The sequence below is a fragment of the Xyrauchen texanus genome, chromosome 8, assembly GCF_025860055.1.
Source record: "Xyrauchen texanus isolate HMW12.3.18 chromosome 8, RBS_HiC_50CHRs, whole genome shotgun sequence".
NCBI lineage: Eukaryota > Metazoa > Chordata > Actinopteri > Cypriniformes > Catostomidae > Xyrauchen > Xyrauchen texanus.
This window is the reverse complement of record NC_068283.1, coordinates 37,529,173-37,673,351: the sequence shown is the minus strand read 5'-3', so window position 1 is coordinate 37,673,351 and position 144,179 is coordinate 37,529,173. Positions and strand designations below refer to the sequence as shown.

General features: G+C 39.5%; 1 protein-coding gene across 3 annotated transcripts; it reads left to right on the top strand.

Annotated features, from left to right (window-relative positions):
• Window positions 1-52,749: 52,749 nt before the first annotated feature.
• On the top strand, window positions 52,750-140,951 carry LOC127647493 (protein shisa-9-like). 3 transcript variants are annotated; one of them, XM_052131762.1, is made up of 5 exons: window positions 52,750-53,478; window positions 94,851-94,966; window positions 128,308-128,418; window positions 134,002-134,247; window positions 136,547-140,951. In XM_052131762.1, the coding sequence occupies exons 1-5, from the start codon at window positions 52,928-52,930 to the stop codon at window positions 136,606-136,608; spliced, it is 1,086 nt and encodes a 361-aa protein (XP_051987722.1). In that variant the 5' UTR covers window positions 52,750-52,927; the 3' UTR covers window positions 136,609-140,951. The 3 variants fall into 3 exon arrangements, with proteins under 3 accessions (XP_051987722.1, XP_051987720.1, XP_051987721.1); XM_052131760.1 differs by lacking the exon at window positions 136,547-140,951 and having other exon boundaries at window positions 134,002-134,809; XM_052131761.1 differs by lacking the exons at window positions 128,308-128,418; window positions 136,547-140,951 and having other exon boundaries at window positions 134,002-134,809.
• Window positions 140,952-144,179: the final 3,228 nt, after the last annotated feature.

The following is a 144,179-nucleotide window of genomic DNA, read 5'->3' as shown; positions in this document are numbered from 1 at the left end:
TTTGGTGCCACAGAAACTATACAGCAGCTTTGAAGTGTATGATCTCAGCTGTCTTACATTTTCTCTTTAGCTCTGACTCTGTTAATCCAAGTCATCCATGCATCTCCATTACTGCACCTACTTAGGGAGCACACACGCATGTACACATACACACTCATTCTTACAAAAACATCTCAAGTTATCCTTCCCTTAAGGTGAAACTTGCACTCGACTGTGAATTGTAAACACTTACAGTACACTTTGTTTACATCAAAATAAATATCTGAATATGTATAAAATGCTGCACATGTAGACTTAGCATCTGAACCTCGGGACATATCCATATTTAGCATCATCCTCTCTCCCTGCTGTTTTCCCCTTGCTTTCCCTTCGGATGTACAATAAACTGTGATGTTTCTTAGCTGATATGCGCATCCCTCCAATCACTCGATCTCTAGACCCTACACGCACATGCGCACAATCTGTATCTGAATGCTGCAGAAATTATCTTGACTTCACGTCGGATGTCTTGTTGCCTCAGTGAATTCTTTGATGTTATAGTCAGGCAGGGAGTCAGCTCAGCCTTTGTAAGGCGAGGTGGTGACGTCACAGCATGTAAACACAAACCCCAAACATAAACAGGGCTCTCTGCACTGCAGTTTAGCAGGATTATTTCACTCCATGCTGGATAAATCAGCACTGAGAAGCTAAATGAAAGGAATGTTTTGGGTTCAATACACGTTGAACTCTATCGACTGCATATTTGGTGGAATCCTGTTGATTACTATAGACAATAATTTGTTCTCAATCATTTGTAAAAGCATTCATATGCACAATCACTAGTGCTCTTACAATGGAAGTCTATGGGGCAAGTGTAGCCGTGGGCTGGAAAGCAGGAATGTAAAGCTTGTATTATTTTGTTAAAGCACTTTCATGGGTTAAAATGATTGTTATTTGAGCTGTAAAGATATCTATATCATCCTTTGGAGGTGGAACTACTTTTCTTGGTGGATGAACTTAAATTGAAAGAAGGAGGATATGTTACTAATGTAATTCCTGTGGGTGGAGTTTGCTCTATTAAAAAGTCCATCCATCCATCTTCAACCGCTTATCCGAAGTCGGGTCGCGGGGGCAGCTGCTCCAGCAGGGGGCCCCAAACTTCCCTATCCCGAGCCACATTAACCAACTCTGACTGGGGGACCCCGAGGCGTTCCCAGGCCAGTGTGGAGATGTAATCTCTCCACCTAGTCCTGGGTCTTCCCCGAGGCCTCCTCCCAGCTGGACGTGCCTGAAACACCTCCCTAGGGAGGCGGCCAGGGGGCATCCTTACCAGATGCCCAAACCACCTCAACTGACTCCTTTCAACGCAAAGGAGCAGCGGCTCTACTCCGAGCTCCTCACGGATGACTGAGCTCCTCACCCTATCTCTAAGGGAGAAGCCCGCCACCCTTCTGAGGAAGCCCATTTCGGCCGCTTGTACTCGCGACCTAGTTCTTTCGGTCATGACCCAACCTTCATAACCATAGGTGAGGGTAGGAACAAAAATTGACCGGTAGATCGAGAGCTTTGCCTTTCGGCTCAGCTCTCTTTTCGTGACAACGGTGCGATAGAGCGAGTGCAATACCGCCCCCGCTGCCCCGATTCTCCGGCCAACCTCCCGCTCCATTGTCCCCTCACTCGTGAACAAGACCCCGAGGTACTTGAATTCCTTCACTTGGGGCAAAACCTCATTCCCTACCTGGAGTACGCACTCCATCCGTTTCCTGCTGAGAACCATGGCCTCAGATTTAGAGGTGCTAATCCTCATCCCAGCTGCTTCACACTCGACTGCCAAGCGATCCAGTGAGAGCTGAAGGTCACGGACCGATGATGACATGAAGACAACATCATCTGCAAAAAGCAGCAATGAGATCCCCAGCCCACCGAACCGCACACCTTCCCCACCCCGACTACGCCTCGATATCCTGTCCATGAATATCACAAACAGGATTGGTGACAAAGCACAGCCTTAGCGGAGACCAACCCCCACATGGAATGAACTCGACTTCGTGCCGAGGACCCGGACACAGCTCTCGCTTTGGACGTACAGGGATTGGATCGCCCTAAGAAGAGATCCCCCCACCCCGTACTCCCGCAGCACCTCCCACAGTATCTCCCGGGGACCCGGTCATACGCCTTCTCCAGATCCACAAAACACATGTAGACCGGATGGGCATACTCCCAGGCCCCCTCCAGGATCCTTGCAGAGTAAAGATCTGGTCGGTCGCTCCACGGCCAGGACGAAAACCGCATTGTTCCTCTTCAATCCGAGGTTCGACAATCGGCCGAACCCTCCTCTCCAGCACCTTGGAGTAAACTTTACCAGGGAGGCTGAGAAGTGTGATACCCCTGTAGTTGGCACACACTCTCTGATACCCCTTTTGAAGAGGGAAACACCACCCCGCTTTGCCACTCCTTAGGCACTGTCCCAGATTTCCACGCTAATGTTGAAGAGGCGTGTCATCCATGACACCCCCTCCACATCCAAAGCTTTCAGCATTTCTGGTCGGATCTCATCAATCCCCGGGCTTTGCCACTGCGGAGTTGTTTGACTACCTCAATGACCTCCCCAGGGAAATAGAATCTGATCCCCATCATCCTCCGGCTCTGCCTCTACCATAGAGGGCGTGTTGGGATTTAGAAGTTCTTCAAAGTGTTCCTTCCACCGCCCAATAACCTCCTCAGTTGAGGTCAACAGCGTCCCATCTTTGCTGTATACAGCTTGAATGGTTCCCGCTTCCCCTCCTAAGGTGGCGGACGGTTTTCCAGAAGCACTTTGGTGCGGACCGAAAGTCCTTCTCCATGGCTTCTCTGAACTTTTCCCACACCCACTGCTTTGCCTCCCTCACGGCCGAGGCCGCAGCCCTTCGGGCCTGTCGGTACCTTGCAACTGCCTCCGGAGACCTCCGGGACAACAAATCCCGGAAGGCCTCTTTCTTCAGTCGGACGGCTTCCCTGACCACCAGTGTCCACCACGGTGTTCGAGGGTTACCACCCCTTGCGGCACCTAAAACCTTGAGGCCGCAGCTTTCCACCGCGGCTCGGCAATGGAAGCTTTGAACATTGCCCACTCGGTTCAATGTCCCCAACCTCCGCAGGGATGCCTGAAAAGCTCCGCCGAGGTGTGAGTTGAAGATCTTGTGGACAGGGACCTCCTCCAAACGTTCCCAGTTCACCCAGCACTACTCGCTTGGGCTTCCCAGGTCTGTCCAGAGTCTTTCCCCACCCCTGACCCAACTCACCACCAGATGGTGATCGGTTGACAGCTCTGCCCCTCTCTTTACCCGAGTGTCCAAAACATATGGCCTCAGATCCGACGACACGATTACAAAATCGATCATCGACCTTCGGCCTAGGGTGCTCTGGTACCACGTACACTTATGAGCATCCTTATGTTCGAACATGGTGTTTGTTATAGATAATCCATGACTAGCACAGAAGTCTAATAACAAACATCCACTTGAGTTCAGATCAGGGAGGCCGTTCCTCCCAATCACGCCTTTTCAGGTGTCCCTGTCATTTCCCACGTGTGCGTTGAAGTCACCCAGCATCACTATGGAGTCCCCTACTGGGGTCCTATTCAGGACTCCATTCAGGGTCTCCAAGAAGGCCGAATACTCTGAACTGCTGTCCGGTGCATATGCACAGACAACGGTCAGAGTTTCCCCCCCCACAACCCGTAGGCGTAGGGAGGTGACCCTCTCGTCCACCGGGGTAAACTCCAATGTAGTGGTGCTCAGCCGGGGACTCGTGAGTATCCCCACACCCGCCCGTCGCCTCACACCCTGGGAAACTCCAGAGAAGAATAGAGTCCATCCCCTATCCAGGAGTACGGATCCAGAGCCAAAACTGTGCGTCGATGTAAGCCCCACCAGATCCAACTGGTAACGCTCCACCTCCCTCACTAGTTTCGGCTCCTTCCCCCCCAGTGAGGTGACATTCCACGTCCCCAGAGCAAGCCTTTGCTGCCCGGGTCTGGTCCGTCGTGGCCCACGGCCTTCACTGCCGCCCATATGACAGCGCCACCCGACTCCTGCGGTTCCTCCAATGGGTGGTGGGCCCAAGGGATGTAGAGGGGGGTTCCAAGTCACTTCTTCGGGTTGTGCCCGGCCGGGCTCCGTGACAAGCCCGGCCACCAGGCGCTCGCCGACGAGCCCTCCACCTGGGCCTGGCTCCAGACGGGGGCCCCGGGCTTCCTCCGGGCAGGGTAACTCCTCCTCTTGCCGTTTTATCCATGAGTCATTTGTGAACCATTCTTAGTCTGGCCCCTCACCTGAGACCACTTTGCCTTGGGAGACCCTACCAGGAGCACATGGCTCCAGACAACACAACCCTCAGGATCATAAGGGCACACAAACCTCTCCACCACGATAAGGTGCTGGTTCCCGGAGAGGCTATTAAAAAGTGCTTTACAGAAATGTTGGGGAGTAACTTATCAAAAGTACTGTAGTAGTACAGCTACTGACTGACATTTGGCTGCAGTTTCCCAGTGAAATGTCCAGAAGGGGGGTGCCAAAAGCAATTTAAATTATGTAATCAGAAAACGTTTTTAAGGTGAATTTTAGATTGATAGTTTTAATACACCTCCCTAACCTAAAACTTTAACCTAAACCAAACTGATAGTTCCTAAAAAAATTCATGAGAACTGAACAAAACAGACATCCTTACTCTTAACCAACGCCTAACCTACAGTGTTTTATAATGTAAATGCGACATGAAAGCAGATTTCCTGAAGCAACCACATCATTTTGTGTTGCTTCTATAACACTTTCATTTTACTTCCACTTTTGTTTGAGCATCCTTGACTGGGCTCGAGGCTTGGCCTTGGATTTTAAAGTCCAACGCCATCAGGTGAGCTACCATGCAAATTAATCCCTTTGGTATACGTTTTGTAAATGTAGGTGGGCCTGCAATACAAGTGCTAAAATGTATAATCTTTTTAATTATGCATTACAGTTTAAGTGTTTGACATCATAACTTAGCAGTGTGTTAGTAATAGGGCAAAAAATAAGAGTTTATAAAGTCAAAATCAGCCATTGTAGTTGTGATTTGGGTAGTTGTTGTAGCACCTCTAGTGTTTATTTCTCCAGAAAACTGCAGTGAAACGTAAAACACTGCACGTAATAGTCAGTTTGCAAAAATTTAGTTATATTAACATTCATTCTATGAGACAAGGTTGAGTTTTTGTTAGTAACTTGTAGTGTAGCTATTTTCTTTTAAAACATTTTTTTATAAAAGGGTAATTTGACTGTAGTTTAAGCTACTTTAAGTCATGGGAAGCTTGTAGCTTGGGAAGCTATAGTTTCAAAGTCTCTTCCCAACACTGCTTTTCGGATAGTTACATCACATCCGTTCTTGGAACACTTGCCTGAATATCATGCAAAAGTTACCGAATACACCAAATAGCACCAAAATAAATGTAAAATTAAACACTCGTCCTGTCTTCCATTGTTTGGTCAAAACAGGTAGTCCCACTCTAAACCCACACCATTGGTTGATTGAATATTGTTATATCTGATAATGCTTAAACAGGTTGAAATTGGTGCTGCAAGTGGCACAGAAATTCTTCCCTTTAACTCTGAACATATCTTTAAGAATTGACAGCTTCAGGTTCTGTAGGTCAAAGGTTAACTGACCTAGTTAACTGGGTCTTTGACTAAGAAGTAAAAGAAAATTATTTTCCCCCGCTGGCAGAATGAAATTAACAACACTGAGACAAAAGTACACACAGTGGTACACACATACTCATGCAATGCCACCAAGGTTATCAGTCTTCTAAATAATAAAGTATTTTATCAGGACTTGATTGTGCCAGCACCTACTTCACTCTCTCTCTCTCTCTTTATCTCTCTTTCTCTTTGTGTGTATATGTGTGGGTTTGTGTTAACAGAGCAGACAGGCAGGAACTGAATGAGCTGAAAATAACTGTGCTCCTGTTAGTGTTAAGAAAACCTGCCTGTCTCACAGATGAGAGCATGTGTGTAAATGTTGTGTGTGTGTGTGTGTGTGTGTGTGAGAGGGAGAGATGTGAAATTTCCCTACACAGTAATTACTGTTGTACTGAAAATAATTTACATTGTTGACTGAAGTGACATAAAACAGAGTGTGTGAATGTGTGTGGCTTGGAAATGAAGCGATAGACCTGAGACTGTGATCTGACGAATTCTTAGGTTGCTGAAATTTTAAAACAAATACAGTTTTGGATGATGAATGGAAGACCCGGCTGCTTGTGATCTTTCAAACAAGCTGTTATATGGATCAAAATAAAAATAAAAAAATTAAAAGGTAACCCTTAACAATATGGCTGTACTTATAAAAATTAGTTAATAAACAATACTTGCACAGCACTTGTTAGTCTAGGTTAATTTTGATTTCAACATATACATTATGCATTCAACATAAAGTATATTTTTAACATTAAAATTTGTACACGTTAAGTAATGTACAGTCAGCCGGTTGTCATCGCAAAATAAACCCCTACAGGGTGATCAGGATGCCGCTTATTACTCAGCTACTGACCAAATATATGGACATAAATTATTTACAAAGTAAAATAATTGCTGAACTGCTGAATTTCACCTTCTGTTGGTGTTTATTTTAAAATGACTACTCATTATCCAGCTTATTACAACAATTGCCAAATGAATAAATAAATGGACATCAAATATTGATTTGAATATTTGAAATATTGAAAGGATTTATTAACTTACTTGTAGAAATCGCACAGAAGCAGGAAAGATAACTTTATTCCTGGATGTGCGGTTGTTATTCAGAAATATCAGATCACTAGATGGCGCCATTGACCAGCCAGAATTGAGTGTTCCGGAGACCTGTGTAATAACATTAGTTAAAGCATCATGAACTAACTTGATTTAAATTAACATAAACCAAGATTAATAATTGCTGTAAGAAAAGTGTTGAAAATATAGCTCAAATTGTTAATAAGTGCTGTACTATTATTGTTCATTGTTAATGTCACCCATTCTACTCAACCTGTCCCGAGCGGGAGTCGGATGTGCTAGCAAGGAGGCTAGAAAAGCCATGATACGAATAACTCTGCCACCCGCATCATTGTCGAGGAGCATGGCCTTGAGTGGTCGCCTTCTGTCGAGCCAGAAAATTCTCGTCTAAATGAATTATTAATGCACAATGTCCACCGTCAAAAGGCCGTGGTTTGGAAATCAGTGTTGTTCTTCCCTGAGGTTCACTTGGAGCTTACTGAGACCTGGGGTGGGCCCTACTCTGTGTTCGTCCAGATCAGAGGGGCTGCCGTCCTCAGGCATATTTTAGCGTCTATGTACTGTGACACAAATAGCACTGTCAGTCCCCAGTGGGAAGAACCCCCCCGGAAGTATCAAATTTATAGGAATCTAGAGCTCCTGCCTTTTCTATTATGTTTCGACTCGCCCTTCCCGCTGTTCTCTCCAGAAATGAATCAGTTTTTATTATAATGCTTCCTTGCATTGCTTGAATAGCGTGCGTACCTCGTAGCGGCTGCTCGGCACGCTGAAGGCTGAAAAAGGGGAGGTTTGAGATTCGCGTTCAAGGGAACGACATATCATTCAAAGTCCTCCTCTTCGGATTGTCTCAGGCCCTGTGTATGTTCACGAAATGTGTCGATGCAGTGCTCGCCCCTTTGAAGATGAACGCCGTGTGTATTCTGAGTTACCGCGACGATCGGCTATTGCTGGCCCGATAAGACGCTCTGCTATGCGAGCACTAGGACTTGATAATTCACCATTTGAACAGCCTAGGTCTCAATGTCAACTGGGTGAAAAACTTTTTCTCCCAGCCAACAAATCTCCTTTTTAGGGGGTTTGACTCAACCCAATGAGCATTCGTGCGCACCTCACGAGCAAGCGTTTGGACCATTCATCGTGTATCTCAGTTCAAACTGGGGAAAGCATTTCCACTGAAGTATTTTCAGAAAATGCTGGGTTTTTATGGCGGTAGCAGCCATCGTCATACCGTTAGGTCTTTTACACATGAGACCTCTCCTGTGCTGGCTCAAACACCACATACTGCATCACGCCTGGTGCCGGGGGCACGTACGCGTCACCGTGACTTGCCACTGTCTGGCTGCTCTAGCACCATGGACAGCTTCAAACCTTTATCAGCAGGGTGTTATGCTGGGTCAGGTTTTTTAGATGGAAAGTGGTGACCACGGATGCATCCAACATGGGTTGGGGTGCGCTGTGCGATTTACATCTGGCTTTCGGCACTTGAAAGTGTGCAGAACAGGTGTGGCACATAAACTGTATGGAAATGCTAGCCGTCTTCATAGCTGTAAAGGTTTTCCATTCCGACATAGTGAATCATCACATTCTGATTAGGTCAGACAATATGTCAGTGTTAGCGTACATAAATCGCCATGGTGGCACTCAATCGCTACTATTGATGAGTCTTGTGCAACGCCTCCTCGTGTGGATCGTGCGCCATCTCCTCTCTCTGCCTGCGACATACTCTGGCGGCAAAAGTTTGGAAGAATTTAGCTGTTTCGGAAGGAAATTGGTATTTTAGTTCACCAAAGAGGCATTTGAAACCGAGTCGGAGTCAAACGACGGACGAACACACATTCTACCCGCATCCTCACGCGATTCATTTAAGAGGTTTACGTCTGGGCAGAGATAGATTATTATAGTGTATTATAGTGTACGTTATTGCTTGTACAGTTTATGGACCGTACGTGGAACTCACTGTTACCACAAATGAGATTTGCTGTGTTGTTGTCCAACCACGTTGGGCAGTTTGTGCATTTCTGCCATCGTGGGTGAGACCGGCACACTGAGTTTATTCATTAAAGAACCAACGTCCACAGCGGACGGATTACGAGCTGTTCGCTGCATCTCTGAGTGATAAAACTAACGTTTGCCGTCTCTCCCAAATCGCTAAACTGTCTTTAGTGCATCACCCTGTTCTCTCTCTCTCATACTAACCTCACACACACACGACCCCTCACAAACATACCCGCACACACATTTGGCAAAAGCTTTGTCCCTAAGTTATCGTACCAGCTGAGACATGCGTTAAATGGGACTCCAAGTCTCTCCACCCACATTTGTGGCCACATTCTCTGGCTGGAAACCTTGTATGACGTACTCTCCTCGAAAGCCACGCCCACTATTTTGTACACTCCTTCTCTCCTTACACACACACGCACGCACGCCACGCACACACATTCACACACACACCTACCCTCCTCTCATGTATCATAGGCTTTTGTGTTACCATATCTAATCATGTTACTCTTTAATTTGTTGTTAATATTACTGCATCAATAAACTTTGTTATACTTTAAAGATAAATTGTTGATTGTTGATTTGTGGGATTAATAAGATAATGTTGATATTAATTAATGTTCTATTGATTTTAAGAAATAATAATAATCTTTGATCATTATTAATTATTGATAATATCAAACCCGCCCCTGAACACAAAGGAAGTTACCCAGTAGAATGTTCAAGCTACAGTTAAACACACTATGAAAGAGGAAAGATGGCTGTCTCTGATCCACTTTTATTGACAGTATTTTAATTTTTGTGCGTTCTATCCCTTTAAATGTATCTGCAGAGTATCTGTGAATGGTTAACCTAGGTAAACCAGGTCCTTTGATTTGAATAGTTTGATGGGTGTGAGAGTTTGGGCATTACCATAAAACGCTGCGTTCAAACTTTCATTGAAATCAATTGTGTTGTAAGCAGTCGAAGTGTTAGCAATGTGGGTCAGTAGCTTTGGAAGCTGTGGCTCTTTTGTGACAATTGCTTGAGAGTCCAGAGTCAAATAATGGCAAATATACATGCCCAGATTTATCTGGGTCAGCCCGGTGGTGGAAACAGTGACATTTAGACAAATAAATAAAATTAGTTTGAATGCTGTTTAGTTCAGAGAAGTGTGTGTGTGTGTGTGGATTGGAACTAAGTAAGATTGCCTGCATTCCATCCATCCATCCATCCATCCATCCATCCATCCAGAAGGGACACAAACACTTCACTATGACACCACTGTTATTCATTTGATTACATCTATGTGTCTAAACCTCTTTCTGAAGTTCATTTAAAATACTGGCAATTGCGAAAATTCAAGTTCAGATTTGGATTCTCTCTGCAAACGTCAAACTTAATCTCAAACAACACATTTGACAGCCTCAAAAGGGAGGATGTGCGAGAGAGAGAGAGAGAGAGAGAGAGAGAGAGAGAGAGAGGAGATAGGGAGATTGTAGGCAGGCCGAGGTGTGTGTTTGAGTTTGCATGTGTGTGGTGGGGGAGGCTACAGGGAACTAGAATAGAAAATTACCGGATCTGAGTGGACACTAAAGAGATAAAGGAGAAACAGAATCTTAAATGTGGAAATGTTCATTCCTCTACTTGCTCTTGGCGTGTCTCCTGCAGACAGATCCAGTCTGATCCAGAAAGACAAGAGAGACTCAAACTGGACACAAAATCTGAGACAATTTTCTGCGTCATTTACTTTCCACAGTGTGTGCCTGTTGAAAATGACAAACGTTGCTAACACGAAAGACATCAAAGAACTCTTCTGGTGTGAGGCGACCTAAATAAATCTGCTGTCATTTGAGATGTTATCTTGATGACTTAATTTTCCCCTTTGCATTCTAGACTTAAAGGAAAAGTTTACCCAATTGTGTCATTATTTACTCTCCCTAACGTTGTTCCAAAACCTTATGCTGTTACTTTTTCGGTGGAACACAAATGGAGATTTTTTTTGAAGAATTGTTCTGTGTGCATTTTCTGTACACAATATAACAGTATATAAATATGGAACAATATCAGGGTGAGTAAATGATGGCAGAAGAAATGTTTTTGGGTGACCTGTTCCTTTAAGACAACCTGCTGTGATGTAATTTGGTTTCAGACTTCCGAAATACAGAGCTGCATCTTTGTTGTGCGTCTTCCCAGTTATGCGTGACCTCTGCTGAGGTTAAACTACTGATGTTTTCACAACCATCAGCGTGAAATTAGGCTTGAAGGAAAGTGAGCCTTGAGCGTTTGAACATTGGCTAACACATTGCTAACACGCCTGTGGAAAAACATTGTGCCTCTGTTGGAGCATACTGAGATTCGCTCATGACATGCCGTGTAATAACATTTAGAAGGAAGTTACTTTTTAGTTTAGCCATAGGAGTTCAGAGAATTGTCTGTAAAGCTATTTAAATGAAAAGTTCACCTAAAAATGAAAAGAATGCCATTGTTTTCTCACCCTCATGTTGTCCCAAAACTGTGTGAATTTTTTCAGTGGAACATGAAAGTATAAAATTTGAAGAATGTTACTGTGATCTTACAGCATACAGTGACCATGGCACTATGTTACGAGTCTTCTGAGACATACAATAGCTTTGTGTGAGGAGAAGACCAAAATGTAAGTCTTAATTCATTGATAATCTTCCCCTCCGCCGTAACTCATATTTCATTGGTGCTTCTGTATAATCAGACTTGTCAAGCCATGACTGGACACATAACACGCTGTGTCATTTGTTTTGGGAATTTTTGGAGCTTGACAGACCCAGTTCACATTCATTTTCATTGTGTGGAAAAAAGCAGCTGTAACATTCTGCTAAATGTTTTGTTTTGTGGTCCACGTAAGAATGAACAACACGATGGAGAGTACATGATGACAGAATTTAAATTTTTCGATGAACTCTTCCTTTAACGTCAAACCTGAGGGATCTTGCAGTTTTTTCCCTCTATTTCTACTTTTCTCATTCTTTGTCACTCATTCTCTTCCTTTATCATAGGTTGAACTTGCATCCTGTGGCTCTACCTCTAATGATGTTATCTAAATATTTAATCTTGTATATAAAATCTGAGCCATGACTGACATTCATAAATAAGCCTGTGAAACTCTCTTGCACCAAATCTTCCTGGCAAGATAAAACGTTTAAATCCTATTGCAACATTGAAGGCATGTTGTTGTTCCTCAGGCAATGATAAGGTCTCATCTCTTCCCACTGGGATGAGTTTAAAAAAGAGCAACCTAATACTTTCACTTCCAAAAACAGCTCTGCCAAAGAACTGCTAGACACCAGGTTTTGGATGTGCAATTCTACATGTTTTCATAATCAACTATGGTTGGTTAATGGACTATTCAGTCTTTAAGGTGCATGTACTGTATAATTAGACTGATTTTGGATGTCATATCAGTTGGATGGAGCATAACAACGAAACAGAAGGAAATGGTCTTAAGATATGTTTTAAGTTGAGCTCATGGCTTGAGAATCTGGAAAAACAGTAAAATGAAACAATATGCATATACTGTATTTCTGTCTGCAATCAGCATGTGTATATAGACCAACATTTTATATATAACTGTTTAATGCTCAACAATCATGCATTGCTCACAGCTGGGGTTTTAAACGGATATGTGAAATTTGTAAACGTTTGTGCATCTCGCTATGAATGGGACGAACTGATGGAAGTTCAGAAACTATTTGCGAAGAATACAACTAACAGTCACATCCACATCCACATAATCAAATCCAAATGAACTTAAACTTACTTGAAATCTGAAATGGTACTTGAGTGATACGCTTTTTAGTTAAAGGTACAGAACCGTGCCATCACAAACCCTGTGTTTATTAAGGAGTAAAATGCAGATGATCCAAAAAGAAGATGACTATAAAAATAATAGGTGAACAGATGAAATATACACGTGCTGATAAATGTCAGCACAATGAAACACAGTAAAATGAAAAAACGGAAATGAAATATGGTACAATGAAATACGGTAGAGGCTAATGTTATATGAAAAGACAAACAGAGTTTGTTGGCTTTAAGGACATGTATAACAGTTTAAAGCAATACAATTCTCATTACACATGTTCACTTAATTGTAAAACACTGGGCTATAAATCATAAAAAGATTAAATAAGATAAGATTAATACTAAATTTACATACCCATGTTTTTACACATGTTTTACCCAGTTTACATCCTCGCATGTTTGCAAAATGTGCTCAAGCTTCACACATGCAATCCATATGCATCCTTCAAAAATTATTCATAACAAACACTCAATTTTAACATATGACGCTTGTGAACATATTTAATGCAATTTATAAGCATTTTGTGTCAAATTAGATATTTAACCAAGAATTCTCATCCGATGATTAAAACCGGGAGCTCTCTTGAACAATGTATGTTCTCACTTCTCTAACCAGCGCACATGTGCAACAGGAGAGAGTCCCAGAAAGCAAGTGTCACAAAACTCAGGTTCTTAAAGGGGCCACGTCCAATTTATGATAAGAGTTAAATTCCATGAAATATCTCCACTTGGCTACATAGGAAATATGCTTGTTGCTGTATTCTTGTAGTTTTTTTTTTTTTTGAGGCAATACATTTTTTTTAAATAAAACATTGCATACACTTGATGAGTCTTCAATTTGACTTGATTTAATAAACAGTGTTAATATTAACTTACAAACATATAAGTAATTCATGCTTAATTACAGTGTAAGTTAAAAGGAATTTCATATACCTTCCCATACAGAAATCTGATATATGGCAATTAACATATATAATATTCACCTTTGGGGGCATAAACTGTATGTACATAGCCTATACACATTTGATGGTAGTCTTCTTCTTCTTTTGGCTGCTCCCGTTAGGGGTCGCCACAGCGGATCATCTGTGATCCGCATATTTGCCTTGGCATGGGTTTTACACCGGATGCCCTTGCTGACGCAACCCCCAGTGGCTGGGGGAACAAATTTAATGATAAAAAACTGATTTAAGGAAAATATATGTTACATATAGAACAACAGCCATTTTAGTATTTGGTTATTATGTTGTTGCATTGATAAGCAAAATATGTCACTTTTTATATTCTATATTTTTACACAGGCAAACTTTTTCATATCATATGTTGTGATAAATCAGATTTCAGATTTGTATGGGTTTAACCTGAAAGCTATTTAAATGTTAACTGGAACTGAAAAAGCAATTTATGTTGGATTGAAAAAATTAAATGGTGAGATGACTCTGCCTCCTCATTTCAAATGTCCACCACACGCCACTGGTGAGACTGTCAAATTAAAATGAGAAATTCAAATATACCTCTAATTTTAGACAAAACTGCACATTCAAATGCAAAAACTGTGCATTTGAATTTTAGATGTGTGCAAAGCAATGATGATAATTTAGGAGGATGTCTTGCCCATTGCGTCTTGCTCTCTTATTAGCGTCTCTAAAAAAACACATTGGGATACAGAAAAAACTACTTAATTCATAGGGAAAACAAGTTAATTTTCTTACCCCATTGGCACTGAGTTCACTGAAAACAAATGTAATCTCATTTTGCTTATTTATCTTGCAATTAAGCAAAATTACAGTAAATGAAGCTTATTCTAAGAATATTTATTTTTATACTGGAAAACAGGAAAAAATTTTGTTTGCAGTGTTTCATCCTCTAAATTCATCCAATTTAAAGTTCCACAATGCAAAATATGAATGCAAAAAAAAAAATCTAGATAAACTAATCAACCTCATTAATCAACTAGTTGGTTGGTGGATGACTAACCCTAAACCATCTCTATTATGGTAGAAGATATGCACTCTTCCGCCCAATTAAAAGGCAGCTATAGCAAACATATTTTTGTGAATCCACAGTATTCATCTGAAACTAATTCAAAATCTTTTGGCAGGCAGTAACATATTTATAAACATCAACTGGGTGAGCTTAGCAACATTGGCTTGTGTCTTACAGTACCACCACATCCATATAAAGCAGTTATACTGGATCCCATTTGAACGAATTTCCGAGAGAATACAAAAATATGCATACGAGCTTTCTATACATTACGTATCATTTGGCTTTAGTACTATTTCAAATTGACTGTTTTACTGAAGGTCTTGTGGCAGTCTGTCATAAGAGGCACTCTGGCCCATCAAAAATGTATATGAATATATTAAATGAACAGTTTTGATCAATCTCTCACAAATGTGCATAATCCAGTTGCATATAGTGCATAAATATTTATATTATTGGATTTTTCTCTCATGTGCTATAGCCTAGGCAAATTGGAATCACTGCACGAATGCCAGTAGAGCCCAACAGCCAAAAATCTTCTCTGATGCATAAATTGACCAATGAGAATGGATATGCAAATTACACTTTATTTGTTTCTGTCAGCAACATGGCCAGCGCAAGAGGAGTGTAAAGGGCACAAATGTGTGCACCTATTAGCCAAGAATGCATCCCAACAGCATTGCATTCATTTATAGACGACATGATCTTTTCCTACCAGCTGATCAGATGCAAGACCCACAGCAGCCCTGATTAGTTGTCATCTGGGACAGTGTAAGTTTCCACAAGACTGGTCTACTCTTGCAACATGATCAAATGTATAATCAAGATGTTGCTACCAAAAGTTCATGTACCCTGAAATTAACCCCATTCAGCCTAATTACTGACCAAGCGTCATACCCATCAGACATTTTTTTATCAATTCAATGTGAACACATTTACCTCTCATGTTACTGATGACACATTGTGTGTGATCATCCTCCGAGACATGGGTTCTGGTCCTGTGGAAACCAGGAATTAATCTTGTCCACATAAATAATGGTGTATACAATTCGGAAGTTGCATTTTTGCTCTAAAATTGTATTTGGACTTACTGACTGTTAGTGAGTATGACTTTCTTTCTTCTGCAAAACACAAACTAAGTTTTTTTTTGATAATATTTCAAGGTCCTCGCAATGCAAGTGAATCGTAACCAGAACTCATAAGGTCCAAAAAAGGACATAAAGGCAGCATAAAAGTAATCCATAAGACTCCAGTGTTTAAATCCATGTCTTGAGAAGCTATATGATAGGTGTGGGTGAGAAACAGATCAATATTTAACTGTAAATCTACACTTTCACTTTCACATTCAGTCACCTACTGGTCAAGGCGGGTCAAAGGTGGAGATTTATAATAAAAAAGGATTTAAATATTGATCTATTTCTCACCCACACCTATCATATTGCTTTGGAAGAAATGAATTAAACCACTGGAGTCATATGGATTACTTTTATGCCTGATTTATGTAATTTTTGGACCTTAGAAGTTCTGACCACAATTCACTTGCATTATAAGGACCTAAAGAGCTGAAATATTTTTCAAAAAATTTTAATTTGCGTTCAGCAGATGAAAGAAAGTCATACACGTCTGGCATGGCATGAGGGTGAGTAAATGATAAGAGAACGTTCGTTCTCTTTCACCCTCTCGTCTTTCCACTGCTGTCTCTACCTCTCTTCCCACACAAAATGTATTTTTCATGCTTGATGTAAACACTGCCACAGACACACTAAACTCTACTTTAACAACCTGTCTAGTCAACATCTGTCCTCTCTCCTCTAGGCCAGCACGTACCACACCACCCAGCCCATGGCTGTTTGACGTCCTTCGGGAGCGACTGATCTCAGGGCAGCTGAGAGGAGATGGTGGAAATCTAGAGATTCAGCAGATCTAGGTAAATATCAGCATCTGCTTGCAACTTTTCCTAATAATGTTAAATCTGCAAAAACCTAATTTTACCAGATCAGGATCAACAACACCACAGACACTCGCAGTTTATTTAGAACATTCAACACACTGCTTTGTCCTCCCCCACCACCACCACCTGACACATCACTGACAGCAGATGTCTTCGCCACATTTTTTACTAATAAGGTTACAACCATCAGCAATACATTCACAGCACCAAACCCTGTCAAACACCTGTCTCCTGTATGCGACTCTCTCCTCTGACTCACACTGAGGTCCCTAAACTCCTCCTCTCAAACCACCCCACCACCTGTTCCCTTGCCCCCATTCCCTCTCACCTTCTCCAGGCCATCTCTCCGTCCATCCTACCTGCACTCACACACATAATTAACACGTCTTCACTTACAGGCACTTTTCCCATTACATTTAAGCAGGCTCGAGTAACCCCACTGCTGAAGAAACCTGCATTTGACCCCACACAGATAGAACACTACAGACCAGTCTCTCTTATCCCATTCATGGCAAAAACACTTGAAAGGGCAGTTTTCAATAAAATTGAATCTCTCACAAACTGCTGGATGACAATCAGTCAGGCTTCAAAAGTGGACACTCCACTGAGACTGCCCTGTTATGCGTCACTGAGTCTCTGAGATGGGCGAAAGCTGAATCCAGATCATCCATCCTGATTCTGCTGGACCTTTCTGGCCTTTGACACAGTGAACCATCAGATTCTGCTCTCCACCCTCTCCTCACTGGGTATTACAGGAACTGTGCTTGACTGGTTTAACTCCTATCTCTCAGGTAGGTCCTTCAAGGTAGCCTGGAGAGGTGAGGTGTCCAAGTCACATCAACTACTTACTGGGGTACCTCAGGGTGCAGTGCTTGGGCCACTTCTCTTCTCTATACACACAACATCACTGGAACCCATCATTCAGGCACATGGTTTCTCTTACCACTGCTACGGCGATGACACACAGCTCTACTTGTCTTTCCAGCCCAACGACACCACCGTGACTGCTCGAATCGCTGCCTGCCTGGCAGAAATCTCGGCCTGGATGAAGGAACACCACCTGCACCTCAATCCAGCCAAAACCGAACTCCTGGTCTTTCCAGCCAACCCTGTTGTTGAACACAACATCACCGTGCAGCTGGGTTCGACTACAGTAACATCCTTCAAAAACGATCAGACATCTAGGGGTAACCATTGTGACGTCATGAGAGATAGCACAGCTCTCAGCGGGACAGTTCAAGTAGTGCCAGGACACAAAGTTCAAATGCAAACAAGGATTTTATTACAGTTCTTGGGAACTAGCAAAAACAGCATTCCAAACTCATAAGTGTGACTAAGGATCAGGTTGGTCTTCAACAGTCAAACTTAAACGATGCCTCTTGGTAAAATGGTGAAATCATAATTCCGTATGGAGATGGAGCCATAGCTGTTCGGGGTTGCAGCCACCTCAGGGAAATGTAGCGCCCCTCCAGGACACAGCCTCTCGTGACATCATACCATTGATAACAAACTAAATTTCACGGACCACATCTCAAAGATTGCAAGATCATGGAAGATAAGACCCTTCCTATCTGAACATGCCACACAACTGCTCGTTCAGTCACTTCTAGACTGGACTACTGTAACGCTCTCATTGCAGGTCTCCCTGCATGTGCAATTAGACCTCTGCAAATGATCCAGAATGCAGCAGCACGTCTGGTCTTTAACCCTCTGGGGTCGACGGACGCGCCGGCGCGTCCTGCTGGATATTTTCGTCATTACAGCGGAAACAACTTAAAATACTCCATCATTCTTTTAAATTGTAAAATGAGTTAACACAATGTTTTTACTGTATTTTGGATCAAATAAATGCATTCTTGGTGAGCAGAAGAGACTTCTTCTAAAACTTTTAAATGGTAGTGTAGGTATAAAATTAGTCTTTATGTAAAGAAAATGTATAGTCAGATTACTTCTTTTAACTTGAAACTTGATTTTGATCATTAAGTCTCCTCACATTCATTCTCTTTCCCTTATTGATAGGCCCAGGGGAGGGGTCTTTTGTCTCCTCATGTGTGAATTACAATCAATATTTATGATCATTCACGCCTCCTCGCATATGACCTTTCTAACGCTAAAAGTGTCTTACAAAAGTTAAATTACTATATTGTTTTGTATGAATGAGTGATCAGGATGGTTTTCACATAATTTTGTAGCAAAAACTCTAGGCTACAAGATCCAGTTCTCAAAAGTCTCATGGACAAGTGTTTATTATGTGTTTTATGGCCTTATTTCAATGACTTAAAAAATTTGTTTTTTCAAAAACCACGCATAAACATTATTTTCTCAAAAATACAAACCTGTACATGCATGTTGCTCACATATTATTGTAGCCCAGTTTGTGCTGAATACAGTGTTGTCAGATTTTAGCCATTAATATGTTTTTAAGCAACTGAAAAAGCACAAACGTCAAGGCAAGTCAAAACTTCTCCAGGGCCCAAAACACCCTCAGACCCCAGAGGGTTAATGAGCCAAAGAGAGCGCATGTTACACCGCTCCATGTCTCTCTTTACTGGCTGCCGGTTGATGCACGTGTCAAATTCAAGGCTCTGATGCTGCTGGCATACAGAACAGTCACTGGGTCTGCTCCAACATACCTAAAATCATTTCTGCAGAGCTACACACCCACTAGAAGCCTATGTTCAGTTAAGGAACGTCACCTTTTTATGCCAACACAAAGAGGCACCAAAACACTTTCTCAGACTTTCAGTTTCATCATACCACGTTGGTGGAATGACCTTCCCAACTCCATCCGTGAAGCTGACTCACTCTATGTCTTCAAAATGGCTAAAAACACATCTTTTCCAAGAGTCACTGTTTTAATGGAGTGGTGGTGGCGTAGTAGGCTAAAGCGCTGAGCTAGTAATCAGAAGGTTGCTGGTTTGATCCCCACAGTCACCACCATTGTGTCCTTGAGCAAGGCACTTAATCCAGGTTGCTCCGGGGGGATTGTCCCTGCAATAAGTGCACTGTAAGTCGCTTTGTATAAAAGCGTCTGCTAAATGTAAATGTAAATGTAATCTGCTAAATGTAAATGTAAAGGTTTTGAATACTATTCTGATGCTAGTGAAACTTTGTCTCCTTAAGATGATTCGCTTATGTTTTCCTCTCTTGTTAGTCGCTTTGGATAAAAGCATCTGCCAAATGAATAAATGTAAAAACGTAAATGTAGAACTTAAATTTTTTGGTGAACTATCATTTAATAGGAATATTGCTTACAAAAATGTATTAGACAATTAAATACACAAATATGCACTTTACAGTATCTTGTTGTCTTGATGCACTAACATGGTTAGAACTGACACAGGGCTTTATGAAATGCAAACAAATTATCATTAGGTATATTTTCATAATATTTGAAATAGAAATAATGTGCACATACACTCATGTGAGTGGCAACACACCAACCCACATCCAGTACTCCTTCAATTAAGTGTAATTACTTAAGCCGAAAGAGTCCAAATATTACACCAACCCTAAAACAAATAACAGCAATCTCTCTGGCACTAAAACAAATAGAAAGCTGCAGTTCAAAGAATGAACTGATCCACAAGAAACCAACAGAGCAAGACACAAACAGTAGAACAGTAGAAATGAAATCTGTGTTTTGGGAGAAACTTTATTTATATAAGAATGAATGGGAGAGAGCAAGAACTGTAGAGAGAGAGAGAGAGAGGTTGTCTAGTTGCACATTAACAGAAGCTGAAACTGTAAATCTTTTGGGACGCTACTGCGACTGTCAGTCTCTGCCCCTTTCAGCCATAATTAATTCAAGCTTCTGTTACTAATTAATTTGGCTCAGCTAATTAAACAAAAGAGGCACCTTGGGTTCCTATCGTTTGTTTCTTGCTTCCCTTTCTCTTCTGTCCTCTGCCAATGTTCTGCTCTTTTCCATGGAATTATTGTGTCAGCGGGACAATTCATGAGACAAAAGACTTAAGATACGCTCTCTTCGTCACACTCCCACTGATGGTATCACTTCTTATACTTTGCATTAATGTTGTTATCTACGGTCCAAGTGCATATCTGAGCATGTAAATATTTAAACCTTACTAAACGTGCTAAAAGTTTGAGTCGCGTTGCTTCATAGTGCATCGTGGAAATAGATATAACATGCATTAACAGTGGCCCACCTTGAAAATTTGTGTTAAAAAAAAAAATACTGTATAATATTTTAATAAGAAAACTGTTTTAAATGAGAAAAAGCAAAAAATGAAGCATTAGTGGTCTCAAACATTTGTTCCCCCCAGTGTGCAGATTTATAAAGTAAGTGTGAGACCTCTGTTTACTGTGATGTCACATGATTTTAGCATCATCCTGGGAAACCACACCAAAACAGATGCCTCAAGTGGTGCAACATAATCGCAAACACCTAGACCTCACCTCCAATTATCAATGGAAGACTCAAAAGGAGGTTGGCATCTCAATAAGGTGAGTAATCGCTCCATTGAAACCTATGCACACCTACACTTGTTCAATTCAAAAGATTATCCTTTTAAACCCTCAATTAAAAGGATTAAATGTCAAATTGGTCAGCAGAAACAGGTCAGAGGTGAAATATGAAGTAAGAGTGGTCTTCTCCTTTTACATACACTGGCCTTCAGTCCCTCTGACTTGACTCTTAAATCTCCAAACGATGCCTGCAATGACATAATTAGACAGAACACAACATAGGTTTTCCCTCAAGGTTGAGTCAGGCCTCACTGGGATATAGACTTTGTCTGGCTGGAACAAACATGATGATAGAACAATACATCCAAACGCAACAGAGCAAAGTTAAGACGAAATATACTTTTAGATACAACCGTCAAGAATATACTGATTTGTGTCAATAAATACATGTGGTATACTAATGATATAAAAGTCAAAACACAATAAAACGTTTGCTTAATTTGATCAAAGATCAAGGAATTCATTACAACTCTCATGTAAATCTGTTCTCTGGGAGCCGGGCTAAATGAGCAAGCACTGTTAATGAATTCCTGACATAAATCAGACACTTCAGTGACCCCGCAGATGCCAAATACACAAATGACCTGTAACATTCATGATTATAACAAAACCTGAATAAATGCACATGATTAAAAATGCTTTGATTGTCTTTTGATTATACCAGTTTGATAGCTACCTCTTTCCTCCAAATCTGAACCAAGTTAGGCAAGCTGCAAAAGGCTGGCCGAGGTTCACTTTTACTCTGGATCTCACACTGGCAAGGGCACTTCTCACCCACAGCAAAGAATAAGACCTTTTGGTCTGCATGGGACATCTGGCAACTTTTAAATATTATTGCATACTGTATCATGTCGCAGTCTAACAAATGTTAAGCAGCTGCTTACCTTGATGATGTCATTGTTTACCTTGAGAGATATGGTGAACATCTGTTGCGACTTCGGAGGGAACATTGCAGGGCTAGAGAAAAAAGTGCTTGCAATAAACTGGGTAGCCTTGAAGGTACTATCACCTTCTGGGCTGCACCATTTTTCCTCCTCACAAACGGTGTCTTTCTGTAGTGGATGGCAAGGGAATAAAGGAAACCAACCCACAGTTGACACACGAGAGACATGTTCCTCCAAGACTTCCACTTGCAGTCAAAAATCAAGTGAGGCCAGATCAGTATGCTGACATTATTTTGTGTTAATATCTCACTGGCTTAAAGACAATGTAGGGGAGTAACTAACTAAAAGTATTGATGCTACAATTTTTGTTAGGAGTGAGACATGGATTACATTTTCCAACGAGTAGCACTGAAGCATCACAAAATGCTACATTTGTCTTTTCTAAGTTTTGTTGGTATTTATTCTGGGCAAATAGCCGTCTGTTACAAGCGCAGACAGCGAAGGCAGACAAGGAGAGCGGGTCTAAATGCAAGCTTAGTTTATTTTAAACAGATAAACAAATAAACACAAAGAAAAAACCCACAGTGGGGAAATAAACAAGACAGAGGAAACGGGCAGGAAACACATACCAGGCTAACAACACTCAACGAACGACAAGGAGTGAACAAAAAGCAGGGCTTAAATACACAGTGAGTGATGACTGAATGAGACACAGGTGAAAACAATGAACAAAATGGCAGTGATGATGGCAGGTGGATTCTGGGAAGTGTAGAGCTAAACAAGGGACAAAAGTGAAAACTATGGAATGCAAAGGTGACAAAAATGGCAGACAGAGGGCAACAGTGAAACAAGACAAGGAATTCCTAACATAGCCCCCCCTCAAGGATCGGATTCCAGACGATCACAGTAACATAAAACAAAACAAAAAATGTCCATGACTGGGGGGGAGCTTGAGGTGGGCAGACAGACCAAGGGGGCAACGAGGGGCAGATAGACAGTCCAGGGGGACACAGAAGGCAGGCAGGAAGTCCAAGGGGGCACAAAGGGCAGGCTGGGTGGAGGCCACTGGACAGGGACTGGGTCAGGGGGCCTGGGCAGAGGCCACAGGACAGGGTCAGGAGGCCTGGGGGGAGGCCACAGGACGGGAACAGGGTCAGGAGGCCTGGGAGGAGGCCACAGGACAGGGACTGGGTCAGGAGGCCTGGGAGGAGGCCACAGGACAGGGACTGGGTCAGGAGGCCTGGGAGGAGGCCACAGGACAGGGACAGGGTCAGGAGGCCTGGGAGGAGGCCACAGGACAGGGACAGGGTCAGGAGGCCTGGGAGGAGGCCACAGGACAGGGACAGGGTCAGGAGGCCTGGGAGAAGGCCACAGGACAGGGACAGGGTCAGGGGCCCTGGGAGAAGGCCACAGGACAGGGGCCGGGTCAGGAGGCCTGGAAGGCTCTGAGGACGGAGCTGAGGAAGGCTCAGGAGACGGAACTGAGGAAGGCTCAGGAGGCGGAGCCGAGGAAGGCTCTGGAGTCTCTGGGAGCAGAGCCGTAGGAGGCTCGAGAGGCGGAGCCCTAGAAAGCTCTGGAGTCTCTGGGAGCAGAGCCGTAGGAGGCTCGGGAGGCGGAGCCGTAGGAGGCTCTGGAGGTGGAGCCGTAGGATGCTCGGGGAGAAGGGCCGTGGAAGACTCGAGAGGCTCTGGAGGCGGAGCCCTGGAAGGCTCGAGAGGCTTGGGAGGCAGAGTCCTGGAAGGCTCGAGAGGCTTGGGAGGCAGAGCCCTGGGAGGCTTGAGAGGCTTGGGGAGGCGGAGCCCTGGGAGGCTCGAGAGGTGAAGCTCTGGAAAGCTCGGGAGGCTCAGAAGGCGGAGCTCTAGGAAGCTCGGAAGGCGGAGCTCTGGAAAGCTTGGAAGGCGGAGCTCTGGAAAGCTCGGAAGGCGGAGCTCTGGAAAGCTCGGGTGGCTCGGAAGGCGGAGCTCTGGAAAGCTCGGAAGGCGGAGCTCTGGAAAGCTCAGGGACGGTCGAGGCTACAGGCGCTGGCTCAGGGACGGTCGAGGCTACAGGCGCTGGCTCAGGGACGGTCGAGGCTACAGGCGCTGGCTCAGGGACGGTCGAGGCTACAGGCGCTGGCTCACTGACCTCTGAGGCGACAGGCACTGGCTCACTGACCTCTGAGGCGACAGGCACTGGCTCACTGACCTCTGAGGCTGGGTGACCGTGGTATGCGCTGGCTTGGGTTCGCTGACCGTGGCTGACGAGGGCTCTTGCTCGCAGACCGGGGCAAGCGAGGGCTCTGGCTCGCTGACCGTAGCTGATGAGGGCTCTGGCTCGCAGACCGGGGCAGGCGAGGGTTCTGGCTCGCTGGCCGTGGCAGGCACGGAAAGCCCAGTGCCGGAAACCGGGATCGAGAGAGGTGGTTCCCCGGCAGCGAGTACTCCCAAGACTAGATCCACATATTCCCTCCACGTGAGGTCTCCGGAGTTCAGCAATCCCCTCAGCTGGTACGTTGGTAGCCCGAGCTGGTAGATGGTTTTCAGGGATGTGTCGTCAAAGCCGGTGTGGATGGAAACAGCGGAAAAGAAGTGGGAGTACTCGCGGATGGTCAACTCCGCCTGGGTCAGTTCCATCAGGTAAGCTGCTAGATCCATATAGTTTGTTCGTTCTGTTACAAGCGCAGACAGCGAAGGCAGACAAGGAGAGCGGGTCTAAATGCAAGCTTACTTTATTTTAAACAGATAAACAAATAAACACAAAGGAAAAAACCCACAGTGGGGAAATAAACACAAGACAGAGGAAACGGGCAGGAAACACATACCAGGCTAACAACACTCAACGAACGACAAGGAGTGAACAAAAAGCAGGGCTTAAATACACAGTGAGTGATGACTGAATGAGACACAGGTGAAAACAATGAACAAAATGGCAGTGATGATGGCAGGTGGATTCTGGGAAGTGTAGTTCTAAACAATGACAAGTGAGACAGTGGAGCTAAACAAGGGACAAAAGTGAAAACTATGGAACGCAAAGGTGAACAAAAATGGCAGACAGAGGGCAACAGTGAAACAAGACAAGGAATTCCTAACACCGTCTGATTGCTCATTATCCAGCTTATTGCAAGGCTACTTGCCAAATAAACTAATAAATGTACATGAAACATTGATTTGGGATGAAATGATGCAATTATGTGAGAATAAATAATTCGCTGAACAGCTGAAATCCACTCCGGAGTTCTGTTGGTGTTTATTTAGTAATTAATGACTGTCTGACTGTTAATTATGTACTTATTACTAGACTACTTGCTAGATAAATACATTTGTTTTTATTTAACCAGGTTAGTCCCATTGAGATTTGAATCTCGTTTTCAAGAGAGACCTGGCCAAGAAAGGCAGCAATCAGATCTGGACAGTATACCACATATATACAGTACATAAATCAACATAATATGAAACAGCATATAAAAACACAATCTTTAACAACAGTTACAATCAGAAGATTGTAATTCCTTGGACTTAACAATCATTTTAAATTAACATTTTAGAGTAACAAGATTTTGAAGTTTAAGGACAGATTGCAAATTGTTCCAAGAAAATTGTGCGAAAACCTGAAAGCTTTTTTTTTTTTACCCATTTCAGAGTGAACCTTAGGAAGATTCATGAGTACAATATCCTGAGAGCGTAGTCCATAAACACCACATTTCCACAACAAGAAAACAGATGAATAACTAGGTAATATTCTTAACATTGTCTTGAAAATAAATATATACCATGCATAAGTCTACACACTGAAAGTGACGACCAAACAACTTTGGAGTATAATGTAGAGGTGTGAGTAAGGTTTGAGCAATTAGTAATAAACTTTAAACCTTATGGTAGACCACATCTAGCAAATGAAGACAATGCACTTATGCATTCATATACAACAGGTCACCATAGTCAAGAATAGGCAAAAATGTTACTTCAACTAATCTTCTACATTTACACTGTATTTAGTCATTTAGAAGATGATTTTATCCAAAGCAACTTACAAGTGAGACACATGGCAAGCAAATTGTCATACACAGTTTAACAACATTTACAGTGCTCACAGTGACTGGAGTAGTAAGGTTGCTAGCATAGAAGAAAGAGACAGACAAGGATTTCGTTTTTTTATATTAAGTGCAGGTTAAGCACAGTAGTAAGTGCAATTAGAGTGGGTTGGAACAGATATACTTTCAGCATGTTCTTGAATGTTGAGAAGGTGAGCTTGGAAGTTCATTTCACCACAGAGGAGCAGAGAATGTGTCACGATTCACTGTTGTCTGCCCTGTGTTTCTACCTTGTCATCTGTCCCGGACTACACTTCCCATAATTCCCTTCCCTCATCACCGCCAGCAGTACTTCATTGTTCTCACCTGTGTGTCATTTAATCATTATCCTTTGTGTATTTAAATCCTATTGTTTTATCATTCTTGTCAGTTGTTGAATGTATGTTCTTGAATGTGTTTCTGCCCGTGCCCTTCGTGGATGTTTTCTCTCGTTTATATTTTGGTTTCCCATCGTGGATGTTTTATTTGTTCCCTGTGTTTTTGTTATATACCAAGTTACATGGTTTATCGTCTAATTTCATTAAAAGCTGCACTTAGATCCCACTCCTCAGCATCAACATTATATGGAAGCAGCATCAACATTGTATGGAAGCTGCATCAACTTTGTATGGAAGCAGCATCAACATTATATGGAAGAAGCATCAACAGTGAATGGAAGCAGCATCAACAGTGAATGGAAGCAGCATCAACATTGTATGGAAGCTGCATCAACATTATATGGAAGCAGCATCAACAGTGAATGGAAGCAGCATCAACATTATATGGAAGCAGCATCAACAGTGAATGGAAGCAGCATCAACAGTGAATGGAAGCAGCATCAACATTATATGGAAGCAGCATCAACATTATATGGAAGCAGCATCAACAGTGAATGGAAGCTGCATCAACATTATATGGAAGCAGCATCAACAGTGAATGGAAGCAGCATCAACATTGTATGGAAGCTGCATCAACAGTGAATGGAAGCAGCATCAACATTATATGGAAGCAGCATCAACATTGTATGGAAGCAGCATCAACAGTGAATGGAAGCAGCATCAACATTATATGGAAGCAGCATCAACATTGTATGGAAGCTGCATCAACATTATATGGAAGCAGCATCAACAGTGAATGGAAGCAGCATCAACATTATATGGAAGCAGCATCAACAGTGAATGGAAGCAGCATCAACATTATATGGAAGCAGCATCAACATTGTATGGAAGCTGCATCAACATTATATGGAAGCAGCATCAACAGTGAATGGAAGCAGCATCAACATTGTATGGAAGCTGCATCAACATTATATGGAAGCAGCATCAACATTATATGGAAGCAGCATCAACATTGTATGGAAGCTGCATCAACATTATATGGAAGCAGCATCAACATTATATGGAAGCAGCATCAACATTGATATGGAAGCAGCATCAACATTATATGGAAGCTGCATCAACATTATATGGAAGCAGCATCAACATTATATGGAAGCAGCATCAACAGTGAATGGAAGCAGCATCAACATTATATGGAAGCAGCATCAACATTGTATGGAAGCTGCATCAACATTATATGGAAGCAGCATCAACAGTGAATGGAAGCAGCATCAACATTATATGGAAGCAGCATCAAGATTATATGGAAGTAGCATCAACAGTGAATGGAAGCAGCATCAACATTATATGGAAGCAGCATCAACATTGTATGGAAGCTGCATCAACATTATATGGAAGCAGCATCAACATTATATGGAAGCAGCATCAACATTGTATGGAAGCTGCATCAGCATTATATGGAAGCAGAATCAACATTATATGGAAGCAGCATCAACATTGTATGGAAGCTGCATCAACATTATATGGAAGCTGCATCAACATTATATGGAAGCAGCATCAACAGTGAATGGAAGCTGCATCAACATTATATGGAAGCTGCATCAACAGTGAATGGAAGCAGCATCAACAGTGAATGGAAGCAGCATCAACATTATATGGAAGCAGCATCAACAGTGAATGGAAGCAGCATCAACAGTGAATGGAAGCTGCATCAACATTATATGGAAGCAGCATCAACAGTGAATGGAAGCAGCATCAACATTGTATGGAAGCTGCATCAACAGTGAATGGAAGCAGCATCAACATTATATGGAAGCAGCATCAACATTATATGGAAGCAGCATCAACAGTGAATGGAAGCAGCATCAACATTATATGGAAGCAGCATCAACATTGTATGGAAGCTGCATCAACATTATATGGAAGCAGCATCAACAGTGAATGGAAGCAGCATCAACATTATATGGAAGCAGCATCAAGATTATATGGAAGCAGCATCAACAGTGAATGGAAGCAGCATCAACATTATATGGAAGCAGCATCAACATTGTATGTTGATGCTGAACATTATATGGAAGCAGCATCAACATTATATGGAAGCAGCATCAACATTATATGGAAGCAGCATCAACAGTGAATGGAAGCAGCATCAACATTATATGGAAGCTGCATCAACATTATATGGAAGCAGCATCAACATTATATGGAAGCAGCATCAAGAGTGAATGGAAGCAGCATCAACATTATATGGAAGCAGCATCAACATTATATGGAAGCAGCATCAACATTGTATGGAAGCTGCATCAACATTATATGGAAGCAGCATCAACAGTGAATGGAAGCAGCATCAACATTGTATGGAAGCAGCATCAACATTGTATGGAAGCTGCATCAACATTATATGGAAGCAGCATCAACATTGTATGGAAGCTGCATCAACATTATATGGAAGCAGCATCAACAGTGAATGGAAGCAGCATCAACATTATATGGAAGCAGCATCAACATTATATGGAAGCAGCATCAACAGTGAATGGAAGCAGCATCAACATTATATGGAAGCTGCATCAACATTATATGGAAGCAGCATCAACATTATATGGAAGCAGCATCAACAGTGAATGGAAGCAGCATCAACATTGTATGGAAGCTGCATCAACATTATATGGAAGCAGCATCAACATTGTATGGAAGCTGCATCAACATTATATGGAAGCAGCATCAACAGTGAATGGAAGCTGCATCAACATTGTATGAAAGCAGCATCAACATTGTATGGAAGCCGCATCAACATTGTATGGAAGCAGCATCAACTTTGTATGGAATGATGACATTATTTTAATTTTTGAGTGAACAATCCCTTTAAATATTCAGCTAGTGTATGGTTTTAGCCTTATTCTTTTTTCTTTTTTTTTTTGCTCTGTTAGTCTGACATTTACATTCCTGAACACATAGTTTGGTTATCTTGTTTAACAATGCAAATTGGAATGGATGATACCCTGTCCCAGCCATTACAAGACAAACAGCTAACATATCCACGATGCTCGCAATGTTGCATATCTGTTGTCCCTTGATGCTGTCACAGTGGCAGATATTTAAGAGCCCTACGATTGATTTAGCCACAAAGTGGATTTAAAGATTTCTAGATTTTGTTTAAGAGATTTTGAAACTCTATGGTATAACATCAGTCAGGGGATCAAACAAGGTCGTCCTGGCCCTCAGGCTCCACTCCTATAGTGATGTACTTAATTGATGAATTGATTGCTGTGATTAATGTGGAGCTAGAGTAAAGACAAATGCTTGATGCTGTTCAGCTTTCACTGGAACAAACCGGTGGTCTCACACAGAGTGTTGAATAATGAGGTATGAGCACCTTCATGAATGCAAAGTGATGTAGGTCTGCTGCATAGCACTCTTGTAATGTCAACTTGTCAACTTGTGTTAACATTGCAATTCATTTTAAAGACACATTGCTGATTGCATTTCAGGTTCTGATTTCAAATTCTGTGACTTGGTTAGCTGCAGCAAGTAAGTCAGGATAATGTTTATTAGGTTGATTCTTCCTTTGTTTTCGTATTTTCAAAATTTTCTAAGGATGAATATTCTTGGTTAATTTATATAATTGGGTCAAAAGTGACCCAAGTTGAGAAGACTTTTCACTTAAAATTTTTTTTATGGAGTAACCTACAAATTGAGCTTCATGTTAACATGCAGGGTTGGGGAGTAACGGAATACATGTAAAGGGATTACGTATTTAAAATACAAAATATAAGTAACTGTGTTCCAGTACAGTTACAATTTAAATAATAGGTAATTACAATACAGTTACATTCAAAAAGTGTTTTGATTACTGAAGAGATTACTTGAAATCCTGAACGCGTCCTCCTGAGACCCCTGTCCCCGGATCGGTCTGTGCTTCCATCGTGGTGGAGGAACTCCTGAAAACCTTTGCTCCTTGGATAAAGGCACAGACTCCTCCAGTGTCATTTCTCCTCCGAAAATGGCTTTAATCAATGCACGTTCCTTGGTCAACAAGACATTTTTACTCAATGACTTCTCCACTCACAAGTTGGACATGTTCATTACTGAAACCTGGATAAAGTTGGGAGATTAAGTCCTTTTGCTGATCTGGCTCCTGTAGACTAAATTGTAATGCCCCCTGACTTATTGGATGTGTGGTGGATTAGCGGTAATTTAAAAAAACTCTTTTAAGCCACTCTGCCAGACTTTATCGTGTACTGGGTATTCTAGCTTCGAAGCGCAGCTATTACGGCTGGAATGGAATGAACCGGTGATGCTAGTGGTGGTTTATCGACCTCCACACTCAGTGAAAGATTTTATACACTAATTCAATGAATTTGTGGGATTAATTACTACAGAATGTGACCACTTTTTACTGGTTGGTGACTTTAACATCCATGTGTGCTGTCAGTCAAAACCTTTAGTGAAGGAGTTCCTCAGCCTTATTGACTTATTGATAAAGGACCCCACACACATTCATGGTCATACTCTAGACTTGGATCTTTCATACGGTTTGTCCGTTGCTGATATAGAAGTCTTGGATACGTTGTTATCCGATCACCTGCGATTTTATTTTATATGTCTCTCCCTATGCTCACTCAAAGAGCAAATCTAGCTGAAGAACTGGTGCGTTATTACTCTCCTCATTTCTGTGATGACTTCAATCAGCGTTTTAATATGACCTGTACATCACTGTCCCTCGAATCTCCGTTACCGGATCTGGGTGCTGACCACCACCTCAGGTTGCTAAACTCTGTATGGTTCGACGTTTTAAATGATACTGCACCACTAAAACAATGTCAATCGAAATGTAGATCTGAACCATGGCTCAAGACTCCATTACTCACTCTTCTAGACATGCGTGCAGAAGAGCTGAGCGAAAATGGAAAAAGGACAAACTCCATTCCTTTGCTCAAGAAGCCTTCACTAGATGCATCTGTTTTAAATAATTTCCGACCAATCTCTGTCTTACCCTTTATTTCCAAAATAATGGAAAAGATTGTGCTTATGCAGCTTCAGGTATTTCTGAAGAACAACTTAATCTCGGCATATTTACCTCTTCAGTGGCCCGCCTCACCTGTAGTGTGCCTCAGGGCTCTATTCTTGCACCAGCACTATTTCTCTAGATAGTCTCCCTCTGGGTTCCATTGTCAGAAAGCATGGTAACGCCTACCACTTCTATGACACTCAAATCTACTTACCGGTTAAACGAAAGGATCACATTGCATTACAATCTCTTCTAGCTTGCCTGGAGGAAATAAAAGTTTGGCTAGCCAAAAAAAAATTTGCTTTTGAATTAAGACAAGACAGAAGTGATTGTCTTTGGTCCTACAGATAATTTTGATGTCAGTAATGCTGATTGCTGAAATATCAATGCTTTCCTCTCTCCTCAAGTACGGAACCTGGGTGTCCAGTTTGATAGCCAACTGAAATTTGACAAACATATTAGTGCTGTCATAGGTTCCAGTTTCTTTCAGCTACATCTACTCTCTAAAGTTAAACCCTTTTTGTCTGAGAAAATGTTAGAGATAGCAGTTCATGCTTTCATCACTTCTTGTCTGGATTACTGTAATTCTCTCTTTTGTGGAATTTCCAAATCTCTTATTACTCGACTTCAATTAGTTCAAAAAGCAGCAGCAAAGTTTTTAAAAGGATGTCGAAAGTACGAGCATGTTACCCCATTTAAAAATCACTCCACTGGCTGCCGGTTCAAGCTAGAATTGATTTTAAAATTTAAAATCAATCAATCAATCAATCAATCAATCAATCTATCTATCTATCTATCTATCTATCTATCTATCTATCTATCTATCTATCTATCTATCTATCTATCTATCTATCTATCTATCTATCTATCTATCTATCTATCTGTCTATCTATCTGTCTGTCTGTCTGTCTGTCTGTCTGTCTGTCTGTCTGTCTGTCTGTCTGTCTGTCTGTCTGTCTGTCACTCTATCTATCTATCTATCTATCTATCTATCTATCTATCTATCTATCTATCTATCTATCTATCTATCTATCTATCTGTCTGTCTGTCTGTATCTATCTATCTATCTATCTATCTATCTATCTATCTATCTATCTATCTATCTATCTATCTATCTGTCTGTCTGTCTGTCTGTCTGTCTGTCTGTCTGTCTGTCTATCTATCTATCTATCTATCTATCTGTCTGTCTGTCTGTCAGTCTGTCTGCCTCTCTATCTATCTATCTATCTATCTATCTATCTATCTATCTATCTATCTATCTATCTATCTATCTATCTATCTATCTATCTGTCTGTCTGTCTGTCAGTCTGTCTGCCTCTCTATCTATCTATCTATCTATCTATCTATCTATCTATCTATCTATCTATCTGTCTGTCTGTCTGTCTGTCTGTCTGTCTATGTAGCATATTTGTTTTAGGTCATTTAAGAGTTTTTTTGTCACATTCATTTAATGACAATACAGCACATTTAGATTATAATTATCATAATGCAAAAACATCTCATTCTCATTACTGTTATACAGATTCAGAATTGAAAATTGCTCTGTCCAGATACGATTTCTAAAATATTTTTTTTAAATTAAAATCAGCATAATTTAAATTCAGTACAACAAATACAGTACTTAGAATTGTATTTCACAAATGTACTTTGTATGCTACATTTTAAATAGATTTTTGTTTTCTTATTATTATTATTTGCTTTTTTACAGTAATAAGTCTTTTATAACATTAGTTTGTAGAGGGGTAAAAACATGTCATGAAAATAATGTCACAATACAATAAAAATCCTAATGTTTTTAAAACAGGCTTTATTTTCTTTAGGCAAATTTGATTTTCTTTTTTCTTTTCTTTTTTTTGTTTTGTTTGTTGAGGAACATGACCCAGTGTTTGTGAGATTCACTCATTTAGTCTGTACTGTCATTGTGTCTTCAGCTGCTGTTGAGACCCAAATTATGGAAGAAAGAAGGTGTACAGTATGTATTCATTTATGAACCTTGTAAATATAATTAAACTCGCTATACCCTCATGCCAGCCATATCTCTCTTCCCTCTCTCCTGCTCTCTAGGTAATCTTGGCACTAAAATAGATCTCACAATTTTAAAATAAGACATACCTAAACAGCATCTGACAGCTGTTTCCAACCTCTTTACCAGGATGCTTTGCTCCTCAAGTAAATAGCCTCTATCTGACATTTATTGCCATTTAATATAAAGTATGAAATGGGAATGGGTATATCTCTCTGTAAACCAGTGACAACCGCAGATGCAAAATTATTTTTTGGAAACCTGGATATAGGCCCTCAGAACTTGATAGCATGACAGATATCAAGAGCATTACACAACCTAGTTTCATTTATGGTGTGCACTTGGAAATTTTTATTATTTACAGATACTTAAAATATTAGAATGCTGCATGGGACGCTTAGTGTAAGGATGGGTTACAATGGTCATGTAGTCATCCAACAACCGACAACCAAAATAGTCTACTGAGACTAATTTGTCGACCATATAAATCTACGTTTTGATATTTTTAGCGGCAGTGCTTTAATTAGCGTGCTGAAGGCTGTTAGGCAGTTTGCATGGTAAAACCCTCAGTATACAGTATTTGCTCTGTCTCACGGTGTCCCCTACACAAGCACTGATTGTTTAAGATGCTGTGTCAAGTTAAAAATAATCTAACTTTTAAAAACATGTCCAGAGACCACTGCATTCCCTTCAGCTTTAATGTGTAAATGTTACTGAATAAATGTATCTGTGTATTTGCGTGTTGGGAAATACAGGAGTATTAATTCAAAAATGAGACATAAATTAAGACTATTGTCTTCTTTTATGATCACATTATGGTGCTGTTGGATGTTTTTGCTCTAGTCTTTGTGTTTCTAGGTCACTGTCTCATTGCTTGTTACTATTCCAGCTATAAGGATGCAGGAATATCAAATTGAATTTTATACTTCCTGCTGAAATGGAAATCTCTCTCACCATGAGTTAAGTCCTCTTTTTCTCCTCTTCCTCCTTTTCTCTCTAACTCCTCTACCTTCGTGACATCTGAAATGTGTGCTGAAATTTCATCCGTGTGTGTGAGCGGATCTCTAAGGATGAGGTGCCTCACCTGCTATTTTCTCAGTGTCTCTCTGTGTTAAGGGGTCATATTATATATTTTTCATTTTATTTTATTTTATCCCCCAAGGTCCACTTAAAATGTAGTTACAAAGGTTGTTTTGGGACAGACAGGCAAAAGTTGTCCATGCCCATTTTTACCCTTTCTCTTAACCCTCAGAATTAAATGGGCATTTTTGCTGCTGTGTTTTTCAAGACCAAAGTATACTTCAGTTTTCTGTGCGATTTCATCTCACTAGAGTGCACGTGATGCAAATTTAGTTTTTAGACTCACGGACAGTCCACATCTGTGCACGTTGTCTGCACATGTAAACAGACTGTTCTCATGGGACAGTCAGCATCAGGAGGCACTTTTTTTTTGTCTTCTAAAATGAATCCATGCTTGCCGAATTTCCGAACTTCTGAAAAATCTGGCACTACAGTCGCAAGCACAAAAAATAGGCAAACATTATTTGAATGATACATTTGAATGGATATGACTAGAAAAGCACATAGCGCATTATATTTTGGAAATGTTTGAGTAGTAAATACATTAATATACTCCTAAACAAAACCCTAAATGTAATCCTAACTCTAACATTACTGAGACCAAAACAATATTATTTCACTTAGTAGACTCTTGCTTGCCGGACATCAAAATGGATGTGATATCAAAGACACAATGCGGCTGTTTTTCAGAGTATGAACATCCATAATTCCAATATAATCACACGGGAAGTCGGCATGTTGTTTCCAAGAGTTCTGGTGCCCTAGGATTGGCCACATCATGCAGACTCAAAGCAAAGCATCATCTCCTATCAGGCAGTTTTACATCGACTACAGTGTGTTTACCTTCCCATTTGGCATGACCGGAAGTGCTCTGTGTCAGCAGTATGGGAGACCCGGTTTCAGATCCAAGAAGCCAAGAAGTAATCGCTTTCACATAATCGATGCAAGTAAAAATGGCGAGTGTAATGGAGGTTGAATTTTTCCCTCAAACCGTACAGGCTCTATTTTCCTGAGTGCGCAAAGTGTAGCGCTACGTGCTATGACAGTGCGCAACGTCCCATCCAATTTTCCAATTGTAAGTGCAATTTTCTTGCCAGCGAAAATGTGGCTGTACGCATGTAAATTGTGGGTGTGTTGTATGTAACTGAAAGTTTAAACTCAGTTACTACATTTGCAGTTTGGAGATTCCCCTAGCAGGTGGTAATAAAGTTCATGTCCAAACTCTGAAAATGTGGTGGAACATTAAATTAAGTCCCTGACAATCACTGTTTTAGTTGTTTTAAGAAGAAAAAGAAACAAAAAAACTATGATATCTATGACTATCTATTGGTCATGGCTTATTTTTCAATTATTATCATTATGTTTATATTTACAATTGTATTTATGGTCTAAATTGTAAGTCAAATGGTATTTTCCCACCTATTGTTGTTTTTACCACTTCGTTGTTTTTATTATATTTCCATTTTGTTTGAAGTGTATTTTGAATTAAAAAATATCTTTGGTTTAATTTTTTTGTGTTTCAATAAATGAAATGGACTGTATGATAACAGAAGAAGAACCTCAGAATTAAATTGCTCTTGACCCTGCCCATTTCGCATTGCACGGGTAATCTTGCCAAACTCACTTGCGCCTAGACTTGTGCATGCTTGCAAAATACCAAACTTCATGGCCATGCCCTGTCTTTGCACTTATGACTTAAAGGATTGCGCTGCACTTCACGCTAGTGCTCTGTAAATAGGGCCCTATATTTTTACTCCACTGATGGTTAGGTTTAAGTTTGGTGTTTGGGTTGGGGGATACAGTTTCTAAAACTTGCATTCCTCTTCAACATAACATCCTGTACAGCTGAAAACAACTCGCTTCAAAACTTGCTTATGGTGCCCCTCTGTGGACAATACACCTGGAAAATGGAGCTCACACGTTTCCACACGCCCAACAACACTTACTGCTTTGGCCACTGGAGGCAGTGTTTCGAATTTCAGGAAGCACAGACCAATTTTAGCAAAAGAAAAGTCAACCCACTGTTTGCAATTTCACTGTGAGATTCAATCCATGTCCATTTTTAGAAGGAAAATTTAACTCTGTGTTTTCCCGTGTGATCATGCTGGACTTGGTGTGTCAATTTTCTGAACACAAAATTGGTGTCGTTAATTTGTAATTGAGGAGAATTACAAAACATATTGTTTTTGAAGCTGTTTCAATAAATGCTCGTTTTGAACATGACCATGGCAGCATTACGGTTGTGGCTTTCCTTCCTCAAGGTGAATGCCACTTCAGCCGCCCCCCCCCCGCGTTGCGTCTTCTTCCCATGGGATTGAGGACGACCCGGCTGGTGATGAAGGCGATATGGGGATAATGACGGGCTCGGGTTCGCCAGGTAAATCCCCACGAACTACCCGCCCCCCGGCACGCTCGCTCGCTTCGTCTGAGCTCGGGATGCGTGCGGCTCACCTCACTGCCAGCCGGCATTCTCCCATGAGCCCCTGGACTTGGATGATGACATTGCCGCTGCATCAGAGAGCGTTCAGGCGCCTGACGCGGAAGACTCGACTGGGCTGCTGCCTTCGGGCCAGCCCGCCCAGTTTGAGGCGGATGCGCAGATGGCCGACATGCTTGCCCGGGCTGCCTTGACTGTGGGCTTGGACTGGAACCCTCCGTTCCACAGCCTTCGCGGTTGACGACTGGTACCTCGACTCCAGGCGCCGCTCACAGCCACACCAACCCCCATTACCGTTCTTCCCGGAAAGTGCATGATGAGCTGACACGGTCGTGGAGGGCACCTTTTACTGCCCGTAACCGAGCCCTCCGCTCGTCCGCTCTCACTACCCTGGAAGGCTGGCCGGTCCACGGGTACATGGAGGTCCCCTAGGTGGATAGAGCGGTTGCGATCAACCTGTGTCCTGAGAATGCCACAACCAGGCGGGACCGCCCGGTACTCCTCTCCAGAGCCTGTAGTATGACGTCATCATTGACCTCCAAAGCCTACAGCACCACCGGACAGGCCGCCTCTGCCCTGCATGCCATGGCTCTCCTGCAGGTCCATCAAGCTAAGGCACTTAAAGATCTCCCACTAATTCAGACAGCACTGCGAAAGTAGCGTACATAAATCGGCAAGGCGGCGTGCACTCTCGTCATATGTCACAACTCGCCTGCCATCTCCTCCTTTGGAGTCAGGAGGCAGGTTTCGCCCAGCGGAGAAAGAAGGCTCCACCTCCAGGTGGTCCAGCTGATTTGGGATCAATTCGGCAAGGCATAGATAGATCTCTTTGCCTCCCAAGACAACTCCCACTGTCCTCTCTGGTACTCCCTGACATGAGCTCCTCTCGGGATAGATGCGCTAGCACACAGCTTGCCCCGGGGGCTGCGCAAGTACGTATTTCCCCCAGTGAGCCTTCTTGCACCGGTGCTGTGCAAGATTAGGGAGGACGAGGAACAGGTCATTACTGGCCCACCCGGGCCTGGTTCTCGGATCTTACGCTCCTCGCGACACCATCTCCCTGGAAAATTCCCCAGAGGAAGGACCTTCTTTCTCAGAGACAGGGCACCCTCTGGCACCCGTTTCCAGACCTCTGGAACCTCCACGTCTGGCCCCTGGATGGGATGTGGAAGATCTAGTGGATCTACCACCTGCAGTCGTAGACAAGATTAACCAAGCCAGAGCTCCCTCCACCCGGCAAATTGGTGTTATTCCTGAGCTGAAGACCCGCAGAGGTGCGCAGTTCAGTCAGTGCTTTCATTCCTGCAGGAGAGGCTGGAGGGTAGGCTGTCCCCCTCCACCTTGGAGGTGTATGTAGCTGCTATCGCAGCCCACCACGACGCAGTAGATGGCAAGTCCCTATGTAAGCACGACTTGATTATCAGGTTCCTTGATTCAGTTGAGCTCAAGGCCCTCTCCCTGAAGATGGCCCTCCTGATCGCGTTAGCCTCCATCAAGAGGGTTGGGGACCTGCAAGCGTTCTTTGTCAGCGACACCTGCCTGGAGTTCGGTCCGGCACATTCTCACATTATCCTGTGGCCGAGACCTGGCTACGTGCCCAAGGTTCCTATGACCCCTTCAGGTACCAGGTCGTGAACCTGCAAGCGCTGCCTCGGGAGGAGGCAGACCCAGCCCTTTTGTTGCTGTGTCCGGTACGTGCTTTGCCTATCTATTTGGACCGCACACAGAGCTTTAGATGTTCTGAGCAGCTCTTTGTCTGCTTCGGCGGACTGCGGAAAGGGAACGCCGTCTCCAAACAGAGGTTAGCTCCTGAGTCGTTGATGCTATTTCCTTAGCTTATCACACCCAGGCTATGTGCAGCCGACACAGTTGCCACTAGCACACAGTAGCCTGCTTGCACCTGTCTTGGCAGTTCACGTAACACGGTCAGTGCGTGGCGTTTTTATATGGGACCCCTTGTGTCCCTCCTGCCACAGCACTAGACCTACCACTGTAAACGGCTGTACCTTATTTTTGGCACTTCAGTGCAAAATCCTGACTGGCACTCGCTGCCCCGCATCCCTTTATACCCGCATGTCCGGGGCGGGGCATGCAAATTCTCAGGTTCAGAGGTACGTTTGGCATCCCAGGAAGACCCCTTGTGTCACTTCATTCAACACAACGTCTCGTTCCTTCCCTCGGGGAACGGAGGTTACAACAGTAACCATGACGATTTTTCATGATATCGCCCCTATAACATAAGTTTAAACGCAAAACATATATAAACCCCATTCACACATTTATCGAAACCAAATTCTCATTGTATAACTAGGGTTGTTTGTGTTTTATTTTTATGTAATTTACTTTATTTTGCAAATTGTACTGCGATAGTGCCTTGCTGAGTTTAATTACGAAAATAAATACAAAAACAAGCAGTGTCTACTGTGTGTGTGCAAACATGCGGCAATAAATTGACTGAACCCAAATGACAAATTAGTTTTTGTTTTTCAAATGTTTTCTTCTGTTTTTCCGTGAAAAATGAGTTGTATGCAAAGTGACGCCTGGGGTTATGCACAGTACACGGAGACAACTTTGTCTCTCTAATTGCTCTTTTTTTTTCTTTTTCAACATGCTTTCTTTAAACAGAAACACAAAAGTTGTTCATGCTACCACAGTTTCCAAAATGACATCAAAAATAAAATAATCCCATACAGTCTAATTGAAGTATTACACTTGCTCCTGGCTTCTGCCGTTGATAAATATTTTAATAATCTTAATAAATGAATGGACTGATTAAAGACTAATGAAACCCTCAAGTTTCTCTAAATGTCTGTTCGTCTGAAATGACTTCCTTCGCAAACGAGGGTTTGTCATGCTGTTTTGAAGCAAATGAAGGCAAGGAGTTAGATCAGAGGTAAGAGAGCCAAAAAAATAGCAAGAGTACATCACCCTAGAAAGAAAGAGTAATGAGGAATAGAGATCTAAAGCGATTGGGGAGTTGGGTTGATGGAAATAGAGGGATCAGGAGAGAGAGAGGAGCGAGAGAGAGGGAGGAGTTTGATTACAGACTCATTTTCCACCTCTTCTCTCTTTCTCTCTCTATCCATCTCCTGCATTCACTCTCTGCCAGGGGAGCTGCAAAGACGTATCTGGGAAAAACAAACATGAGGGATTATATGTCAGAGAAACACACACAAATCAAAACAAACAAACCGAAAAGAGTTTTCCTGATGTAGAAGAAACAGGAAATGCATGCAGAAATATGCATGATAAGAGACTGAAATATATATGGGAAGCTGGCTGGTACAAACAGGTGGACAGATAGTCATACACACTTATACGGCCTTCTACATTTAGATTTTGAGTTAAAGAGTTTGAATCTTTAAAGAAACAGTTCACCCTAAAATGACATCATGCCATTCCAAACCTGTTTGATGTTCTTTCTTCTACAGAAAGCAAACATAATTTATTTAATGAATGACCTGCTGTCTGAATTCAATACAAAAGAAATATAGAGTGACTAACTTTAACTCTCTATAGAGCACTCGAAAGTGTCATAAAAGTAGTACATGTGACTCTTGTGTCATATTCCCAGTCTTAACATGCAGAGACAACGATCTGAAGGCATACGATCAATTTGCATTATGAACAGGGTGTATTTAATGTCATTCTTCATACCCCACACACACACACACACACACACACACACACACACACACACACATGTAGTATTTCCATGTTTTATGGGGACTTTCCATAGACATAATGGTTTTTATACTGTACAAACTTTATATTCTATCCCCTAAACCTAACCCTACCCCTAAACCTAACCCTCACAGAAAACTTTCTGCATTTTTACATTTTCAAAAAACATAATTTAGTATGATTTATAAGCTGTTTTCCTCATGGGGACCGACAAAATGTCCCCACAAGGTCAAAAATGTCGGGTTTTACTATCCTTATGGGGACATTTGGTCCCCACAAAGTGATAAATACACGCTCACACACACACACACACACACACACACACACACACACACACACACACACACACACACACACACACACACACACGTAGTGTTTCCATGTTTTATGGGGACTTTCCATAGACATAATGGTTTTTATACTGTACAAACTTTATATTCTATCCCCTAAACCTAACCCTACCCCTAAACCTAACCCTCACAGAAAACATTCTGCATTTTTACATTTTCAAAAAACATAATTTAGTGTGATTTATAAGCGGTTTTCCTCATGGCGACCGACAAAATGTCCCCACAAGGTCAAAAATTTCGGGTTTTACTATCCTTATGGGGACATTTGGTCCCCACAAAGTGATAAATACACGCCACACACACACACACACACACACACACACACACACACACACACACACACACACACACACACACACACACACACACACACCTCAATTAAATTGTTAACCCAATTAAAGTATTATAGTAGTTTATAGCTTAATAGTATATTAACATTGAAAATTACACACATAACCTTTACAAACAAAATGAAACTCATTTTACTACTGAAACAGTATTCTGGAGTAAAACAGAATATTGAAAAATATTCAGGGAAAAAAAAGGGATTTGAAGATCGATTATCTCGTGAGCAGTGGTCTCTATATGATACTGTAGGTGGTCATAGATACAATGTGCACATACACAAAACACACATCATACATTTATAGACTGCATCTAGGTCACCCTTTTTAGACATCAATGGAAGGACAACAAGATCTGGACCTGTGGAACAAATCAATAAATGGTATAGAGTGACTCCATCAGGAGAGAAGGACATTGTGTGTGTGTGTGTGGTGTGTGTGTATGTGTGTGTGTGTGTGTGTGTGTGTGTGTGTGTGTAGTTTTATTTAGCTATATTTTTAGGATAATTTGTCCCTAGAAGTTACGAAGATCTGACAAAGCCTCACTTTGGGAATGCCTGGATACATCCTCGGAAATTAAAAACAAAAATATATAAATATATACTGAATAACTTAAAATGCTAAATGTTTTATTTATTTGTGTATCTGTCACCAATTTTACTGATAAAAGCCATGATTTAATAAAGGCTTTTTAACTTTTTTCTACACAAATCGAGTGCCTTGGAATATTTTGTTTTGTTTTTGTTTTATTTGAGAGTTTGGTAAGGTTAGTGGCTAGTATATAAACATTAGCTTCAAATAAAAACAAAACAAGTCTATGGCATGTGATAATTTAGAAGAGGTCACATATAGTTCACCCAAAAATTACAATTCTGTCATCATTTATTCACACTTATGTCGGTCCAAACATGTATGACCTTCTTTTTTTACCCCGTGGAACACAAAAGGAAATATTGATTTCATTATTAAAGGTTATTTCTATGTTATAACAAGAACCAATGAGGTTGCAACATGAAGTCACGACTTTTGGTCACGAGACTCGCAAGATCCAATGAGTTCTGATGTTTTCAACAACGTTGCAGTATTTTGGATTTGAGCACTTTTTACAGAGTGTGATTACTTATTTGATTTGTGAGTGAACAACTTGAATTACATTCTTTTCATCATACTCCTTCAGAACACTACATTTATGACACTTGTGTGTGCTTTTTTAATGGGATAGTTCCCCCAAAAATAAAATGATCTCATCATTTGCTCACCCTCATGCCATCCCTGATGTGTGACTTTCTTTCTTCTACTGAACACAAGTGAAGATTATTAGAAGAATAGCTCTGCTCTGTAGTTTCAAACAATGTAAGTGAATGGTGACCAAAACATTGAAGCTCCAAAAAGCACATAAATGCAGCATAAAAGTAATCCATTCAACTCCAGTGCTTAAATCCATGTCTTCAGGAGTGATGTGACAGCTGTGGGTGAGAAACAGATCAATATTTAAGTCCCTTTTTAGGATCAGTCTCCACTTACATTCTTTTTCTTAGATTTTTGGCAATTCACATTCTTCGTGCATATTGCCACCTACTGGGCAGAAAGAAGAAATTATAGGAGAAGTCATACAGGTTTGGAGCGACATAGGGTGAGTAAATGATGACAGATTTTCATTTTTGGGTGAATTATCCCTTTAATAACAAAAAGTACTTCAAAACAAGTCTATAAAAATGTACAAAAAATTGTGTGTCCATAAGAATATGGCTTTGTGTCTGCATCTGTAAATTGGTTATAAACTGTCTAATGACTGTCTCAGACATTTCTTTATTTTACATTTTATTTTACTTTCATCATCTGCTTTTCAGACATCTTCTCTCTTCAATATTAGACTTAAATGATCTGCTGTTCTCTCTCTTAACAGCATTTTACTATTGCACCCCTCCTACTTTATTATTGACTGACAGCTGCTGACAAACAGAGTGAGAGACACACAGAGAGAGAAAGAGTGAGGGAGATTGTTGGTGGAGGTGAGAAAATAAAAGGGATGGAGTATTGGTGTTGTTTAATCACAATAAGAGATAAGGAAATGCAAGTGTGAGAGAGGAAAGATTGAGATACACGTCTGTTAAAACAGATAGAGTTCCAGCTCCAAAATCTGTCAATAGTCAATATGTAAATAAACTTGTGACCGCACATTTGGCAACAGTAAAAAGCCTACAGTTAAGCTAATGAACCATATTACCTAGTGGACGAATTGGTTCTTCTTATTTATTTATTTTTAAGTAAAAGTTACTCCTAAAGAAAAAGCAAAGGAATATTACCTCATGTTTTCCAAACATTTATGACTTTTTTTGAGGAAAAAATATTTTGAAAAAATCATGCTGTTCTATTCCATAATATGAAAGCATATAGTGACCAGGGGATGTCAAGTTACAAAAAGGATGAAAACAAATCACCATAAATGTAGTACATATGACGTGTTAACTATATTCCAAGTCTTCTGAAGCCATACCATAACAGACAGAAATATCAGTCATTATTCACTGAAAATCTTTCCCTCCTCCGTAGCTCTCAATTCTCCTTTGCTCCTCTTCATAGTCAAACTTCATGTGTCATATTCGATTACAAGACTTTGATTATGAGTTTGGCATATTCTATTACGAATTTTAAAACCTGGTCCGACATTGCAATTTTGAATATGCACACATGGGAATGAGATTTCAGAGCTAAAGCAGAAGGCAAATTTTATCAGTGGATAACAACATACATTTTGGTCTGCTCATCACAAACCCATCAGTTTCAAATTACTTGAAAATTAAGAAGGTTTGAATCACATGAGGATGAGTAAATGATGACATACTATTCATTTAATGAGCTTTTGGTGACAGTTTTAAGCCTTTAGTTAGACTAAGGGTCTACAGTACTTTGCAGTCGAATTTGTTATTGTTATTATCAGTATTTATATAATTGCCGCCATTTTATGAAAACAATAACCCACTCAAGGTTGTTTATTACCTTTAACCTTTAACGCACTGTCCCTCTTAGCTTATTTCATCATTCTAATGTTAGCCAAACCTCTTATGTTCTGTGCAAGGTAAATCATTTCTGCAGCGCTCAAAGCCTTTAAGAGATGAAGCGAATGGCTGGATGAGCACAGACACACATGAGTACAGGAGTTTAACAAAGGCCACTTCCTTTCACCTAGAAGAGAAATGGCATGAGCTGGTCAGAGAGAGAGAGAGAGAGAGAGAGAGAAGGGAGCCATGATTAAAGATAAGTTTCCTCCGTTCTGAGCGCTCATTGCCCTCTGTTTCTCCCAGGGGAACTCTGAACTCATCCATTTCTTCCCTGTGGTGCAGAGAGCATTGGTGCCACTGCATCAGAGCAATTATTCAAAATACAGACCTGGAGAAAAGACCCCAAGACTGGAGACAGATTTTTGTGTATAAAGACTGGAGGGGATGAGAGAGGGACTGAGAAACCACAGGGACTGCATGACAGCATTGCTTCAGCCTGTTTTATAAAACATGAGTGCTGTAAGATCAGCTTGTTTAAATGAGTCAGAAATATTTAACAGCTATCGGAGCTTACAGACCCACCGGCAACCACAACTCTCAACCAAAGCATTATAATATATGCAAATGATTGTCTCTTTCTCCCTCTGTTCCAGTTGTTCTGTATTTGACCTCGTTTATATTCTTTGCTGCGCTGCTGTTTTCTTCTTTGCTCTTTTTCTTGGTTTCGGTAGCTCAACTGGTAGGGTATTGTGCTTGGCCATGTGCTTGATTCCCTGGGAAAGCATTTACTGATTAAATGTTTAGGCCAACTTGAATGCATCAGAAGTTTATTTGGATAAAAGTGTATGCCAAAAATGTAAATGTTAATGCTGCTGATCATCTGATGAATCCATCCTGGTCTCATGAACATTACGTGACCGTGGCAACATTTTTGCAAAACGAAATAATGTGCCTTATTACACATTTGGCTGCAGTTTCCCAGTGTAATGTCCAGCAGGTTGCGCCAAAAGCGAGTGAAGTGGTGTCATAATCAGACAAGGTTTTAATGTAAATATTAGATGGAGGTTTTAATGAGTAAAAGGTACCTTCCTAACCTAAAACTTTAACCTAAACCTAACCAATAATGATCTAAATGCCAAGAAGTGTTACACAAAACAGATATCCTTACCCTTAACCAACACTTAAACCAAACCAACAATGTCCAATAACAACATGATGAATGAAAAGCACATTTTCTGAAGCAACCACATCCTTTTGTGTCGCTTCTATGACATTGTCGTCACACTTGTGAGCTTGTGTGTTTGGCTGGGCTTGAACCAATTGGGGCAGTGGTGGCTCAGTGGTTGAGGCTTACTGACCAGAAGGTCGGGGGTTCAAGCCCCAGCACCACCAAGATGCCACTGTTGGGCCCTTGAGCAAGGCACTTAACTCCAGGTTGCTCCAGGGGGATTGTCCCTGTAATAAGTGCACTGTAAGTCACTTTGGATAAAAGCATCTGCCAAATGCATAAATGTAACCACAGTCTTCCAAGTCCAACACTGTATCAGGTGAGCATCTGTGGAAGCTGATCATGATGGAATAAGTGTGTAGGCCAGTCTGTACTACAAGCGTTAAAATTTGTTGTTTTTCAAAGGATGCGTCATAGTGTTTCCATATCATAACATTACAGTGTGAAAAATAAGTGTTTGTAAAGTCATAATCAGCTGTCATAATCATAATCAGCTGTTGTATTTGTGATTTGTGTAAAAGTGAATAAAACGCACAGCACCTCTAGTGTTTATTTAACCAGGAAACTGTGACAAAACAAAGAGTGCGGCACATAAATGTCAATTTTCAAAAACGTGTTTATAGCAATGTTCATTCTATTGGACTAGGTTGCCTAAATAATACAAAAATGAACAAGAAATTGTCATATTTCACCCTAAAATCAAAAGTACAAAAATAAACTATATTTGACAAAGAAAATGCAGCACAATTTAAAGACCATTAAGATTTTTTGCATTGTGACATTATATTTTTATGACAATTAAGCACATTAAGAAAAATGAATAAATCTCACTCACATTACAGTAAAACAAAAAAAACATTATTATTTTCTAATATATATATATCTATATATATGCACAGCCTGGCTGGAAAAAATTGCATACTCTAATATTTTAACCTCTTACCTTATGCAACATCACAAAATGTATTTCCATCCAGAGTTGCATAAATATTTGGCCAAGATCTTGTATCGATGATGGGAAAGTTGAACCACTCCATACATTTCTTCTTGAAGACTTTCAATGGGTCAGGTCAGGTCAGGTCAGGACTCTGTGGTGGCCAATTCATGTGTGCAAATGATTCCTCATGCTCACTGAACCACTCTTTCACAATTTAAGCTCCATGAATCTTGGCATTGTCATCCTGGAATATGCCTGTGCCATCAGAGAAAAAAATAAAATAAAATCAATTGATGGGATAACCTGGATATTCATTACATTCAGGCAGTCAGCTCATTGTATTGAAGCATAACGTTGCTGAGCCTAGACCTGACCAATTGAACCCCAGATCATAACACTGCCTTAAATCCAAATGGCAACTTTTTTTTTGTGCCAGGTAGTGTATACAGTACAGTATGTATGTATATATATATATATATATATATATGTATGTAGGTATGTATGCATATATACAAGGGAGAACCGGAACTTTTTCCAGTGGGCCGGTTGTAAAACAGGACCGAAGTTACACATACAATACATTATTATAAAAAGATTATTTTATATCATTATGATTATTAATTACAATTTTTATATATTTGTAAAGTACAATTGTAAATTTACATCATAGTTGTATTCGTTGTAATTAATTTAGTTAATGCTGTTAAAAAATGTTTCGACCAGGATGATTACTGTAATACATTTGTTTGGGAAAATGTTTAATTAATTGGCAAATAATGTGAGTGCAAAAATAGGCTGGGTTTTCTAGTAGAGAATAGTGCTAACAACAACAAGGTCATATGTTTGATTCATAATGAACAATGTATACCTTGACTGCACTGTAAATTGCAGTAATTTTCTTTTGATTTTGGGATTAAAATATGGCATTTCGTTGAGAGATTCACCCTGATATCTGTTTTCCGCTTTTACAAGAGAAATAGGGCCCTTTTTTTTTACGAGAGACATACAAATTCTGTCTCTCCTCAGTCCATATTTCTCATTCCACTCTAGTATCTCTCCTTCTCTGCTCCACGATCCCTCGTTCCTCTAATCCCCAGCCGCTTTATGCCCATCATCTCAACCAAACCCCTAAAAGAGCGCCTTAAACATGCCCAACCTCCCACACACACACACACACACACACACACACACACACACACACACACACATAGATCTGTGCCCTGCTGCCTCAGTAAACACTGCTGCAGTCATATGTTGAACCACAGGTTTTAATTCTCAGTATGAGAGAGAGAGAGAGAGAGAGAGAGAGAGAGAGAGAGAGATGGTTAATTGAGGTAGAGAAGGAATAGCATATTTTGGAGACAGTGAGAGCATGAAGAAGAGGAAACAGAAGAAAGGATACATCTTTTTTTTAAATGGACTATTCATTGCCTGAATGTCAAGTAAACTCAACACTGACTCATAAGAATAGTAGAGATGGTGATATTGTAAGAAATTGTTGGTGTAATGGAGTTTGAGCCCCATTGAGAAAAAACAAAACAAAAAACAACAAACAATGTTATTACTATTTTTTTTTTTACTTTAACTACTTATTCAAACCTAAACCTAACCATGATTTTAATATTAACATCACTATTGTGTACCATGGAAGAAAGAGAAACATCCGAGTTTTGAATGAGGATTCTTAAGATTTTTCCTAAGTTAAACATTTAACTCAAACCTTAAACCTAATCATGATTTTAATTGAACAATTAATTGAAAGAAAACATCAGGGCTTGGAACGAGACGAGAGAATCTAATTACAGGTTACTGACACACCAGTCATTTATATTGACTAAAGACACTTGGAATGAGTAAGGGATAACAGATGTTTATTTTCTTAAAATAAAGTGTTGGATGGGAGGCTAGCTAAAATGTGATCCCTGCAATGCATTTTAAAATCAAAAAAAGTCAAAATGAGTTCTCATGAGACTATGTTGGTCAAATAGTTGGTCTATAGAATTCCAGTATAATTAGGCTGGTTTTGGGTTCAACAGATGCATTTATAAATGAGTGTTCACTCAAGTCACGTTCTTGCATTCAAAAACACCTAAATGGAGTACAAAAGAATTTTAAATTGACACTTTTTTGGAGAGACACTCGTCTGCGGCGCAACACATCGGTCTTTGTGTATGTGTCAATAAAAAAGATGCAACTTTCCAAGGGTTTTACCATGCAAACTAGTGCTGTTCACACATGACATTATTTGCATCCATCTGTGCTATTCTGTGCATGTAAATGCACTAGACTGACCATTTTGACCACTGCAATGCAATGTATTTTCAGCATCTTGCGACTGTCTAAAAACTATTTAACTTTTAAAAGCATCTGAAAACACTTGCATCTTCTTCTCATCATATGACATCATCTTATGACAACTATTAACTGGTACAAGATTTTGAAATTGTAAGATATCTTACGACTTGGGAGTGACTTGAGTCTCAAATAGATACAATTCAGCCATTTGCTAGCCTCCAATCCAACTCTTTATCTTAGAAAGGAAACATCTGTGGGGGGTTCTCTATGGGAGTTCAAGTTTTGACCAAGTTTTGTTATGAGTCAACTTATACACCTTTTAAAAAACTTGGGAGTGTTTTCCATCCATTGCACTCTGTCTAGCTGTTTTTAAATGCGTTGTGTGCAAAAAATAAGACAATTTAGTCAACCTCACTCGTCGAGTCGTTGTTGGATGAAGAGCTGATGAGTCAACTACCGTTGTGACATATCCCGAAACAGAAGGAGGCAGAGAAAGAAACTGACATATGAAAAGACATAAATGATGAGCAAAAGAGAAGGAATAATTGAAAGATGAAGCGTTTCAGTGGGTTTTATCGTGTAGGCTGTCTAAGGGCCAATGCATGCAGAATGCATTCTTACATACAAATTCTCTATTCATTAACTGCATGTCTATGTAAACACACTATTCAGTGTAGTGCATCACCATTAAAAAATTATGTTTTCACTCTGGAACAACTGAAAGGGACCATTTTAGGTTACATTTGGCAAAATGTTTTTGTTGCTTGAACCGCTTTTAGCCCCTGCAGCTCTTGCCTGGCTGCCCACTGAAGCTAAGCAGGGTTGAGTCTGGCAATTATCTGGATGGGAGACCTCCTGGGGAAAACTATGGTTGCTTCTGGAAGAGGTGTTAAGGAGGCCAGCAGGGGGTGCTCACCCTGCAGCCTGTGTGGGTCCTAACACCACCGTATAAGTGGTTAAGGAGATTTATGTAGTGCTTTTCTAGGTATTCAGAGCTTGTACATTAAGGTCCTAGAAAAGCAGTATATAAATGTAAGGAATTCATTAAAAGCAGTTCAACTTTAAAAAAGTGTCTTGAAACTCTTGCTTTATTCCATTCCATTGCACTCCGTCAAGCTGAAAGCACATAATTCTGTTTTTACGCTAATTAAAGCAACAGTGGATAAATATCAAAACTAAAAATAAACATGTTTTGTTGACTAGTTGTTGTTGGATGACGAGTCGACTAGTTGACTGTTGTGACGCATCCCTAAACAGAAGGGGGCACAGAAAAAGATAGACATATAAAAAGACTCCAACACAATTCAAAATGAAAAAGGGGAACAAGACAGGAATATTTTGGAATATTGAGAACAAAACATTGGACAAAGGAGGGAGAAGGTGTCAATGACAGAGAGGGGGAGAGAAAGAGGGAGGGGGAGTCTGCAAGCGAGATACGCTCATTCGCTCACAAGACAGACTGAGGGAGAGAGGGAGAGAGAAAGAGTGCGAACCACTATCATTCGTTCCTGGCTCCACACGGGAACACAGCATCCCTAGAACATGGAATCTGGCGGGATGGGAAGCGCAGAGATGGGAATGCACTGGGATGGAAAAAAAAGAGGGGAATAAATATTGCCTTCCATCTGTTGGTCTTCCTCACTCATCTATCATCCACTCTCACTTTTTCTGTTTCTGAGGAGAACTTCTTCAGAGCCTCCAGTGAAAACACATACATATAGAGATATATCTATAACAATCCTATACATATATCAATATACAGTATGCCTGTTTTCATAAACAGCATGTGGGTAAGATTCTGGATTCACATTCTACGCTTCACAAACATTTCCTTCGTTATAGGAAGCTGATCTGTTGCTTTCTGAAACGTGTGAGTGTGTCTGCACCATTCTCTGAGATTCTGCTTTATCCACATAGAGAAAGATAGAGAGAGAAAGACACAGAGAGAGAGAGAGCGAGAGAGAGAGAGGGAGAGAGAGCGCACAAGCTTAGATCAGGTGCTTTGCAGGCTTGTTGGGAGCTGGATTAGGTATGGTGTTGTGTCTTTTAGTATGAGTGTGTGTGTGTGATTTTTGTTGTGTGTGGTTTGTATGTGAGGAAACAAGAACAGAAATGCTTTGAATCCTCTTTGTGTGTGTTTGTCAATGTAACTAGCTTTAGTTATTCAATTGATGAATAGTTTTTTTTAGTAATAGTTTCCTATTAGGGGTAGGCTTGGGGTTACGGTTGGTCTGTAGTAATTAAAATGAGCTTAGTATAAAAACAATAGAAGTCTTTGGTATATCCTCATTATCTAAGCAAACGTGAATGTGTGTGAAAGTGTGTCTGTCTATGTGCATGATAGATTTAGAAGAACAGCAAAGGCAAAAGAGTTGATAAAGCAGCAAAACAAGAAAAAAGAAGCCCCAAACAAAACTAACATTATTTCTCAGAGGATGATCTTTCATCACTCAGCAGACACTTATGAATCTCAGTCGCACTTTAAGTGTCAACTTTGTCAGAGATGTTTCTCCTTAAAATCCTTTGAAGAAATAAAAACAGAAACCAATGAGACAAACTGCTGACATAAAGGTATGGAGAAAAAAAATGATTGTGGATAGTATAGCTCCGAAAAATTTCAAATTCATATTGAATATCTCTGATATTTGATTGCAGACTTGGGTATCTGGGCAAATCGGAGCACATGATAAAAAGTGCCCATGTGAGATAGTGCTACAGCCGAACGTTCAGTCACAGAATAGAGTTCACTATATCAGACTGAATCCAAAAAAATTAATACAAAATATGTATGGCCTTTAACTAGGAGTCTAGTCAAATCTAGTTTCTTTATCCATATATAGTTTACTCACTCTGGTCTAGATCTTGCTGGAACTAGTACTATCTGTACACAACATCTCACAGTTAAAACACATATACAGTAATTATGACTAACATTGGTAACATTTTAACACTATTCATGCTTTATTACATGTTATAACATGCTAATAACATATTAATATCAATAAAAGTGTGGATTTGTATGAACAGACCCACATAATTATTCAAAAGTAGTTATTTTTAGTTATTTCTTGGCTTTCTGGAACATTCCATTCTGATTCAATTCAATCACGCCATGCAGCGGTCTGATATATTTAACAACAGCGCATCTGGGGATAAAGTGAAATCAGACCTGTTTCAAATGTCATGTTTACTAATTCTCTTATTACTCTGTAACCTCTACAAGTATGCTAATGAATTCATTTAAAATCAAATCAATGTTTCATAACCATTTATTTATTTGGCAAGCAGTCTTGTAATTAGTGGGAAAATTAGCAGTCAGATGGGTCATTTAAGCAAAATAAAACCCAACAGAACACAAACCAGGGGTGAAATTCTAGAGACTTTCAAGAAGATTTTAGCAATTTCGTACTTCTCTCATAATAACCCCAATAATTTCAATGCAAATCAATATTTCATGTCCATTTACTTATTTCTGTGGTAGGTAGCCATGTAATAAGCAGGAGCAGTCAGCCAGTCATTATAACCACCAGTTGACATTGTTCTTTACTTAATTACCATTACACTGTACATGAGCACTGTAAAAGTGTGACCCAGAAAATCATAGAAGAATTCTTCAATCATCATGTTTTTCTTCCAAGATTCAACCTAAAAATGAGAATGTATGAACAAATTTTTTTGTGTTTTGTCACAGGGGACAGAACTACGCAGAAGGAAGTCACCTTGATTTTGAAAAAAAAAAACAGCAGGAAGACAAAAGCAGAACCAAAGACATATCTCTGAGAGAATAAACCGTGGAAAGCATTGACAATGACTTGTGGAATATCTTTGAACTGTAACGTGAGGCGTCTCTTCCTCGCTGGCATAACGCAATGCTTGGCGGGACAAAGATCGTGGATACGGCTTAATTCTAACGTGATAACTTCAGGCATCTGAATTGGACAAATCTTTTTGCTGGATATTTATTGGACAACAGTTTGATCCTTAAATCTGGAGTCTCTCCAAAGGGGAGGAATCTCATTCACTCTCGCTCTCTCCCAGTAGTGATGACAACAGCGAGCGTGTTGTGTCCTGAAGTGGCATGGAAAGCTCTCTTTCCCCAATGAGGGCTGCTTTTCCTGTATCAGCTTGCTGTTCTTGGACAACAAGTCAACATTGAACTAGCTCTAAACTTGGCGGCAGAACTCTTCATTCAAACTTACTTAACTAAACTCCACTGGTTTAATTCTCTCCTGTGTCTGTGCATTATTTCATTCTGGGATACACATTGTGGGATCATGGCTACATCTCGCCTGTTTTTGAATGCATTTTTGAATGCTATTCTGCTCTTGAGTGGCATTTCTTACAGTCAGAATCCCAACGTTGAAAATACAGCCGCGCAGACGACCAATCGGACGGTTGCGCCGTCTGGCGCCCCTGAGGTCACTCTAGCAACCCCGGGGTCAGATGTAGAGGACAAAACTATATCGCCTGGGAGTCGTTGTTGGGGATACTTCGATGTGATGGGCCAATGGGATCCGCCGTTTAATTGTAACGTGGGAATTTACTTGTTCTGCTGCGGTTCCTGTTACTATCGGTTCTGTTGTCAGTTCAAGGTTCACAGCCTGGACCAAACGTCTTGTTCCAATTATGATACACCAGTTTGGGCCAATACGGGCAAGCCAGCGGCCCCGGTAACGGATGTGCAGGAGGAACCGGACCGGGATCGCACTCACATGATTGTTTATATAATCTGTGGAGTGGTTGCCATCATGGTTTTGGTGGGGATCTTCACTAAACTGGGCTTGGAAAAGAGTCAAGGAGGACAGACGGACATGACCAACTCCAGGTGAGTGCATGTGTGAATATCATAGCTAAGGAGACGTAATGCAATACTTTCCCAAAAGGAAAAATGAAAACTGTTCACATACAGTAAAAGTATAGAGCTTCAAAATTAATAAACATAGTATAGCTCAGATTATTTAGTCTTTGATGAATTTGATAAAAAATGGAGTGGTGGTGGTGTAGTGGTCTACACACATAACTGGTAATCTGGTAATCAGAAGGTCGCTGGTTCGATCCCCACAGCCACCACCATTGTGTCCTTGAGTAAGGCACTTAACCCCAGGTTGCTTCAGGGGGATTGTCCCTGTAATAAGGGCTCTGTAATTCACTTTGGATAAAAGCGTCTGCCAAATGCATAAATGTAAATTTTGAAATATGACTTTTGGCTGCAGACATTAGTAACAAATTTAAGCACAGTTTGAGACATTTTTAAGACCTCTTCAAAAGCTCTCTCTTAAAGAATTTGGTCTTTGATTAATTTAATGCAAATCTTTCTTTTGGTTGCAGACCTTGGTGTCTTGGCAAATCCAAGCGTAGATTGAGACATTGTTGTGATCTCTTCTGAAACTCTTTTTTACTGGGGTGTTATTTTTCAGGAAAACAATCAGAAAAGCAGGGAACTAAAATAAAAGTACCCTTTATCTTCTTTTGCTCTCCATTTAATATGATTGCTGTCCTAGACAAAATTATATATTAAAGAGATCTCATTTGTAGATCTTTTCTATGGTTGAGAGTACACTTAATAAATACTCCATAAAGCTGAATAAAGCTTCCAGTTAGTACAGAAATTGCTTTTGCACTCTAAATCCACAAGAGAAGCTTTTATTGTCTCGGTCTAGTTTTCAAGAACCCGGGAACCAATATGCTGATCTGAAGAACCTACGTGTCACATATAAATCTTCTTCCGCCATATAGTCAATTCAAGAACCCTAAACAGTGAAAAATGGCTCTTTATTAGGCAAGGGTTCTTTGTTGAACAAAGAACCATTGAAGAATCGTTATTTTTAAGAGTGCGTTTACAGTGCTATGAAACTGTACTGGATGCAACTGGTTTAAAAGGACCATTAATATTCACCTCTGTTACATGTTCTAACTATATGATGTCTTAGAAAAAAGAAGTTACCATTTTAAGAAAGCACTCAACACCACTGTAATGTAAATAAAGCTGACACCGTGGTCTCTTTTGGTGCGAGGAAAGCGGAGTGTTTTCCTCTGGGGGCGGAAAGGGGGGACATCAGTCCGAGTATCTGTCTCTCATTCATAATGTGGTATGGCAGACAGACACCACCATGATTTAATGAGGGCTATTGATAAGGGCTGGAAGCATGCCATTGCCCGAGATAGAAAGTGTGCGAGAGAAAGAGTGAGAGAGAGAGAGAGGGATGGAGGGGGATAGACAACTCGCTGTCTGATGATTTTAGGGGGTGGGGCGGGTTAAACTATTATGTTTTTCAGTTTGTAACAGCGAAACAAAACAATGAGAAAAAAGGGGGTAAGTGTTGCATGACGGTAAAGCATTTGTGTGCGTGTTAAAGTTTATGCAACCTGGTCTCATTGTGCCACATTACTATACCTAAATTTCTGCAAAATGATTTTTCTCGTGGCAGTTTCCTGGTGAAATGAACACTAGAGGCACTACAACAAGAATTCATTTTACTCCCTTTCACACCAATAATGAGTAAAACTGCAGATTCTTGTTCATAAACACTTACTTTTTAACCTGTTCCTCACACAATGCTATCTTATGATCAGGGGTGTGCAATGAAGCCATTATCTGTATTTGTATCTGTATCTGTTTATATGACAAAATTACCTGTATCTGTATCTACAACCGGATGTGGGCGGGGCTTAAAACGGAAGTGCATTAAAACTAAATGAAACATGAGCATGTTTCAGTTTCTTTTTTTTACACAAGGAGGAATATTCCTAATATATAAATATCTATGGAGCATTTAAACCTTTATGGAGCATACAAACTTTTTCATAATAAAGTCTTAACAAGATAATAACCTTAATTTCTGGATATAGGTGGATATAAATGTGGTCAACTTTAAGAGATGGATGGACGAGCTCCAACGTGAAATCATCACTTCATATCAGGAATCAGGTTTAGGCTATAAATAGATACTTGAGAATCACGTGTGAATCGTGTGATACATTAACATAACCCTTTAGAGAAGTGAAAAGTGTATATGATGTCATATAATAATTATTGTTACACTTGACAAGCTCCAGACGTGCGGAGTCGAGACCGCGCCCATGCGATCTGAAATCACACCGTACGCATTTTCATTCATAAGGTTTACATTTTAGAAATATTGGCTCACAGATTCATAAATGAGTTGTCATTTTGGATACGTTTATTTGAAATGTGCTTTTTAGATAATCAGTCATACAAATTTTTTTTTATTATTCAAATTAATCCGTTATTCGTTTTGAAGTCATTATTCATGCCTTTCCGAATAAGCTTACTTATGGCATCCAAACACTTTTACTAGAGCACAAGACTTGTAACATCTATAATACATTATAATGTTTGCATTTCAAAACCAACTGCATTTACAAGATTGTTCGAGCCTCATCACAAAATGAAATGGTTGCTTCTTCAATTGTGTTTTTCATCTCACAGTTGCTTTTTATGACACCATTGGTTAGGTTTAGGCTTAAGGTTGAGGGTAGATAGGTAGGTTTTGTTGCTATAAAACTCGATAGAGCATTAACCGTAAAAACTTCATCTGTTTGGGAAAACATTTAACTCGCTTTCAGTGCCACACAGTGGACATTTCACCTCTGAACTGCCCATATGCAGTATGTGTAAGCAACCATATAATTTAATTTAGCTAAATTTCACAACAGTCAGTTAATTTTCATGAGATCGTGCTTAAAGTTTATGAGGTGCTCGGTGTTTAAGGACGAATTTATGTTCTTATTGACATGGAATGAGTGTGTGCACGTACTTAGCTGTAGTTTGTGTACAAATTTGCTTTCTGAAGTTTACTTAAAATGACAAACATTTTCTGTGGGGACAATTTATGATGTACTAATTTGCATAAATCAAATAAAAACAATGCTAAATGTTTTATTTTTGAGTTAGGGTGAAGGGTATGGTTAGTCTATCTTAATTATGATTAACTTTATATAAAACAATAGAAGTTTATTGTATATTCCCATTTAGATTTGTGTATATATATGTGTGTGTGTGTGTGTGTGTGTGTGTGAGAGAGAGCTCACAATGACATAGGCAGTGTTGGAAGGGCGAGTTACTGAAGTGTGTAGTCAGCCTCTTGTAATTTTACAGGATTTATCACACTTAAGTTTAATGACGCCAGGTTAATGCGTGCCAGAAGTATCAGATAAAGGTCTGTGTGTGCGTGTACGGCAGTATGGCAGAATGAAAGATACAATACATCTTGTGTATATATAGTGTGTGAGTTAGAATGGAATAGAGAAGCACAGAGAGAGAGAGATTCGATTGACCAGCTCTGGGAAATCCAATGAGGCCAACATGACCGGATTCAGCCAACACAAACATGGGCCAATATAGAACTCAACGAACACACTCAAACGCACACACGTGCACGTGCACACACACACACACACACACACACACACACACACACACACACACACACACACACACACACACACACACACACACACACACTATGCCAGTGACCTAATAAAATCGCCAGGTCAGAACAGTGACTAATGACTAGGGAAGTGTCTACAAACAAATAGATGTGCTTCATTTACGTGTGCTCTTAGCAAACCGACCGTGTCAGGCTGAGTCATTCAGGTGTCCCTTTTTGTAATGTATACATTATTATGCATAATTTGACCTTTAATAATTACCTTTTCTGAATTCAAAAAGCTGTGATTACACTGGTGTGGTATGGGGCTGTTTTTCATGTGTAAAATCAGCTCAGTTCAGCATGAAATTATGCATTTGATCCTTTATCGCCAAAACCTCTGGACCAGGTTTATATTCTGGAACAGTGTATATATACATACAATGAAAGGTGCATTTACACTTTTTAATGCATATTGTATACAGTAATCACAATTGCAGTATGTCTTAAATTTGTATTTAAAAGTTGTTTGTACAAGCTGGCAGAAAAAGACGTATGCTGATTGTCAGGACAATGACGATGTTTCAGACACTGAGATAGAAGAATGAAAGACTCAGTAGACTTTACACTGGTGTAAACTAGTGCTATAGTAGTAGTAGTAGTGATAATAATAATAATAATAATAATAATAATAATAATAATAATAAAACAAGTGTTTCATCCAACCTTGTCTATCTTATAGAAACGTGTTTCTATACCTACATTTTTGCTAAATGATGACATGGATTGTTGTATGTATCGCGGTGAAATGAAAACTAGAGGCACTAAAATACTTAGTTATTCCCTTTCAGACAAATCACAAGTAAAACAGCAGATATTTGAGTTCTTTTAACTTTTTAAGGCTATACATTTTAAAGTTTGCTACATTTACAAGAAGTTTCATTTGAAATCAAATTGCATGGTAGCTGAACTGAATTGAGTGCAACACTTGCGGTGCAAAGGTCTGGGGTTCAAGTTCTGAAGAGCATGCGAGTCGACATGTGAACTAAAAGTGTCATAGAAGCACCATAATATGGTTGTTTCAGTAATTTCACTTTTCATCTCACAATTGCTTTTAATGACACTTGCGGTTAGGTTTAGGGTAGGGAGGTAGGTTTTGCTGATTTAAATCTCAATAGAGCATTAACCTTAATAACCTCATCTGTTGGGGCGGAAATGTAATTCATATTTAACACCACACAGTGGACATTTCACCTCAAACCTTCTGCGATAGGTGTCTTGTAATAACATTTAGCAAAACTGTCGTCACAGTTATGTAATTTTCATAAGATCAGGCTCGTTTTATCTAGTTTATGTACACACACTGTGATAAAAAACTATTTCGTCTCTGGCCTCTGGAACCCCCCTGAACTCTGCCTACGGTATTTGAGAGAGTATTTGTGTGCTTTCGAAGTAGATTAAGTGCTGCCGTATTACATGAGCTTCCTGACTCTAATGGAAGTGCTTTCTTAATGTTTCTTTAATGTCTAAAATGTGTCAACATGCAAATGGAAGCTCTACAATAAGAAGATGAGAAAGAGAGAGAGAGCTAGAAACATAGAAGGACTGAAACAGAACCTCGCAACTAAGTTTTAAATGAGTGTGTCCCCATTAGGTACGCGTACATTGCCAAGACGTTGATGCTCTATATGAAAAATAACATTAAAATTGACCTTATATTCTTTCTTAATACATTTCCTTGTCTTATTATGTGTGATCTGTGTAAAACTACAAATCAATTACTTATAGTTGTCCAGCGTTTTTCCTGGGTCAAAAAGGGTCTTCGGTGGTGGCTGACGTACACATCCATCACGATGTAGTTTTTTTTTTTACACAGTTGCGATTAATATTTAAGGTAACTTGTTGCAAAAGTTGTATGTACTTCAAGGTGCTGTGGGAATCAAACAATCTTAACACCTTATTTCAGCTAAGACAACTCTTGGAGTAATATAATATATATTTTAATTACATATATATATATATATATATATATATATATATATATAAAGGGGTTGTTGTCCTTTTCTGCATATCACTGCCCCTTCGGCACATTTCTGCATAACGCGGCGGTCATTTCAGCTTTGTCCCGGTTCTCCTGATCTGCCATTCCGCCCCTGATCGGCCCCAAAGTGCATTGGCCCACCGGAAAATGCCCGGTATGCCAGATTACCAATCCAGGCCTGATATATATATATATATATATATATATATATATATATATATATATATATATATATATATGCTGCCCTACAAAGGCTAAGTGCAGTAACTACAAATTTGGTCAAAAATGAGTTAAGACTTCTAATGGGCTTTATGACATGTGTTCTGTCTTGTGAAAAAATATCTGGGTTAAATTATGTCCCGTTTCAGGATAAATGCATTACCACTAATCTACCCATGACATGTTTGACTGGCTGGTATAAAAACTTTAAAGGCCTTTTTCTCTGTTTCTTTGTTTGTGTAGTTACTGCACTTAGCCTTTGTAGGGCAGTATATATATATATATATATATATATATATATATATATATATATATATATATATATATATATGGTATGAGCTTGGTCTTGGCAGACTAGATCTACTCTACGCATGCTGCTGCTGCTGCTACTTGACATGAGTAAATATGCTGCTGTAATTGCACGGAACCCATGCGCTGCTGCTGCTGAACAAACATAAAATCCCCGTAGAGCAGATCTAGCCACATGGTGCTGGGGAGGTGGAGGGAGAAACACTGCATGTTACCGTGCTGCTGCAGCCGTGCCGCTATGATGCGTAGGCTGGTTACATATAATAACTTATATCACTTTTTAAAATATAACTGCCACAGTTGTACTGGAATGAAAAAATCTATTAAAGTTTACTGTGTTCAAAATGTCAGTGCAGTAGCAATTTGAAATGGTTGAATTGCTCCATAGCGCTTTAAAATAGGAAATTCTTGTGTAGAATTCAAATGGGTCGCATTAGGTTTGTTTTTCGCCATGATATCGAGGGAAGCTCAGTTTAATCACTCATGTGATAAGCTCTGCACTATGTGAGGTATGTTACCGGAGCTCACATATGGACAGAAGCCCGTTTGATGCGCGCATGAACCTACATGCTCCAGTATACAGTTGTAGGATAGAGAAGACTAAGATAGAGAAGCAACAAGTATATCATAAGTTTGCTTCGGCCACTGAAATATTTCCAATGCAGGAAAAACCCTGTTGTCTCTGTATAATAAACTATAGGAGAAAGGATAGAGAATGTATTTTAGCTTCAGTTTTAAGCATCATATTTGTGTATAACTCATTCAACTAAACATCTAATTCATTCTAAATCAATAATGTTACAAAAACATCACACAGGTTGTCTTAGATCCTAGAGGGAACTTTTCAGTTTTCAAATTAAATCCCAGATAAAAACTAGGATTGTAAATTTTAAGACATTTCCTTAATCAATCATTAAAATTATTGAATGAAAATCTATAAATCATTAACATTAACAATAATAAGCTTTAAGTGGTGTACAGATTGGCATAAAAAAAAGATGCATATTATTCCCAATCAAAGCTTTATTTATACAAAGTTAGATTTTTCTCTGATCAACTGTTCTAATGCAGACTTAAAATGTCAACACTTGAGAAAAATTCAACCTGGTCTCATAAAGTGAACGTTACTGAATGTACATTTTAGCAATTTTGACTTTTATGTGCCGCTTTCTACGTTTCAATGAAGTTTCCTGGTGAAATGAACACTAGAGGTGCTACAACAACTGTGCGTTTTATTCATTGTCACACGAATCACAAGTTCAATAGCTAATTATGACTTTATAAACACTTATTTCTCAATCTATTACTCACTATGCTATGATATCAAAACTCTTACTTTAATGCATGATTTGAAAAACTACACATTTTTACACTTGTATTACCCACCTAAATATACACACTTATTCCAGTATGATTTGCTTGCTTGCTTTGTGGCACACCTGGTAGGGCGTTGGACTTAGGACCCAGCCAAAGATGCACGGAAGTGGAAATGGCATATAAGTGCCACAAAATTACATGGTTGCTTCAGAAAATGTGCTTTCCTTTTCAAACTTGTATTTTAAAAAAACTATCAGTTAGGGTTACGTGTTGGTTAAAGGTAGGGATGTCTGTTTTGTTAAAACCTAATTGATCTTTTCAGACACTATTGATTAGGCTTAGGGTAAAGTTTTAGGCTAGGAAGATACGCTTTACTTACAGTATCAAAACCTCTATCTGAAATTCACATTAAAAACCTTGTTTGATTACAACCACATTTTGGTCAGTTTTGGCGCCCCCCGTTGGACATTTCAATTGGAAACTGCAGCAAAACGTGTAATGAAGCACGTCATTTCAGTTTTGCAAAAACATTTCAATGCTCACGTAAATTTATGTAATCAGGGTCAATGCATTAAAGCCCCTTGCTTTGTATGATGAAGGTTAATATTAGGGGTAAATACTGCTACAAATTTCTCTTCCTCTGTTTTAAGAGTGTTTGTTTGCAAGTCAATATTCTGCGTTACTGGTAGCCAACACACATGGGCCACAGAATGCAGTTCTTGCCCATTAAAAATGCATTCCGACTTCTGATAGAGATGATTCCCAAAGCTGGCTATGGAATCCATTATGTTCGAGACAAACAAACTGAACTCCGCAGTGAGTCCACCGAGGTGAACCGAAAACAGCGGGAGACGTCTCACAGGTCCTTTCATGCAAACCTCATGAATACACTGCAACCTGCGGCACTTCTCTTACCCACAGGTCAAAGACTTCAGGGTGTTCATCTAGACTCAACTGATGAAAAGAAAGGGCAAAACTGATGAGAAATTATGCAGAATGACTCTTGACATGTTTGGCGGTGTAATGAGGAGGGCATGAATCATGAAGTGCAGATGACAAAAAGGGCAAAAAATTGAGCCACGTTTCAAGGTTAGTTTATATAACACTCCAAAAATTTCCTGATTTTACGGAGCATGTCAAAAAGCAAATTAAGCTGGCCCAGATTCTGAATAAAAGTAGAATTTAAAACGGTTACATAATTACTTCTTCCAATGGGCTTTTTACACAGTATGCATTCTTGTGTTCAAAACAGCTGGACGGAGTGCAACAAAATGCTGCAAAAGCAGAGGACTTGAGATGTGGGCTGGATGAATAATGATTAAACGTGACGGATGACCAGACATTACAATGACAAAAGGGCATTATTGAAACACATTTTATCGGCTATAATTGTTGTATTTTTTGTAGAATTTGACAAAAGTCGTGCCCAGCAGTACACAAAGTGACACACTTTTTTGTCATTTGTGGGGAAAATGCTTATGTTGCTAAAGGGACAGTTCACCCAAAAATGAAAATTCTCACATCATTTACTCATTCTCATGCCATCCATATGTGTATGACTTTCTTTCTTCTGCTGAACACATATTCAATTTTTAGAGGATTATCTCAGTTCTGTAGGTCCATATTATGCAAGTGAATGTTGAAAAGTTATCAATTAGACTCCAGGGGTTTAATTAATTTCTTCTGAATTTATATGATAGGTGTGGGTGAGACCAAAAAAAACAAATAAATATTTAAGTCCTTTACTATAAATCTCCACCTTTGACCAGCCCTGACCAGTAGGTGTCGATATGCATTAAGAATGTGAACCGCCAAAAAACAAAAAAAAGAAGAATGTGGAAAGTAAAGTGGAGATTTATAGTAAATAAGGACTTAAATATTGATTGTTTCTTAGTCACACCTATCATATAGCTTCAGAAGATATTAATGTTAAACACTGGAGTTTTCTGGATTACTTTTATGCGTTTTTTGTAGATTTAAAGTTCTCACCACCAATCACTTGCATTGTATGGACCTATAGAGCAGAGATATTCTTCTAAAAAAATTATTTATGTTCTGAAGAAGAAAGTCATACACATATGGGATGGCATGAGGGTGAGTAAATGATTAGAGAATTACCATTTTTGGGTGAAATGTCCTCTAGCATGTATACAGGCCTTCTACATTTTAAATAAAGGACAGTTAGACTTGTTTTGGTCTGAGTGACGCTCATTTGTCGCCACCTACTGGCGTAATGGCATAATTTGCTGAAATGGTCGCTGAATGAAGCAGTGAACAAATCTTTTTGCTAAATGGATAAAAAAAGACTTGAGTCTCTGGGATGAATCAAAATCCCCTCAACTAACAACAATTAAAAAATAGTGCAGACAGAATGCAAGAATGAGTCCTGTGTAGATGGTCCCTGAAAAGCTAAAACTGTCATTTTGGATTGTCAGAATATTTATGACCATAAAAAAACAAAACCGGAATTTAAATAAACTCATTGATGCTTCTACTCACATTGCTGCTAAACATATGTCTGCCTCCTGAGGAGTTGAAGCTAATTACTTGGCACACTCATGGTTTCCCATCAACAACAAATCACACATATGCTAATATGAAAAAGTCTGTTTACCCTTTTTATGAACTTCCTTTTAAAATGTACTCTTTGTATGCTGTATGGATGTGATTTTAATAAACCTTAACATCTTCCTCTAGTCTATACACTTAAGCAGGTCGCTAATTTAGCATCAAATCAGGTGAGGATGTTAGCATATCGCTAAATTGTGTAATGTTTCGCATGTTAAGGCGAAGACACTAACATCTGGGCTGCTGTTATGATGTGTTTTGCACATGAAATTAGGATCACTGTAAACATTTCCCAGCAAACAATCATGTCCTTAACAATGAGCTTTCTAATTGACTGCAGCGTAGCCCCATCATTAGCACTGTAATATTGTTTCCTAACTCTGCCCATAACAGTATAGTTTGATTAGTCATTCTTAGCCTTTGTAGTTATTTCTAGATTTAAAAAGGGTAAGAAACATAGGAGGGACCTGGGCTAATTGTCATCCCAGAAGTTGTCACCAGGGGGCTATATCTTAGTAAATAAAAGGTGTTATTAGTTACTGAGTCAGTTTACATGTTTAAAATCTGGGATTTTTAAAATTTTATTTAAACAAATAAAAGTTACAATGTAAAACGCAGAAGAAAGATTTCCAACTCTTAATGGCAGTTTCTAGGTCACTTATTAAATATAAAGTACATTTGTGACATTGACCATTTTAACTCCCATATTAACATAACCCATATTAACCTAACATAGATCATCAGGTTTTGCACAAACTTGTGGAGTCCAGGCCGGCTATATGAATATATGAATGGAATGCAATATAAAAGTATTTTCAGTAGTGGTGTCAGACTTTTGGACCCACTGTATGTGCACGCTGTTACGAATTGCAGATACAGCAGAGGGAGACGAAGGTTGAGGATCCAAATGCAGTAACTTTATTAACATAAACGAACACAAAGGAAAACCCACAATGGGGAAATAAACATGAACAGAGAACTCGGGAAGGGAACACAGAGCAGGCTTAACAACTTTCATAAACATTCACTAACATTCAACGATCGACAGTGACTGAACAAACAGACAGGGTATAAATACATGAACATGAGACAAAAGGGCCAATGAACAAACAGAACTCAAAATAACATGACAAGGTGATAAACAGAAACCAATGGGAAACTAACGAGGGCAGGTGAAAACAATGAACAGTGAACACGAGGGCTAACAAGACTGTGGAGCTACAGAAGGGACAAAAGTGAAAACTATGGAATAACAAAAGTGACAAAAATGGAAAACAAAGGGGCAACGGAAAAACAAGACAAGGTCATACATAACACACGCATACACATGAGCTCGCCTCTGATGTTCTGTTCCACTTCACTGCAGTGGTGCTTCTAGAAGGGGGACTGGGGGGGGGGGCACTAACGAGATAACACTCACACTACCCCCCAGGTCAGACAACACTCCACTCGCCCCACCACTCCCCCACCCCCAGACGATATAACACTAGCAATATACCCCATCCCCCACCCCCCATCCCCCATCCCGTTCAAACAATATAACACATCCCTCCCACCCCAGTTGGATACTGCCCGGCACCCCTTGTGAAAAAACCCTGGCACCGCCCCTGCTTCACTGGAGATTGAGAGGACTCGGAGGTCTTGCTGGCAGCCCGGGACTCAGAGCTATCAGAGCCCTTTGAGATTAGCAGTTTCATTGCATGTACCTGTCTATCAATGCCTCAGTGACGAAACCGAACCACACGTTACGCACAGACGGACATCATTCCAGCTCTAAAGGTGACCGTCTTGTAAAGCTACTAAATGGACCATTACGTCCATGATTGTCACAATTCCTCTGGGAAACTGCCTCCCTTAGCTCAAGAGCAATGATGTCAGTGACGAAAGCTGCCACTTTCGGATGAATTAGATGGCGATTACAGCACTTTACTGCAGGATACTGTTCTGCTGAGATTCCATTTTGACTCAGATGCCAAAACTAGTAAAGCAAAATGATTGTATTTGGTATGAGGGCATAGAAAGAATGTCAGAAGGCATTAGAAAGAAGATAGAACGGTATTACATTTAATTTTATGCCAGATAAAAATGTATGAGAAACATCCTTAAATTAAATGTCTAATTGTTAAATGTCTTTAACCCCATCACGTTTGATCAAAATAATTTACAAACTCATGTCATTGAAAACCAATATATTTTTAATTTTGAAGAATCTTCATAGCACGTATTTTCCATACAGGGATTAAGCTCTCAGTCCCACAAAAGACAAACCATACACCATATAATACTCTATATAACACGTGCGCTATATTCCAAGTCTTCTAAAGCCATTCGATAGCTTGGTGTGATGAACAGAAAGGACATTAGACTGTTATTCACTGGAAATCACATTTCTGTATTTGTTTGGAATATTTGGATTCAATGGCACATTGCGAGATTTGGCGACATTGGTGATATAATGGCATATTTTATTATATGTAAGCATAGGCGGAAATTGCAGGGGGGGGGCAGGACCCCCCCTATCTGAGGGTTGTCCCCCCCTAAAATATCATTAAAATATGTGTATTGTAAATAATATAATGATATGTTCTTAAAATAATTGTTTAAGAAATAAAAGAATACAAATGCAAACGGGGCAACAACAAAAAAAAACCCTTCAAAAATTGCTCTTGAGAATTGTTATGTTTATTGTCCCCCCCAACATTTTGATGACACTTTCATGTATGTATATGTATGTCATGACTAAAAGTTACATGCCTGCTCAAATATGTTAACTAGAGAGTGAGATTTAATAGCTAAGGTTAAGGGGACAATTTTCAGTGAATAACAACTTCAATTTCTATTCCTCACACAAAACTAATCACATGACTTCAGAAGACTTGGAATCTACTAACGCACAAGTCATATGGACTCTTCTAATGGTTGGTGCAGCTATCATTATGAGGACTCTCCATAGACATAATGATTTTGATTCTGTACAGACTATAGAATATATCCCCTAACCCTCACAAAAAACTTTCTGCATTTTAAAATTTTCAAAATATGTCTTTTAAGTGATTTAAATTATGGGGACACTAGAAATGTCCTCATAAACCACATTTATAGCAAAATACCCTTGTAATTACCAGTTTGTAACCTAAAAAACTGCATACTGATTTGGAATAACATGAAGGTGAATAAATAAGGACTTTTTGTTTCAACTACTCCTTAAATTAGCATTTAAATAAACTGTAAAATAAATAATTTAGCTTCAAAATCGAAACGACCATTCCACACACGCACCCCTACGTACATAAAGCGGACAGAGTGAACCATGCTGACTTCAATTTAAATCGCTGTAAATGCCAGTGGTGCTTTTACGCATGTTCTGTTTATGGCTTCCTCTGCATGCAGTGCATGTTTGTGATCCCCAACTGTTTAACAGGCAAACACATGCAACACACACAGACTCATACACACATAGACATTTTGCAATGTTACATAACAAGGGGCGATAGTAAAAACACCCAGGGCACAGCGTGTGACATCACTTAAATGCATCTAATTTTCCTCGCTTGTAATATAGCTAATGAACAGCAAACTCAACACACACACACACATAAACTCTCCAGAAACTACCTTGATGTCGACTGTCTGCAGGAGCTTCCTAACTGAAAAGGAATCTCACAAGTGATTTGGAACGCTCTACTACGCAGCAAAACACAAATAGCATTTCTTATGTGAAGCCAGGGAGACTTGATTTGCAATCGAATCTACAGTAGTTTATATTAGCATGTTGATAAGCTAACAGCTAATACTGACCACTTAGCATTACACATACAAGTACACAAATATTGGGTAAAATCGCCACCTTTATTTAATTCAACTGAATTATTTGTAGTGTCGCATGCTATGCTGATACAATATAATATAACAATAAAGGACAGTTAGACTGGGCAGTATGATCAGGGTTTTTCCTACATTGAAAATGTTTCGGTGGCTGCCCAAGATAAATTCCGGGCCGTCGAAACAAAATGAATGAATTAAAATGAATGTAAATAAATTTTCCGGCTCTTAATACGTGTTAAATAGGCTTCCAATCTTTACATATTTTGCGCAAATGCAGCGGAGCGCAACTGAAGCCTGGGTTTCGCACGAGCCATCGCAGAACTACCTGCACAAGGAATCCGCTCTACTGGATTATTTTGGCATCCATGATGCACCAATGTAAATTTTAAAAAATACACATCATCAGCCTTCCTAAAATTGATCACTACTATACAATAGTAAGTGGTATTTTGACAAAAATGTTGCAATTAAATATGATAATCTGTTAACTGTGGCACTTTTAGTTTTAAATGTGTTTAGGATACTATTTTTCATTAACATCTTTCAGCAAAAGAAAACATTTCATAAAAAGTTTTCTTTAAAAAATTCAGCAAGACTTGTTATAATATTCTGACTGTTGTTTGTTAGGACACAGTGTTAAAACATGTGCAATTTTCACAGGAAATACTTAATTTGCAGTTGTAATATTCGGATCAAAACTACCCTAAACGTTAAACCTAGTAACCGATAATGTCATAAAAAGCAAATGTGAAATGAAAACGCGACACAAATGTTAAAATGTATTGCCTTACAAATCATGCACTAGAGTAAGAGTGTTTAGATATCATTGTATAAGGAATTGGGTTAAAATTAAGTGTTTATGAACTGATAATCTGCCGTTTTACTTATGAAAGAAATAAAAAAATTTGTGGTAGCTTCTCTAGTGTTCATTTCACCCAGAAACTGCAGGGATGCATCCAACATGCAGGTATATTAACGTAATTCTATGAGACCAGGTTGGCGGAATAAAAAGACACTTGAATGTATCCTGTTTGAACGGCCCCTGAGATGAAGTGTGTGTCTTTATAGATGTGTATTGTGTTGGCCTTCACAGTGAGTTGAGTGTTTGTGCATGTGCTCTGTGTCTTTATCACCCTGAAAGAAAGTCAATGCCTAATTTGCAATTTGTTATAGCAAATTCAGTACTTTCCCTCTCTTTTTCCTCACCTTGATTCTAAATGATTGCACAACACTGTTCTGTTAATCCCCCCATAAAACAGAAAAACAGTGAAAACACAAAACAGGGCATAGATATGTGTCACCATTGAGACGCTCAGAGCTGAACCCCTACAGGACAAACAAGCGCGGTGAGACATTCTCTCCCTCTACATGTCTCATCCCTCATTTCAGAAGAGCAGCGCTGCTCACTCATCCTGAACACACTTGTTCCGGTGGGGTGAAAGGGTGGGGGGTGGGGGGGGGAGGGAGGGAGGGCAGTCTTGCCAAGGCCAAGTATAGCAAGAGACGATCTGACTGAGACCAGGGGGTGTGGGGAAGGGATGGTACAGATATTTATCTTGATCTCTGACATGTCAATCAAGCTCTACACACAGGAGGATAAGAGAGAGCACGAGAGTGGCTGGAGGAAAGAGTGAGAGGAGCGTGAGAGAGAGAAAGAAATTTGGGGAAAGTGAGAGAGGAATAAATATATTTTTCATAAGACTGATGAAGCAAATGAGGAGAACTGAGTAGAATCACGGAATGAAAGAAAGAAGGATTTTCAGTTCTTTTTGACAAACCCTCCATGCTTAATTTTTTCCCCATAAATTTCATTTTGTTTGGTATAAAAACATAATGAAGACCATTTTTTACACCAGGTATTAAATGTATGTTCCAGGATCAATGCAAGTTATGCTTAATTGACAGCATTTGTTGCATAATGTTGATTCAAATAAATTCGTCCCTCGTTTATTTAAAAAAAGCTAAGATTTTGGTTACAGTGAGGCACTTGCAATGGAGTGAATCGGGCCAGTCCATAAATATTAAAATAAACAATACTCAAAAGTATAGCCACAAGATATGTAAGTGCAGTGTAGTTCTAGCGGGAAGACTAGCAGCTGTACATCATCACATCATTAGCTGGGTAATTCCTAGCCAATCGCATGTAAGCCGTTGCTTTATAAGTCTGCTCACAATCTATCACATTGCTGTTTCAGTGTGCTAACACGGCAACCTCCACCACCCCACCACCACCAGTTGAGCCCCGTCCCGCATGGGTGTAGGCTCCTCGCCCCTGCCTCCTATCTCCGGCAGGATATGATGGTTCCGAACACAACTTCTTCAACTTCTTATATTAAAAAATAATTAATAATTAAATATAAATTCTGCTTGGAGCTCCCTCCATTTTATTTTTGAAAATAAAAATTATGTTGTTTTTTCAATCTTTTTCAAAAGATAATATTGAAATGTTCGGTTTTGCAGTATTTCATTAAAACATGTTCATAGGCATTTAAATGAAAACATTTTTTTGTTTGTGTTAGCGTAAATTTTGACACTAAAATTTTTATTTTTACTGCCAATGTACATCGGCACCAAATATCAGTTATCGGTCTCCTTGATTACTAATCGTTATTGGCTCTGAAAAAACATATCGGTCGGCCCCTTCCAGGAAGTAATCACATTTACATAATAATAAAGAGTGTGATTTGGATGTTGCATTTACGCTCTAAAATTATATTTTTATTCCATTGACATTTAGGTTTAGGGTTGGGGTCTGGGTTAGAGGATAACTAATAAAATATGCATTTCTGCTGAGTGCATTACATCATTTACATAATTTTATCTTAAAATACAACTCGCTATTGGTGCCACCCTGTGCATATTTCACCCAGAAACTGAATCTTACATGTACCCATTCGTTCACAACAACAGTTTCAGCTTTGACCACTGGGGGCAGTGATTACAATTTCGGTCTGCACAGACTGATTTCAGCACTGGTAGTCAGCGCATCACGTCATTCCACATTTGCATTAAGCTGAACTCTGCTCATCTTTGCTCAAATAACCAACTCTCACTGAAAATAAATCTTCCGGGTCACTTTGTCATTGGAAAATGCTGTCTGTATGAACACCCCTTCAGTCCCAGTTTTTCCTCTAATCTTTGTTTTGATTCCTTAAGAATCCCCTGCTCATAACAAAGACCTACATCTACGGCAAACCTCCCAGGAGACTGGTTTCCTATCTCCATTATAGAAACATGCAGGTGCAGCCTGACCTTTACAGAAGGAGGTGCAGGTCCAGATGGAGGTTCAGGTCATTCATCTCTGAGGTGGAGAGTGGTTTCCTCTCATTCTAGCCAGTTGTTAAGGTTGGTGCAATTGTGCAGGATTGATGTTTTTTATAAACCTTCACTCAGCAAAGGTTCTGGTAATTCATCACTTCCCCTCTAATTGCACCATCCTGGAGTCTGGACTCTGGTGTATGTAGCAGTTAAGGCATTCACTGTGCGTTTGTTTTTTCCAAGTGGATTAAATATATTACCGTGTCCCCTCAACAAGGGAGTAATACATGTGTGTATCTCTTTCTCTCTTTAAACTCATCACTGTACACATTCAGCCACTAATTTCACTCAACCTGGTCAAATAACATCCTGGTTTCCCAATGCCTTTAGCGAAACCTCTTCTGTTTTTCTTCCAAAAGCCCATAAGCTCTAGAACAGCTGACCTAAATTGCTGCGCGACTGCACCATGAATGGTTGTTGCTTTTCAGACCATCAAGCTGATTAACTTGATTTTGGATCAAATTGCTTGTATACAATTTCATTTACTATTTACGTCTGGCGGAATGTCCTACACATCACAAGCTCAGACTAAACACAAAGAACCCGAATCTGGGCTTGTTCAAAAGACATTCTGTGCCTGTTCAAATTAAAGGAATGGTCCAAGTTCAATGCAATTCAAGCTCAATCGACAGCATTTCTGGCATAATGATGATTACTACAAAAAATATTTCCAACTCCTCCCTCGTTTATTAAAGAGAAAAATGAAAATATTGTGACAGTAGGGCATTTACAATGGGTGAATTGGGCCAGTCAATACACACTGTTTAGTAGCCACTAGACATAAACATTACACATGCTAACATGACTTAATGTGATAAAATTACTTACTAACTTTATCAGTGTAAAGTTATATCCAGTATTACAACTTCATTGCTATGATGATGCAAGGCATTAAACCCTGTAAGCGATTTATGATTTTATCACACTAAAATCATGTAAAATAGAGATTTTATTGCACCACAATTATGCTAACGTGCAATGTTTACGTCTTGTGGTTATACCATTGAAAAAATGTGTATTCTAATGTTAATGGAGTAGCATACTACTTACTGTAACTGCGATTTTAGTTTTTTAAAAAGAAACGAGGGACGTGTCAAACTTATTTTCTGCATTTATCAACATTATGCAACAAATGCTGTTGATTGAGGTTAACTTGGATTGAACCTCAGACTAGGACTGCACGATTATAGCAAAAATCATAATTGTCGATTATTGCTCTTGATATTGTAAATCGCGATTATTAATGTCGATTAAAATATTAAATTACCATGATGTCACAAAGCAAGCAACCGTGTGGTTCTTCAGAGTATCAGATTTCAGTGGTGGATATGAGCTGCGCTCCAGTTTCTTTTAAGCATCTTTTAAGCATTATATTGTATTTTATATTATAATAATGTTTGTTAAGGTAAGGCAAATAAAAATTATTGTAAATTTATATCTATGGTATAGAATCAATTAAATTATTGCTAAATTACTGCTTAAATTATTAGTCCACGTACAGTAAATAATATAGCATATTCAATATTCAAACTTATTAACAGCTGATTTAAATCGACCAAGTTACTGCGTTCAGTGAGACCTTTAGTGGCGGGACAGGGGACCATTCATCCCGTTAGATCTTCAATGGTGATCTTGTTCATGTAAGATCATCGTTAGATCATTTTTGGCCTCAGTGGAGGCACTTCGGAAATTAAAAACAGTCATTTGCGATCAGAGTTTGTGCAATTCGTGAAAATTTTAAATCTACAAATCTGCGTGACAAATGGGTCTTATTAGAGCAGACGCGATAACAATGATGGCGATTCCTGAAATATGCTATTCATGCCATATTCTTTATGTTGGCTACACTTCCAAAACACACTTAGAACAGTTACGATTAATTCTTTTATTGCTATTTTGTACAAATTAAATTCACATTGGCCTACTTATTAACATGACAAATCAAAACTGCTATTACATTTTTAATAAATTTTACACAGAAATCGAGCAATGCGACAAACTCTCCCATTGACTGCTGTCACTCACAGCAGGTTTACACTGTTACAGATCTGTATTTCGACGCTCTGCACAATGTTCTGCACTCTCGCCAATGCTCTCATTAAAAACAAAGCTGTCTAATCAGCATAATAAATCAATTATTTACACAGTGTCTGTGCCTTGATTAGAACAGGAAGTTTAGTTGTCGTGTTGCTCATTTGCCGTGTATTTAACATCTACGTTCAAAGCGAGCGGTGCAATTTCCAATGAATCCAAAATATTTACAAAGTGCTTTCCGCTCTTATTCTACAGCTTCTTTTCAAGTGCCAGGTGATGTTTCTTCATTTTTAATTTTTCGTGTGCCAAGCGAACATAGCTAGACCATAAAGCAAGCATCTGGGCATTCAGATGGTTTAAAACTTGCGCATTAGGATCAGTTGTCTTTACAGATAGGAAGGAGGACTAATCTAAGCATCTCTGATTGGCCATTGCCGTTTCATTGCTCAACGGACATGTTAGTGATTGGTTAGAATACATAACCGCTTCAAAAACACGCTGTAAATAGAAACCATTGATGCAACAGGAGCAGACTAAAATTGAACGATGTAATTGTCAATTTTCACGATTACATAATCGTGACAGCCGTAATCGTAATCGCGATTAGTTTGATTAATTGTGCAGCCCTAATCCCAAACATTTCTTTAAAAGTGCTGGAATCAACATTCTTCTATGCACTAATTGTTCAGTGCTTCATTTTAAACAATCCTGTATGGCAAAACATTCTCGAATATGGCTAATTCTTTCCAGAATCTGCTGACCATTTATAGATGTTCACTTTTTGTAAATGTATGCCTCTTCCTGCTCAAATTCTGTCTCTCCTTTACCCAAAACTTCTATTTCAATGCACACACACACATTCTCAAATCTCTTGTGCATTTAAACCAAAAGCTCTGTCTCCGCTCAGTAAATACTCTCAAATCTCTCATGGATTTAATCTGAATCCAGCTCTTATTTCTCACTTCTCTTTGACATCTTTAAGAACGTGTGTGTGTTCAAGGGTAAGTGTGTGTGTGTGTGTGTGTGTGTGTGTGTGTGTGTGTGTGTGTGTGTGTGTGTATTATACATCCAGAGGCATGTAATGCAATTTTGCTTTCAGCAAAGTCAACGTTGTTGATATTAACACTTGAGTATTTGCACAGCGATCCAACAAGTAACACCAGAATTGCAGTGACATAACCACACAAGACCACACAAATTCAGAAAGTATCAGAGAGAGAGACTTGAGTGACCCTTGAGTGAAGTGTGATAAATAAAACAGAGGTGGGTAGAGTAGCCAAAAACTGTACTCAAGTTAAAGTACAATTACTTTAAAAAATAATTACTCAAGTAGAAGTAAAAGTACTAACATAAATAATTACTTGAGTAAGAGTAATAAAGCATCCAATTAAAAGAGTACTCAAGTAATGAGTTTGCTAGACATTCTTCTCCCAGTGAAAGTGATCTGTTTCTCATCCGCAGCTATCACAATGCTTCTGAAGATATTGATTTAACCCCTATAGTCTTATGGATAACTTTTATGCTGATTTATGCAATTTCTTTTTAGCTTTAAAATGTTGGCACCCATTCACTTGCATTTTATGTACCTGTAACCGGCCCTGCTCACCCCGCTCCGAACGGGACTCGAACCGGCTCTCCGGCGTGGGAGGCGGGTGCGCTAATAAGGAGGCTAAAGGCTACAGCCTCTAGCGTCAGTCGCTAGTGCACCTCTTGAGGTCAGGAGAGTTAGGTTTACATACTACACAGCAATCTATCAGCTGGCTCCCATTACACTCACCCCCCTAAACCTCACTCCCATCCTGGTCACGCCACCATTGTAACCAGTCCTGCTCGCCCTGCTCCGAACGGGACTCAAACTGGCGTGGGAGGCGGGTGCGCTAACAAGGAGGCTAAAGGCTACAGCCTCTAGCGTCAGTTGCTAGTGCACCTCTTGAGGTCAGGAGAGTGAGGTTTACACACTGCACAGCTATCTACCAGCTGGCTCCCGTTACATACCCACTTTTAAACCTTCTCAAAAAGAAAAACATTTCCCCAAAAAGTTACTCAATTAAATGTGATGGAGTAAATGTAGCGTATTACTACCCACTTCTGAAATAAACCCAATATTCCCCCTAGCCAGTCAATGAAAACTGACCTGCTCATTTGAATGTAGGAGGAGGTATGAGCCAGTATTTCTCTCACTCTGGCTCCCTTTGAGTGTGTGAATCTGTTTCTTCCTCCGTCTTGATAAGGGCATAATGAAATGTGTCATTATTAAACAAAACTAGTTGGACCAAAGCAGAGAAAGAGTGAAAATTTGTTCTTCATATGGCCAGTCCACCCTTGTCCACAACCCAGTTGATTACATAATCAATATCAATCATGAAAAATTTAAAATGCGCGTGTACCCAGGTCAATATTCGTGCTGAATTGTCATGTGATGAAGGTTAATTTCTTGGTCTGAAGGTTTGGGTTGAAATCACAATTAATTACCTAAAGTCAAACTTAAAAACAAAACTGAAAGTAGCCCAATTCACCTTATGAAATTAAATGTTTATGTTAGAATAAGAGCATGACTTGCAAAACATGCATATGACTGAGTCTAAAATATTCCTCATGGTATATGCTGTTTAATTTAAATGACCCAGTTTGCTCAATGAAGGGTGCCAATAATTCTCGAGCTGACTTTAGATTCTCTTCATTAATCAGCTTAATGATGGCAGACTGTTGAGAGACAGACAGATAGAGAGAGAATTGCCTTAGGAATTAACATCTTACAAGTACAGCTGCAGTATGTTCTTTGCTCTGATTGCTACATGAATATGTTTGTGTGAGTGCACATGTGTGTAAATGTAAGTCTGTGTATATATACTGTATATACACTCACCTAAAGGATTATTAGGAACACCATACTAATACTGTGTTTGACCCCCTTTCGCCTTCAGAACTGCCTTAATTCTATGTGGCATTGATTCAACAAGGTGCTGAAAGCATTCTTTAGAAATGTTGGCCCATATTGATAGGATAGCATCTTGCAGTTGATGGAGATTTGTGGGATGCACATCCAGGGCATGAAGCTCCCGTTCCACCACATCCCAAAGATGCTCTATTGGGTTGAGATCTGGTGACTGTGGGGGCCATTTTAGTACAGTGAACTCATTGTCATGTTCAAGAAACCAGTTTGAAATGATTCAAGCTTTGTGACATGGTGCATTATCCTGCTGGAAGTAGCCATCAGAGGATGGGTACATGGTGGCCATAAAGGGATGGACATGGTCAGAAACAATGCTCAGGTAGGCCGTGGCATTTAAATGATGCCCAATTGGCACTAAGGGGCCTAAAGTGTGCCAAGAAAACATCCCCCACACCATTACACCACCACCACCAGCCTGCACAGTGGTAACAAGGCATGATGGATCCATGTTCTCATTCTGTTTACGCCAAATTCTGACTCTACCATCTGAATGTCTCAACAGAAATCGAGACTCATCAGACCAGGCAACATTTTTCCAGTCTTCAACTGTCCAATTTTGGTGAGCTCTTGCAAATTGTAGCCTCTTTTTCCTATTTGTAGTGGAGATGAGTGGTACCCGCTGGGGTCTTCTACTGTTGTAGCCCATCCACCTCAAGGTTGTGCGTGTTGTGGCTTCACAAATGCTTTGCTGCATACCTCGGTTGTAACGAGTGGTTATTTCAGGCAAAGTTGCTCTTCTATCAGCTTGAATCAGTCGGCCCATTCTCCTCTGACCTCTAGCATCAACAAGGCATTTTCAGCCCACAGGACTGCCGCATACTGGATGTTTTTCCCTTTTCACACCATTCTTTGTAAACCCTAGAAATGGTTGTGTGTGAAAATCCCAGTAACTGAGCAGATTGTGAAATACTCAGACCGGCCCATCTGGCACCAACAACCATGCCACGCTCAAAATTGCTTAAATCACCTTTCTTTCCCATTCTGACATTCAGTTTGGAGTTCAGGAGATTGTCTTGACCAGGACCACACCCCTAAATGCATTGAAGCAACTGCCATGTGATTGGTTGATTAGATAATTGCATTAATGAGAAATTGAACAGGTGTTCCTAATAATCCTTTAGGTGAGTGTATATGTATATACTGTGTGTACAGTATATTCACCGATCAGCCACAACATTATAACCACCTGCCTAATATCGTGTAGGCCCCCTTGTGCTGCCAAAACAGCTCTGTCTTGTTGAGGCATGGACTCTGGACATTTACCTCTGAAGGTGTCCTGTGGACAGGGGTCAGCATGAGCACTCTGACCGGTCTGTGGCTATCCAGCTGTGATGCACTGTGTGTTCTGACACCTTTCTATCATGTCCAGCATTACGTTTTTCAGCAATTTGTGCTACAGTAGCTCTTCTGTGGGACCGGACCAGACGAAATAGTCTGTTGGCCCTTTGGCCCTTGTCAAAGTCACTCAGATCCTTATGCTTATGTCTCCTGCTTCCAACACAGGAGAGGAAACACAAGACAAATTCAAGAACTGACTGTTCACTTGCTGCCTAATATATACCACCCCTTGACAGGTGCCATTGTAACGATATAATCAATGTTATTCACTTCACCTGTCAGTGGTTTTAATGTTGTGGCTGATCAGTGTATATACAGTATATATATATATATATATATATATATATATATATATATATAGTCTCAGCCACAGACAGCATGACCACAGACTGCCCACAGATTGTGCACATATCGTCTGATGCATATTGCACATAAAACTGGAAAACAATTTCTCGATCCAATAATACATGTTATAAGCACTCTCTTAAGCCAGAAGCAAACTCTATGCAAGGACGCAAACCCTTAAAGCTGTGCAAGCTCCATTGTGTACAGCTGCGGCCTGTGCATTTTAAGTCTAGGCCTTCAGTGTGAATCATGCCATTAAGAAAACACAGTTTCACAATGAATAAGACACCGTATGCTTATCATACATTAAGTGGCAGTCAATACATATAGTCAAAGACATTTTAAAAACCTGTCCACACACGAAATCCAGAACCAAGGAGGTCTAATACCAAGAAAAAGCTCTAATAATATTTGTGATTTAAATTGTGCTTGCAATATATTTTGCATATAACAATGCAAAAAGCATTTACCAATTTACTTGAAGTGAAAATCAGTCCTCCTTTCCTGTTTAATTAATCAATCGCACGATCATGCAGAACATCCATAAGGATCTCTTTCTCAATGGCAATAACAACCGACTCGTCAGTAAGATCTCGCGCTCTTCGCTTTCAGAGTACGTACATCAATTAAAGCATGATTGAGGCACTCAAGGCCAGCTAGAAGGCTTGAACTGGGACATATCCTAAAGACCATACCCACCAAGAATAAATAAATCAATCTGATTGGCTGATGAATCCGACAATCTGACTTTAGATGATGATTCACTGCAGTTTTGAGGGATACTGCAGAAATTCTGAAGGCCTGACGGGGAGGAGCACAAACTCACGCGCTGCTTCGGCTAACAAGTTTGGGCATGTGATTTGTGAAACAGTTGTCACACTTTGCTTGTAAGCATCGAGGAATAAATTCTGATTGGATAAACTTTTAGATTTTTGTTATTTGTTTGTAGATGAATTAGGAGTGGAATGCGATTGAAAATACATATGCAAAAAGGTCAATGAGAACAAAAGAATGAAAAAATATGTATGTATTAGGCATGTTACGCCAGAAGAGAAGGCTTTGCTGGCCCTGAGAAATCGCCACTTGAATTCAAGTGGCTCTTTTGTAGGTATTAGCACAAAAAGTTTTTTTTTTCTTCTGGTAAACTATTCTCATGGCAGAGCAATGGTTTAGCAAATGCAATAGCATACACTCTGTTAACATGTTTATAGCTAGCTACCTTAATAGCACAGAAATGTCAAGGTCACTCTAATGCCTCCTTGAGTACTTAAGTTTGTTACCACCACTTAAAGCATGTTAAAGCATAACCAGCATCACCAAATGGAATTGCAAAAAAATACATTTCAAACCTGGAGGACTTGAAGTGTCAGACTGCTACCTCTTGGCCAAATAGCATCTTTGGATGTTTATCGGTGCAAGATTGTGAGTGTGTGTTTGTGTATATGTGAATCAGAGGGCATTTGTTATATTGCAGCTTCACAAACCTAATGCAAGATGACAGGTGTAGCTAAGCACAGCTAAACAGCACAAATAACACACACACAGAAGTGTGCACAAACTGATCCTCCTCATCTTATATGTTTACTATTTGCGTTGCACATGTTTTTTTTTATTTACATATGAATGAAATTCAGAAAAGCAATTAGCCATAGAAGGCCATGCATTACAGTTATTTAACCACAGGTAAAACCCCTGTACTGTGGTAAAATCACTATAACTGCACAACGGGAGCCAACTGGTACATGCTGCGCAGTGTGTAAAACCTCACTCCCCTGGCCTCAAGAGGCGCACTAGAGACTGATGCTAGAGGCTGTAGCCTTAAGTCTCCTTGTTAGCGAGCCCGCCTCCCATGTTGGAGATGCCGGTTCAACTCCCACTCGGAACAGGTCGAGCAGTTACACAAAGATTGAAGTGGTTTAGATTACTACACTTTAATAAAAAAAACAATGTGTAATAAACAGTTAAATTTATTTATAGTAGTTATCGGAACCTGCTATTCTTATAATACTGTATAGTTCCTTATCCTAACTGTAGATTTACGGTTTCTAAGCAAAATAGAAAACTGAAGCATAAATATAGAATGTACGTCACAGGTGTGCATTTATAGTCATTTTTACTTTTGCTTTGGATGCAACTGATCCAATCAGAATTTAGAGTTCGAACTAATGCTTGATAATATTGCAGTTGTCCAGTTGCAGTTGTCTGGTCATGTGATCACAGGAGGTCACTGTGAGGCAGGGATTTAGAATGAGATATTCTGAATTACACAGCAGAGATCCAATCAGTCACCGTGAATCGTTAGGAGGTCACCACCCCTCTGCTAAACATTCAGTGTAGATGCAGCCTCAATGAAGATAACAGAGAGAGAGAGAGAGAGAGAGAGAGAGAGAGAGAGAGAGAGAGAGAGAGAGAGAGAGAGAATGTTAATATGTGTGTGTGTTTATGTACATCTACCTAATTTATCTAATCTAAAATCTAATTTATCCAGGATATTTTAAAAAAATACTATTTTGTATTGGAATATGAAGATCAAATAGATTTTTTTTGCATTGTGACACTGTCATCACAACACAGTTCTCATTACCATAATGTGTCCAGATGTTTTAGTGTTGAGTTTTGTTTGTAATTGTCATTACTCCCATAGATGTCTTATTAAATTTGAATAAATACAGTAATGAATATCATCCTGTCGGAAAGCAATGATTTTTAAAAAATTAAATCTGCACAAGTCAAAGCCAGTAAACAAATACTACCGGGGGGGGGGTTAATGAGCATTGGGGGAATACAGGATCACAATGGATTCACCCGATTGTTTCTTTTCAGTGCTATTTATACATTTTCAAAACCATAATAGTTGTTTTACCATCAGTTTCACTCTGAGCTCAGTGAATTAGTGCAGTTATATTCAATAATTATAATGCATTGTTGGATGTAATCTAAATCCACAGTCATTCATTATGGCAATCTACTTTTTAGTACAAAAAGCAGTGTAGTGCATTACATTTCAAATTCTTGTAATCACATTTTATAGAGACTGACTTTCAAATAAGGTAGGTAAGGGATAATCCATGGCTTAAATGATTTTACGTAATGCGCAACATGGATGCGAAGATCCAACCAACAAAGTGCATTTAAATTTAAATGATGTGTGATTGCAGGGCACCCTCTAACGCACATGTTGAGCAGTGCAGCCATTTTAGATGATCTTATTACAATATAAATCATCTTGCCTCATCTTGCCGGACAGCGAAACACCCATTTAATAAGTCCAGGTTTGGACTTATTCCCCCTTAGTCCCCCTCTGTGCAAAACAGCTGAATGTCAAACCATACTTTCCTTACCAGCGCTTTGGGTGAGAAATACGGGGCTGATTAACACTGTTGTCTTTTCCGTGTTTCCTGTAGCGCTTCACAGTTGGTTTCAAGACAGCGCAGCAAGGCATGACAGCTCTGAGACAATATTCGTGTCCAGAGGTCATTTGGACAGAGGCATAAAACTCTTGCCATGTCTCATTATGGAGGACAGCAGAGTAGGCGCATTAATATAGACTGGTGATTAAAACTGACTGGAACTATCTATGCATTAAGTAAGGGATAATGTACAGTCAGACGGTTGTTATTGCACAATAAACCCAACAAGGTGATCAGGACACTGACACAAAGCGGAGAGGTCTTGTATCACTCTGAAGGGGTTTATTTTGCGATAACAACAGGCTGACTGTACATAATACCACTTTTTACATGGCCACTAACCAAATAAATAAATACATACAAATATTGATTTGCGTTGAAATGATGTAATATGAGAAGAAAGAAAGAGCTGAACAGCTGGAATCAACCTCCGGTTTGCGTCCGCATTCTGTTGCGTCTGACTCCTCAATAATCAGTCTATTACAAGACTACTTGCCAAATAAATAATAAATGGACATGAAACACTATTATGTAATAATGTGAGAAGAAATAAATAACTGAACAGCGGAAATCCACCTCCGATTTTCATAGGAGTACAAAGTAAACAAAGGAGTTTACTTTGTAAAATGACCATTTGATTCCTCATTATTCAGCCTATTGCAAGACTACTTGACAAATAAATAGATAAATGGACATGAAAAATGTATTTCAGTTTAAATAATTTTATTAGCTTACATTTTCTTTTTTTTTTTATCCCGTTTTCTCCCCAATTTGGAATGCCTAATTCCCACTGCTTACTAGGTCCTTGTGGTGGTGAGGTTACTCACCTCAATCTGGGTGGCGGAGGACAAGTCTCCTCCACTTCTGAGACCATCAATCCATGGATCTTATCACGTGGCTCACTGTGCATGACACCGCAAAGACTCACAGCATGTGGAGGCTCATGCTATTCTCCGCGATCCACACACAACTTACCATAAGCCCCATTGAGAGCGAGAACCACTAATCGAGAAAATTGAGGAGGTTACCCCATGTGACTCTACCCTCCCAAGCTACCGGGCCAATTTGTTTGCTTAGGAAACCTTGCTGGAGTCACTCAGCACACCCTGGATTCGAACTCGCGACTCCACGGGTGGTAGTCACTTCAATACTCGCTGAGCTACCCAGGCCCCTTATTAGCTTACTCATAGAGATCGCACAGTGAGCCGAGAAGAAGGAGAGACAGCTCGCAAAACCTGGTTGAGCGGTCTGATATGTCTAAATCCCCAGATGTGTGGTTGTTACAGAGCAATAGCTGACCGCTGGATGGTGCCATTGTCCAATCAGAATTGAGTATTCCAGAGAGCAGTGTAAGAAACGGTTTTAATGCACTCATTCCAGCCAATCAGAATCGAGTATTCGAACCAACCATGGAATAATTACTTTTAATTACTTAACTTGGGTTTCAAAAATTTCTTACAAAATGTATATGTAGGGTACATTTAAAAAATAAATTACATTAATATGTACATAATTGCGTTTCTGTGACAGCTCAAGGACCTGTGTCCTCTAACGAGTCAATGAACAAGGAGGAAAATTGTCATTTGTAGTGAATTACGTATTTAATGCAATTTATTTTACAAAATGTACAGTATTGTAACAGTAAGAGAGTCACAGTTCTTTAAAGCTACTTTGGAAAAATATATAAACTTGGATTGAACTGAAAATGTTTCTCAGATATTGGGTTGAAAAACTTAATGACTACTTACAATGATATAAGCTTACTAATATTCACTAACAGTAAAAATGAGTGTGTATACATGCAAACCTACCAATAACAAAAAAAAATAATAAAAAAAATAACAAACATTCTGGCAAGGCTTTGTCAAGCCACCATCAAAGTTTGTTTTGACATCTGAATGTGGACATGTCTCAAGTCCATCAATTTCAGCTTTTATATATGGTACTACGCATCTGCTGAAAACGTCTCTGACCACATGTGCTTGTCTTCCAGCGGTGTGTGGAGTGTAATCACATCAAACACAAACACACGCAGTTCCCTGTGGTCTGAGTGTTGTTGATATTACACCCTGTGCTCTATAGTGTGAATCATTCTATCTTGGTGAAGTGTGTGTTAATAAGGTGCAGTGATGACTTAGTATGCATTTTGAAAGTTTATTGTGCGTGTGTATACAGTATGTACTTGACATTTTTTTTATTTTTATTTTTTTTTACTTTACATCATATGTTAACATTGTGTGTGTGTGTGTGTGTGTGTACCAAATTCACATTAGATGCATCGCAGTGACGTCAGTCATTTAACTGAGCCCTGAAGCCTCATCTGTTCTGGAAAGTGGAGTGTGTGTACATCCCCAGTGATATTTATATGTGTGTGTGTGTGTGTGTGTGGGGTTGAACTGGGGAAGCCTTTGTATTGTTTTCTGACAATGCTGAGAATCCGACATGGGATACCTTTACATGGATAGCAAATCTGACCACACTTAGGCAACAATCTGAATAAGAAATTGGCATTTAAAAAGCATTGTATTAAAGCTGAAGTGTGACAATTTCACTCTACCATTATGGCATTAAGATTTACACAGGCGAGCACCGAACGTGTGCCATTTTTCAACATTTGCTCACAATACCCAGGTCTGGTTAATAAGCAGAAAGTGTATGAATTGTTGCACTCAGCAGACAGAATCTGCTATTGTCAGGATTTATTGAGTTTGTAAAAAAAAATCACTCAGATAGGAAAGGATGTCAAACTTCATTGCTTTTTTGTTATTCAGCAAATCTTCCCTTACCCACCCATAGATTACTGCTAAAGCAAACACCCACACCCACTGACATCTGAATGTTTTATGTATCCAAGCAGAAAGCCTTAAACAAGACCAAATGGTGTCTCATGTCAACGTTTAATGATACACCATGCAGGGGACAAACTACAAGGTCTCTTATGTAGATTAGAGCGCAAACGCACAACCACACACACACTATCATTTGTTGCTAACCACATCTGAAGCTCTTTTTTAGTGTGCAAGTCACATCAGGGACAAATATTTCCCCTACTGTGATTTCGCTAATGGCTAATGCACTAGAAACACACACATACCTGTATACACATATTTGCACACTCATACACACACACACACAGTCTCTTCCACTGAAGCAGCATAAGCCCTGCGGCTAACCGGGCCACTCTGAACCATCTGCCTCACCAGTTCAAGACTGAGCTAACCGAAGCATGCTAATGGCTAATTACCTAATTCCCAATGCATTACTAGAAAAAAAACCTCTTTGCCTAAATATTTTTGATGCTGAGTGTGTGCTACAGGCTCATTAATCCGCCCAGAGTCCTTTACTCTGTTCTAAACTTTACATTAGTTCACTTTTTTTTTAAGACTGAGACTGTGGCCCTATATGAGGCTAACCAAGTTAATAAACCCTTCCTAGACCAATTAAGATGGATCAACTAGTGGCACCTTAAATTATCAGTATCAGGTAAGTTTTTGGAAACTCTCATGCTAGAGTAGTTTTTGCATGACTACACTGATCAAGCTGGTCTACCTGCAATCCCCGTAGGATAAACCAGTTTCAGCTGGTAGACCATCTTGAACCAGTAACAAACTAGCTGGTTTTACGAGCTAAAGCTGGATTCTCTAGCAGAAACAATAACCATCTAAACCAGCTAATAACAGAAACCATTGTTGAATCAAACAAATCTAAAACTATCATATATAAAACTATATTTTAAAGCTGGTCTAAGCTGTTTCTTTTTTTCAGAAGGGAATTCACTATTTTCATTAGGAAGGAGTCTAGAGAACACTTACTGTACACATGCTTGTCTAAGTACCCCTGACTGGTTCTTAAAGTGAGTTTAAGGACCCAGTTGGGGGCACTTAAGACTGATATAGGATGCTTGCAGTTAGTCTTCCACCTGTGATAACCACCGGAGAGTCATTATAAGAAATTTGCTGCAAAGTGACAGTTTAATTAAAGACCACATGTTTGCATGATGAAAAGGAAACATGCTGAGAGAACATTAGCAAGATTAGAAATCTATTTCAGATACTCCAATTTTCACCTAACATAAACACATAATATTCTCACACAATGCAATTCAACACATACGTGCTCTATCAGAAATTCATTCATCACGCACATCACCACACCCTGAAAACTAAGACCATCAGCATGATTATTGATTATTTTCTATCAATAAACGACTGAATGATTGGTGATTGCAGCTCTGTTCTGACATAAAAACTGGCCCAAGGTGAAACAGATTGAGCCGTTTGAAATATTTGATTGCGGATCAAGCGGGTGAGCTGAGAGCTCTTCAGTTTAAACAGCTGGGAGCAGATGTTTCTTAGCAGTAGAGTGGTGCTTGTGTGCTGATGCATTTGTGTTCTGTGCATGCTTACATGGGACCACAGCGTAAGAGTCGTTCTCAAAGTCCAAAGATGAAAGTGATATTGGATGGAACACATGTGCTCTGAGTTGCATTTAAAGATTGTGCTGCCATATTACCAACAACCTTTGACACAGGGCGGATCACTTAAGGTGTTTTTGTTTTTTAAGGCTCAGCAAAGTGCAAATTTAAAGGGATAGTTCACCAAAAAAGTAAATTATGTCAGCATTTACTTTAATTCGTGTCATTTAAAACCTGCATGATTTTCTTTCTTATGCAGAACACAAGTTTTAATGAATATTTAAATTAACTTCCACCACCTGTACAATCAGCACCGGTGCCCCCCAGGGATGTGTGCTCTCCCCACTTCTCCCTGTATACCAATGACTGCACCACCAAGGATCCCTCTGTCAAGCTCCTGAAGTTTGCAGAGGACACCACAGTCATCGGCCTCATCCGAGATGATGATGAGTCTGCATATAAAAGAAATATATGTATTTTTGAGTGAGCTATGCCTTTAAAAGAACAGTTCACCCAGAAGTAATAATTGTTTCATCATTACTTACTCTTGTACGTCTCAAACTCGTATGAGTTTCTTTCTTCTGTGGAACACAAATTAAGATCTTTTAATGGATATATAATGTCTTTATATCCATACATTGCAAATCAACAGACCAACAATTCCAAGTTCCAAAAAGGACATAAAGGCAATCCAGATGACTCAAGTGGTTTAATCCATGTCCTTCTGAAATGATAAAATCAGTTTTGGGTGAGAACAGACCAAAAAGTAACTCATTTTCATTATAACATATCAACATATTCATTATAAATCTTGACATCTACAGTCTCCTAGATGTGATGATGATTTGAAGCTCAATTGTACTTTCTTGCGCTTGATGCATACGCAGGGCATGTTTAAAGTGCATGCCCATGGCCAGAGTGCATATACAGCATTCTTACCCAAAACTGATCATATCGCTTCAAAAGACATGGATTAAACCACTTCACATGGTCATATGGATTACATTTACGCTGCCCTTTTTGGAGCTTGGATGTTTTGGTCCCCACTGACTTGCACTGTATGGATATAAAAAAATCATATCTCCATTAAAATATCTTTGTCTGTATTCCACAGGGAAAAAAAGGTAATGAGTTAGAGACGGTATAAGGGTGAGTAAATGAAGAGAGAATTATAATTTCTTTGGGGGAACTATTCCTTTAAGATCAATGTAACATGTCTGGTTGAATCAATAATCAGGTCAGGTTGCCAGCAAGTTGTTGTAAATACACATTTTACAAGAATTTCTCAGTGGCAATTTGCATCAATGACCAAATTCCCAACATAGAGGAGGACAAGCTGGGTTGCATGGCCTCATTTTTACTATAACATTTTTGTCTTGATGGCTGCGGTTCCTTGCAGCCCGCTTTATTGCTGACTCATGACTATGAATGACAATTAGATCCTTGTTAGGTTTTATTTATTGAAGGAATATTCCGGGTTCAGTACCAGTTAAGCTCAATCGACAGCATTTGGGGCATAACGTTGATTAACACAGAAATTAATTTCAACTCGTCCCAGCTTTTAAAAAAAATTAAAATACAAAATCGAGGTTACAGTGAGGCACTTACAATGGAAGTGAATTGGGCCAATTTTGGGAGGGTTTTGGATGGTTTATAATTTTAGAAAAGTACTTACATTAATTCTTCTGTTAAAACCTCTGTATTTTTTATGTGCAAAGTTGTTTAAATCATAATTTTTTACAGTCATTTTAGGTTTGTTGACATTACATTGTCATGTTAACAAAGTTGTAAAACTGGCTATATCTTTAGACAGTAAAGGTTAGTAAGTGATTTCATCACACTAAAATCATGTTTACATGCATATTGTTTACGTCTTGTGGCTATACCTTTAAAAAGTATGTTAAAGTAAAAAAATTAGCTTTACAAGTGCCTCACTGTCACCTCGATTTAGCTTTCAGGAGTGATAACTGCATTCAAATGCGGGTGCGAGGCGATTGTATCCTGTGTCCGAAATTGTTCACTCATTCACTATATAGGAAATAGTTGCACAGTTAGTGCAATATATCTCAGCAACAAGTGAACGAAATGAGTGAGTGATTCGGATGCTGACATATACACAGAGTGTCGCATCTCTGGGACTGTCGCAGAAATGTCACATATGAACTTTTTAAATACTTATTATTCTTATTAAATAATATATCAATACAATAAATCTTCATTCTGTTTGTCATTTTTAATATATACTGTGTGTATAAGGAGTAAACTCATTTGATCAAATAAAGAGTACATTTTAAAATGTATCTGACTGTTTTGCCTCTCTAAATGTTATTGTGTTGTTTTAATCAATAATGATTTGTCAAAAAGTAATTTAATACATTCAGCATGAAAGAAAACATTGCTGGATTGAAGGAAGCATTAAACTCCCAGCTTGTACGTCTTCCCCGTGGTGGATTGTGGGCAATTAACCATCGTCGAGTGTACATCAAATGTACTCTCAAAATTTGAGTGCATTGTGGGTAATAATGAGCAAACAAAAGTAAGGAACGAGTGGCTCACTCAGAATTCAGACAATCCTACAAAATGGCGGACTCTCGAAATAGTGCACTGGTGGATGGTTTCAGACACAGCTCTGCGACCAGTGTTGGTGCCCTACGCAGGCTGCGTACTCTGTGTTTAGAGAGTGGCGGTACTGCTGTACAGGACCAATGATCTTAATACTTACGACACTGAAAACTATAACTACACATAAATAAGAACCCACGCAGGACTATGAAAATAAAGCATGATCTTGCTTTGGTTTATATTTCAGCATTATATATAATGTCCTTGTGGGACATTTTCACCATAATAATTACTAGAAACGTTTCCAAACCTCTCTTATTGACAAATTCATCCAGATCTGACAAGAGCCCTCAAAGGGATAGTTCACCCAAAAATGTAAATGATCATTATTTACTCACCCTCGTGCCACCCCAGAGTGTATGACTTTCTTTCAACTGTTGAACTCAAATGAAGATTTTTGGAAGAATTTCTCAGCTCTGTAGGTCCATACAATGCAAGTGAATGGGTGGCAACATTTTAAAGCAGTGGTTAAATAAATATCTTCAGAAGCAATGCGATAGGTGTGGATGATAAACAGAGAAACAGTTCACCTTCACATTCTTCTTCTTGTGTTTTTGGTGATTCACATTCTCTGCATATCGCCCCTGCTGTCTAGCAAAAAATGACAAATATGTGATCTGTTTCTCACCCACACCTATCATATCACTTCAGAAGATATGGATTTAACTACTGGAGTCTTATGGATTACTTTATTGCTGCCTTTATTTGCTTTTTGGACTATCAAAATTTTGCCTACAGAGCTAAAATATACTTCTAAAAATCTTAATTTGTGTTCTGCAGAAGAAAGGAAGTCATACACATCTAGGATGGCTTGAGGGTGAGTAAATGATGAGAGCATTTTCATTTTTGTTTAAACTACCCTTTTAAAGTGATAGCTCAGTCATAATTTAATATTCTGTCATCATTTCCCTACCCTCATGTTGTTCCAAACCAGTGTGATGCTTTGCATTATGTGAAACACAAAACATGTTAGACAGAATGTTAGGGACTGACAGTCTCGCTCACCATTCACTTTCAAAATATATATATTAAAAAAAAACAATCACTGAAAGTAAATAGTGACTCAGGCAAACATTCTGTCTAATATATCCTTCTTGTGTTGCATGGAAGAAAGAAAGTAATATGGGTTTGGAACAACATGATGGTGAATGATGACAGAATTTTCATTAATAATAATAATAATAATTCTGTAATACATGTTAAATGTGTATTATGTAATATAGGGTAGTAAACATCTATTATGTAATTTGTGAAAGTAACAAGTTACTACTTTAGTTACTACTATACTACTTTATTACTCTATAATTGGATACTTTCTTACTCTTACTCAAGTAATTATTTATGTTAGTACTTTTACTTCTACTTGAGTAATAATTTTTTTAAGTAAGTATACTTTTACTTGAGTACAGTTTTTGGCTACTCTACCCACCTCTGGATTTTGGAGCTTCAACATTTTGGCACCCATTCACTTGCATTTTATGGTCCTACAGAGCTGAAATATTTACAAAAAATCTTTGTTTGTGTTCAGCAGACGAAAGAAAGTCAGACACATCTGGGAAAGCATGAGGGTGAATAAATGATGGGAGAATTTGTATTTTTGGGTGAACAAACCCTAACCCTTTCTCATTCGAGTTTTATTATATTATTTTCTTTCTGAGGTATCGGAATATAGGATTTTTTTTCTGGATTAAGCCAACTGTTTGAAAACACCTTACCTCAAACAAATCACACAGTCTTCTCTGAGCCTATAATAAGCCACCTTCAGCTCCACTGAAGGGTTTGGTTTGATATGACTCACCAATGGGGCAGGAGGTTTGTAGATGTTTGTGGACAGCTATCTTTCTCTGTTGCCTACAGGCTGTGAGGAGACGTTAGAGAAGATTCGAAGGGCAGCACATCAGTCAAGCCTTCAGCAGAGAGCTGGCTGGAGCAGAGAGCCTCATTCTTCTGGTCGTTATCATGAAAGAGACAGACCCTTTTGGTATTCCTTTGGTAGTCCAGCATTCCTGGCAACTATTGCTTTAGAAACATCTCCCAAGGTTCTGTCCTGCCCTCAATCTGAGCTGCATGAACAAAATGGAAAGACAATGATGTCTCAAGGGAAATAATGGAACCTTGCAGAACAGCTGACTAGAATTTTGAATGGCACTAGAATCAGGTCTTGTGCATGAAATTCAGCCTGGTCTCATGAAATTTATGTAAGCATTGCAACATTTATTCAAAACTGAAATTTTTGAATTACGTGCCTCATTAAACATTTGGCTGCAGTTTCTAAGTGAAATGCCAAAACTGAGCGAAATTAGGTTGTAATCAGACGAGGTTTATAATGTGAATTTTAGTTGTTTTTAATAAGTAAAACATACCTCCCTAACCTAAAACTTTAATAGTGTCTGAAAATATAAATGAGAGTTTAATAAAACCAACATCTAAACCATCTAGTGTTTTTTTTTTGTTCTAAATAAAAAAAGAAACACATTAACTGACGCAACCACACCATTTTATGTCACTTCTATGCCACTTTCACTTTTGTGCATCTTTGGCTGGACTCAAACCCTATCAGGTGATTACAAGCAAACTAGGAGAGACATAGGAATAAGTGTGTAATATGTACAGTGGGTGTATCTGTAATACAAGTGTTAAAATGTTTCGTTTTTTATCTTATTCATGGAAATGACTGTGTATTGAGGTATGATGACAGTATTGTGAGCTCAAAGATGGTTCAGTCCTAGATGACCAGTGAAGGTTACAGTCACTAAACATAACTGGTGAGGGATTTGGTTGGAATCTAGTGATGTAAACAGGAGTTATTGAACAAAAGAGAGGGACAAGCCAAGCACAAAGTCAGAACAGTGAAAGAGAGTGGTTTAATGAAATAAAACATGATGGAATGACAGAACTGGTGCAGGAATGACATATAAAAGAAGATAGAGACTAATTACTCAGAAGAAGTCAGAAGAAATGAAAAAATGCACAAAGGACTGTGCAATAGTAGGCTCAAAACATCATAAAATAATCATCCTAAGCATCATGTAGAAATAAACAAACCTGTAGGTAGTGTATGGAGATGTTTGTGTTTGTTGTAACTGCTTCCACGTCCTATATTTCATTGTTGTTGTAGAGTTCTAACAATAGCTTTCTAAGGATGATATCTGTTTAACATTGGAATATGATGTAATGAAACAAAGATTATTTAAAGCGATCAAATCAAATCAAATCACTTTATTGTCACACTACCACGTACACAAGTGCAACAGTAGGTGAAAGACTTGTGTGCAGTTCTGAGCAACATAGCAGTCATGATTTACACAACACAATTTACATATCAAATGTACACATACTTACACAACACAATAATTATATACAGTCAGGTCCATAAATATTGGGACATTGACATAATTCTAATCTTTTTGGCTCTATACACCACCACAATGGATTTGAAATGAAACGAACAAGATGTGCTTTAACTGCAGACTTTCAGCTTTAATTTGAGGGTATTTACAACCAAATCAGGTGAACGGTGTAGGAATTACAACAGTTTCTATATTTGCCTCCCACTTTTTAAGGGACCAAAAGTAATGGGACAATTGGCTGCTCAGCTGTTCCATGGCCAGGTGTGTGTTATTCCCTCATTATCCCATTTACAAGGAGCAGATAAAAGGTCCAGAGTTCATTTCAAGTGTGCTATTTGCATTTGGAATCTGTTGCTGTCAACGCTCAATATGAGATCCAAAGAGCTGTCACTATCAGTGAAGCAAGCCATCATTAGGCTGAAAAATCAAAACAAACCCATCAGAGAGATAGCAAACACATTAGGTGAGGCCAAATCAACTGTTTGGAACATTCTTAAAAAGAAAGAACGCACCGGTGAGCTCAGCAACACCAAAAGACCCGGAAGACCACGGAAAACAACTGTGGTGGATGACCGAATAAATCTTTCCCTGGTGAAGAAAACACCCTTCACAACAGTTGGCCAGATCAAGAACACTCTCCAGGAGGTAGGTGTATGTGTGTCAAAGTCAACAATCAAGAGAAGACTTCACCAGAGTGAATACAGAGGGTTCACCACAAGATGTAAACCATTGGTGAGCCTCAAAAACAGGAAGGCCAGATTAGAGTTTGCCAAACAACATCTAAAAAAGCCTTCACAGTTCTGGAACAACATCCTATGGACAGATGAGACAAAGATAAACTTGTACCAGAGTGATGGGAAGAGAAGAGTATGGAGAAGGAAAGGAACCGCTCATGATCCAAAGCATACCACCTCATCTGTGAAGCATGGTGGTGGTAGTGTCATGGCGTGGGCATGTATGGCTGCCAATGGAACTGGTTCTCTTGTATTTATTGATGATGTGACTGCTGATAAAAGCAGCAGGATGAATTCTGAAGTGTTTCAGGCAATATTATCTGCTCATATTCAGCCAAATGCTTCAGAACTCTTTGGACGGCGCTTCACAGTACAGATGGACAATGACCCGAAGCATACTGTGAAAGCAACCAAAGAGTTTTTTAAGGGAAAGAAGTGGAATGTTATGCAATGGCCAAGTCAATCACCTGACCTGAATCCGATTGAGCATGCATTTCACTTGCTGAAGACAAAACTGAAGGGAAAATGCCCCAAGAACAAGCAGGAACTGAAGACAGTTGCAGTAGAGGCCTGGCAGAGCATCACCAGGGATGAAACCCAGCGTCTGGTGATGTCTATGCGTTCCAGACTTCAGGCTGTAATTGACTGCAAAGGATTTGCAACCAAGTATTAAAAAGTGAAAGTTTGATTTATGATCGTTAATCTGTCCCATTACATTTGGTCCCTTAAAAAGTGGGAGGCACATATAAAAACTGTTGTAATTCCTACACCGTTCACCTGATTTGGATGTAAATACCCTCAAATTAAAGCTGAAAGTCTGCCGTTAAAGCACATCTTGTTCGTTTTATTTCAAATCCATTGTGGTGGTGTATAGAGCCAAAAAGATTAGAATTGTGTCGATGTCCCAATATTTATGGACCCGACTGCACAATGTACAGTAAACAATACACACAATATAGAATACACATACAATAAAAATTAAAAATAAGAGTATATATAAAAATATATATATAGTAGTTATATTGTGGAGAATATATTTGACAGTCCAGTGTGAGATATAAGATTAATAAAGTGCAGTGCTGATTATCGATCGTGAGAGATCAAGTGTTCAAAAGTCGGATTGCTTGGGGGAAGAAGCTGTCATGTAGTCGGCTGGTGCGGGTCCTGATGCTGCGATACCACCTGCCTGATGGTAGCAGTGAGAGCAGCCCATGACTCGGGTGGCTGGAGACTCTGATGATCCTCCAAGCTTTTTTCACACACCGCCTGTTATAGATTTCTTGGAGGGAGGGAAGCTCACCTCTGACGCTCTGTCTGGCAGTTTGCACCACCCCTTGCTCCCCTTTGCGATTGTGGGCGGTGCTATTGCCGTACCAGGCGGTGATGCAGCCAGTCAGGATGCTCTCTACAGTACTGGTGTAGAACCGTGTGAGGATGTGGTGGTTCAGTCCAAACTTCCTAAGCTGTCTCAGAGGAAGAAGAGGCGCTGGTGAGCCTTCTTCACAATGGCCTCAGTGTGGACGGACCATGTGAGTTCCTCAGTAATGTGGACACAGAGGAACTTGAAACTGTTGACTCTCTCCACCGGTGCTCCATTGATGGTGATGGGGCTGTGTTCTCTGTCTCTCCTCCTGAAGTCCACTACAAGCTCCTTGGATTTACTGACATCGAGGGAGAGGTTGTGCTCCTGACACCAGCATGTCAGAGTGCGCACCTCCTCTCTGTAGGTTGTTTCATCATTGTCAGTGATCAGACCTACCACCGTCGTATCGTCAGCAAACTTATTGATGGCATTGGAGCTGTGTGTTGCCACACAGTTATGTGTGTATAGGGAATACAGGAGATGGCTGAGAACACAGCCCTGCTGGGCTCCAGTGTTGAGGGTCAGTGATGAGGAGATGTTGCTGTCAATTCTAACCACCTGAAATCTGCCTGACAGGAAGTCCAGGATCCAGCTGCACATCGAGCTGTTTAAGCTCAGAGCCCAGAGTTTCTCATCAAGCTTGGAGGGCACTATGGTGTTGAATACTGAGCTGTAGTCTACAAACAGCATTCTCACATATGTGTTCCTTTTTTCCAGGTGGGAGAGAGCAGTGTGTATTGTAGATGCAATGGCATCATCAGTGGAGCGGTTGTTGTGGTAGGCAAACTGCAATGGGTCCACACCGATGGATCTCAACTGGTGTGTAGTGACCCAATAATGGTGAATAGAAGCAAATATAATTTTTGTGTTTTCATTTTATCCCACAGCAATAGAAAGAAATCCATGAAAATTTCCTAAAAAGATAAAAAAAAGATGCATTACGGAAATTAGAAGAGAGAAAGATGTATTTAAAACCCTACAGCAGCGGTGGTAACTAATGGCACCAAATAAGTTTTCCCAACACTCCACTCATCTGATATTGGTCGGCCAAACAGATAGTACCACCCTAAAATCGAGATATTGGTTGAGCCAATGTTGCTGTGACAGGCTGGTCGGGATGCTCAAACAAAAAAGAGAGCATTGTATTGATATGCCACAGAGCCATTGTGATTACACATTTTAGGATAAAAAACAACAGTACCAATGACCTAATTATGCTTGTCTCTGAATATTAAGCACAGACTGTAGAAATTATTTTAACATCCAAATAATTGCACACATCATTACATTTACATTTATGCATTTGGCAGACGCTTTTATCCACAGTGACTTACAGTGGACTTATTACAGGGACAATCCCCCCGGAGCAACTTGGATTAAGTGTCTTGCTCAAGGACATAATGGTGGTGGCTGTGGGGATCGAACCAGCGACCTTATGATTACCAGTGATGTGCTTTAGTCCACTACGCCACCACCACTCACTTTTATGCCAGACTGAGTCATGTGTTTAAGACTAATGACGTGATTTGGCAAATATATGAATGGTTGAGAAATGACATGAGTTGCTTGTCTGGTTTGCATTGCTTACCCTTCTACACCAAGTGCCATGCTAAGGAACTGATCGTGTGTATACCCTTCTCTTTTCAGGGCCCTGACAGAACTGCTGAAACAGCCAAGTGAGGTAGGTGGCATGGACAGAGGAGGAGGCCACCACCCAATCAGATCCAACGGCATTTCTGGGAGATCGATGCGCACCAACAACGGTAAGTCAGAGCTCCAGATATACAGCTACTGTTTGAGAATCTGCTGTACTGATATTCAGGGGTCTCACAGATACAATGAATGTCAAATAAAATATAATAAATGTCTAATGTTTAATGCTGGGGTGAAAAAGTTTGCTTGACAAATTTTACACTTGTATTTCTATTTCCTTTGCCAATGCTTGAAAGTTGAGTTGAGTCGAGCCCAGCAGAGTTTGACACATGAACACAATAAGTATTGATGGAGCTGCTCTTTTACAAATTAGCAAAAATATTGCATGGTTTAAAGGAATGTTCTAGGTTCAATACAAGTTAAGCTCTATCAGCAGCATCTGTGGCATCCTGCCCCTTACCACTGAGCAAAACACAATCTTCTTGATTTGTATTTTTGTCTTGTTTTCCCAATAAAAAAAACATACACATGTGTATATGTAGATTAGATGGTAAGCGAACAATCAGCTCTCGTAGTTAATGTGTTGAATGCAGGAGAAATGGGCAGGTGTATAGACCTGTCACAGTTTGTCTCCACCATGTTCAAGGACTTTGAAGTTTTCTCCTGCACTATGTTTCCCAGAATCCACTGCCCGAATCACTTCATCTTTATCCCCACCTGTATGCCATTCCCTCATCCGTTTCCCTGTGTATATACATATATATATACCCTCTAGTTTTGTTCATTATTTGTCAGTCCTTGTATTGTGATGTTTGAAGTGTTACATTGAGTCATGTTTAATATTAAGATTTATTTTTTGTTTCCACCCCAGCGAATGTTCTACTCCACTGTGTATAATTAAATGATTCAAAGATTCTACTACTGCATCTCCTCACTTCCTCTTCCACTCCTTGGACACCAAACGTTACAGAAGGACTGACCAAGAAACAACAAAGAATACGGATTCACTTACTTCATCCATACCCACATGAGCAACAGCTTTATTCCTGGAGCTTTTCAGGCAGGATCTTCCCCTATTGGAATATCCAACTATGTTCCTTCACCTTTTCAGATAAGTACCTCAAGCCCATTTATGGTATGGGGTTAAATTTCTATAGTGCAACAGTGCTTCCTGAGGTGGGGATTCTCTCCCTGGCTGAGTATGTTGCTGCCACTCTGATCCTCCATCTAACCTCACCATCCTCCTTGTCCAAAGTAACTCCTCTTCCAGTTTTCTCTCCTCACCTTGAGCGTTATGGCAGGAACTCCAAGCCTTCCTCGGCCCCAGCTTCCACGACTCCTTCCTCGCCCTCTATCTCCAAGGTAACTCCACTCCATTCAACTCCCCTAAATAATTTTTTTTGGGGGGCTCATCCTCTCCTGTTTCCGGAGATCGATTCCCTGTCCGAGCCAGTGCCCATGCCTGCCACGTTTAGCGAGCCAGTGCCCATGCCTGCCACGGTTAGCGAGCCAGTGCCTGTAGCCTCGATCGTACCCATAACCACGCTCCCTGCTGGCCGAAGGAGTAAGAGAAGGAAGAGGATACATTCTCCCCAGTCTCTGCCAGTGCTCACAACCACGGAGGTCATTCCCCATTCTCTACCAGTGGCCTCGACCACAGGGGTTGTTCCCCAGTCTCAGCCTGTACTCTCTTCCACGGCTGTCAGCCTCAAGCCTCTCATGGCTCCACATTCTATGGCTCCGCCTTCTAGGGCTTAGCCTTTCACGACTCCACCTTCCATGGCTCTACCAATCGAGCATCTCAAACCTTCTATGGCTCCGCCCTCAGAGTCTTCCTAGGCTCCTCCTTCAGCCCCTCTCCTTAAGTCTCCCTTGGCTCCACCTCCATTGGCTCCACTTCGCTTCACTCTCAGACTCTTCCTCAGCTCTGCCCTCTGAATATTCCTCAGCTCCGCCCTCTGTGTCTTCTGTGGCTCTGCCCACTTCCCCAGAGTCTCCTCCTCCAGAGGTTACACCTCCTGACCTAGTCCTTGCCCTGTGGCCGCCTCCCAAGCCTCCTGACCCAGTCCTTGCCCTGTGTCCGTCTCCCCAGGCCTCCAGACCCAGTCCTGTGGCCACCCCCCAGGCTTCCAGACCCAGTCCTGTGGCCGTCCCCCCAGGCCTCCAGACCCAGTCCTGTGGCCGGCCCCCAGGCCCCCGGACCCATTCCCAGCCCTGAGGCCGCCCGCATCATCCTCCTGGAATCCTTCTTCTGCTTCACCCTACCATCATCCGTCTTGGGGCACCAGGAGTCGCCCTTTATGGGGGATGTCACAGTTTGTCTCCACCATGTTCAAGGACTCTTATTTTGAAGTTTTCTTCATTTCCCAGAATCTACTACCCTAATCACTTAATCGTTATCCCCACCTGTATGCCATTCCCTCATCAGTTTCCCTGTGTATATATACCCTCTAGTTTTGTTCGTTATTTGTCAGTCCTTGTGTTGTGATGTACAGGGACAAACCATAAAACTGACAACAAGGTGTTATATAATGTGTAAATATATAATATGTGTGTAGTATAGTATAGTATGACTTTTCCAGACTTGAAAACACAATTTTAAAATTCCCTGATATTTTCAGGCGTTCCATGACCGTGGGAATCCTGAATAGAAGGCAAACAATCAGCCATTGGCCTGTAAAAGTAAAAACTAACAGCATGCTGCATATGCTGTCAGTGGAGCTTAACTTGTACTGAACATTTGCAATTACATTTGTATTCATAAATTAATCACAAAATGATCACAAATGGGGAAAAAAAAACTACTCGCATACACTCACATCATCAGGCTGTTTGGACTCAATTTCCTTTTGTAGTAAATGTATTAAATATTTAATTTCTTGCACCAGTATAATGACTTAGATGATTCTCAGACACACATCGTCAAGCTATGTTATTGATTAAACTCTAGCAAACACACTTACTGTAGGCTTTACAGACTATCCCCTACTGACCCTGTGAGTGTAGTGAACTGGAATGAGGGATTAATTAAATTTGTGTATATGAAGAGGTCTTACTGTTGCTCCCTCTCAGCCTTGGAGGAGGAAGTGGCTTAACGAAGCAACGGTGCTAATTAAGACATAATTAAGAAACTCCAGCCAAGACCTGCTGATCAAGAACACACTGTCCTTCTGGCTGAGAATTTGGGACCCATTTATCTCTTTCCCTCTTACTGTTTCTCTGGTGTGAGTACTGTGTGAGTGTGAGTATTTACAATGTCACTTTTAGCTTTTTACTTTCTTTACTGCTGATATACTTTCATATTTTCCTTTTCTGTATTAACCTCTCTCTCTTTTTAAATTTTTAACTGCACTGAACTATAGTTTATTAATACTTCTTAGCATTAAGTTTACAGGTTTATAATCACAATTCATCTTCCTTGCCTACTTTGATTTATTTTTCGGAGTGACTATATGCACACTGGTGTAAATGGCATCTGCCACACAGTGCAGCTATTTGCATCCCAATGGTCTGGAACCACAGGAATATAAAACAAAAGAGACAACAGATGTCGCTGCAGTGACGTGGGGTATAAAGACGGTGTGTGAATGAGTACTGTTGTCCTAGCGACCTCGGTTTGAATCCGCTTTTTGTCCCACTATTTTTCCCATCCGATTTTCTGTTTCCAGTCTTAAAATGTCCTTTTAATACTACTTAAAATAACAGATAAAAATGAATATAAATGTTGATTTCATTAGTCTGTCAATCGCATTTGTTCCTGTGGCTCAGCGTCGCTTGTGTGTAGATTGCATCACTGTATAATTATCGTAAAATTGTAGTAACCATGTTTTTTGGGGGGAGAAACCATAATTTTAATGCAATTAACATGGTGTTACTACAGTAATATGTTGGTAATAAAGTAACAATTGTTAATTTTGAGGTTACTGTAAATTTACAACAAAATGCCATGTTGAAACTAGGTAACGTAGTACAACCAAGGTTATTTTTTCTAAGGGAAGGCTAGGGTTATGTTTAGAGGGAGGGGATTATGTAGTGTCTGCAGGACTGTAAATAAACATAATAAACTTACTGCAGTGATGCCCATATACTGTATGTTAGTATTTAAATATGGGTGCAAACCTATCTACCAGTATTTGCACCAGGGTTGGGGTGCAAATAATATCTGCCACTTTTTGCATTGGGGTGTAAATTGCATATAGCATTATTTGCACCAGGGTGCACATAGCATCTACCTTTATTCTTTTCACTGAGCTCAATAGCAAATTATGAATTGCCTTCTCCATGAAGGGTACATGCGATGCTGTCTTAGAATTAGTTCAGAAATGTTTATCTTAGAAGACAGCATAAGAAAGTGCATAAGATGCCTTAAAATGCTGCCTCCATTGGCAGCGCTCTATGTTTTGGACAGAGCGTGTTTCATTCACTTTCTCTTCAACCAGTGTTTCATTAAGTGTTCATTACACCAGCTGGATCACACTACAGGCCACTAGGGTCTAAGTACGACCCATCTGTGCTAACACACACACACTGTAGAAGAGTCGTGACAGGTAAACCCTAGTAGAAGCAGGTGGTCAGGATGAATGGATGATCTTATGATGGTGACTGAGATGGAGTGATGAAGCAGGATGGGCTGATGATCTCAGAAGGGTAACAAGATTTGAGGAATCTTGAGAACTGATAGGTGAGGAAATCTAGTGGAGAAAAATAGAATGAAAATGAGACAGACAGACAGACAGACAGACAGACAGACAGACAGACAGACAGACAGACAGACAGACAGACAGACAGACAGACAGATAGATAGATAGATAGATAGATAGATAGATAGATAGATAGATAGATAGATAGATAGATAGATAGATAGATAGATAGATAGATAGATAGATAGATAGATAATGGGATTGGATAATAGTGAAGAGCCTTAGGGGAGAAATAAAAAGGAAGGATGAATGATTAAAGGTGAAGAATTGTGTGGATGTGAAAGATATCGAATGAAAGAAGAAAGTATGAGAAATAAGAGTAGAATAAGATCTCTCTCTGTATCTCAGAACCACTTTACATTCTTAAAAATAAAGGTTGTTTATTTTTATTTTTTTGCAACACCTTTCCTTTATTAATTCTCTTATCAAACAACCTTTTTCACTGTGTAGCGTCCTTGACTTTGCTTTATGGATCTTTGGAGAAGAAGTTCTTAATCACATTTCTCAGATCAGCATATTGTTTTTGAGTTTTTTTTAAAAGCAACTTTAAAGCTGAAGTGTGTGATTTCTGTGCCACTAATGTCATCAAATAGAGTTTGAAAAAACAACATAAAAAACGGCTGGCATTATTCAAACAAATAGATAGTACCGCCCAAAAGTCACACCATTTGTCGAGCCAGTTTTCCTGTGTCTGGCTGGATGGGTTGCACAAAACATACTGCAATTTTTATAGTACCAAAGAAACTGTGTTTACAGTTTTCATGGAAATCAACAGACAAATGGCTTGATTACAATTTTATCTTCATAATAGCTTGGATAGTTTCGGCATCAGATGAATTAGAAGAATGTGGCAACAAATTATATAATTCCACCTCAAAACAAAATTTTTATTGTGTTCATTTTTACTCTTGTCAACCATATAGAGACAAATAACTGCCATTGCAAAGTGACTTCGTTTTCAGATAGACACTTAAAACAACAAGTCTGGATGATTGATGGCTTGACATTGACAGGTGGTGAGATGTTTTTCATTCAGTAAAGAATCTGTTACCAGACTAGAATTTTGATTCTTGTTTTTTGCTGTCTAGCCAACAAGTCAAACGCCTCTAGAACTGCCTATAGGTAAAACACTTGAGATACCCTACATGTTTATTTCCACCTGCTTAGTTATTTTTCTTACACAGAAGATGTTACTGTTGATATAAGTGTATAAGTGTCTTTTTTATAGCACAAGACCAACATGTTTTAAATATGCAGTTCTTATGTGTCTGACGAAGTGCAAAATGCTTCATATGTGCAGCTAATGAGTGCAACAGCATGAGTTGACACACTGTTTGCATTTAACGATGAAACATTGCACTGTTTGTGTGTGTATACAAGAGAAAGATTCCATGCCATATGTGCCAGTCAAGTTCTTGGCAGACAGTATGTGTGTTTGTGTGTGTGTGTGTGTGTGTGTGTGAGTGTGTGTGTGTGTGTGTGCATGTATGGTGAGTGGTAGGTTGTATGACAGACCACCCATGAAAAACACATCCAACTCATCAGAATGTAAGAGTTGAGGATGACGTGTGGTTGTCCATATGTCTGGGAGTATATTTTTGTCAGTGTTGTTACAGTACAGTATGTGCGTCTGTATAGGATGGCAATGCACATCTAGAAATAGTGGTATGAATATGTTTCTCATACAGGGTTTAAAGGAGATACAAATAGTGGGGTCCAAAAGTCTGAGAGCATCAGTGGAAATGCATCTTTCCTGATATAATGTAGCTTTTTCATTACAAATCACATCAGCAGCACAACAATGTAAGTATGGTATATCCCCCTTTTCTTAAAGGTGCTGTAAGCTATTTTTTAAATGGAAAAGTATGCAAACATAAGTGTCCTGAGATTTCTCACCGGTCTCTGTGACAACTGCAGACTTTGCAAACAGCAAACAAATATGTGTCCGTGGACCGCAGACATTGACCCTTTTCACCTGTCAATCCTTTTGCTTGTTCTCATAGTGTTGTATTTGAAGCGGATCATTGAGGCTATTATTCATAATACTTGTCAGTTGAGGGCACTATTGTGCCACTGGACACAACAGGAACAAACAATGCTGCTCTTTTGCTCAGTTTTGGTTTCAACATGGAATGAGGGGCTTGGCTAATTCATCAGCTCAAGTCACGTGAAAGCTTCAGAATGCTAAAATCGCTTACAGTGCTTTTAAATGAAAGCTCCTAGATCACATCTGGTCCACTACTCATGTCAACTGGAGTTCTTTGTATACTGAATGTCCTTGGAGATATATTTTGTCAATGTCTGTTTATCAATGTCTGCAGAACAGCCCATTGAAGAGACAGTACATCTATCACTCACAACCTCACTATCATTCCCATTAAAAATCAAAGAAGGTGCTTGCATGAATAAGGTCTATGCATAAGGTTAGCTAATCATAACAGGCGATTTACATATAGAAGTCTTAAAGGTACAGTAGCAGGCAAGCCTGTTAAACTACGATGCTATCAGTGAACGCAATTTATTATTTTTCCACTCATGCCCTTGAGAATCTGCTCCAGTGTGATTGGCCAAACATTTACTGTATGTACACCATGTTCATGTGTGTGTGTAATGAAGTGGAAGTTTGATCTCACCCTGTCTTCCTAACCAGCGCCGACACCCTTCAGATGACCTCAGCAGCTGTGGCTGCTGCCAGGGCTCAAGTTGAGGGGGGATATGAGGGGATGCCATCCCCCTTGTTACAAGAAATCCCAAAAACCATGCCCCTTGTAAACCCCCCCCCCTTAACATCCCTTTTTGATCAGTTTCATCATGTATTAGGCTACTTAGAACAAATTATGCAAGTAAAATATTTAATTCTCTACTTTTGATAAATAGTTGACTTAAATATTGACGTGTCGTGTGGAGCGTGAGGTCCGAGAACCAAGTCTGTGTGGGCCAGTAAGGTGCTACTAGAACAACCTGCTCCTTGTCCTCCCTGATCCTGCACAACAGCTGTGCAAGTAGGCTCACTGGGGGGAACGCATACTTGTGTGCCAGTGCTTCTGTGCTGAGAGGAGCCTCGGTCATGGCATACCAAAGCAGGCAGTGGGAGGATTCCCGGGAAGCGAACAGGTCACCCTGTGCTTGACCAAATCGACTCCAAATCAGCTGGACCACCAAGGGGTTGAGTCTCCACTCTCCCCTGAGTGGGGAAAGGGGTGCCTCTGAGACCTTCATGAAGGCACGAGGTGACAGGGACAGACCGAATGGAAGGACCTTGTACTGATACGCCCGGCCATTCTTCTGTAGAAGGGACACAATCTCCGCGTGCAAGGCAGCGGCGTTCTCACCTTTCACCTAAGTGAGGCGGATGCCGTTGAACCTGGGTGGCCGCCTGCCGAACTGAATCACATAGCCGAGTCGGACGGTCCTGCTCAGCCACCGCAATGGGGAGCGCAAGCCAAGCCCCCAAGCTCAGAGCGAGGGACATCGAAGTACTTACCTGGCACCTTACACCCACCGTAGTAGTGGTCTGGGACGGGGGAGAAGAAAAAGTAAACAAGGATTCTCCGCCCAGCCCTCCACCGGGGGAAGGAGTGGTGCGCTTACCGTCTCCTGTGTAGCGGGTCTCAGACTTCCTGGGCTGCCTTTCTCAGGGGTGCTTTGAAGACAGAGGTGTCTGCTTCCTGCAAGCGTCTCCACGCCGGGGCCGGCCTGCTGGGGCGGGCTGTGGAGGAGCTGGTGTTGTCGCCGCAGGGGGACGCCCTTGGCGATGAGCAGTGCGGGATCTTGAGCCGTGCTGGGGCAGGATACATTGGATGGCCTCTGTCTGCTTCCTCACTGTCGAAAACTGCCGGGCAAAGTCTCCAACGTGCCTCTTTTCTGATTTGAAAATCATCCTTATGGTTAGACCACTTAACTTAACAAGTTTTATATATTTTTTGTAGAAAATGCTATAAATGTTTTAAAAATATTTATGAAACCAGATTGAACACAAAGATTATATTTATAAGAACATGACACAAGTGTTTTAAACTAGATTTTTGAAAGATTTCTTATTTTTAACACCACGGACACACTTATTTGTCAATAAGCCATTAGAGCAGATACAGGATACAGGCATTATCTCAATATTCTGATCCCACACCAGCTCAGAGCATTCACTTTATAGCTGAAACTTCTTCATAATGGGGTTAAACTGATCTGAGGCCTGTTCCAATGCTCACTGATCGAGGCTCTGTTGATTTCTCCACAGAAAAGTGCTGATTTCAGCAGTGTAGGTGTGTGCCTGAAGCAAGACTAGCTGCAGAACCAGCAATCAGGGTCCATCAGTGTACATGACAGTCTCTTATGGAGACAGGGTGGAGTCTGTCATTGTCATCTTGAATAACTATAATCCTCAAACAGTACATATGGAACTGTAGGACATCTAGAACCACATCCTATCAACCACACAGCAACACTCTGGCAACAAACCATAATACCATAACATTATGGCAGCGGCTTTAGCACAGACATACACCACTCATATTCTCTAAATCTCTAAATGTAAAAATTCTATAACACTTTATTTTAAGGGTACATAAAAATTCACTAGTTAAACAGAAATAAGGCAGTAATTAATAATTAATTAAATGTTTAGTAAGGCTATCTAAGCCATAACTTACAACTTATTAAATGCAGGAAGACCACAATTGGGAGTGGAAAATTTAAAACGCATGGCTAGCTTTGCATGTTTGAGGTGAAAGCCAAGAAAGACAATGACCAAGTAATAGCCTACATCACAGATGGGGACTGGCCATTGGGAAGTTCAGAAATGTTCCCGGTGGACAGGCCACGCAACGGGGCCGAATGGGCCACGATAAGATGAACTGGGCCACCACGTTATGACAGCCCATGGTAAAAGCACGTCACGTGTAAAGTAAATGTCTTATTCAGTGTGCACTCTTTGTACAATTGGTTTGATTCAGTATTTTTTGAGGAAATGCGTTTGCTAACATGGACATGCCATACATGGTTTCTGGACTACTGTTTGTACTGTTATTTCCTTCTTCCTAATATATTAACAATTTATTAATGTGCAAATAAATTAAAAAAATTTGACGACTAAACAGAAATCTGAACAAAGCGCTATCTACCATTTTAAATAAAATATTATAATTTAATTTAAAGAGTAAATATAGTGCTAAAAAATATATTATTTTTTTTTTGTTGTTGTTGCAATTTAATGTTTGTTATTTACTATATAACATTTTGCGATATATCGACATTGTATCGGCCTATCATCCTATCGGCAACCCTGATCTCTGGATATCGGCATCGGCCATTAATGAAAATGATTGGATTTTTTAAATCAAATTTACTTGAAATGAAAATCGCTTATTACAGTGTATAGTTAGTCTTAGTTAATTAGTAGTTAAAGCTCTATTTCTTAGACCCATTAAATCTCAAGTTTACAAACCAATATTAAGCCAGTAATTCATGCTAATTAGTACTGGCTGTACAAATTCGTTACTTATTAATTGCTAATATCAATTTGGCCCCTTGTTCTAGAGTGAAAATTATACCTACTCAAATTATGTTTGTTTTGGATTTATTAGGTGGTATTCAAGTAGCCTATTTTACAAAGTTACTAATGAATTACATGAAAACAATGTAGCTTTCAGTTCTAAAGTCAAACATTAACTACAAGACTTTCTACACAGAAGTAGAATATTTAATAAATTGTAATTGATGGCTTAGATCGTCTTACCAAACATTCATTTAATTATTAATTATTCATGTTTAACTAGTACAATAATGTGTGGTCTTGCAGCATTTAATAAGTTGTAAGTTATGGCTTAGATAGCCTTACTAAACATTTAATTCATTATTAATTACTGTCTTATTCATCCTTAACAAGTGAAATATTATGGACTCTTAAAATACTTTTTGTGTTAAATTTGCTATAGAATGGTTTGGTGGTAGGATGTTACTAATCTCTGGCTGTAATATTCTTCTCTGGTAAGATCTGAAGGCTATTACGGCCCTTTGAAATTCTCCTAATTAATAAGATTATTACAGTGTGACCTTCTTTATGCAGCATGTTACCACTGAAACATCATCGTAGAAAAGGTTGTGTCTCAAGAGGGACAAAAATCACCAGCATTCCAAAAAGATCAAAAGGAATTGTTTAAGAATCTTTGGAAGGCCAGACAAGAAGGAATATATTTGGAATTAGTTGTTTGTGTTTCCTAAATTACAATATGAGAAATCAATGATTTAAATAAAGGCCATTGCACACTTGAAGTGCTCAGAGTTAGTCAGTGATGTTCTCAACCCTGAAACATCATACATAGGGTCCAAAATGAATGCTAACATCTTACAATAAGGTTCTGTTTGTTAACATTAGTTATGCATTGGGTATCATGAACTGACCACGAACAATATTTTTAACAGCACGTATTAATCTCGGTTAATGTTCATTTGTCATTCAAAATGCAATTGTTGATTGTTAGTTCATGTTAGTTCATAATGCATTCTAATGTTAATTTATACAATGTATTAGTGTATTATTGTATTACAAAATGTATTAGTTTATGTTAAAATTAACATTAACCAAGATTAATATAATCTGTAAAAGTTTTGTTCATTGTTCGTTCATTTTTCAGGTTGTTAACTAATGTTAACAACGAATGCAACGTTTTTGTAAAGTTCTACCAAATATACTTTTTACCATACTTGTCAATGGTAGATGAATTGGAAACAAATATGTGCTTTGCCAGTATCTTGGTAAAACCACACCTGTTACAAAAACAGTAACAAACATCATTTATTTTGGGGTGATGTATGGAATATACCAACTATGTGTCATTCCTCCAACATGAGTCCTGGAAGAAGAAGAAAGCTAGGCATCAATACAAGTTAAGCTTGATCGACAGCATTTGTGATCATTCTAATTACAACTCCAGTACTCGCCCTTCCTTTTCTTATAATTTTCTTTGGGGAAAAATTGAGGTTACAGTGAGGCATTTTTGGATATTTGGAGGGTTTAATAGCAGAAATGTGATGCTTGTAATTTCACAAAAACACATAAAAACAATGATTCTGTTAAAACGCAAATTATTTGAGCTAATAAGTTATTTAAATTATAATTTTTGTGGCGTACTACTAAATTACGGGGAATACAGGATTTAAAGCATTACATTGTCATGGCAACAAAGTTGTAAAATTGCATATAACTTTAGACAGAAAAAGGTTAGTTATAATTTTTTATCACACTAAAATCATGTCAACAAACATATTGTTTAAATTTTGTGGCTATACTTTAGAAACAGTGAGTATTTTAACATTTACAGATTGGCCCCCATTCACTTCCATTGTAAGTTCCTCACTGTAACGAGTCAAAATAGATTTTTGTGGTGATTGAGCTTATTAAACCAGAATAAATGTATTTCTTTCATTTTGGACTGGACTCTGATCACATATGCACGAAAGCTCATAATATTCAAACACTAAAATTTCAAATCCCTTTCCAGCCCTAAAAAAACAAAACATGATAGTCTATGATCATCTGGCATAACTGTGCAATTCAGTAAATGTTATTCCACGGCTCTTTGGAGGGATAAAATTTGGCATGTCGCCACTGTAATTTAGCAACAGGAAGCTTCCTTGCTGCAAATGCACCAGTCATAAAGCTGTAGCAGAATATGCCAATCAAACCTGCATTGATGCCTGACTGAAAAGAGTATGATTAAAGTGAAAAAGAGAAAAGAATAGAGGTGAAAAGAGATTACATGTAGACTCAGTGAGAGAGAGAGAAAGAGACAGAATCAGCTAGAGGTAGGTTTAAGAGATGCTTTTTAGGAAATGGAGTGGAAGATCAGAAATTACTAAAAACTCAGAACAGTGGAAAATATTGCCCTTTAAACCTCTTTCCTTCCATCTGAAAGAGGTTTAAATGTCACAAGGCAGATAGTACATGTGGTCTAAGCAGACACACCGAAATGTCAAACATAGCAGTATGACGTACTCTGTAAAAATGTCTGTAATTTTAATGGTAAAAGACTGTAAATATGCTACAGAGAAAAAAAAAACTTTAATTGATTAACGAGAATTAACTGTAATATGTTTAAATATATTTAAAAAGACAATACAGCAGTTTTTACAATAAAATGCTGTAAAAATCACATTATTTAGATCAAATTAATAATTCCCCTGTATACTTAATGGTCAAAATTTACATCGTTTAACAAGAGAGTACATGTACTTTTTACGTTAAATTACAGAAAAAAACAATAATCGGGTGTTCCCACAATTCCCTGCATGACCCATCATATTTCATGATATTTTATGGGTTAATAATAATAGTTGTTTCTTCTTAATTTAACATCAGTTACATACATTGGGGTGTTCTGTGTTGTATCAGATGTAGTTTAGTTAATGTTTACTGCATTATTGTCCGCATGTTACCCTGATGGTGTTTAGTGTTGGTGTGTGTGACACTGAGCACCGTCTCTGCATGTTTATTGGTCATTGCTCCTGGAAGAGACACTATTGGTGAACTTCATGTCATCCTGTGCTGTTCTTACGACGAACAACACTTTATAAAGTAAAAAGCAGATTTTTACAGTTTCAGAAGGTTAATGTCAATTTATTCAAAATTATTATTTTTTTTTTTTACAGTGCCAGTGTGGTCATGTAAATTACAACAGTTTTAAACTAAAATTGACAGGATGTTCTATAAAGTTTTTTACATTTTTACTGTATTTTTTTACACAATAATTCTGGCAACCAAATCTGGCAATTATTTATTTTTGATAGTGTACTGTATGTATGTGTATTTTGCCTAGTACATGGCTTTAACCATAGAACACACATGCCCAGTTTTTTAAGCATTTGAATTTAATAAAAGAAATCCATCTAATTAAATTAAATTAAATTAAAAACATTTAAAGTTGTATTAAATTAATTTAGTTAAAAACTACACTAAACAACTTGATGGAATGTTATGAAATTTAAATGAGTAAATCTTGAAAATAAGCTTTACAAAGCTTTGAGTGTGAAATTCCTGGATTCCTCAATTAAGGTGTCTTTAAACGTGAATGTATTGTTTACAAATTTAGTTGACTATTATTTATATTATAAGAGAGTTTTTATTATTGTAGTTTGCATGAAATACTTTAAGAAAGCTGACACAAACCTTTAAACCGAACTAGTTGAGGCAAAAAGGTGATTCATTTGAATGAAAACCTGAAAGAAATGGTGATCACAAACAGCACCTAAAATATATGCTTTCCCCAATACATTCATATATTTAACCTCAAATCTTACTTTTTATCAAACAAAAATGCTTATGGACATGTTAAGAGTCAACTACACATTATAAATACCCAGGGTTGGGCTGTAATGAAATACATGTAACTGTGTTTCTTAATCAGAATACAAAAATAAAGTTACTTGTACCTGTATACAGAATAAAGTTACTTTAGTTTATACATTTTGCAAGGATACTTTTAAAATACTTCTCTCATAATGAACACAAAATAGGGCAGATGTAAAAGGAAAAAACCTGTCAATCAATCAGGAAACAGTTTTACTGAACAGTGCAGTGTTGCCAGCATTCACAACAAATTGAGCTAATTTGAAAACACAATTAAAGAAACGCAGGTTGTGTTTTTGAGATACTTTAAAAATGGACCACGGTCACCAAAAGCTCTGATGGTAAGCATTGAAGAACAGTAATGCAACTTCTCATTCATGTATAATGATTCCCGGATTGAATATCTGGAAGCCACACAGACACACACAGCACACTGTCAGCTGTGCAGCAGTATCAATACAGCCGGCAAGTGTTTTTCCATAAATATAACATTCGCAAGCATGATACATGGTTTCCCCCAATTGTTGCTGTGTAAAAACATTTATGCAGCTGCAGAAGCGGCTTCTGTGTAAACACGGAGTAAAGACGGATGGCTCACGATAAGCATTTGGTGAGTCACGTCCACATCAGAAACATGTTGAATGAATAACTCTTGAGAAATAGCAGTTATTAATGACAATAATATGAATAGGTAAATATGGAAAGAAGTACTGCAAAGACTGAAAATGTGAAAAGGACCAAATGATGACAGAAAAACTTTAGATAATGTAAAATTTGCTGCTTAATTTGCATTTCTTATCTAATTTTGTGTCAAAATGTAATAATCAAATAATGGATTAGGAAGAAGATTAAAATGTTAAAATATTAAAATAGTGTAGATGATGAAATTGTTTTCTGTTTGCCTTCCATGAAGAAAAACATTAGTGTCAAACTCTACATCTACCGTCATTTAAAGAAACTAGCTATTTAGATTCACTTAGAGGTTAATAGTGGAGATGTAGCATTTCAGACAAGATAATAATGACTGATTGCACGTAATTCTTCTAATTGTGCCTTGCCTTAAAAATTTGTTTTCTAAAAGTATTCTGAATGCGTGACTTTTTATGTTATGTATCGGAATATAATACTGAATACATTTAAGAAAGATTATTCAGTCTTTTGCCCAGAATACTTTCTTTTTTTAATTTTATAAAAAATATCTTTTTATTTAATCCCCATTTTCCCACCAATTTTGAATGGCCAATTCCCACTACTTAGTAGGTCCTCGTGGTGGTACAGTTACTCACCTCAATCCAGGTGGTGGAGGACAAGTCTCAGTTGCCTCCGCTTCTGATACAGTCAACCCGAGCATCTTATCACGTGACTCATTGTGCATGACAGTGTGGAGACTCACAGCATGTGGAGGCTCATGCTACTCTCTGCGATCCATGCACAACTTACAACACGCCCTTTTGTGTGCAAGAACCACTAATCGCAACCACGAGGAGGTTACCCCATGTGACTCTACCCTCCCTAGCAACCAGGCCAATTTGGTTGCTTAGGAGACCTTGATGGAGTCACTCAGCACACCCTGGATTCAAACTCACAATTCCAGGGGTGGTAGTCAGCATCACTACTCACTCAGCTACCCCAGAATACTTTCTTAAAGTATTTTGCCCAACACTGTTAATACTTCCAGTTTTCATGTGTGAATAATTCCTGGAATTCAATGTAATGCATTAAATGCATTTGTGTATACATTGGTGTGCATTTAAACTGATGTGGTCTGTGACTTCCCCCAGAGTATATTCGACTGAGACAGACAAGCTGTAGGCGGAATGAATGAGTGTGTGTGTGTGTGATAGACTCATCTAGTTTGACCTTGGCAGTTTACATCCAGATGTGTGACAGATGTTTTCAGATGTCCTTAAAACCAGCTGTTTTCTGCCACAAATGGAGTCAAACCCTGCAAATGCGGTGTTGGATAAGATTCTGTCCCTTAAATATAAGTGTCTGATTTAGAGAAAGATCAGATCAGAGAGTTAAACAACCATTTGCACTGCGTTCCTTTCAAAATCCAATGTGGAGTATTCTTACTTACTATCTCCAGTTCCCGACCACGGCGTTCTGTTGGTCCATGCTGCGAAGATATGAAGAAACAAAATATAACTTGTTTAGCAGGTGAACAATTATCAGAGAACATAACCATGAAACGTACTACTTACTATGTTTCACGCACTGTGTCGCAATATTTGAGTGACGTTGTACACCTGCATCTCGACAAAGTTGGGGTAAAACATGTAAAACATGTACCCCCCCTTTATAAAGCAGAAAGTTCCATCGCTAAAATCTGATTGGCAGGTCTGAACCAGTTATAAAACGTATATGCTGTATTTGTAAGTTATTTGGCAATCGTAAACAGCCTAACGTAAACCAGAACTACTGCATATTAATTGGCTAAATAATTGTTTATTGTGATTAATATTAATAATACTTTAAATTATTAATTGAATGTTCTGGGTTCTCATGTATAACATATAATGCTTAAATGAAATGTTCCAGGTTCAGTAGATCAACCGCATTTGTAACATATTGTTGATTTCCATAAAAAATAATGTCGACTTGTCTCTCTTTTCTTTTCTTTTTTAAATTAAAAATAAAGCAACAGGCAATAAGAGACTCCCATTGTAAGTGCATAACAGTAAACTTGATTTTCTTTTTGTTTATACTAACTGAGGGGCGAGTCAAAATATTCCCAGTGGTAGTCAACAGCATGCCACAGATGTTGTTGATGAAGCTTAACTTGTTTGAACCCGGAACATTCCTTTAAACATCGGTGTCCCCTTCTGCATCATGCCTAACAACACCCTATAATCGCAGTAAAATCACTGTTATACACAGCCTTAAGAGGCTTATTGCTTTATTAAATAACCACAATAAACAACCCTATGGCATGCACACAAACTACTTTTGAAACATGCCTTCAGAGTGACAATATCAGCACATCATGAGAGATAGATAAACTGAGAGAGAGAGAGAGAGAGAGAGAGAGAGAGAGAGAGAGAGAGAGATAGGAAGAGAGGCATAAGGAAAGAGGACAAGAGTGAGGGTTATTTATTGTGACAGAAGAGCAGCTGGTCTCTGTGTTCAACATGCCTTCATCTCGCCCTGTGTCCTGTCATTCTAAATCTCTCTTTTCTTCCTTTATTTTGCGCCCTTCTCTCAAAATGCAAATTTCAACATAAATAACTCAAGTTTGCTTCTGAAGGACTTCAAAGATATCTTCTCCTCACTTTATCATCTATTTTCTACCTCTTTCCTGCTCTTTTTATATATTTCTCCATACTGTTTTTTTTCTCTCACTCTCTCTCTGCTTATCAGTTTTTACAATACAGATCAAAGCCCATACTGTGTTATATGGTCCAATTTGAGTGCTTACACAGTGTTGATGAAGTACCCCGCTTCTGCAGGTACATTGACCCAGTCTGACTGCACCCAGATAGGGACTAAACAGGGTGGTACCAACTGAAGAGCAGGAAGAGGGGGTACTAGGACTGGAGGTGGTATGAAGGTTAGAAGGCTGGTGGAATGTGTAAGACCATCAGTCAGGTTTAACTGAGAGTGCTCTCTCTCTCTCTCTCTCTCTCTCTCTCTCTACACACACACACACACACACACACACACACACACACACACACACACACACACACACACACACACACACACACACACACACACACACACACGTTGTGTTTCCATGTTTTATGGGGACTTTCCATAGACGTAATGGTTTTTATACTGTACAAACTTTATATTCTATCCCCTAAACCTAACCCTACCCCTAAACCTAACCCTCACAGAAAACTTTCTGCATTTTTACATTTTCCAAAAACATAATTTAGTATGATTTATAAGCTGTTTTCCTCATGGGGACCGACAAAATGTCCCCACAAGGTCAAAAATTTCGGGTTTTACTATCCTTATGGGGACATTTGGTCCCCACAAAGTGATAAATACACGCTCATCACACACACACACACACACACACACACACACACACACGTAATTGAGTGTATGTACGAACTGTTCTTGCATTGGTCCATCAGCTTTATAAATGGCTGGGCCTTACTTACTGCAGATTGCTGAATCTCATATTTTGGGAAACACATGAAGTCTGACTCACTGATTTCCTGTGCTGATAATGATGTTTCGGTGTGAATCTTCTAGTGTGTGTGTGTAGCTTGAAGATCTAGTGGAGTATGTGTCATTAAATTAGTTACATTCCAATGAGATGCAGAAAAATTAGAACGGTAGTGTCTTTAGCAGTTTACTCATGCAGCAGTTGTATCTTCATGGCCGGTGCTACGGCTGGGCTTAAGCCACGAATGTTTTCTGTAAAGCCGCCAAATTGTTTTTCATCTTGTCGTGATAACAGAAGTACCAGTACCATATAATTTAGGGGTGTAATGGCTCTCATCTCATGATTCAATTCGATTCACAATACTAAATTCACGGTTCGTTCGGTTCAGTTCATCACTTGAACAAAGCCTGAATCAAAAAAGTTAAGATTTAACTTTTTTTTATTATTACTTTTAAAGGTGCACTCAGTAATTTTTTTAATTTGTCTCTTCATACTTACACTGACACATTGTGGTGTGGATGCAGCATCATTCAAACGCAACAGGTTTCAGCTACCAATGCCATTGTAGAAATTCACTATTGACAGTCAGCCATGATTAATTTAATTTATGAGTAAACGTGTCCAATTACAGCATGGTTACTGAGATAAAGTGAGTAGTATTCGGACTGTCATATGATCTCAACATGGCAGCCCCCATGAGGGGACCCCCTCCATGTTGAATAAAATAGCTTTTATAAGGTTACTGATGTTAGGATTATATTCCTCCACTGAATTATTATGCATTGTATTCAAAATTAGATATATGAGATTAATAAAACACTATAATTATCATTTTCTCTCACAGTGCATATTTATTTTGGCGCTTAAAATGGAAATTGGATCCCTCACGCTAAACCGCATTATTATATTGTGTTTCATTGATGTTCCATATTAAATCATATAGATGTTAACCGCAGAAGCATGAACACCCATTGCTCGTTTATCATGAGGATTCATATTACTGACTGTTAAGTGCTTCCGAAGCATGTATCAGCCTGAGAATTAGATAATATTAGATGATGATCATTGTTTATCATTTCTCGTTCTCCACATCAGTTTCAACTGAACTCATCAATACCTGCTGCTAGTGTACAATGAAGCAACATTTGCATACCCTTGTGAAGTATGCATAGGGCGTCGCATTTATTGGATAGAACAGACACTAAAATAAGTAAAAACAATAAATAAAATAGTCCAATCTCCACAATGCTCATCTCCACATTTTTGAACTATGATACATCGTCCCACGATAAACCGTTACACCCCTAAAACTTTATATATATTAATAATACTTTTATTTGTACAGTATCAATAATTCCAATTGGCAGCTACTTTCCAGCACTCATGCGAATTAGGGCTATGCGATATGTCTTAAATTTAATCTCGATATTTTTCAGCCTATTTGCGATATTCGATATAGCTCGATAATTATGCATTTGCTCTGAAATGGATCAAACATTTATTTATTTACTTTTAAATCTGAGGAACCGTCACATCATCCAAACAGCCACTGTAGCCAAATAGATTCAATTCTTAAAGATATTAAATATAAATCTATTTAAAATAATTAGTTTTTCACTAAATAAACACAAGGGAGAGTGAAATTCAATAATTTTCATAAATATTTCATAAATATTATTATATTTGCATTAACAAAAGTAATATGTCCTGTTTACTTCATCTTCACCTGGGGCTTTTATTTTGACATCAAAAGTGCTGTCGCATTTACTTCAACTTCACAAGGAGCTTTTATTTTGACACAGAAACGGCAACGTGTATTTGACAGTTCACAATGTTTTAAATTGTTTAAATTGTTTTTGTGACAATTTAGTGTTTTTTATTTTTATTTTTGTCACATTATAATTTTAGAGCGTAACTGAAGATGGAACAAAAGTTAGTGGGACCTCTTAGTTTTAGTTTCAGTAATATTTAAAGATTTACTTTATAAATTACATCTCACAGAAAAAATGATTATAAAGTGTATTATATTCCAATATTTCATCAAAGGATGGCCCCCTTTGTGTATCCACAGAGGTCTGGGCTAAGCCCCGAATATCCACTGACCCTAGAACCGCCCCGTGTGTGTAGCAGGTGTGCGTCCTTGACCATCTACAATATTTCCCCTTAGGGATCAAAAAAGTGCATCCATCCATCCACCCATACCAAAAAAATGCAACTCTCATCCATCCAACCCACAAAATAATTATTAAAAGGGATAGTTCACTGAAAAATAATAATTATCTTATAATTTCCACACAATCATGCCATCCCAGATGTGTATGACTTTCTTTATTCTGCAGAACTCAAATTAATATTTTTAGAAGAATATTTCTGCTCTTTAGTTGCATACGATGCAAGTGAATAGTGGCCAGAACTTTGAAGCTCCAAAAAGCACGTAGAGGCAGCATAAAATCAATCAATCTCCACTTTCACTTTCGCATCCTTAAGTCACATGTGGCACTGTTTAGTTTCACTTTTACATCTGAAAATGAAAGTGGAGATTTATAGTAAAAAAGCCAAGGACTTAAATATTGATCTGTCTCTCATCCACAAAGCTGAGATATTTCTTCTAAAACAAAAATCATAATTTGTCTTCAGCAGAAGAAAGAAAGTTATACACATCTGGGATGGCATGAGAGTGAGCAAATGATGATATCATTTGCATTTGAGCTATCCCGTTAACTAACATTTTAACATTCTTACTATAAAAATGTTAACTTATAATTTATACATAGCTATATTCGTCTCACCACAGTTGTACAGAGCGTTTATCCGAGTTACTGTCAGTTCGAATAAGTCTGGCCATTCAATGTTGACCTCTCACATCAACAAGGTGTTTACATACACAGAACTGCCGCTCACTGGATGTTTTTTGGTTTTGGTATCATTCTGAGTCAACTCTAGAGACTGTTGTGTATGAAAATCCCAGGAGATCAGCAGTTACTGAAACACTCAAAACAGCCTGTCTGGCACCAACAATCATCCATGCGATTATCTAATCAGCAAATCGTGTGGTTGCAGTGCATAAAATCATGCAGATATGGGTCAGGAGCTTCAGTTAATGTTCACATCAACCATCAGAATGGGGGGAAAAATTCAAGTCAATTCTAAGTGTGTACTTAAATGGCCGTTAGAAAAGATCTGATCACACAAACATGCACAGACAAACTCAATTTCACTTCTTAAGCAATAACGCAAGGCTACATAGCCTTTACTTTCTCCCTTGTGGCAGTCAATATTTCTTGTGCATATCACATCATTTTTTACTTTCTTGTCCTCCCTCTCTCTCGCTCGCTCTCTCTCACTCTCCTTCTCTCTCATCCTTGCGATAAAATGCTCTTCAAAGCCTTAAAGGGCTGGGCAGTAATATTTAAAAAGCTATATGAATATGCATGTTGATTGCTCTTTCTTCCTGAGTGGGATGATGCATTATTAATGTATACAGTGTTTCCTGTGGCAAGCAGGGTGTGTTTGATTGAATTTAAACCCAGAGGGACTGCACACCCTCAGAGAACAGAAATCCATCTTCAATGGACTCCATGGACAGATATCACATGGCTTTTCCTCCGCACATATTGTTCTTCAATGATGGATCGCTCTAAAAGTTTTGTGAAGGGTTGTGCAGGGTTTAGCTACGCCATTGTAGCTCAATTGTAGTTCTATTTTGACTCTATTGTGACATCACTGTGACTCTTTTGAGATCATGTTTTGACCCCCTTATTATTCTATTGTGACAAATTGTGACTATTTTGATCTCACTGTTACCAGATACATTATAAGGATGAGACAGGTCATTCCTGTATGAATGGGAGAAATTGTGATGCTAAATATGTTGGCTGTTAGGAATGGAAGTCCCGCCTTACAGCTAAAAATATACAGCTATATATATATATATATATATATATATATATATATATATATATTTAAGATAGAAGTTAAATTTATGAGATCATTGTCATATTTTATAAGTGTTATATAGTTTATTTCAGGAGTGGACTAGGAAGAGACATTGGCTGGGAATCTTGCCCAAAAGTTGTTGACCAGGTTGGGGTTCCTTTTCTGCATATCGCTGCCCCCTTCGGCATATCGGAGCGCCGTTTTGTGACCTGTTCTGTATAACGCGGATTATCGTGTCCCATTCGGCCCCATTTCACGACCGGCCCATCAGGAAAAGTCCCGGTTCTGCTGATGGCCAGTCCACCCCTGCTCTATTGGTTACTACAACTTAGGGCTAGGCAATATGCAATAAATATTTTCACAATATTTAAAAAAATAAATAAATACTGCAATATCCGATAACATCGCCAACTCCCCTGCCCCACTACCAAAGGAACGTTACTTATTTTTGCTGTCTTGATTTTGCTTTGAAATTTAAAATAATTTATTGAAACATGAAAAACTTAAACCAAAGATATTTCTAAATTTAAACTGCACTTCAAACAAAATGAAAAAGCAATTAAAATAATGAAGAAGTAAAACTTTTTTATATAGCCACCTCCTCAAAAGGACCTTTCTGATGATGCCTGTGGACTTCACATTCATTTCACGCCTAGAAAGTTCAACGCAACCCATATTCCACTTTCATAAAATGGTTACAACAATTTGTTACTTCACTTAATCTGTGCTTAAATGAATAGAATTCCTGAATTCCCTTTTTGTTCCCCAAATAATGTTGCCTAATAATTTCTACTGTGTTCCATCGATTTTGTGTGTGCTTTGCGTTTAATTAGTGCAGTTAATACTGCCTAAAGAAAATGAAATAGAGGAACATTTTAGGTTTAATGTGAACTTTTTACTATTATTTAATACAACACATACATATACATATATACTGTGTGTGTGTATATATACAGTGAGGAAAATAAGTATTTGAACACCCTGCTATTTTGCAAGTTCTCCCACTTAGAAATCATGGAGGGGTCTAAAATTGTCATCGTAGGTGCATGTCCACTGTGAGAGACATAATCTAAAAAAAAAAAAACAGAAATCACAATGTATGATTTTTTAACTATTTATTTGTATGATACAGCTGCAAATAAGTATTTGAACACCTGTCTATCAGCTAGAATTCTGACCCTCAAAGACCTGTTAATCTGCCTTTAAAATGTCCACCTCCACTCCATTTATTATCCTAAATTAGATGCACCTGTTTGAGGTCGTTAGCTGCATAAAGACACCTGTCCACCCCATACAATCAGTAAGAATCCAACTACTAACATGACCAAGACCAAAGAGCTGTCCAAAGACACTAGAGACAAAATTGTACACCTCCACAAGGCTGGAAAGGGCTACGGGGAAATTGCCAAGCAGCTTGGTGAAAAAAGGTCCACTGTTGGAGCAATCATTAGAATATGGAAGAAGCTAAACATGACTGTCAATCTCCCTCGGACTGGGGCTCCATGCAAGATCTCACCTCGTGTGGTCTCAATGATCCTAAGAAAGGTGAGAAATCAGCCCAGAACTACACGGGAGGAGCTGGTCAATGACCTGAAAAGAGCTGGGACCACCGTTTCCAAGGTTACTGTTGGTAATACACTAAGACGTCATGGTTTGAAATCATGCATGGCACGGAAGGTTCCCCTGCTTAAACCAGCACATGTCAAGGCCCGTCTTAAGTTTGCCAATGACCATTTGGATGATCCAGAGGAGTCATGGGAGAAAGTCATGTGGTCAGATGAGACCAAAATAGAACTTTTTGGTCATAATTCCACTAACCGTGTTTGGAGGAAGAAGAATGATGAGTACCATCCCAAGAACACCATCCCTACTGTGAAGCATGGGGGTGGTAGCATCATGCTTTGGGGGTGTTTTTCTGCACATGGGACAGGGCGACTGCACTGTATTAAGGAGAGGATGACCGGGGCCATGTATTGCGAGATTTTGGGGAACAACCTCCTTCCCTCAGTTAGAGCATTGAAGATGGGTCGAGGCTGGGTCTTCCAACATGACAATGACCCGAAGCACACAGCCAGGATAACCAAGGAGTGGCTCTGTAAGAAGCATATCAAGGTTCTGGCGTGGCCTAGCCAGTCTCCAGACCTATACCCAATAGAGAATCTTTGGAGGGAGCTCAAACTCCGTGTTTCTCAGCGACAGCCCAGAAACCTGACTGATCTAGAGAAGATCTGTGTGGAGGAGTGGGCCAAAATCCCTCCTGCAGTGTGTGCAAACCTGGTGAAAAACTACAGGAAACGTTTGACCTCTGTAATTGCAAACAAAGGCTACTGTACCAAATATTAACATTGATTTTCTCAGGTGTTCAAATACTTATTTGCAGCTGTATCATACAAATAAATAGTTAAAAAATCATACATTGTGATTTCTGGATTTTTTTTTTAGATTATGTCTCTCACAGTGGACATGCACCTACGTTGACAATTTCAGACCCCTCCATGATTTCTAAGTGGGAGAACTTGCAAAATAGCAGGGTGTTCAAATACTTATTTTCCTCACTGTATATATATATATGGCCAAAACTTTGGAATAATGTACAGATTCTGCTCTGGTGAATAAAAGAACCAATTTCTTTCCATAAAAGTTGCATTCAACTGATCACAATGTATAGTCAGGACAACAATGTGAAAAATTACTATTACAATTTGAAAAAAATACTGAAACTACTTCAATCAGTTCTCATCAAAACTCCTCCATGTGCAGCAATGACAGCTTTGCAGATCTTTGGCATTCTAGCTGTCAGTTTGTCCAGATACTCAGGTGACATTTCACCCCACACTTCCTGCAGCACTTCCCATAGATGTGGCTGTCTTGTCAGGCACTTCTCACACACCTTACAGTCTAACTGATCCCACAAAAGATCAATGGGGTTAAGATCCATAACACCCTTTTCCAATTATCTGTTGTCCAATGTCTGTGTTTCTTTGCCCACTTTAACCGTTTCTTTTTGTTTTTCTGTTTCAAAAGTGGCTTTTTCTTTGCAGTTCTTCCCATAAGACCTCCTGATTCTTCTCTTTACTGTTGTACATGAAACTGGTGTTTAGCGGGTAGAATTCAATGAAGCTGTCAGCGGAGGACATGTGAGGTGTCTATTTCTCAAACTAGAGACTCTGATGTACTTCTCCTCTTGTTTAGTTGTACATCTGGTCTTCCACATCTCTTTCTGTCCTTGTTAGAGCCAGTTGTCCTTTGTCTTTGAAGACTGTAGTGTACATCTTTATATGACATCTTCAGTTTTTTGGCAATTTCAAACATTGTATATGCTTCATTCCTCAAAACAATGATTGACTGACGAGTTTCCAGAGAAAGCTGTTTCTTTTTTGCCATTTTTGGCCTAATATTGACCTTAAGACTTGCCAGTCTTCTGCATACTGTGGCAACTCAAAAACAAACACTAAGACAATGTTAAGCTTCATTTAACGAATAAAATAGCTATAGATCTATCTATCTATCTATCTATCTATCTATCTATCTATCTCTATCTCTATATATATATATATATATATATATATATATATATATATATATATATATATATATATATATACACATACTGAAATGAAACAGAGAATGAAGCAGAGTTGTTTTTACAATGCATGTTAAGCACAAACTGCTTGAAATAAAGCGAACTATACTCAGAGCATATCCTGCGATGGTCTGAGGTCATTTGAAGCATTCTCATAGATGACACTATTCCAGCAAACTGTTTGCAGTTGACTGAAACAGAAAAAAAAAAGACTGAGAACTCAGTCTTTTTACATGCTCGTGTTACACAAGACACGCTCTTGCTGCACGCGTCTGAACAAACAGCAAATCAGACACACATATTGATGTCTTTTCTTTCATTTTCTTTTTTCTTTCTGAGACGTCTTACAGGTCACTCGCCACAGTAGCGGGTAGATGAGAAAAAGTATTTGCCACTGCGCATGAAATACCCGCATTTGGCTGGTGCTGGGTGCTCCATACTGTGACTGCTTTTAGACTTCCTTAGTTTCAGACAGAAAAGGCTGCACTTTCATGGACTATTCTGTAAGGCTCAATCCATTACTCTCTTCAATATGACTCTCCATTGTTACTTGAGTTTTACTTGAGCTCCATTGTGGTTTCTATTGTGACACTGTGACTCCATTGTGATTCTATAGTGACGCTACTGTAATTATAATCCCCACTTTGATTTCTGATCAAAACTCAGCATATAATGAGGCTCCTATGTATCTTTTGAAACAGCCAACAAAAGCAGAGAAACGAATGAGGTGTGTTTGGGTCAGTGTCAGATTCAATAGTATATTGATTAACACCAATCCCCAATGATTAATTGATCAATATTAATCTACACTTCTCCAAGAAATGGTGGAGGAACATGCAATTAAATAAATCCAGAGAAGCAAATTCAGACACGAAATTGCTGTCTTACGTCTATCCTTGCATATCAGATCAGTGTCCATACCTCACCAGGTTACCAGTTCATCATAAAATATTTAATGCTTATGATGCAAACAACAGTCTCCCATGGGGAGGTGGGACTGTGGTAGTGAGCTACAGTTAAATAACCATTTAGCAGTTAAGTTACTTAACTCCGGTCTGAGAAATCGTCCACCATGTGAAATGAGTACCGGTAATGGAAAAAGAGAGGAGCATGGAGAGAACAGGGATGAGTGATTGGGCTGGAACATTTGTGTATACTAAGCTGCATGCCCAGTTTCGGTTAGTTATTTAGTTGAATCCATTTATAATTTGTTGCCATTTTTTAGCCTTTGCTGTAAATTTTAATGCATATGTATGTTTTAGACCACAACATTAATGGCAAGATACCTTCTTATGAACTTCTTAGTTTATCCTAAAAAACATTTTCTGTAGTAACTAGATTTTTCATGAATCCGGACCCAGGTTTTTTTCTATAATTATTAATATAATCTACCCGCTTAAAATTGTTTGCTCAAGTAGGACATGGTCCTGTAACCATATTTTTATGCATTTACATTTATGCATTTGTCAGATGCTTTTATCCAAAGCAACTTACAGTACACTTATTACAGGGACAATCCCCCCGGAGCAACCTGGAGTTAAGTGCCTTGCTCAAGGGCCCAACAGTGGCATCTTGGTCGTGCTGGGGCTTGAACCCCTGACCTTCTGGTCAGTAACACTGAGCCTCAACCACTGAGCCACCACTGCCCCATATTACTATTTACTAATCATTGGCCTCTGATTTTAGGGCTAGGCTAAGGTGTTGTATTAGGGTCTTTAGAGGTACATTATTTATCCAAATAAGACATATACCTGGATCAGCATCCTTTGATAATCCTGGAAGACCATTACATATAACATTACAAACAATCCTAAACATAACCCTTGTCTTGCGTAGCCAGACCTTTGACTAAACAGCAAAAGGTCTGGTCAACTTTGCAGTTTATTCTGGTAAAGAACTGGCTCCAATTAGACTGAGCATCATGAAATGCAACCAATCACAGTTCTTTTTGTTTTTATATGCCATTTAGGGGTGGCACTGAAAAAAAGTCTCTGAAGGGGGTGGGGGTCCGTGCCACCCCCGGCAAGATGCAGCCTCAGGCGGCTGCCCATGTCACCCATGCCTAAATCCGCCACTGAGAGCTTACCAGATTGAGAAAGGTCTTTTCAGTTTTCAGACGATCCGTGAACAGACTTTGGGCAGTTTTTGGCTGATAATACCCTCCCCAACCATAACCTTCCCATCTAGGGAACATGTCAATTAGTAGCATTTATCAATGGGTCCTAAATTGAACTTTGAACATTTTATGATTTGTTGTTGATTTTTTTTGATAGCACTGCAATCAGTGATGGTAATTATGAAATAACATGACCAGACAGGGCAGAAAAATGTGAGGGAGTGGGGGACAGAAAGAGGACAAATCCAGCGAGTGTAAGAAAGAGCTAGTGGTTGGTGTTATAGTGTGAGACAGTGATGTTGAATCGGTCTGATGGAATCAGAGGCCGAACCCTGTGTCTGCATGTAATTTACTTTATATTATTAGATTATTAGATTACAACTGCAGCCTGACCACAGAAAATCGCTCAGAGCTTCATGCTCATAATGTCAGTCCACCAGTGCGAGAACTTGGAGCAGTGCTGACTTCCAGGCATTGTGCATTGGCACACCAGGAATTCTCTCTTCAGGCAGAAAATTCACCCTCACAGCTGATTTCAGACCAGCTTGCAAAGCACCAATCATAGCCAATCAACACACACCAGAAATCGCTACGTTGAGTCCAGAACAGAGAGCGGGGTACAGTTCTACAAGCTTTAAGACATGCAGACTACAGCAAAAAAGTTCAAAAATGGCTTTCAGGAGAAATGTTTATTAGTGCTGTTTACTAAAGAAAGCATCACTGTTAGTAGTATTGATAAAACTAAAGCTTAGGGATTTCAATAAAACTTAAGTATTACATTTGGATCATAACTTGTCTCACTTCATTTGTGCAACAGACATGAAATCATCCAACGCGGTGCTTTGTTGGCTTAGAACATAGTTGTATACTTCACATGAAAGAGCAGGAAGGAGGCAATACGACTACTCAGTCTTAATTAAACAGATCTAAATTGCAAACCAACATTGTTTATTAAGCCACTAAAGCAAAAGTGGTAATTTGTATTGTTAAATAAAGAATATCTTTACCTTATAGACGTCTTATCTGTTTTTTCACACCCGAATATAGACAGCTTTCAGTGTACCTGACAAGGTAATTCAGCAAGGTGATTCCACTGTCTTTCACAACATGAAAATTGAAGAAATAAACATTAGATATAAAAATAAGGAAGCAAGGGAATATGCAGTTGTCACAACTTTTATTATGCAGTGTCTGACACCTCTATTCTGAAACAAGCCTCCAGAGAAAAACTCTATATCTGTGTGTGGACACTTAAAGACTTCTTATTCTATATGTCCTTACTCACTCTGGAGAATGATGTAAAAATACTTACAGTTAAGGCAAAGAGTGTGAGAGAGAAGTGATTAACATGTATTTTAGACAAAATATGGGTATTTATTTTTGCTCCGCCAAAGAAAATAGTTCCAAATACTTCCATTAAGCCAAAACAGGATCCAGTGTTGAGTGTCATTATAAAAAGCACAGCAAACCCCTGTCTGGAATGCTGTGAACACATTCAGGGTGATTTGGGGGTGATTTTTTGGGGCTTCAATGGGAGCTTTTCCACTGGTCTGGCTGTCGAGTTCATGGATGAGTCAGGTGTCTCGCCCCAGGGCGAGCTTAATGGCTCATTCGGGGCTCGGGAGGAGGATCAGGTATCGATCTCAGCATCGGAAAGCGGGCTGTTACAGTCTGACGTGGAAGACTGTAACATCCCACCATCTGGTGTGATCGCCCAGTCAGAGGCCGACGCGGAGCTGATGGCCATGCTTGCCCAGGCTGCCGTGATTGGAACCCTGCACCCTACCCTGAGCGTTCGCGGCTGGACGACTGGTTCCTGGGCTTAGAGTGACGCACACAGCCATGCTCTGCCCCTAGTTCCTTTCTTCCCAGAAGTTCATGAGGAGCTCACAAAGTCATGGCGGGCACCTTTTACTGCCTGGTCCCTTCTCACAAGTTCCTCAACTCTCACTACCCTCGATGGTGGGGTGGCCAGGGGGTACACAGAGGTTCCTCAGGTGGAGCAAGCGATTGCGGTGCACCTATGCCCGCAAAACGCAGTGATGCTGGACAGGCTTCCTCCGCCTTGCGTGCCATGGCTCTCTTGCAAGTCCACCAGGCCAAAGCACTGAAAGAGCTGCACAAGGGTAGTCCTGACCCAGGATTAATGCAGGAGCTGTGCTCGGAGACCGACATCACCCTACGGGTGATGAAGGATACAGTGCGGGCTCTCGGGAGGTGATGTCCACTATGATGGTCCAGGAGCTCCACTTGTGGCTTAACCTAGTAGAGATGTGGGACGCCGACAAGGTTTGCTTTTTTGATGCCCCCATCTCTCAAGGTGGCCTGTTTGGCGACCTTGTTGAGGTCTTTGCCCAGCAGTTCTTGACAGTCAAGAAGCAGACGGAGGCCATCCAGCACATCCTGCGTGATAGGCGTGATTCCACCTACAGGCTGCCGAGATCCCGCACCCCGTCTGCTCATTGCAGAGGCGTCCACAGGACGTTGACGGCCCCTGTCCCTCAGTCTGGTGCCAAGAACCCCAGGAGGGCTTCAAAGCATCCCTGAGACCGGCGACCCAGGGGTGAGGAGACCCGCTGTAAACTAGGAGGTGGTACATAGACCACTCCATCCCCAGTGGAGGGCCAGGAGAAGAATCTTTTGTTCACTTTTGTTAGGATTTGCCACATGCCCAAGGGGCTCCAGGACTTTAATTTTAAAAAGCAGTTTCCTCATTCTCTGGATCACACACTCAGTTGTCACAACAGCCATACATTGAACACTCGCAGCAGTGGCGCTGCAGACGCAAATCTTCTGCCTTCACACACCCAGCTTTGACACCCACATACCCACAATCAGGCGTATGTGATACGCTACGAGGACGCCCAGCCTCCTCTCCCGTCGCAGAACAGTCCAATGGTGGGTACGCGGAGCAAGGTAAGTGCTCTAACATTTCTCTCAGCACAGCCATGATTTCGGGACGTGAGAAATCTCGACATGGCAGCTCCTGCTCCGCCTTGCCGTGAGGCCCCATCCACAGGTACGTCAAAGGCGATTATCCCCTTGGTACCCCTTGTCTGGAGGCATGGTTAGCACTCTCCAACCCGTCATGCTGGCTGGTCAGGATGATCCAACTCGGCTACGCGATTCAGTTCGCCAGGCACCCATCCAAGTTCAATGGCGTCTGTTTTTCCTCAGTAGTAGGCAAGGATGCAACAGTTCTGCATGCGGAAATCACAGTCCTTCTAGAGATGGACGTGATAGAGCCTATCCCTCCAGCAGAGATGAAGAAGGAGTTCTACAGCTCCTTCTTCATCGTACTGAAGAAAGGCGGTGGGTTGCGGCCAATCTTAGACCTATATATACTGTATACTGTATATATTTATTGCTTTTGCTTGGTTTGATATTTTGTATGTGATTCAATAGAATCCATAAATGTTTAAGTTTGGCTTGCTGTTGTTCAAATAACAATTTGCTTTTCAAAGAGCCTAATACTTAATAATCAATTGTCAAACAAACATGTAAATATGTAAATAAATTGTCACGTTTAAAGTAGATCTGGACAAGAGTACCGACTGAATACAATAAAAGACAACAAATACTAGACAGTACAGAATGTGACCTAAAGTGCAACACAGTTCTATATGTGATTGCGTGTACGCACAATTAACCCTTTAAAAATGTGTCAGACATTGTCAATAAATGGCATGCTAGGCACACACATAGACAAAAATTAACCTGACTCTAGGACCTGCGTCCATTTGCTTTTATTTAATTGCATCTGGACTGCGTGTGTGTGAGAGTGTGTGTGTGTGAATGTCTGTGTGTAACGATCTGTCCTTTCGCCCTAAAAGCCTTAACATACATTTTAACTAACATATATACGTTAAGTGCATACACACACATACACACAAGCACAAAGTGATCTGACAGAATCGGGTCAGTGACCTCACACCCCAGCCCAAAGGGGAGAGGACACAGGATGCGTGTCCTAAATAACCTGACCTTTACTGACACACGGCATATAGAGTGTCTTGCATGCATCCGCCTTCAGGGTTGGGAGGGTTACTTTTGAAATGTATTCCACTACAGAATACAGATTACATGCTGTCAAATGTAATTTGTAACGTATTCCGTTAGATTACTCAAAGTCAGTAACGTGTTCTAAATACTTTGGATTACTTCTTCAGCACTGGTAGATTTAACTTGTTTTGACTATAAAACTCTGTACAGTACAGTGAGACAAAATACACATGTTAAAAATACATTCTCTGAAACACCTAAATATCTGATGCAGTGTTGTTTCTAAAACAACATGAATCAAATTGATCTTGTTTTATGGATTTTTAGATATATCTACAGGAAAACAATACAACAATTATCATCAGGAATATGATTTTTACCCTAATATCAAAAGTCTTACTAGAAAAAAAATATGATCCAACTTAAATTTTCATGATAAAACAATATGATTGTGTCTGGTAACATGCGCATGCAAAATGGCTAGAAATAGCATTTTAGCTTAGCGTAAAGCTGACAATTTACACAAGGTTTATTTCTATTTCTTCTGCTCCAAACTGACTTCAAACGTACTTCTCTGTCTGCTCGTATGAATGTAACACATCATGAGAAAGTGTTTCACCGCTGTTCAAATGCACTTTGGATCACATCATTTATATGTATAAATGTTTTCCATCTGAAACTAAATATTAAATGATACAAATTACAATAATCAAAATATATTTTGAATTTATTCTAAATACCAATTATTTAAATTGTAACTGTAGTGGAATACAGTTACTTATAGTTTGCACTTTAAATAGGTAATCCAGTTACATGTATTTCGTTACTCACCAATCTTGTCCACCTTTAAATTGGACATAAATTGCACACGATCGCACACATACACACACACACACACACACACACACACACACACACACACACACACACACACACACACACACACACACACACACACACACACACACACCCGTAGCAAAGAAAATCACAAATGAGATCTCATTATAATTTCAGTTGTTTCTCCAAGAAAGAATTTTTGCTTAAGTCTTCTGCTTCTCTGATTTTTCTCCTAATAAATCCTCCAGTAATCTCATGTGTCTGCTCTAGAGTTTCAGAATAATAACAAATTGTGCTCAGATGTGCTGGTCTCATTTGTGTCTATTTTGATGTTTAAGGTAAATTCTGAAGCAACCCCAGTTGTGAACTGGTGCTTTATCAGAACTCAAACATTTCTCAATTCTCCCGAGACCAAATAATCTGAGCTATGCTATCCACATTAATTTGATAGCTGTTAATGTACGTCAACAAATGTCTCATTTGATTCTAGTTTTATGTTTCCTAAGGAAATTTGACAAAGTTCAGTGCTTCTTAAATGAAGCAGAACCAATAACTCCTGAACCTCTGAGCAATATGGTTCTCCTGTGGCTATGTATGAGTGTCCTTCATTCCCCTTTACTTGCTTTAATTAATGGCAGTGTTGGTCTTTTACTGTATAATCAAATGCACTCATCTCTCTCTAAATGTGCTGACTACTAACATACCCCTCCTCATTGTCTCTCTTTCTCTCTCTCTCTCCATTTCTCATCTACGCTCCCTCGTTTTTCACTGTCCTCTTTCTGTGCACTCCTTTCGGCTTTCTTTCCTCCTTTAGAGCATAACCACCTGAATAACGCCACACTTCCTCCTTTGACACCCTCAATGGCCCTGTCCCAACCCCACAACAATCTGGGCTTCAACAAATACACCTCTATCAAAGCCATGGGTAAGACACACATACACAGTATCAACATGAACAGCTGGCATGTCTTGTAATGTACACTATAAACGCCACATGTATATGAAGGTCACTTTACCCAGAACCACTGATTAACATTGCAAATGATTCCCAGTGTCATTGAATCTGAGCTCTCGGGCTGCTGGAAAAGAAAAATACAGCTCCACTGCATCATCTCAGACATAAGCATGTTATTCACTTATGCAAATATCACCTCTCACATCAAAAGAAAAACAACCCTGATATGTTAATAAAATTACAGTCTGTTGGGTGATCTTAGGAGCCTGGACACACATTCTGAGAAGATAGATAGACAGACAGATGGAGAGACGTCATTGGACAATAGGGCTGATAGGAAATCTGCTGGAATGTGTATGACTGTGTATTCTTTACATCGAATCAATGAAACCACGCCACATGCTGCTTGAACAATAGCCTGAAAATACAGAAACATACTCAAGGACACATTAATAATTATAAAGCTGGTAGCAGCTTTGAATTTACACTAATAGACCTCATATAAACACAACCGCACACTCAATTTTAATACCTTGTTGTACCAAGAGAAAAAACATATTGCAAACCTGTGATTTTACAAAAAGCCTTGACACTTACTGTTCAACCCACATTCCTGTTGTTGTGAAAGTTACTTTGAAACTCTAAAAATACAAGCTGCTAAATTATTTAAAGTAGTTAAATAACAAGCTAAGCGATTGTCAAGGTACCCTTTTGAAAAAAAAAATGGCATTTGAAAAGTTTTTGCATTGAAACTACTGAAGAGTGCAATGTCAGATTATATCATTTATTTAAATAATCAGGTTAGTATTTACAATATCTGACACAAACACAGTGAGTACCAAACAGATACATTTACTCTAAATACAGCAACAACAAAAAAACATTTTTATTCATTCTTACAATAAATAAAGCAAAAACATATATACATACAATCAACATTTAAACCCCACAACCACCCCTCCCAATCCCCAACCCCATCCTGACCCCCAACAAACATTCCTGTGGTCACACATGAGTATATATATATATATATATATATATATATATACACACACACAAAAAATGCAAACAAACACACACACACACACACACAAATATATATAATAATCATACACATTTAAAACTATACTACTCTCTCCACCGCCCCACCCCGAGAGCCCTCCAAAAACTCAAAATAGTTGCACCATTTCCCAACAAACAAATCCAAGTTACCCCATCTTCCAAATGACACCTCCTCAAAAGCCGCCACCCTCCCCATCTCTGTGCATCACTCCCGAAATGGGGGGGTTCCAGCTGACCTCCAAACCCTCAAAATAATCTGCCTCTCGATCATCACACTGGTCAGAACCCAATTCTCTATGTGTCTATTCCCATATCTATCCAAAACACAGAGTCTGGGGCAAAACGAAACCCGAGTGCCAAACACGTCACGCACAAAACTCTGAACCTTCAACCAAAATTCTTGGATCTCAACACACCACCAAAAAACATGGGCCGTGTCTCCATCCTCCGATTGGCATCGCCAGCATGTGGCTGTGACTTTGAGACCAAGCCTATACAATCTAGAGGGGGTCCAATAAAATCTATGTAAAATCTTGAATTGCATAAGTCGTGCCCTTGCATCTCTAGATGCTGACTTGATGTTTTTTAGAATCCCAGCCCACACTCCCTCCTCCAATACCAAGTTGTGAAATAGATAATTGACAAAAATTCGAAATTGGATGAGCAGCATTTGAAGCTGTTGAAAAATGCCTTTGTGTAAAATGTATTCATTGCTCCATTACCTGGAAACTTTAAACATCCTACAGACTTGGTGGATAAATGTTTTCTGATGGCACTTCTACCTAATTTCTTTAATGTTGTGTCTAAGAACACCCTTAGACATGGTAAAATCACTATAACACACAGCCTCTCGTGACATTGCTGTGCTACAATTGAAATTAACCATTTGAATAAACTGATAAATTGATTGCAATGGAACAGGGGTGCAGGAAGATGTTTTTGGCAGGGGTGCCTAGAACATATCACCTAGAACATCTATTTAAACTGGAGCGTGCGTGCTATTTTTGACAGAAAAGAGACTTGTAACATAACCTTATGGTCCACCATAACACAGGAAGTCAGGATAATACAAATTGCTCTATTTAAAATCGACTGGCTATTTTAGGGAAAAAAAACAATGAATAGGAAATAAACTGTTGTGCCTACCTTACAGTACACCGAAGTTGGACTTGAGCTCTAGAGCAGATTCATTCCTTAATTAGGATCTGAATGTCTGTTCTGTTTGAGAAATTTTGATTTGAACTTTGATTATGAACACAAAAAAAATCAGAAAGTTCATCTCCTGCGCCAGGGCCACACGTGTGTGCGTCAATGAAGAGGAAAGATATGGCGCACTTATCCCGTTTTGAGAAATAAATCATAAAATGTTAAATGAAAACATATTTAATAAAAGCGTAGATTTACAGCTTGCGTAAGTTATTTTTAAGTGCCTTACTGAATGTGTTCCATTGAAAGAAACAATTGAGTAAATGCACACCTACTAAATGTAGAAGTTATTGCATAAATACATGAAGGAATCATATATAATACACAACACAAAATGCTAAATTATTAATTGAAGCGTTGGACAATAAATAAGCTTGTATTTTGAGTTATATCGTCCTATTACCCAGCCCTATGTTTGCTTTGCATTTACAGTCCAGTGTAAACAGTGGGTGCTGCAGCACCCCCAGCCCACCCAGCACACCCACTTCGCATGTCCCTGCAATGGAAAGTAACAAAAAACAGCAACGTAGCATTTTGTCAATTTACACTGCTACTTAAAAAAGTATCGCGTTATTTGAAAAGGACACTGTTTCGAAAACATTAGAGCTACTGTCATGCTACTGAAACATGTAGTTCATTTACGAGTATCAGTACGTTCTCATATCGTACTGTGTCCATCGAGTTGAAGTTCAACGGCAAAACTTTTTAACAATGTGGGCAGAAGAATTAACATATTCCCTTGGTGATCCACTCAACATATCAGGAGAGCCCATTTAGCCCTCTGATAATTATTGGTATTCAAAATAAATACATAAATACGCTGAATTCCGGAAAATGACCTTCTGCGAGTTCCCTGAAAAAAGCAAATGTCGAGTTCTGGCCTTTTTGGCTCACAGCAAATAATGGCATATGAAAAATGACAACATCAAGAGGAAAAGATTATATCCAGTGTTACTGTTAAATAATTGTCAATGCACATCGAGAGACCAGTTTCTTAAACCACCTGCCGCTTGGATTGTGTTGATAAGGACACATTTACAATTCAATGTGTTTCAAACTACATTAGAGAATTCTACACTCAAACACACACACACACACACACACACACATATTGGATGCCAACGGGGTTGCGCTTCTGTCAGAATGTGGTCACTTGGCTCAGCTGGCTGGCACATGCATATGCAAATTAATATTTTTCTGGTTCTGCATGTTCTCTCCTCTTTTTTTCTCCCATGTAATGTTTATTTGTGTTTTGTTTCTTTTCTTAATTAATCTGTCTACTGTATTGTGGGCTATTAATTATGTAAAATTGGAACATCCAAGAGAAAAAGAGGGATAACACACACAAATATGGAGCTGTATTTCGTTTTTTTTCCTCTTGGAATGATGTCGAGTTACACATAGCCACACACTCCCTGGCACAGTGTTTTCTGTTGGACTACTGCTTATGGAGTGCTTGAGGTGGATTAACCCTGACTTTGCTGGCAAAGTCAGAGAGAGGATGGAGAGAGTTCAACGGGGCAAGTGGAGGGGAAAATGAGCAGATGAGGCTAGGAACGGAGGAGAACATGCACAGTGGGAGGGGGGTGTAATGAATAGGACCAGAGCCAAAGTGTGGCAGATGCCTAAGACAGCTTCCAAGCACCATCTTAATTAAAGAGTAATGATAGTAAAGACTCTCTGATATAGGGAAAGAGATAAACAAAGAAAAAAATAGAGCAAGGAAATTGAGAGAGATAGAGAAAGAAAGGTAGTACAAATTTGGTAGCGATGAGAGGAAGTTGGACAGCGTGAAAAAAGAGAAGAAATGGACAGAGAGGACATTTGTTGGAACATTTGCAGTCTGTTCATTAGTTTGATGCATATGTTCGCTCTCTTAACACTTCCTGTGTATGACATTATCAGGCTGTTATCTTACGTTCTCTCCCGTTGCAATGCCTGATTCTCTGTGAGGAGCAATCATGAGACGTGCAATAGGCTCTTAGAGTCCTTCACTGTAAACACTATTAATAATTCATGCCCGCTCGACACATGCTCCCTGCATCACCTCTTCACTGGACTTTTAAGTATACTCTTGGATTCTTTAGTTTGTCTCTCTTCTTCAAATTTCAAAACACACCCAAATGAATATGTACATGAAGGTGCTACTAAGTGATGCGCTCACTTGAAGATAAAAAAAAAATAAAGAATTAATATGAGCTAATCTACATGTCTAAATGTATTAGCACATCACTGCTTGATTTACTGTCCACAAATTAGGAAAGAATTACCATCCTCATTTGGATACATTTTGTCACATCTCTGCACACTTAAGTTGTACAGTGAAGAGATATGGGTTTTGCCGTGAGCATATGTTGTACTGTCACCCAGGATTTATTTTGCCCTAGTAAACTGATTGTGATACTAACCGACATTCTCTCATGCACAACTACAAACAATGCGCTCCTCCATACTGATGCAGTCACCATGGTAACCATTGTAACCACTTGGCTTGATTTTAAGTATCTAATGCAATGACATTTAAACATACTGTGTGTACAGTAGGTGTGACAGTAAGTGACCAAATGTGCCCAAACATCTTTTTGGGGGGCCACAGTACATTTGAGAGCACATACTTACACAGAATTTGTGCTACACACTTGTGTACATTGTCAGCAGCTGTTTGCCTTATGCATTGGACGTGACTCAATCGATAGCAAGGCAAGTTAGTATAGGATGGCAGGAAGGAAAACTCGAAAAAGGAGACAAAAATTACAAAACAGTGAAGCAAGGTTGTTTATTTCTGAAGGCAGTGAAGCGAGTGCCCTCTCTGCAGCTGGCAGCGCTGAGCACAGATGGGTTAATTCAACAAGACAGGCTTAAAGGCTAGCTCTCCTCTGTCATCTGTTGCTAACACGCTAACCAACTTCAACCTTGTATAGAATTAAATAACCAACCTAAACTATACTGTTCATAACAAATAGTTCCTGTACCAACACAATGGATAACCTGTTTTACCATCCTTGTATGTGTCTATGTATCTGTAAATGTTTACTGGAAATTTTCTGGGTTCACAATTTCAAACACAGTCTGGTTTCAGAACATCCAAAGTACAAAATGTTTTCATCATGACCATTTTTGCTATGACCCAGAGCTCCTTCAAGTGAACGGATGTGTGCTGCATGTGAGGTTTGTACGGTACATAGGATATGTCAATCTAGATGGTATAATAATGGGTTTCAAAGAAATTACAGCTAATGGGGGAAAAAAATTGTCTCTTGTTTATTTTTGCCTTTCCCATTGCAGATGTGACAGCTAGGGACTACTACCCCAAGAGCTACCACATGATGGAATACACACACCGTCAATCCTCGCCTGCAACCTTCCAACCCATCGCTTTCCACCCCAAAGACAAACCTTTCCTACCCCCTCCAGATATCCATACTCCTTTGGCCATCACCATCACGTCAGCCCAAGTCCCCAAGCCCAAAATCTCTAAGACCAGCACTCACCCTCTCACCACCAGCTCAGCCTTCAAAGTCTGGGACCCCAGTAAGTGTCACATCCAACACCAGGTCCCTCTTATGTCCCAGCAGCAGCCACCAATGTCCCAACCTAATAGTCGGCGCCAGGCCTTCTCCACCAAGCGGCAGTTTAGCATTGAGACTCTTCCGGAATTGTTCTCCCAGCCCCTAGGGTACGGACAGTCTCCGCACCTCCACCATAATCACAAGGGACTGCACACAAACAGCAAGACAGAAGTCACAGTGTGAGGTGGGGTGGCATGGAAAGATGGACAAAAAGAGATCATGAAGAGAGAGAACACAGAATAGCATGACTGTGATTAGACTGGATGTGAAAGCGTCAAAACATGTGCTTCAGTTATATATATTATTATATTTCCTCCTTGTAATTGTTTTAACTAGATATATTTTCATCGTACTATAAAACCAAGAGCAACGGAGGAAAATCTTGCATGGTCTTGACTCCGATTCTTGATGGGCCTTGATTCCCTGGTCAACCTGTATTCCTGGAAAAATCTGGCCTGTTGTTCTTGTAACCTTGGCCGTCTGATATCTCCTGTGGCCCAGATCCATGTGTCCGATAGCAAAGGTCAGAGGGTTGGAGTCCTGAACCTCAGGAGCTTTCACACCCTTGTAGACAAGGCCATTGTGCTGTCAGCTTCCATCAACCAGCAACTGTCACATGGTGAGACATTATTCAGACAATTTCGACCACATAAGGCAAAGAACAGGCATACAGCATTAGGAAGAGGACAGTGGAGAAACCAAGGTGTCCTGAGAGAGAGAGAGAGAGAGAGAGAGAGAGAGAGAGAGAGTATAGTGAGGGCAAAGGGTTTGAAATTTAAGTGGACAGATCAAGGACTAGGTGTAACTGGCAAAGTTCAAAGAATCAAGGCCTCTTTAATTCAACACCTTGTGGTCTAAGAATGCATTCCGGTGCTCATCCTGGGAGCAGTCTGCTAAAGCCTCTTCAGTAATAGTTATTTTGGCTGTTTCTATTTCAAACCCTTGTTCGAGACAGACCACAGGTAAAGACAAGGTCAATGAGCATGTATCCCCCTACAGATAGACCTCAAGAGGAACATTGCCAGGGACAAAAGTTGCCCGCAGAGATAAAATGCCATAGTGAAAGATGAGAACACATCTAGGTGAAATAGTCTACCAATGTCATACGTAGCATTGCCAAATATACTTTAATTTGTCCCATTGGCATCCTTTGCAATATCTGTGCAACACCTTGCTTCCTTTGAATTATCTGAATGTAAATAGTTATCCTTTTTGTGAGAGCAAGTTTTGGTCTTTTTATACCAGGGCTGGTATGGCCAAGTTGAGCAAGCAGTAGCAATACCGTTATCATATTGTAGCATCCTAATAATGTACATGGAAAAGTGCTGGGCATCAGTTTTAGGCTATAAGCTATGAAGCCTCAGAGCACAAGATCTGTGAGTTAGGTGTATTCAGGTTTGCTCCAGGGACCAGGGATAATAGTAGCAATTCTAGACTTATTGGAACTTTCCAGCAGGGGGCCAAGTGACTGATGGGCACAGCTCCCAAGCTCACTCTCTCTTTGCCTCTCCAAGCTATGCCAAACCTGGCTTCTGGCCACCACACTGCCGCAGAACAATAGGGGGCGCTATAATTGAACCCGGACCATGTCTAATACAGCTGATCCAAATGCACATTCTCCCATGTTGCCTCTAGATTCTATAATCTCTCTCACTTTCCGTTCTTGTCTTTTTTATTCCACAATGGTTTCAAAGTAGATTCCAAATGTTTTTTTTTGTTGCTCAAAATCATGGAGGAGAGACCACGAAAAGTAGACTTGAAAACTGCTCCATTTACCAACTTTAAGGAGGCCTGGGTCGATTGTCCGATGGCAACATCTCTTGACTTAAAATCATAATAAATCATCTGTTTACCCAGCAAACAGCTGTGAGTCCAAACATTAGCAAGTACCCTTTGTTTGAGCAGCCTAGTGTGCAACAGAAGAGATTTAATGGGCTGATGACATGTAATGTATGAGCCTCCTAGGGACTATTACAGAGTGTGAAATGTTCAAGGATAGAGTTTAATAGAACTGCTGCTTAGGGCTGCTTCTAAATAAAACCACCATATTGCGAGAAGGATTATTGAACTCAGAAGAATGAGGCAACACTCTTGTACCAGTACAAAGCGTCCCTTTTTAAACAGTAGATTACATTACTGTCAGCGCAGTACACTTTACAGCAATTGGGCCGTTAATGAACTATGACAAAAAGACGAAAAAAGAACAAAACAAGTAGCTCCATCTCTCTCTCTCTCTCTCTCTCTCTTTCTACCCTCTCCAGCTTCATTTTGGAAATACATTTTACTTCTGGACCAATTCCAGGGACAGCAGCTCCAAAAATAGGGTGGCAATACAATTACTGCATGCTCCTGGATGGATATTTTCGACCATTTAATAGATGTGAGGTTGTTTCAACATGTTCTCATAGGTCAAACAAGAAAACGATGCTTCGTTCTGTCTCTGTGGCAGACACTTCCAGGGTGGCATTGGGTTTCAGGAGCCAAACCCTGGAGGACAGACACAGCCGTCAGCTATCCTGGCACAAAGATGCCAAGCGATGCCAAGGTAAACCAGCTACACAGCACTTGGCCTGAACTGAGCCACATTGCATGCTGTGAGGTCATGAATACTGTCTTTGAGAGACACTTGGAAATACTGGAGCTTATTTTCATCTGTGAAAAACCAGTCAATGTGCTCTTAGGGATGGTCGAGACATGGTCTCTGGCTGAATCAATTGAGGAATAAGATCCAGGAATAAACTACTGTATGAATCTTATTTCTGACTTTTGCACCATGAAGCATTGGATTGGTCAATAAACCATTTAAACCTGTGGAGGTTTAGGACCTACAATGAAAATCAAATAAGGATGAGTACATGGACATCTGCTACACAAAAAATGCAAGGTGTAAATGTTCGTTTTTGCTTCCAAATACAGTTTCATACAAGTATGAAGACATTCTCCAGTGGTTATTTAAAACCACCCAAATAAGCCTAATGGCTTTTGTTTCTGTTTTCTTCTTAAAATTAGTGTTCTACCTGCGATGTGAATGCCACTGGGTAGCATTTTATCTTTAGCAATACATTATGTACTTTTTACTGTTTATGTACAATTTGCAATGTTGTCTTTTTTTTGTACCGTAAGCGCTATTGGAAACAGTGTCAAGCCTGCCACAGTTGACAACCATTTTACAAAGATAAAGTGCTTCCGAATTTTAATTAACTTCTAATACCTTCCTTACTAACTTAAAACTGTAGTTCACCAAAAAAAAGAGTTAGGGGTCTGCCTAACATCTCTTTTTGTGTTCCATGAAAGAAAGAAAGTCATACAGGTTTGAAACAATATAGTGATTGAGTAAAAGACAAAATGTTCATTTTTTTGGTGAACTGTTGCTTTAAAAGATGATTTGCCATATTTGAATATTGCGCTATATGTATAGAGCATATGCTATTTAATCATTTTTAAAAGATGTATTATAACCAATGCTTGAATGACATCTTAGTTACCAGTCCAGAGACATGTAATATGTGTATTGGAGATTCACATAGTTTCAATTTGTTTGGTAGTACGTTTGTACGCTTTATTCTTATGCACTGTTTTAAAATGTGCAGTTTGTCTATGTATAATTTGGTTGAATTATACTAAGGGCTTTTAAAAGAAGTACAGTATGTGCTCTTAACAGGAGTTGCCCCTTAAGTACTGATCAAGCTCCAACAATGTTCAATAGAATTTTCAAGGCAGCCTTTAACTCGGGCTGTGCATTATAACCTCACAAAACGCAAACATTTTGTCCAACGCAGCAAAAATAAGATGGTCACTCCTTGAGTTAACAGGGACTTTTCTTGTTTGGACCCTGACAGTATATGCAAACACGTTTAAAGGAGAGAGCATGTGAGAACTTAGAGGAGCGATGGAGACATTTGGAATCACTGATCTTGCTCTCCGATTGAACTAACCAGCATTTAAGGAAATCCAAAGCCAGCTACAGAATTGTAGGTTGATCCTAATTAAAATTCACCCTCTCACAAGGTTACATCATTGATAAAGAGAAAAACTGGAGGAGTAATTAGGCTTGCTTGTTGACTTAAAGGGCCAGTGTTTATTTTTTCATCCCCACAATACTGGCATTGACAAATATCTCCTGTCTCAGTAGCTATGTTACATTTTCATGTTTACTAGTTATATACAGGTTATATGTTTTTTCATAAAAAAAAAAGCAAAAAGTTAAATATATAAATATTATGTAACATTTGTAAGTTTATGATGTGAATATAAACACATGTGCGTGTACTGTACACACTTCAGAGATGAGCTGGAATGCCCCGCCAACAACTCTCAATGGTCCAAAATCCTGAAAATCGTTCTGATTCACTTTCAATTTGGACAGACAAACTACTGGAAACTACTTCACCCAGCAATTTGATTACAACGTTAGGGGGGCAGTTCACGCTGCAAAACACTGAGTACCGAGCACATCGTTTTTCTTCTAACTCTTTATATGTCACCTTTCATCTTCTCACTTTATAGAGTGCAACAGTTTGGTTCTACAAGTCCAAATCGAATTCATCGTTTCAATAGGAGCATTGAGTTTTTTACTATAACTTATAAACCTTTAAAAACAGATGCACCGTGAGCTCAGAGGTTGTCAATCAATGATATGTGCCTCTTATGAAGCCATTAGTTGGCGTTGTGTCAGCTTAATAATAACGTTTAAAAATCTAGATTAATACTGGAATTTATGGTGAAGAACTAGACTACGTTCCTGCTGAGAAAGATTCAACAATCAGAGAATCCCAGCAAACAAAGCACACCAAAAGAGCTCTGCAGTGACCATCCACTTCCATGATGCACTGCGAATGACGCACTGAAGTCTTATTCCCTACACCTGCATATATCTGAATATTTTGCAATAAACTTAAAAATATCGATTTTATACTTATAATCAGCAACTTTTAATTCATAGTTTTATATTTTTTCAACGTTTTTAATTAGATTATATCATTCAACGTGCTTCATGTGATTGTAGTTCATTCCCTTATAAAAACAGTAAGTACACAGTCTTGTACCTTGGTCTTTTCATCCGATTTTCCAAATCTGTTTTTGTTTCAAATCAAAATTTGTAATGTTGTGAGTTACCTCAGAGCTGGTTGGTTTGGTTCATCACTTAGAACTCTTTTACTAAGGATTTTAAGAAATCCCTATAGAAAACAAATGCATGGGAAAAATACTTCTAAGACGGTTGAAAAAAAATGGGTGGCACTGTTGCACTCCTATGCTCTACTGATAGATGCAAATGCACATACAGGCCCTGTAGGACCTGGGCATGCACGCAGTCTAGAGAGGTTTGTTGATAAATAAGAGTGATCTAGTTTTTGTTGCACCACTCACTTGCAGTATAGACACAGATTTAAATGCAAGTTGATTGTAGTCTCTCTCATTTGCTTTCCTTTTGTTTATGTTTGTTCCTATCTAACTCTCTCTCTCTCTCTCTCCATGGGGACAGTGGGTGATACAAATCTTAGCCTTCAGTGATATCTAAGTTAATATGGGTCTCCAGAGGCTGCAGAGAGAGAGAGAGAGAGAGAGAGAGAGAGAGAGAAATGGATAATACAGTACATGATGATGAAGAGCTGTGGGTGGAGGGAGGGAGAAGGATCTGTCATCCTCTTCTCTCGTTTCCATGTACTTCATCTCTTTTGCTTGTCTAATGCCCCATTTCCATATCTGCCATGTATTTTTTTCTCCTTAAGTCTGGTTGCACTTTGAGCAGACGCTAAATAATTCAGATAAGTAAAATTTGCAGGATGGCGAAAGAGAGAGACACAGTCACAGAAACTGAGTGTTGCAGAGAGCTCATGAAAGACTGTCGAGATTCAAAAGCAAAAAAAAAAGACCTGTTCAATCCACGCAAGTGTTTGGGAACAATCTCAATGTACAATGGTTTTAAAAGCATTTGTTGACTGTTAAAAAGGTCTTAGGTCTGGGAAGCTTGACATTAAAGCAATAGTTAATCCAAAAATGACAAAAATGATGTCCTCAGTTACTCACCCTCATGTTGCTCCAAACCCATTTGACTTGCCTTCTTCTGGGGAAATCAAACGGCACTATAAATGGAAGTGAATGGTGAATGAGATCTTATTTTGTGTACTGTACCAGAGAAGAAAGTCATACAGGTCTGGAACAACATGAAAGTGAGTAAATGATTACATCACTTTGGGTGAACTATCCCTTTAAAATTTTAAAGGCCATAGCTACAAACCCAATGATCTAATAAAACAACTGTTATAACTGTCAGATAGAAAGAGTTCTGTACAGGTTTGCTGTTAGGTACGCATGAGAGAAACTTTATTCAGTAAATTGTGATTAATATTATTATTATTATTATTATTATTATGAAACCAATTTTTACTATAAGCAGTGAACATTATGAACAGATGGTAGTGCATATTTGGATGTTAATAATGACAAGGACAGCGATGATGATAAAGATGCTGAAGATGTCAACAGTGACCATGCCAACACAACGGCAAAGACAATGCCAACTGTTTCTACAACATTAATAGCAATTTATAAGGAACATACAGACATGATTAAACTGATTTAATGGCTTTTTAAGCATCTCTTTCTAACAGAAACATTGTAAAGTGTTCTTTGTATAAACTTGTTTAAAAAATAAAAGGCAGAGTGAAACACATTTAAGGACTGATTCTAGTCATTTATTCTGTACAATGCCAGATGGGGATCTGTCATTATTATGTATGTCTGCGATTTCTGGAAATATCTACTAAAAATACATCTTTCAACTTATACATAATGATAGATAGATAGATAGATAGATAGATAGATAGATAGATAGATAGATAGATAGATAGATAGATAGATAGATAGATAGATAGATAACGGTATATATAGACAGGCTTTGCTGTTTTACATATAGGTTTGTGCCAGATGCAAAGAGTCTCATGCAGCCAGACTTTCGAATATTTGTATAAAGTCTGAACTGCTTTGCCGTCTATTCTGGATCCTGTTGCTTTCATACAATTTTGAAAAACATTTATAGCATGACTATAACTGTCAAGAGATGTAACCATACTTAAACGACATTAAATACTCAACATTCATTTAAATAAAGTTTCAAGGAAATAATATATTATAATCATTTTTTTTGAGTCACAAATGCCAACAAATTATCTTAAGGTTACTTAATTTGACCTGAACAAAATATGCCTTATTATAAAAATGTCAAAGTATCCATATTTTTTAAAAACCTTGCAGTCATGAGGGTCTAAAGGTGTCATTTCTGGCATCACATGACAACAAAATATAAACCTGGATGTTGATTACACCACCTGACAGTCTTTTAATATTGATGATATCTTAATAAGAACAAGAATACAATTATTAAATTATTAAAATTACAATTATTAATAAAAGACAATTCCAAACTACTTATGCAAACATTTTTTATTTATTTATTTATTTTTTTTATAATTTAAGCCTTCAATGAGACATTTACTGTATTATTGGTATTAATAGTTTTTTTTACTGTCTCCATAGTTACACCACACAGACATATTTGCCTTTAAGTCTCATAAATATCAAAATGACTTTGAAAGCATGTACATCATCGGTGTACTCAAGTAATTGTTTTCTGAGAACTGCATTTTTAAAGTAATTTTGAATAACAATAATTCCAGACCAAAAAAAACAAGTAGATACGATAACACTCGGGACGGAGAGGTTTGCTGACCTTTTTGTGCACACATGTTAAGTTTGCATATTTGTACAGAGATGATTTCACCTCTAAAGGACTAAATTATGCCAAAAGATTACTAAAACAGCAATTGCGAGTGGGGTGGCCAGGCTTCAGTCGATGGTTGCCACGCCGCCACTGGCTGTACTCAAGGTCACATAATATTCTTGCTACCATGGATCTCTGACAAACCTAAATATTGTTCAAAGATTTGATACCACAATTCTCACAAACTTTGGTGAATCCATAGACTAATTCTTCCTTAGATTCACTCATTGTAGCAGCCTGGTACCTTTAAAACCAGTTTAGTTTCTAGAAAGCCTGCAAAAAGCCAGTGTACTGTGATTCCAGGAAACATTGTGCCAACCAATCAGAGTGGAACCAGTGATTTTAGACAACTTTTGGCTGAGACCAGCATTCCAGTGACTGAATTGGTGCACAAACCATAAACCCTCACAACAGATTTATTACAAACAACAAAATCTCTCTCTCTCACACACACACACACACACACACACACACACACACACACATCATGCCTTCCGAACATCTGTCTTTTTCTTAGGGCCTTTAGTTGGAAAGGACAATTGAATACAGACCTGAACGCAAACAACATCTGCAAAACAGCCTGTAGAACAAAAACACATATTACATACTGTACATAGTGTATACAAGTTTATTTTTATATAATATAAAGAACACACACACACTCACGCATAAAGTGCACACCTACAGTTAATCCATGTCTATAGAGAATGCAGGCCATTTCATGATTACACTCCTCCCTGTTGACTAAGTCGATCACACACACACACACACACACACACACACACACACACACACACACACACACACACACACACACACACACACACACACACACACCATGCCTTCCGAACATCTGTCTTTTTCTTAAGGCCTTTAGTTGGAAAGGACACTTGGATACAGACCTGAACGCAAACAACATCTGCAAAACAGCCTGTAGAACAAAAATACATATTACATACTGTACATAGTGTATACAAGTTTATTTTTATATAATATACATTTGGGAGAGAAACAAACAAAAATTCAAGTTAAGATTTTAAGTCAAGATTTTTAGTGAGAAACAACTTAAATTTCAGTCTGTTTCTCACACAAAGCTGCTGTTTGACTTCAGGAGATTTAAAATATAGTGCATGAGTCAAATGGACCACTTTTATGGTGCTTTTGTGCCATTATTAAAGCTTGAAAGCTCCAGTCCCCATAAATTCTAACTGTATGGAAAAGAGCAACCAGAACATTCTCCAAAAGGTCTCCTTTTATGTTCCACAGAACAAAGGAAGTCATATGGGTTTGAAATGACATGAGAGTAAATGATGACAAGTTTAATTTAGGGGTGAACTTTTCTTTAATAAACTGGTGAGAGATAATGTAAAGAACACACACACACACACACACACACACACAAAGTGCACACCTACAGTTAATCCATGTCTATAGAGAATGCAGGCCATTTCATGATTACACTCCTCCCTGTTGACTAAGTCGATCACACACACACACACACACACACACACACACACACACACACACACACACACACACATATCTACCCAGTTACATCTCCATCAATCACTGGTCTCAGGCAGAGAGACACAGAGAGAAGAAGGGTGGAGTGGACACATGGAAGATAAATGTTGGGGTCAGATGGGCAAGGGGGTCTGCAGAACATAGTCATCAAATGTTCTACAAGCAAGTGTAAATGTGTTTGAGTTATAGATGCATTGTCTGCGGTTCAGTACTTCTCTGTCACTTCCAGAACTTTGACCTGCCAATCATTGCAGTTACTGTCAGTCCATGCGACTCAATGTTACTGTATTCAATTATTCATTTTTCTATCACCAGGGTTGAGACAGACTAATCTTACAGTGAAATTGGAAAGAGTACATTGATTTTTCTTTAGCTATAATCAATCTGAAATGTGAAACACTGCCCCCAGTGGCCAAGCGGTAAGTGTTGTTGTGCTTTTTGGTTTCAACACTGGATCTGAACTCTGGTCTCCCACACTGCTGATACAACACACTTCTTGTTAGCCAAAAGGGAAGGTAAACAATCTGGAGCCAATGCAAAAAGCTCTGCTGACGCTTGTCGATGAGTCGGCATAATGTGGCCGATCCTAG

What these genes read in the sequence shown, in the direction of transcription:
- LOC127647493 (XM_052131760.1), top strand. Translation starts at nt 52,928, where the DNA reads ATGGCTACATCTCGCCTGTTTTTGAATGCATTTTTGAATGCTATTCTG. An exon ending in ACGGACATGACCAACTCCAG is followed by an intron (nt 53,479 to 94,850) that starts GTGAGTGCATGT and finishes TTCTCTTTTCAG; the next exon opens with GGCCCTGACAGAACTGCTGA. An exon ending in ATCGATGCGCACCAACAACG is followed by an intron (nt 94,967 to 128,307) that starts GTAAGTCAGAGC and finishes TTCCTCCTTTAG; the next exon opens with AGCATAACCACCTGAATAAC.